The 131,170-nt window shown below is 43.2% G+C and overlaps 5 protein-coding genes, 1 long non-coding RNA gene and 1 other non-coding gene across 9 annotated transcripts; 1 reads left to right on the forward strand and 6 right to left on the reverse strand.

Annotated features, from left to right (window-relative positions):
• The first annotated feature begins 14,459 nt into the window (after positions 1-14,459).
• LOC121580756 (angiopoietin-related protein 4-like) lies at positions 14,460-22,576 on the forward strand. Its single transcript, XM_041895779.2, has 7 exons — positions 14,460-15,241; positions 16,317-16,427; positions 16,539-16,629; positions 19,605-19,718; positions 20,156-20,251; positions 20,735-21,013; positions 21,162-22,576. The coding sequence occupies exons 1-7, from the start codon at positions 14,720-14,722 to the stop codon at positions 21,344-21,346; spliced, it is 1,398 nt and encodes a 465-aa protein (XP_041751713.2). The 5' UTR covers positions 14,460-14,719; the 3' UTR covers positions 21,347-22,576.
• Positions 22,577-39,280: 16,704 nt separating this feature from the next.
• Positions 39,281-70,677, reverse strand: LOC121580758 (dipeptidyl peptidase 9). 2 transcript variants are annotated; one of them, XM_041895782.2, is made up of 21 exons: positions 70,511-70,677; positions 68,171-68,261; positions 60,813-61,051; positions 60,541-60,653; positions 58,742-58,915; positions 58,180-58,348; positions 57,942-58,052; positions 57,559-57,687; positions 56,973-57,034; positions 56,757-56,857; positions 56,272-56,449; positions 54,304-54,463; positions 53,032-53,111; positions 52,713-52,865; positions 51,424-51,559; positions 49,250-49,395; positions 46,939-47,085; positions 46,038-46,190; positions 42,672-42,814; positions 40,562-40,673; positions 39,281-40,201 (listed from the first exon to the last, which is right to left on the reverse strand). In XM_041895782.2, exons 2-21 carry the CDS (start codon positions 68,224-68,226, stop codon positions 40,109-40,111), a joined length of 2,655 nt encoding a protein of 884 aa, XP_041751716.1. In that variant the 5' UTR covers positions 68,227-68,261; positions 70,511-70,677; the 3' UTR covers positions 39,281-40,108. The 2 variants fall into 2 exon arrangements, with proteins under 2 accessions (XP_041751716.1, XP_041751715.1); XM_041895781.2 differs by having other exon boundaries at positions 58,180-58,351.
• Positions 70,678-72,895: 2,218 nt separating this feature from the next.
• LOC121580760 (40S ribosomal protein S15) lies at positions 72,896-76,508 on the reverse strand. Its single transcript, XM_041895784.1, has 4 exons — positions 76,424-76,508; positions 75,954-76,039; positions 75,281-75,515; positions 72,896-73,051 (listed from the first exon to the last, which is right to left on the reverse strand). The coding sequence occupies exons 1-4, from the start codon at positions 76,424-76,426 to the stop codon at positions 72,938-72,940; spliced, it is 438 nt and encodes a 145-aa protein (XP_041751718.1). The 5' UTR covers positions 76,427-76,508; the 3' UTR covers positions 72,896-72,937.
• On the reverse strand, positions 75,764-75,898 carry LOC121581732. The gene has a single exon (XR_006003266.1). It is a non-coding gene; the product is annotated as a small nucleolar RNA SNORA35 (small nucleolar RNA).
• A 267-nt stretch (positions 76,509-76,775) lies between the features above and the next one.
• Positions 76,776-78,256, reverse strand: LOC121580761. The gene is made up of 3 exons (XR_006003137.1): positions 78,099-78,256; positions 77,890-77,991; positions 76,776-76,952 (listed from the first exon to the last, which is right to left on the reverse strand). It is a non-coding gene; the product is annotated as an uncharacterized LOC121580761 (long non-coding RNA).
• Positions 78,257-90,198: 11,942 nt separating this feature from the next.
• LOC121580762 (calponin-2-like) lies at positions 90,199-98,508 on the reverse strand. Its single transcript, XM_041895785.2, has 7 exons — positions 98,308-98,508; positions 93,428-93,549; positions 93,053-93,119; positions 92,551-92,688; positions 92,095-92,211; positions 91,495-91,641; positions 90,199-91,287 (listed from the first exon to the last, which is right to left on the reverse strand). Exons 1-7 carry the CDS (start codon positions 98,368-98,370, stop codon positions 90,985-90,987), a joined length of 957 nt encoding a protein of 318 aa, XP_041751719.1. The 5' UTR covers positions 98,371-98,508; the 3' UTR covers positions 90,199-90,984.
• A 9,974-nt stretch (positions 98,509-108,482) lies between these two features.
• On the reverse strand, positions 108,483-120,271 carry LOC121580763 (mediator of RNA polymerase II transcription subunit 26-like). Of its 2 annotated transcripts, none has more exons than XM_041895787.2 (3): positions 119,968-120,271; positions 112,046-112,123; positions 108,483-111,941 (listed from the first exon to the last, which is right to left on the reverse strand). In XM_041895787.2, the coding sequence occupies exons 1-3, from the start codon at positions 120,037-120,039 to the stop codon at positions 110,265-110,267; spliced, it is 1,827 nt and encodes a 608-aa protein (XP_041751721.2). In that variant the 5' UTR covers positions 120,040-120,271; the 3' UTR covers positions 108,483-110,264. The 2 variants fall into 2 exon arrangements, with proteins under 2 accessions (XP_041751721.2, XP_041751722.2); XM_041895788.2 differs by having other exon boundaries at positions 112,046-112,120; positions 119,968-120,270.
• Positions 120,272-131,170: the final 10,899 nt, after the last annotated feature.

Here is a 131,170-nt window from a genome sequence, read left to right on the forward strand (position 1 = left end):
ATATATTTTCTGTTGTATTTTTGACTTTGTTTTTTACCCCATATGTAACTCTGTGTTGTTTTTATTGCACTGCTTTGCTTTATCTTGGCCAGGTCGCAGTTGTAAATGAGAACCTGTTCTCAACTGGCTTACCTGGTTAAATAAAGGTTAAATAAAAAAATAAAAATGTAACCGGTTTTTGTGTGTTCCTGATTCCTTTATTGGGTCTGAAACTAACACATAACGTTGCTGTTTTCCTGTTTGCGATTAAGGTTATTTCTTTCCATTAGAGATTAAGGGTGAGATCTACTACTAAGCATTTTCCACTGGGCAAAAACTATTAATTTGTTTCCAAGTTACTTCAACAAAACAATTAAATGTGATGACGTTGAAACAACGTGGAAAACTGATTGGATTTGCAAAAAGTCATCAATATAAGATCATTTTCATATTTTTTTCACCAAACGTTTAACCTAAACCCAGTGACAGGGTGGTATTTTTTGTTTAATTCACGCTAGTTGACAACTCAACCAAATGTAAATCAAAACTAAACATTGAACTGATTGTCTGTGCCCAGTGGATTGTGCCAGTGCAAAGGTTATTTACAGGTGGAAGCAAAGGAGACACCCTTTTTTTTTTTACACACAAAATGTATATTTATTTCACCTTTGATTTTTGCCTATTATGTTTTATTCCGTCTGGCTAGTATACCAGGTGCAGACTTTGAACTGGTCCTAACCTTTTGCAAATATGGTCAAGGGTCTCGCAGTAGATCTGATGACCTTAGACGAGAGCGTTCATATCATCCAAAATAGGTCCTGAGCAGGACCAATCCTCCAAGTGAATCACTCATGGGGAATTCTCAGTGCTTTTTTTTTTTTTGTCATTTAGCAGACGCTCTTATCCAGAGCAACTTACAGGAGCATTTAGGGTTAAGTGCCTTGCTCAAGGGCACATCAACAGATCTTTCACCTAGTAGGCTCGGGGATTAGAACCAGCGACCTTTCGGTTACTGGCACAACGCTCTTAACCACTAAGCTACCTGCCGCCCAATCAATCAATCAATCAATCAATCAATCAATCAATCAATCAATCAATGAATGAATGAATGAATTTAGTCTGGTGAACTTTGCTCACTAACAGGGGACGTAAACAAATTTGTGCACAACATTTAAGAGAAATAAGGTTTTTGTGCGTTTGGAACATTTCTGCTAACTTTTATTTCAGCTCATGAAACATGGGACCAACACTTTACATGTTGCATTTATATTTTTGTTCATTCCAGATGCAATTTCCACCAGCTCAGCTATGTAGTTTAAGCTCAAGGTAGATAAAACAACCCTTCTATAACATGTCAGATCCAGGAAATGTTATAATTTGGTCTGTACTAAACAGTTAGGCCTGTCCCAAAATGCTGTCCCAAATAAACATAACATAACAATTCAAACACATGCTCTTTATTTACAGTTAGCAAATGGGTTTAGAAGGAGCCCAATTGAGCTCCAACTTTGACCCTGGGCCTGAAGTAAACAAGCTGTCGAGCCCTTCATAGAGTAGCCTGTACTTCATGTTGATTATACGGTTGTACATATTTTAGACTTAAATGTATTTATGTGGTGTATCATGTCCCCCCACGTTAAGATATTCGGCTTTATTGCAGGGTATTAACTCTGGAATGTCTCACATGTAAACCGCTTACTGTATGTTTACTAATTTTACTGTCCACAAAGATCACGTTGCCTAGTGCATCTATATCTATAGTATACAGTGGGGGAAAAAGTATTTAGTCAGCCACCAATTGTGCAAGTTCTCCCACTTAAAAATATGAGAGAGGCCTGTAATTTTCATCATAGGTACATGTCAACTATGACAGACAAATTGAGAAAAAAAAATCCAGAAAATCACATTGTAGGATTTTTAATGAATTTATTTGCAAATTATGGTGGAAAATAAGTATTTGGTCACCTACAAACAAGCAAGATTTCTGGCTCTCACAGACCTGTAACTTCTTCTTTAAGAGGCTCCTCTGTCCTCCACTTGTTACCTGTATTAATGGCACCTGTTTGAACTTGTTATCAGTATAAAAGACACCTGTCCACAACCTCAAACAGTCACACTCCAAACTCCACTATGGCCAAGACCAAAGAGCTGTCAAAGGACACCAGAAACAAAATTGTAGACCTGCACCAGGCTGGGAAGACTGAATCTGCAATAGTTAAGCAGCTTGGTTTGAAGAAATCAATTGTGGGAGCAATTATTAGGAAATGGAAGACATACAAGATCACTGATAATCTCCCTCGAACTGGGGCTCCACGCAAGATCTCACCCCGTGGGGTCAAAATGATCAAAAGAACGGTGAGCAAAAATCCCAGAACCACACCTGCAGAGAGCTGGGACCAAAGTAACAAAGCCTACCATCAGTAACACACTACGCCGCCAGGGACTCAAATCCTGCAGTGCCAGACGTGTCCCCCTGCTTAAGCCAGAAGTTTGCTAGAGTGCATTTGGATGATCCAGAAGAGGATTGGGAGAATGTCATATGGTCAGATGAAACCAAAATAGAACTTTTTGGTAAAAACTCAACTCGTCGTGTTTGGAGGACAAAGAATGCTTAGTGACTGCTCTAGAGGAGCAGTCACAATGCTCTAGAGGAGATCTGCATGGAGGAATGGGCCAAAATACCAGCAACAGTGTGTGAAAACCTTGTGAAGACTTACAGAAAACGTTTGACCTGTGTCATTGCCAACAAAGGGTATATAACAAAGTATTGAGAAACTTCTGTTATTGACCAAATACTTATTTTCCACCATAATTTGCAAATTAATTCATTAAAAATCCTACAATGTGATTTTCTGGATTTTTTTTCTTCTCATTTTGTCTGTCATAGTTGACGTGTACCTATGATGAAAATTACAGGCCTCTCATCTTTTTAAGTGGGAGAACTTGCACAATTGGTGGCTGACTAAATACTTTTTTTCCCCACTGTATGTGCAAGAAGCTGATACATGAAAAGACACCGACGTTTACATTTTACAGTACATTTACAGTAAATTAAATGTACAGTAAATGTGTCATTTAGCACAGGGTTTTTGCCCTAGCACTACACAGCTGATTCAAATAATCAAAAGCTTGATGATGAGGTTACTTGAATTAGCTGTGTAGTGCTAGGGCAAAAACCAAAATATGCACCCAAGGGGGGCCCCAGGACCAAGTTTGAGAAACCCTAATTTGGCAGCCACTCTTATCCAGAGCAACTAGGGTTAAGTGCCTTGCTCAAGGACACATCAACATATTTTTCACCTAGTCAACTCAGGGATTCAAACCAGCAGCCTTTCAGTTACTGGCCCAAAGCGCTTAACCGTTAGGCTACCTGTTTCTGCAAAACTTAAGTTAAAACACCCACACACTATCTACCGTCACTTCGTCTTGTAAGCATGTTTTCCAGTAAGCATGCCAGTAAACCCTGGGCATCCTGGCACTTGACACAACCAAGCTGAAAAACAGCTGTTGCCCATGCTTACTGGGGGTACCTCTGAGCGTGCAGGGTGCATGCTGCGTTGGCCCCTGTGCCATGTTCAGACGTGCCAAGCCTGTGCCATCCCTTAATGAATCAGCCAATGACATTGGAGGTGACCCTGGGACAGCGCATCGCTGCTGTGCACACACAGACATGGCATCCATTTGGCAGCCAAACATGACCTGAGCAAATACCACCAAGAGGGTCACAGGGCCGACATCCAGCCACGCGGCATGTTTGAGCGAGGTGGCGTGGGGTCCAAAAGGGGCGCCAGTTTAGTTTCAGAAATGCCTTCATTTTATAGTTTGCTATTTAGCTGGTCTATACTTAGAAATTACTTGGTAAAATGCATACTACCTAATAATGACCTAATAATTACTTTGTGCTATCTTACCAGAAAACGCATTCTGTCTTGTGATTTCAAAACCCTCCATAGATGCATTGGGTCAACATTTCTTTAACCGTTGAGCATCAAAATGTAAAGCTAATCATTCAGGAGTCAGAGTGCACATGCACTTTTTGGAATGATTTCAAACTTTTGTATGACTTTTATACAAAGAGTTGTAATCACTATTATGAATAATAATTATTCTCAACTAAGGTGTGTGAGGTGATGGTATGTAAGGACAGAGGAGGGCAGGCTGACCGGCACGTTCTGCTGAGGCACATGGCATAGTAAGCTGTGAAGGGTGGTATGGTACTATATTATTAAGATGTTGCACCGTTTTGGTATTTTGGAACGTTATAAGTATCGTCGTTTCTTTTTTACATAATTGTATGCAACATTATGTCAGTACTCCCAGAGTTTTTACAAGTATTGCGAACATAAATGTACTCTAATCCTCACATTTCCTATGTTAAAAACGGAAACGATATCCTATACGGTTAAGTTTGGATTATTCTGTTCACCTCTACAAGGTGTCGAAAGTGTTCGACAGGGATGTTGGCCCATGTTGACTCCAGTGTTTCCCACAGTTGTCAAGTTGGCTGGACGTCCTTTGGGTGGTGCACCATTCTTGATACACACAGGAAACTGTTGAGCGTGAAAAACTCAGCAGCGTTGCAGTTCTTAACACAAACCGGTGCACCTGGCACCTACTACCATACCCCGTTCAAAGGCACTTAAATATTTTGTCTTGCCCATTTACCCTCTGAATTGCACACATACAGTGGGGAAAAAAAGTATTTAGTCAGCCACCAATTGTGCAAGTTCTCCCACTTAAAAAGATGAGAGAGGCCTGTAATTTTCATCATAGGTACACGTCAACTATGACAGACAAAATGAGAAAAAAAATCCAGAAAATCACATTTTAGGATTTTTAATGAATTTATTTGCAAATTATGGTGGAAAATAAGTATTTGGTCAATAACAAAAGTTTCTCAATACTTTGTTATATACCCTTTGTTGGCAATGACACAGGTCAAACGTTTTCTGTAAGTCTTCACAAGGTTTTCACACACTGTTGCTGGTATTTTGGCCCATTCCTCCAAGCAGATCTCCTCTAGGGCAGTGATGTTTTGGGGCTGTCGCTGGGCAACACGGACTTTCAACTCCCTCCAAAGATTTTCTATGGAGTTGAGATCTGGAGACTGGCTAGGCCACTCCAGGACCTTGAAATGCTTCTTACGAAGCCACTCCTTCGTTGCCCGGGCGGTGTGTTTGGGATCATTGTCATGCTGAAAGACCCAGCCACGTTTCATCTTCAATGCCCTTGCTGATGGAAGGAGGCCCCATTCATTCTTTCCTTTACACGGATCAGTCGTCCTGGTCCCTTTGCAGAAAAACAGCCCAAAACCATGATGTTTCCACCCCCATCTTCACAGTAGGTATGGTGTTCTTTGGATGCAACTCAGCATTCTTTGTCCTCCAAACACGACGAGTTTAGTTTTTACCAAAAAGTTCTATTTTGGTTTCATCTGACCATATGACATTCTCCCAATCCTCTTCTGGATCATCCAAATGCACTCTAGCAAACTTCAGACGGGCCTGGACATGTACTGGCTTAAGCAGGGGGACACATCTGGCACTGCAGGATTTGAGTCCCTGGCGGCGTAGTGTGTTACTGATGGTAGGCTTTGTTACTTTGGTCCCAGCTCTCTGCAGGTCATTCACTAGGTTCCCCCGTATGGTTCTGGGATTTTTGCTCACCGTTCTTGTGATCATTTTGACCCCACGGGGTGAGATCTTGTGTGGAGCCCCAGATCGAGGGAGATTATCAGTGGTCTTGTATGTCTTCCATTTCCTAATAATTGCTCCCACAGTTGATTTCTTCAAACCAAGCTGCTTACCTATTGCAGATTCAGTCTTCCCAGCCTGGTGCAGGTCTACAATTTTGTTTCTGGTGTCCTTTGACAGCTCTTTGGTCTTGGCCATAGTGGAGTTTGGAGTGTGACTGTTTGAGGTTGTGGACAGGTGTCTTTTTATACTGATAACAAGTTCAAACAGGTGCCATTAATACAGGTAACGAGTGGAGGACAGAGGAGCCTCTTAAAGAAGTTGTTAAAGGTCTGTGAGAGCCAGAAATCTTGCTTGTTTGCAGGTGACCAAATACTTATTTTCCACCATAATTTGCAAATAAATTCATTAAAAATCCTACAATGTGATTTTCTGGAAATTTTTTCCTCAATTTGTCGGTCATAGTTGATGTGTACCTATGATGAAAATTACAGGCCTCTCATCTTTTTAAGTGGGAGAACTTGCACAATTGGTGGCTGACTAAGTACTTTTTTTCCCCACTGTACACAATGCATGCTCTGGATAAGAGCGTCTGCTAAATGACTAAAATGTCAATGTAAATGTCTCAAAGCTTAGAATCCTTCTTTAACCTGTCTCCTCCCCTTCATCTACACTGATTGAAGTAGATTTAACAAGTGACATCAATAAGGGATCATAGCTTTCACCTGGATTCACCTGTGTCATGGAAAGAGCAGGTGTTCTTAATGTGTTGGGGCTGTGAGGGGAACGGCACCTCCGTACCTTCAGGCTCTGATCAGTCCCTACACCCAAACGAGGGCATTGCGTTCATCCACCTCTGGCCTGCTGGCTCCCCTTCCTCTGCGGAAGCATAGTTCCCGCTCAGCCCAGTCAAAACTGTTCGCTGCTCTGGCACCCCAATGGTGGAACAAGCTCCCTCACGACGCCAGGACAGCGGAGTCACTCACCACCTTCCGGAGACATTTGAAACCCCACCTCTTTAAGGAATACCTGGGATAGGATAAAGTAATCCTTCTACCCCCCCCCCAAATTTAAAAAAAAATAAAAAAAATAAAAAAAATAATTGTAAAGTGGTTATCCCACTAGCTATAGGGTGAATGCACCAATTTGTAATTCGCTCTGGATAAGAGCGTCTGCTAAATGACGTAAATGTAATGTAAATGTGTTGTAAACTCAGTGTATATACTGTATATATTCTGTGACCTAGGTTACATCTTTAAACGGAGCATGTTACATGCCTCACATATGGACTTTAAGAGGAGGTGGTACATAAGAGGTTACAAAAGCAAATCTGAGAGGGATTTTGGCACAATGAACTCAAAGAAGCAGCGGTCAAACGTTGAAGAGCGAGCCTCTGAGGTGGGTTCCTACACACTGGGGACCGTTCCCGTCCAAGATAGACACAGGAAATCCTCTCTCTCGCCACTGCTGCTTGGGAGGTGCCGAGTACGCAGGAGTGATTAAATATTTCTCGGGATGAGGGGAAAACAAGTCCTGGCTTCGATGTGGTGTGGTATTTAGACTGAGGATAGAGAAGTAGGACAACCACGGATGCGGCCCCTCCCGAATTTTTGTGTACATTGGCATGGATTTCCACCACAAGAGGGCAGGAGTGTGTTTTTCCTTGCATGACCCTCCAACTTGGCTTACTCTAAGCTTAGCTCTGCACGTTTTCCTACACCTTCTTGTTTGAGAGAATATGTGGGAGATAAAAAAAAAAGAGTAATAATAATAATTGATTGCATTTATATAGCGCCTTTCCACCTATAGTAGGTTCTCAAAGCGCTTTACATAGTAAGGTGGGAAACTCTTCCACCACCAATGTCTAGCACCCATTTGGGTGATGCATGGCAACCATTTTGTGCCAGAACACTCACCACACATCAGCTATCATGGTGGAGAGGTGAGGAGTGATATATGCCAATGACTAAGGCAGCGTTTACACAGGCAGCCCAATTGTGATCTTTTTTTTTCACTAATTGGTATTTTGACTAATCAGATCATCTTTGAAAAATAACTTATGTGAAAAGATCTGATGTGCTTGGTCAAAAGACCAATTGGGGGGGGGATCACAATTGGGCTGCCTGTGTAAACGCAGGCTCTGTGCTGTTTTTGTATTCCCAACACCACAAAATTAGCACTGACTCACCTGAACATTTCACATTTTAGTCATTTAGCAGACGCTCTTATCCAGAGCGACTTACAGTTAGTGAGTGCATACATTTTCATACTGGCCCCCCGTGGGAATTGAACCCACAACCTTGGTGTTGCAAGCGCCATGCTCTACCAACTGAGCTACACGGAACATCATGTGCCATTTGAACCTGAACAACAGTTTTGTAATCTCAGGATGTTTTCATTTACAAAATGAGCAAATGAGATCATCCGTTGATCTGATCCTGTATTAAACAACATAATAACATTATTGGGTAGTTATCCCATCAACAATGATGTCATACATCATACATGAAATACACTGAACAAAAATATAAACGCAACATGTAAAGTGTCGGGTCCCATGTTTCATGAGCTGAATTAAAAAATCCCAGACAGTTCTGTCACACAACACAATGCCACAGATGTCTCAGGTTTTGAGGGAGCGTGCAATTGGCACGCTGACTGCAGGAATGTCCACCAGAGCTGTTGCCAGAGAATGTCATGTTCATTTCTCTACCATAAACTGCCTCCAACGTCATTTTACATTTTAGAGAATTTGGCAGTACATCCAACCGTGGTGCTGAGGAGTAGTTCTGTCTGTAATAAAGCCCTTTTGTGGGGGAAAAAAAATTCTGATTGGGTGGGCCTGGCTGCCAAGTGGGTGGGCCTATGCCCACCCATGGCTGCACCCCTACCCAGTCATGTGCATTCCATAGATTAGGGCCTAATGAATTTACTTAAATTGACTGATTTCCTTATATGAACTGTAACTCAGTAAAATCTTTGAAATTGTTGCATGTTTATAAGATGCTGCCTGCCTCATAACATCCATACTTACCCGAATAGAGCAGAACAATCTTTAGCTGAACATGAGAATTGTCACGATCGTCTAAGGAGGAGGACCAATGCGCAGCGTTGAAGGTGAACATATTTATTTAGAGAATGATCACACGATCAAAACAACAGACGATAACGTGATGTCTACGGTTTAACACAAACCAAATAAGAACAAGAAACCACAAATAATGAATGCCTAACGGCTACCTAAGTATGACTCCCAATCAGAGACAACGAGCTACAGCCGTCTCTGATTGGGAGCCACCCTGGCCAACATAGATCTACAACAACTAGAACATAAACCAATGAAAACTCACACCCTGGCTCAACATACTAGAGTCCCCAGAGCCAGGGCGTGACAAGAATAATGTGACCAGAGAATAATTCAAGTTGACAGCTCAGATATCCAAACACATCCTTCTTTTCCCAACTGCCCATCCTTCTAATTACATGTACTCTGCCATACTTTCAATAACAGCAAAGAAGAGTGTAAACTACACAGTACATATTTTCCACGTCACACCCTCTTAATGAGCATCCAAGTGTTACGTAGCAACATTGGAAGTTAAGAGCAACCCCTGTGATATATTAATTAGAGGAGGACTCCCGTGATTACTAGACTCCCAAACTGTTCAATCACAAGACAGTCACGAGTCCGGTTGTTCAGCCACTGTGACTACTCATCCAGCATCAACACAGTCAGTCTGCTCCTCACCCGAATCCCATTCAAAACTCACCTTTCACTAAGCCCCAGAGCCACTGCATCCTAAGTACTGTGGAAGGAGATGTTGCGTCTCGTCGTCACGAGACAAACGGGTAACTGCCAAATTAAAGTAAACATATGACTAAATGAGGGATACAAAGTATATTGAAAACAGGTGCTTCCACACAGGTGTGGTTCCTGAGTTAATTAAGCTATTAACATCCCAATATGCTTAGGGTCATGTATAAAAATGCCCAGTTCCCCATTATTTTGGCTACCATGGCTAGAAGAAGAGATCTCAGTGACTGAAAGAGGGGTCTCAAAGGGGGTTTTAAGTGTGTGTGTGTGTGTTAGTCACCAGATCCCAACCCAATTGAACACTTATGGGAGATTCTGGAGTGGTGCAGAGACAGTGTTTTCCACCACCATCAACAAAACAACAAATGATGGAATTTCTTATGGAAGAATGTCGCATCCCTTGTAGAATCTATGCCAAGGCGCATTGAAGCTGTTCTAGCGGCTCGTGGTGGGCCAACACCCTGACACTTTATGACACTTTAAACCTGTTTTTTTGGTTTGTCATTATGGGGTATTGTGTGTAGATTGAGGGACAAAAATGATTTAATAAATTTTAGAATAAGGCTGTAACGTAACAAAATGTGGAAAAAGTCAAGGCGTCTGAATACGTTCCCAATGCACTGTACCTAGGCAGGACACTTCCTGACAATACAGCATTAGTCATCTGACAGATAATTAGGAGGATGAATCCATCCATTGAATATCAATTAATTAATTTAGTTACTCAATTCTAATTTAAGATGTTATTTTTGAACATTTTGTCCAGTTGTAAGGTTAAAAAAATACATATTTGTGTAAACATTGAGAAATAAAGATTAAACAAATAAAGACAATCTCATATCCATGGAAACTGGGGTCCACCATTTCAACATTCATTTTGAGCATGTGGTATATGTGAATGACTGTGGGGCTTCAGTGGGCCATACAGATGTTCTGCATTTAGAATCTAGGTAAAAGGTCATCATGCTGAGGGAGCGGCCATTTTGGAATTGAATAAGCAGCTGTAGGTGTGGTTCCGGTGATGATCAGTCACAGACGGTTGGAAGGCGCCAGATTCCCGTAGCCTCCAGCATCATTGACTTTACATAGTTAAAACCCCTGTTTAGTCTGTCTCCTAGGAATGTCCTGATTATAACTATTGACGTAGACTATTGAGTCCTTCCTTCCTTGGTTTATATTTTGTATGCTGGTTCTCTTCCATAATGTAAATAATACTGAAATCAATAGAATCTTGTTTGGTTAGGGACAACAATGTTAAAGAGTAAGGTGATTCTTCCTGGAAACAACTTAAACATTACATTCTGACAGTCACTTATGATAAAAACAGGGCTTGAGGTATTAATTCAAAGTACATGTTTCATTGTGGAATGGTAATTAAACTGTAGGAACAAACTGTCGTTTCCAAGACAGGAAAGGTTGACTTATTGCAGCTGTCATTTGTCATTCCTCTCGCAATCACTGCCAAAAATATATTGGACCCAATATAAGAAACTAACTAAATATAGGCAATATAATAACAGGGGAAAACATCTGTAAAACATATTTAAAGCCAACATTTAACACTGAATGAATGACCCTTCTGTGGTTAGAACATTCTGTGATTCGTGACACAGTCCATCAGTCACATTCAGTGAAACACCTGCTTAATTTCTAAATAACCTTTTGCATTGCAGAACCACATGGTCAAACAGTAAGTAGTGGGCAACTTCCTCTCCCCTCTGGCTTCCAGAAAACCTGCCGTGTTTCAGATGTTAGCAGGCCCAGTCATGGCGCAGGGAGCGTGATCCAGCAGGAAGGGAGTGGAAGGCTTGGGGACCCTTCCAGTCCCCAAAAGCAGCGCTCTGTCCTTTACACCCCCAAATCCCCAGGACCCCTTTCCTCCTCACTCCATCGGTAATGTCCCAGAAGCACACGCACATTCCTTCCATTTTAAAATTAGTAACCAGTTAGTATTTTAGTTCAATTTGTGTTAACATTATTCAATATTACTAGTCTTGGGATACAGTATGACCGCACGTTTGTGGTTAGGCTACAATGTTCTTGCATGTTCCTGCCACAGACAAATAGTTGTCCGCTTTTCCGGCTCTTCAAAAGCCTTCAGCAACACATCTGTTTCCATTTCAACTAGTCTCTGTCAGTTACTCTGACCTTAATAAATACATCTTATTTGATAACTCATTTGGCGTAGGCAAATCGTACAAAAGCAAATTGTTTTTAAAATGTAGTTATTTTGAGTAAATCTACATCCTTCCTAAGATTGGGCAACAAAAGCCTATTTTTTAGCTGAAAGAGATTGTTCTTTGACTGTCTTCATAAACTCCCTGAGCCTTAATCAAACTAATGGATGTTTGTTACATTTCAGCAACGTTAGTAATGATTCATGGTTCAGCTGCAGTGATTTTCCCTGCCAAGCACAGTAGGAAGTCTCCCGGTTACCTTTCACCTACTTAGCCTCTGGCGCAGACAAGAGAGGGTTAACTTATTTTCTTTGTGGTCTGGCCCCAGGTCATGAATCGCCTACGTGCTCCTCGTGCTCTCCGTGCTCCCCGGCACGGGTGTTACATCTGAATGTTGGGAATTGCCTTAAGGTGGGCATTTTCTGTGTGTGAACTTTCCCCTAATTCTCACACAGCTCCTACCTCACAGCAAGACTTAACAGAGGAGAACCTCAGGCCAAATCATACAGCACGTTCCTCCTGACGTCCAACACAGTGCCAATGACTTCACACAACCGGCTTCACTTTATCCCAGCCATACAATTAGGCTGGCTCAAATATATTTTTATCCGATAGTGTTTTCTCTGTACTTTGATGGATGTGTTTTCTAATAAGCACTCAAATCTACAAATCTACACATGCAATGATAATGAGTTTATTAAGAAGTACAGTCAGGTACATAATTATTGGCAAAACCTTAACAAGGCCCCCAGGACCAGTGGAAACAAAATAGCCCCATAACATCAAAGATCCATCACCATATTGTACTGTAGGTATGAGGTACTTCTCTGCATATGCTTCTGTTTTTTAATGCCAAACCCACCACTGGTGTGGCCAAAGAGATCTATTTTCATGTCATCTAACCATAGCACCGGCAGGAGTTTGATAAACGGCATTGGCACTTGGTTTGGAGCCATGTTTTTTTTAGCATACAATATAGCTCAGTATTTGTATTATACATTTTTTGCTAATCGTTATCAAGGGTGCCAATAATTATGGACCTGACTGTCCTTCATTAAACTAAGTACAATCAGTTATTTTTCTTTATGGAGGATGCAAGACAGAATCTTTATTCACACACTGGACACATTTTGTCAAATTAGCTAAGCACATTCATATGCAATGTAATATTTTGAGCTATTAAAGCCTTGGGTAAATGACTGCGGCCCACTGATTTATCAAAAAACATTTATCTTGTTCATTTAATTTTTTGTTAAACTTCTATTTTGACAGGGAGTCATGCTGAGACCAAGGTCTCTTTTACATAAGAGCGCTGTAGTTAAAAAAAGATTCACAAAAATATACACATCAATGCACTACGAAAAGCAAAAAAATAGATACATAAAACACAATCATAGAAAAAAACACATTCTTCAGTAAAAAGGTCCTCAATATGAATTGCTCTCGAGGCAACATCATCAAATTTTAGATTATTCCACAAGGTGCTAAAAAACTAAAAGCAGATTTACCTAACTCAGTGGAGATGGAGGGGATCTCCTGAGTTAGCCATCCCTGAGACCGGTCTGATAGCTCTGTAGGTTAACAATGAAGTGAGGTACGGCGGAAGTTTGTGTAAGAGGGCTTTATAAACAAAAATAGTGCAATTCATCGATCTACGAGACTTAAAATAGGGACAGCTTACTTTATGATACAGAAAGCATTGATGTGTACTGTGCGCTATTATAAACTGTGTCCACTGGCTTCAGTACAGTGGCAGCTGCATTCATATAGACCAGGGGTATTCAACTCTTACCCTATGAGGTCTAGAGCCTGCTGGTTTTCTGTTCTACCTGATAATTATTTGTACACCTGGTGTCCCAGGTCTAAATCAGTCCCTGATTAGAGGGAACAATGAAAAAATGGTGTGGAACTGGCTTCGAGGTCCAGAGTTGAGTATGAGGGATATAGACGATATTGCTATAACGAGCATGAATGTCGACTGAATGATTTGTTTTCTAATATTTAATGAAAGGCATGCCCTATTCCTCTAAAGGAAGCCCATTTTTATTCTTAACTTCTTAACTAACTCATCAATAGACACTGTATTTGCTTTTTTACCTTAAGTTTGTTTTTGTTGTTAAATCATAGCTTTTCGTCAATCCAGATGCCCAAATATGTATATGTGGGGACACGATCAATGTGGGCACCATCCAATGTACATATGCATAAATAATCAGATACATTTTTAAGCATTATGGAAAATAACATACACTTAGTTTTACCTGTAATAACTACCTAACCCCTTTATGGGAAGTAATGGTAACTTGTGTCATTGTTGTTATGTTCAAGTCACACCATAACATTATCACACCATAACATTATCACACCAAAATATTATCATAACATTATCACACCATAACATTATCAACAACAAAGTTACGGATGTAAGTATCACTCGGCATAGGCTTTCCTATCTTGTTTGAAGTGATATCAACCATTTCTTTGTTACATCATTATGTTTATCACACAAAGTGAGTTAATCTATCCTTTACCGTACAGCTGTGTGATTGTCAATGTAAGTGCACTGACATGTCTGAACCCCTTTTCTGGGTACTGAATGATAGCAACGGTATAGTGATAGTAGAAACATTATAGTGACAGTAGCTAGATGTATTTGCACATAAAGCTGTCTTTTATTGTACGGCTGTGCATGTCAATGTGCAATAATTTGACTGAAATCTCTTTGATTACTGTATTCTACAGGTAGTGATGAAAACTGGCTTCATTGTTACATCATGTGCTCCCCTCTCACGCCTCCGCTTGACATAAAGAGTTAACTGAGCGGGGGAGAAACCTGAGAGCAGCTCTCCCCCCTCTGCTCGGCCAGCCAATCAGATCAGCCAGCCGGCTGGAGTTGAAGGGCTCTGAAAGTATAAAACCAAAGTGCTCTGCACAGAGCGGTAGGAGCTTGAGCTCAAGTAACGAACTGGGAAGAGAAGGGTGCTTCTGCAAACCACCTGACTAAAAAACTACCAAAGAACCCGAGCCAACGAACAAACAAAGGAAAGCAGGCAACAATGAAGAGAACACTAGCAACCGTGACTCTATGCCTGGTCATTCTGATGGCCACCGGCAACCCCTTCGAGAGGAGAGGAGGCTCGGCCGCGGGCAGGAAGGAGAAGAGGATGCAGTATGCGGCGTGGGACGACGTGAACGTGATCGCCCACGGCCTGCTCCAGCTGGGTCAGGGCCTCAAGGAGCATGTGGACAAAACCAAGGGCCAGATGAGAGACATCACTGCCAAGCTGAAGGTCTTCAACGGCACCGCGGCAGACCTGGGCAAGGAGAGCCAGAGGCTACAGGCGGAGGGCGAGGCGTTGAAGGCCAGGGCCAGGGGGCTGGAGGACAGGGAGGTCCAGGTGCTCAACGAGACTGCTGAGCTGAGGGAGAAGACAGAGGAGATGCAGCAGGAGAGGAAGAGGGTGGATGAGAGGATAAACAAGCTGGAGGAGAAGATGGACGGCATGCTGCAGGGCGAGGGGCTGCCCGACATGGACACGGGCAACGCAGGCAACTACAGCCACGCAAGCATCATTCAGGTAAGGAGGGAATCCATGACTCTATTTGGTGATTCTTTGTGTTTGGAAAAAAAGCTATGATACAATTGTGCATTTGGCGTGAAGGAAGGGAAGCAAATGACTTGAGATAAAAAGTGATTACTGACAAGACAGACTGTAAGCGAACTGCTGCATGTCTCCCCCTTCGTGAGCTTACTTCTCTGCAGTTGCCATTGTATCCATCAATTTCTGATTGCTTAAATTCTGATTGCTTCAGTTGTATGAAGGCATTACCATGCAATGCTTTTTGCAGTGAGCAGCCTGCCATATTCATTTACTGTGATAACATGTCAAAACACCACAGCAAATAGATTAATAGATTAACATTAAGTAGTGCTTAATACAGTAGGCTACTGGTATTATACTTTCTCCTACATTAGTCATGCATAATAGTTTGGCAAATGGCCTATTTCCTAATGTTCAGAGGAACAACTGGAGGGGCACAATAGATGCCCTTTGATGGACAAGAACAGTTGGTCTGGGATTATGTCCATTGACTCAAAGGGACTGAACGATATTCAGCCTGAAGCACTGTCTGAAGGCACGCCAGTGGGTGTGTTAACTAGCGTGCATTGTGCTGGAGTGCGTGGACTACGTGCTAAACGTTGGCCAGACAAAGGAACTGCACGCATTCGTTTCAGAATGTGTGAATAATTGTTTTACCATATTTGGAACATGGTCCAGGTGAGGAAAATGGAACACTTGATTTAAAGATGGTGTGTAGCGGCTATAGCACCTGAAATCTAAAAAGATAATTTCTTGTTCTGACATGAACTTTTTTTTGTGGGATGGAAAACCCCGCGTTATTATGTAACCAAACCACCGGGTTGGAAAAGACAAAAGCTGTTGAATGTGCTCGGATAGGCTATGTGAAATTCGGCCCCATTCAAATTACAAGCACATAGTAGGCTATATGTTATGGTCTAAAAACAAAGTCAAAACACAGTTCACAATATCGGCTTTGTGGTGGGCTATTCCTATGTTATAAGAAACCTAGGCTAATTACAATTAGGTCACATGAGAAAGACTAACAGGGTACCTGTCTGTTTTCTTTCAGTGGATGTTGGAAGCTCAGAATAAACGTATTGATGACCTGGTCAACAGAATCCAACTCCAGCAAGATAAACTTGAAAAGCAGAACGTGCGCATCAGGACCCTGCAACACCAGGTATGAAACATTTTGTGAATATCACTGACCCATGTATGATTATTTTAACATTTCATTGAGGCAATTATTTATTATGACTTATTTAAAACTTCGTTTTCCTTGCTCACTCAGATTCAGCTGAAAAAAGAGAGACCAGCATTCAGGCGTAAACCAGAAGAGGCCGTTCAAAATGGCAGCATTGAGCAGCGCGACTCACCCATCGGTAAGTTTTTTATTTTTTATTTATTTAACCTTTATTTAACCAGGTAGGCCAGTTGAGAACAAGTTCTCATTTACAACTGCGACCTGGCCAAGATAAAGCAAAGCAGTGCGATAAAAACAACAACACAGAGTTACAGAGTTAAGTAAAGCTAAGCTTCGTGTCAAATCCGTTGTTTAAATTGATGCCCAGACAAATACTGTCCTCCCAAGCCATCTGCTTTGTGACAATAAGATACTTAAGATATCAAGTTTAACTGGAGTGGTTTCTAAATGATGTGAAGGGTTGACAGTAATTATCAGATAATTGTGAGCGCGCATCTATCTTCCCTAACCGCGCGAAAAATTATGCACAGGTGATTGGCCATGCCAATTAATGCACCTACCAACGACTGACAATGTACATTACTTGTATGAAGGAATGCTTTCATTGGGTTCCCAGAAAATATAATATATTCACAGTATAAAGAAAAAGATCACAGTAGTACATTGAGTTAGGTTACACCCTGTCTTACTTAATACAGTAGTACAGTAATTGTAAAAGTGATCATGATGTCCTTGAACTACACCCAAGCCAAGCAGCTGTTAACATCTGAACTGTACTACAGTGGCCAACTCATAATGTGGGCTTTCATCAGAGCTGTATGGAGCTTGATCATGGCCAAGTTCAGACACTAGTTCCAGGGTTTCTGGCAATGGAACAATGATTAACTCATGGCAAGTTCCTGTTTAGTGCTTTAGCGGGGGTCTGGTCTCACTAAAAAGTCAGCATTGAGGGATATGAATGAATCAATAGGCCTATACAGGATATTTGAGTCATGATTTCACTCTGAATGTGACCGATGAAAACCATGTCACTTTATGGATGTTGGTCAGATATGTGATTGACCTACTCAGAGTTGATTGAAAAAGAAAGTAACATTGTTATACATACCATTTCAGTATATTGCCTCTCAATCAAAAGCACTCGTGGTTCTATCAAAATAGTGGGTTTTACACCATTTCCCACTGTCTGATAGCCACTGAGGGAAGTAGGTGAAAGGTGAACCCACAGGCCCAGAACTGTGAGATGCAGTCATCCAGCAGAACACAATGAGTCGTCTCATGGCAAATTCTGACATCAGCAGGAATTCTATAAAAGAAACAAGTCCTCTGGCTGGACTCCAACTGGGGGAGAGTTCAGCAGTCTCGGACAGTGTTAACTCAGGATCACAGCCCCAGCACAGAGGGATAACTCACAGATCAGACAGAGCTTGGGGCGGAGGAGGGAGACTTTGCAAATCTAGTATGCGACACTCTTAGAAAGAAAGGTGCTATCTAGAACCTAAAAGGGTTCTTCGGCTGTCCCCATAGGAGAACCCTCTGAATAATCCTTTTTGGTTCCAGGGAGAACTTTTTTGGTTCCATGTAGAACCCTTTACACAGAGGGTTCTACATAGAACCCAAAATAGTTATACCTGGAACAAAAAAGGGGTTCTCCTATGGGGACAGCCGAAGAACCCTTTTGGAACCCTTTTTATTAAGAGTGTCTGTTCCTCAGATTAGGTCATTTGGCCCAGAGACAGAAAAAGTCATGAAAGAAAGAAAGCAAAAGGAGTCTGTCTAATTTAGTCTGGTGAACTTTGTACACACATCCTTTGTTGTTTTGAAGGCACTGACTGCCTACCTCATTGCTCCCTCCTTCCAGCCGTCCCATTTTTTCTCCTCACCATAAAACAGTGGTACATCCCTCAAGAATGTGCAACCTTTCCCCCAGATCTGTCAGAATAGTCGGAAGTCCCTCTTCTCCCCTCCTCCATCCCTCCTTCCCCGCTCCCCATCCCTGTAGACCGCTGCCTCTCCGGCCGTAGATGAATTAGAAGTGTGCCAAAGTTGAGGGGAACCCCTGACCCCAAGGCAAACCGCGACCACAACCACGCACCGCTAATCAATAGAGTTCATGCTTCGCCCCGAAAGGGTTATTCCAGAAGAGTGATGCATTGTGGCCCCGTAGTCTGCTCTTATGTTTGTACTTGTAAAATCAATAGCAACCAAGTCAAACCAATATCAATCAAACCAAAACCAATATTGATTGATTGATTGGCCCCAATTCAATTAAAATATTTAATCATAGTTTAGGCGATTGGTGCAGATGAAGAGCATCATAGCCGATGAACATATGCAGTATCTATCAAGTTGGCATCATATAAACTTGAACCCGTTTCTGGAAAACATTAAGGGTGTGCACCAACTCATGCCTCACCAGGCACATGACAGCCACTGGGCCTCCCAGACCTTTTGTTGATGCTGCCTCTCCCATTCACGTCACAGCAGCCAATCGGTATTAAGCAAGGAGCTCTCTTTTGTTCAGACTAGAGCACAACACATTAACTCTTTGTCTTTCTTAGGTTTACAACTACTGATAAACCCACTTCACGATAAGACCCCTTTATTTGCAAACATTCAGCATTCACAGACCTGGAGAGCTACAATGAAGAAGCCAATGATAGGGATCCCAGATAGGGAAACCAGATGTATCCTGATTCCTGAACATCTGACCTAGATATGAAGTGAAAGGTAAACATGTTATGCAATAATGTCTCTACAAAATAAAATGTTAAAAACAGTAATATTTGATTACTTCTGCTTGGACCCACCCAACCCCCACTTCCATACACACAAGTGTGAATTCCCTCAGTAGAAAACAAGTGGAGTTGGTAGAAAGGCAGAGTGGACTTTTGCCCCATAGCTCACAAACAAGCTCCATGTTGGCTGCTGTCTGACATAACTGTCTGAAGTTCAAGGCGCTTGAGATAAGAAACCAGGGTTTTTGTTTTCTAGTTGAATGAGTCATTTATAAATAGGATATTTGTGCCAGTGAAGGGGAAAGGCCAAAGCACTGTTAGAACACAGACCTTGACGACGTGTACTGATACTGAGATACGAAGTGTGGGCAAAATGTTTGTGAACCGTGTTGTGTTTTTGTCTTTGTTCTTTCAGAGATGGCCTCAGACTGCCATGAGCTGTTCCTGAGAGGCGAGGCGACCAGCGGAGTGTACAACATTCAGCCATTAAACTCCCAATCCTTTGAAGTCTTTTGCGAAATGACAGCCGGTATGTGGAGTTAGCCAGGATTATGCCCTTGTGTTCTGTTCTATTCACAGGGCTTAGCTAACAATTGTTAAAGTGACGCTCCAGAACTTCTGTATAATTTCAGCCAGTATTTTTTTATAGTGGTGCTCACGAACCAAAACGTATCCCAGTTTTTTGTGTACCACGTCATCCAATTGTGCACTACGTCACAATTCGTATAATATTTTACGAATTTGTTGTTAAGATCCCGGACTGCATCTTTAACTAGTCCGACAACTAATTGCTAACTTCAGGCAAAATAATAGCTCAAAAGCCTCTATAGGGTCAGGTCACCGTATAAGGTTACCCTATAGCTTAGTTTATGAACACATTGTATCCGTACATGTACGACAGTTGGCTGTAGTAAATCGCTTATGGTCAAGACTAATCCCACTGCTCTTCCTCTTTCCTCTCTACAGAAGGTGGCTGGACCGTGATCCAGAGGCGCCAGGATGGCTCAGTTGACTTTGACCAGCTATGGCGGGCCTACCAGAGCGGCTTTGGCAGTCTGAATGGTAAATATATCCTCTGTTGTCTTTTCTCATCTCCCTCACTAAAATTCCTCTGGAGCTAGCTAGCGAGGTCACACCGAGGTTCGGACAGTACCACCCACAGCCACATCATAGAGCAGTACAGCACAGAGCACTTGACCCGAAACCTCCCAGTTCAGTTTGATTAACAAGCAGTGATACTAACACTAATACAGGATTGTAGATGTCAAGATCGAGGGATCAGGTAGATCTTGATATGGCAGGTTTGGCATTAACAACCATCTAATCTCCAGCTTTAATGTCACTGGTGTCTTTAGGTGCCAGAAGTGACCAAATCGCATGTTCTATTCCTGTTAAATTCAATTAAGTGATTACCAGCCCTGTTACGATCAGATCCTTTAAATTAACAAAGACACTGAGATATCTGGACACATGTATGCAGACTTTGAACATGCTACCACAGCCACTGATCAGGTTTTAACCCCTGTTTGATCTCTCTCTCTCTAGGTGAGTTCTGGCTTGGTCTTGAGAAGATGCACGCTGTGACCAAAGACACAGACTACATCCTCAAGGTCAAGTTCTCTGACTGGAGGGACGATTCTGAGACTATCCAGTACCCCATCCGTCTGGGCGGGGAGGAGAGCCATTACGCCCTCCACATCCAGAAGACCTCCAACGGCAACCTGGAGAGCGCCCTGGCCACCAAGGCCTCCGGCCTGCCCTTCTCCACCCCCGACCAAGACAATGACCAGAAGAACGACACCAACTGCGCCAAACACCTCTCTGGTACGTCTCCTCTTTTTCAAAGTTCAAAGTTATTATTTGGCTGAATTCCATCTAAGATTTATTTAGTCTAAGGTTTATCTCTCAATAACTCAAATTCGGAATGTAGCACCAATGCCAATCTAACCAGATGTTTGCTCTCTTTCTCCAGGTGGCTGGTGGTTCAGCAACTGCGGACGTTCCAACCTGAACGGCCGCTACTTCATGAGCCCTCCTCCCAAGCAGAGGCATCAGAGGAAGCAGGGGGTCTTCTGGAAGACCTGGCATGGACACTACTATCCCCTGAAGACCACCGTCATGATGATCGCCCCCGCCGTGATCGAGAACAAGTCATAGAGGAGAGACGCTCAGCATTCTCCAGACTTTTCTCCTCTTGAACTAAAACACTGTTAGAGGCGGTTGGCCGATGAGTTGGGTAAGCTACCCAGTCAGTCCTGGACTCACCCAGTGAGACTTCCAATAGAGCTAAGGCCATCATAAAAGCCAAAATAACTCATACTTGAATGGGCTCCATGTTTCCAAAGCTCTGTTTTTCAAAAGTCTTCAAGTCTCTCAGCTAGAGACACAACCGAACAATGCAGAAATGTATGTTTAAGATGTGAAGAATTACATGTATATGTGAATCTAGCAGTGGAAAGTTAGCAAGGGTGTTTCACCACAGCTGTGGTATGAGCTCACTCTTAATCACTGTTTAAAAGCAACGCTGGGTCTCTGACTGCATCAATGAATGGAACAGATTGAGGCGAGTTCCAACATGTGTTTTGTGTTCAAGAAACCAAGCATTTTCCACGTTAAGACCCATCTGACAGAGGTTTCTGAATGCAAGAGCTCTCCCAGAGGTTCAACTGTGATTTCTAGCTAGAACACAGTTTTGTCAGCATGAACACTGCCCTCCACTGTAGTTGTACAAGCGGGGCAACTCTAGAGAGTTTCTTAATCCGATTGTATGGACCAAATGGTGACTGAAACAATTAGTTGTTTTTCCACATGAAAGTAATGCCATTAGCTATCCAAAGGCATTATGTAAAGAAATAATCACTGTAAACTAGAATTACAGAATTACAGGACGTAATGAGACAGAATGTGTGTGAAGTATTTTCAGCAATGGTGGTTTCATTGTCTAAATTTAAAGTTCCTCTATGGAGCAAACACCATTCCAGCCTTTGTACAATGTAACACGACTTTTCCTGCAGTTTTATTTTGAATCAAAGTAAGCTCACGCTCCACTGTTGTGTTCTCGTGGAGATTTTGTATCCTTCAGTCACATTGACTGTCCTTAAAATGACCAGAGTCATCTATTTCTGTATATAGTGTATGATGAATGAATGTCGACTGTCTCTTCAGAACCTTTACTGTAACTTGTTGTAAAATTCTCTAGTGTTTTTGTCGATGACTTGAGTTTTTTTGCCTTTTATTTATAAGTTGTAAAGAATCTTTATATATTTCTGCTATCGCCTGTTTGTAATTTATATTGTCTATTTCATGTTTTCCAGTTGTGTAAAATTGCTGTTGTTTTTTAAAGAGAAAATAAACTGATCTTTGGCATGAACCAGCCAATGAAAATGATTTAAAGAAAAATGCTTTCTCTGTCAGATCTCTGATCAAACACACTGATTCAGCTGGAAATACAATCCAGAAGTGAGCCAATGACCCGAATTGAGTGTCAAATCCCTTACAAAAAGACCACATGAAGAAATCACGTGGTTGTCGGACACGTGAAATATATACATCTTTTTTTTTACGGACGTGTGAAGTTTCACATGTAGTGGTTTTCCCTCGTGAAAACAGAAATCCCCACGTGACATTTCTTTTCACATGTTTGTCTTTCACCACTTCCAGCTACATCTAGTCTCCCATCATGGGACCGACCTTGCAATATTATTATGTTACTTTTGAGTTTGTGTTTTGCTATTAATATCATTATTTTTGTTTGCAATACGAATTTTGTTCTCGACTGTAGAAGTTTTGCTTGATATTAATGAAACAAAAGTAACTCACTCACTAAAGGATTGCACCATATACAGTGGGGAAAAAAAGTATTTAGTCAGCCACCAATTGTGCAAGTTCTCCCACTTAAAAAGATAAGAGAGGCCTGTAATTTTCATCATAGGTACACGTCAACTATGACAGACAAATTGAGAATTTTTTCCCCAGAAAATCACATTGTAGGATTTTTTATGAATTTATTTGCAAATAATGGTGGAAAATAAGTATTTGGTCAATAACAAAAGTTTCTCAATACTTTGTTATATACCCTTTGTTGGCAATGACACAGGTCAAACGTTTTCTGTAAGTCTTCACAAGGTTTTCACACACTGTTGCTGGTATTTTGGCCCATTCCTCCATGCAGATCTCCTCTAGAGCAGTGATGTTTTGGGGCTGTCGCTGGGCAACACAGACTTTCAACTCCCTCCAAAGATTTTCTATGGGGTTGAGATCTGGAGACTGGCTAGGCCACTCCAGGACCTTGAAATGCTTCTTACGAAGCCACTCCTTCGTTGCCCGGGCGGTGTGTTTGGGATCATTGTCATGCTGAAAGACCCAGCCACATTTCATCTTCAATGCCCTTGCTGATGGAAGTAGGTTTTCACTCAAAATCTCACAATACATGGCCCCATTCATTCTTTCCTATACACGGATCAGTCGTCCTGGTCCATTTGCAGAAAAACAGCCCCAAAGCATGATGTTTCCACCCCCATGCTTCACAGTAGGTATGGTGTTCTTTGGATGCAACTCAGCATTCTTTGTCCTCCAAACACGACGAGTTTAGTTTTTACCAAAAAGTTCTATTTTGGTTTCATCTGACCATATGACATTCACCCAATCCTCTTCTGGATCATCCAAATGCACTCTAGCAAACTTCAGACGGGCCTGGACATGTACTGGCTTAAGCAGGGGGACACGTCTGTCACTGCAGGATTTGAGTCCCTGGTAGCGTAGTGTTTTACTGATGGTAGGCTTTGTTACTTTGGTCCCAGCTCTCTGCAGGTCATTCACTAGGTCCCCCCGTGTGGTTCTGGGATTTTTGCTCACCGTTCTTGTGATCATTTTGACCCCACGGGGTGAGATCTTGCGTGGAGCCCCAGATCGAGGGAGATTATCAGTGGTCTTGTATGTCTTCCATTTCCTAATAATTGCTCCCACAGTTGATTTCTTCAAACCAAGCTGCTTACCTATTGCAGATTCAGTCTTCCCAGCCTGGTGCAGGTCTACAATTTTGTTTCTGGTGTCCTTTGACAGCTCTTTGGTCTTGGCCATAGTGGAGTTTGGAGTGTGACTGTTTGAGGTTGTGGACAGGTGTCTTTTATACTGATAACAAGTTCAAACAGGTGCCATTAATACAGGTAACGAGTGGAGGACAGAGGAGCCTCTTAAAGAAGAAGTTACAGGTCTGTGAGAGCCAGAAATCTTGCTTGTTTGTAGGTGACCAAATACTTATTTTCCACCATAATTTGCAAATAAATTCATAAAAAATCCTACAATGTGATCTTCTGGATTTTTTTCCCTCAATTTGTCTGTCATAGTTGATATGTACCTATGATGAAAATTACAGGCCTCTCTCATCTGCACAATTGGTGGCTGACTAAATACTTTTTTCCCCCACTGTAATAACACTATTACTCTATTCAAGGGGCAGTAAGCAGTTGCTACAGTATGTCCATTTTTGGACTTAAATTAATGATTTGTACCCATTTGATTCTTGAAGAATATAACTTATAAAACATATGCTTTATGAACTTAGTTCAACTGTCGTATCCCATCAGAACCCAAAATATAAGCTTGTTTTATTCAAACGTTTGTAAACAAAGTAAATGTAAACAAACACTATACAGCCTCAAAACATGGTTAAAACTATAATTTAGATATAATGGATGGTCAGTCCTTGCATCCATTGCTCTTTCTATGAATTTGAGAGAGGTTACATTTTTCAAATTCATAGACAGAACGATGGATGCTAGGACTGAACATCCATGATATAGAAATTATAGTTTTAATCATGTTTTTAGGCTATACAGTGGTTGTTTAAATTTATACGTTGTATTCTTCAAGAATGAATGGGTAGATATCATTAATTTATAAGTCCAAAAATGGATGTTGCAACTAAATATTGCCTCTTTAACCCCCTGTAAGTCTAATATGGTCATACTTCGGATCGTTTAGCAATCAGATTAAAAATTTTAGGACCCCTTTAGGTAACAAAAAATATATAAAACAATTATTTGATAGATATTGAATTTGCCCTTTACTACTACAGTGAGGGAAAAAAGTATTTGATCCCCTACTGATTTTGTACGTTTGCCCACTATAATTTTAATGGTAGGTTTATTTGAACAGTGAGAGACAGAATAACAACAAACAAATCCAGAAAAACGCATGTCAAAAATGTTATAAATTGATTTGCATTTTAATGAGGGAAATAAGTATTTGACCCTTCTGCAAAACATGACTTAGTACTTGGTGGCAAAACCCTTGTTGGCAATCACAGAGGTCAGACGTTTCTTGTAGTTGGCCACCAGGTTTACACACATCTCAGGAGAGATTTTGTCCCACTCCTCTTTGCAGATCTTCTCCAAGTCATTAAGGTTTCGAGGCTGACGTTTGGCAAATCGAACCTTCAGCTCCCTCCACATATGTTCTATTGGATTAAGGTCTGGAGACTGGCTAGGCCACTCCAGGACCTTAATGTGCTTCTTCTTGAGCCACTCCTTTGTTGCCTTGGCCGTGTGTTTTGGGTCATTGTCATGCTGGAATACCCATCCACGACCCATTTTCAATGCCCTGGCTGAGGGAAGGAGGTTCTCACCCAAGATTTGATGGTAAATGGCCCCATTCATCGTCCCTTTGATGCGGTGAAGTTGTCCTGTCCCCTTAGCAGAAAAACACCCCCAAAGCATAATGTTTCCACCTCCATGTTTGACGGTGGGGATGGTGTTCTTGGCAGCATTCCTCCTCCTCCAAACACAGCGAGTTGAGTTGATGCCAAAGAGCTCCATTTTGGTCTCATCTGACCATAACACCTTCACCCAGTTCTCCTCTGAATCGTTCAGATGTTCATTGGCAAACTTCAGACGGGCATGTATATGTGCTTTCTTGAGCAGGGGGACCTTGCGGGTGCTGCAGGATTTCAGTCCTTTACGGCGTAGTGTGTTACCAATTGTTTTCTTGGTGACTATGGTCCCAGCTGCCTTGAGATCATTGACAAGATCCTCCCGTTTGGTTCTGGGCTGATTCCTCACCGTTCTCATGATCATTGCAACTCCACAAGGTGAGATCTTGCATGAAGCCCCAGGCCAAGGGAGATTGACAGTTCTTTTGTATTTCTTCCATTTGCGAATAATCGCACAAACTGTTGTCACCTTCTCACCAAGCGGCTTGGCGATGGTCTTGTAGCCCATTCCAGCCTTGTGTAGGTCTACAATCTTGTCCCTGACATCCTTGGAGAGCTCTTTGGTCTTGGCCATGGTGGAGAGTTTGGAATCTGATTGAGTGATTGCTTCTGTGGACAGGTGTCTTTTATACAGGTAACAAACTGAGATTAGGAGCACTCCCTTTCAGAGTGTGCTCCTAATCTCAGCTCGTTACCTGCATAAAAGACACCTGGGAGCCAGAAATCTTTCTGATTGAGAGGGGGTGAAATACTTATTTCCCTCATTACAATGCAAATAAATTTATAACATTTTTGACATGCGTTTTTCTGGATTTGTTTGTTGTTATTCTGTCTCTCACTGTTCAAATAAGCCTACCATTAAAATTATAGACTGATCATTTCTTTGTCAGTGGGCAAACGTACAAAATCAGCAGGGGATCAAATACTTTTTTCCCTCACTGTATAGCCCAGAGAAACGCATTGAATAACACATTCATGGGAAAAAAAGACTGTCAAAAAATTAATCATAACAAACAAGGTTTTGAAGTGTCTGCCCTATAACTAGGAGATATAAGAAAGATCAGGAAATGTTTTACGTTTTTTATTCTTTACACATATTTAACCCCTTAAATATGTGGGATTATTTAAAGGAAAACTCCACCCTAAAACTATCTTTTGGTATTTGTTTCATTAGTCCATTGTTGATATAGTCCCAAAATGTTTGCATGTCAGCAATCAAGTTTTCAAGATATATAACTTTGAAAAACCAGAAACACAGCTGGTATTATGCATTTTGCATCATATGATGCATCATTACCGGCTGTATTTCTGTATTTTGAAAGTGGGTGGAATTTGCCTTTAAGATACTCTTTGAAGAGGTAGGGTTTCAGATGTTTTCGGAAGATGGGCAGGGACTCTGCTGTCCTAGCTTCAGTGGGAAACTGGTTGCACCATTGGGGTGCCAGGACAGAGGAGCTCTGCATGGACTTCGCTTTGTGCACGGGGGCATTGTCATGCTGAAACAGGAATGTCATTTTATGTTATAGCGTTAAGATTTCCCTTCACTGGAACTAAGGGGCCTAGCCCGAACCATTATTCCTCCTCCACCAAACTTTACAGTTGGCGCTATGGATTCGGGCAGGTAGCGTTCTCCTTGCATCCGCCAAACCCAGATGAATCCGTGGGACTGCCAGATGGTGAAGCGTGATTCATCACTCCAGAGAACGAGTTTCCACTGCTCCAGAGTCCAATGGCGGCGAGCTTTACACCACTCCAGCCGACGCTTGGCATTGCGCATATTGATCTTAGGCTTGTGTGCGCTGCTCGGACATTGAAACCCATTTCATGAAGCTCCCGACGAACAGTTCGGTAGTGAGTGTTGCAACCGAGGACAGACAATTTGTATGCGTTTCGCGCTTCAGCACTCGGCAGTCCCATTCTGTGAGCTTGTGTGGCCTACCACTTCGCAGCTAAGCCGTTGTTGCTCCTAGACATTTCCACTTCACAATAACAGCACTTACAGTTGACCGGGGCAGCTCTAGCAGGGCAGAAATTTGATGAACTGGCTTGTTGGAAAGGTGGCTTCCTATGATGGTGCCACGTTGAAGTCACTGAGCTCTTCAGTAAGGCCATTCTAGTGCAAATGTTTGTCTATTGAGGTTACATGGCTGTGTGCTTGATTTTATCCACCTGTCAGCAACGGGTGAGGCAGAAATAGCCAAATCCACTAATTTGAAGGGGTGTCCACGTACTTACCATGTGTACATACCATGTAGTGTACTCTTCAAAGAGGTAGGGGGAAACTTGTTCCACCATTGGGGTGCCAGGACAGAGAAGAGCATTGACTGGGCTGAGCGGGAGCTGCCCTCACACAGGATTTGGAGGGCCAAGAGACCAGAGGTAGTGGAACGGAGTTGGGATGTCTTGAAGCCTGTCTGGTTAGGGTCAAGAAGATCGTTCTGAGCGAGATAACGAGAGAGTTGGACAGAAACAGCACACTCAAGTGTTGTGGTCAACCTAATTCCACCGGTGGAAACATTGCTACTGCAACATGTTAACAAGATATTTTCACGTGAGGAAAATGACATTATTTCAACCCCACATGTGAATTTGCAATTTCACATGTTGAGATTCTTACATGGGAAACTGCAAATTAGTTTTTCACATGTGGAATTACAAGTTCACATGTGAAAAACAATCACATGCAAAAACATCTAATTTGCAATTTCATATGTGAAAAACTTTCACATGTGGAATTGCATATCCGATTTTCACATGTGAACATTTTTAACATGTGAAACCTCAAATTTTACATGTGAAGCTGCAATTCACATGTGAGATGAAAACATATTATTCTCCTCATGTGAAAAGATGGTGTTAACATGTGAACTCGAAATGTAATACATGTGATGTATTATTTAATGTGTAAAACTTAAGGTCAACATGTGGAAACAGCTATTTTACGTGTATTTTTTTTGTAAAGGATTCCTCAAGAATGTACAACCTTTCCCCCAGATCTGTCAGAGTAGTCAGAAGTCCCTCTTCTCCCCTCCTCCATCCCTCCTTCCCCGCTCCCCATCCCTGTAGACCGCTGCCTCTCCGGCCGTAGATGAATTAGAAGTGTGCCAAAGTTGAGGGAAACTGCGACCACAAACACCTACCGCTAATTAATAGAATTCAATAGAGTCTGCTCTCATGTTTGTACTTGAAAACAAATAGCAACCAAGTCAAACCAATATCAATCAAACCAAAACCAATATTGATTGATTGATTGGCTCCAATCAATTAAAATATTTAATCATAGTTTAGGCGATTGGTGCAGATGAAGAGCATCATAGCCGATGAACATATGCAGTATCTATCAAGTCGGCATCATATAAACTTGAACCCTTTTCTGGAAAAGATTAAGGGTGTGCACCAACTCATGCCTCACCAGGCACATGACAGCCACTGGGCCTCCCAGACCTTTTGTTGATGCTGCCTGGCTGTCTCTCTCCCATTCTAGTCAGTGATGTAGAAATGCATGGCCACTGCATGCACAGGGAATGCTCAGAGAGTGCTAGGAGCCTGCTGTCCCTATAGCACTCCCTGTGCATGCAGTGGCCATGCATTCCTACGTCACTGACTGGCTGCTGTGCACTTGTGGGAGGTATGTCAAACAGGAGGGGAGGAGGAGGAGAGGGGAACATGAAGGCAGGAGAGGAGGGGGTAGTGGAATGCGAGGAGAGGCACATGTAATCAATAGGCTAGGCAGCTGAGGGGGAAGTCCGCTTGGGAACTGGGAGAAAGGTCATGTTTACTACTAAGCAAGGAGCTCTCTTTTGTTCAGACTAGAGCACAACACATTACTCTTTATCTTTCTTAGGTTTACAACTACTGATAAACCCATTTCACGATAAGGCCCCTTTATTTGCAAACATTCAGCATTCACAGACCTGGAGAGCTACAATGAAGAAGCCAATGATAGGGATCCCAGATAGGGAAACCAGATGTATCCTGATTCCTGTGAACATCTGACCTAGATATGAAGTGAAAGATAGACATGTTATGCAATAATGTCTCTACAAAATAAAATGTTAAAAACAGGAATATTTGACTACTTCTGCTTGGACCCACCCAACCCCCACTTCCTTACACACAAGTGTGAATTCCCTCAGTAGAAAACAAGTGGAGTTGGTAGAAAGGCAGAGTGGACTTTTGCACCATAGCTCACAAACAAGCTCCATGTTGGCTGCTGGCCTACCGACCAGTGGCGGCTCCTGAAAAAATTCTCAGGGGGGGCAATTTTTCTGATGATTTAGGTGACCTACACACATTTTAAAAAAGATATGTCCAGCAACAACATGAAGACAGGGGCAGCATATAAGTCAATACCAGAAGCATTTATTGACTGATCTCAAAAGTGTTGGCTTACCAGGGTTGGTGGAGCCCTGAGTTTCATCTTTGCCTCGCAAAGCTAACTCAAACACTCCGCAAAACTTCACACACTGGATTAGCCGGCTGAGGATGTGGCGGTTCTTGCTAATGTCGTAGTAAATATATTTATTATAGTGAATATGGAATATGATATGTTGAGTAAAATGTTGTGCTAAGATCTATTTAGGTCAGGAGCTGGTTATAAGTTCTGTTCCTATCCAATAACAATGGACAAAAGGGTCCTATCTTGTCAGCCTTGTCAGTTTCAGTTCTCCAGTAAACTTGTGATTATCAACACTAACCTCATCGTTGTGGCGGCGGACAGCTAGCCTGTATCCCTCATCCAGTTGAGTGGGAATGTTCACTCTCCCCAAAGCAGACAATCTCAAACAGCTATCCATGTGGGTCTTTGACAGCTCATGTTTCTTAATCTTTCCTGAAAGATGGTGCATGTCCGTTACACACCAGTCGCTGTCCAAGCGGTGCTGTCTGCCGTGCCGCCTTCAGGGTGAAAGAGTAAGCAGGGGTAGCAGAAGACTGCATTAGCTACATCGCAGCCTGCTAGCCAGGTTTTTCGTTCGTACCAATTTTTGGAAAATCCTCGGGTGTAGGACTTCCCCCCTTTAGTAGAAACCTGTTGAATTATTAAATTTGGTCTGGGAGGTCCTAATTGTTTCGTTGCCAATTTATCTTCATTTGTTCGCCGACAAAAAGGAACTTCTTTCAAAGACACAATCGAGTTGCACTGAAGCCTAGCCATTTTGACAGTAATAGTGAATTGATTGACGCTGCTACCCGCTCTTTTCTTAGTTACGTTCATGGTTATGTTACGTATGACGAAAGTGCGTAAGTGCAAGCCCTCAGAAACCCATAGAGATTGTATTGAAAGCTCTGATATTTGAAAAAAATAGATTTTACATGGGAGTCTATGACAGACTTCTGGGCGATTTTCAACCTGACTGAAATCGCCCCAAAAGGGGGGGGAGGGGGCCATTTGAAGCACGACTTTAGCCTGATTGGACATTTAGTGGCACTGTGGCAGATCAGACGTCTAGATTACAACACTGATAACTACTGTTGCCGTGATATAATTGATTAGAAAAAAAATCCCTTCCTTTTCCCGTTTGGCAGTGCGTCGCCCATATCGCCCTATTGAACACACCGCCCCTGCTACTGACATAACAGTCTGAAGTTCAAGCCGCAACGAGATAAGAAACTAGAGTCATTTATAAATAGGAGTTTTGTGCAAGTGTAGGGGAAAGGCAAAAGCACTGTTAGAACACAGACCTTGATAACGTGTCCTGATACTGACTGTCTGAGGTACAAAGTCTGGACAAAGAGTTTGTGAACCGTGTTGTGTTTTTGTTTTGATCCCTCTCTCTCTCTAGGTGAGTTCCGGCTTGGTCTTGAGAAGATGCACACTGTGGCCAAAGACGCAGAATACATCCTTAACATCAAGTTCTCAGACTGGAGGGGTGATTCTGAGACCATACAGTACCCCATCTGTCTAGGCGGGGAGGAGAGCCCCTACACCCTCCACATCCAGAAGACCTCCAATGACAACCTGGAGAGCGCCCTGGCCTGCCCTTCTCCATCCGCGACCAAGACAATGACCAGAAGATCTCAGTATATATACACCTGTTCTGAAAGGCCCCAGAGTCTGCAACACCACTAAGCAAGGGGCACCACCAAGCAAGCGGCACCATGAAGACCAAGGAGCTCTACAAACAGGTCAGGGACAAAGTTGTGGAGAAGTACAGATCAGAGTTGGGTTATAAAAAAATATCAGAAACTTTGAACATCTCACGGAGCACCATTAAATCCATTATTAAAAAAGGGAAAGAATATGGCACCTCAACAAACATGCCAAGAGAGGGCCGCCCACCAAAACTCACGGACCAGGCAAGGAGGGCATTAATCAGAGAGGCAACAAGGAGACCAAAGATAACCCTGAAGGAGCTGCAAAGCTCCACATCGGAGATTGGAGTATCTGTCCATAGGACCACTTTAAGCCGTACACTCCACAGAGCTGGGCTTTACGGAAGAGTGGCCAGAAAAAAGCCATTGCTTAAAGAAATAAATGAGCAAACACGTTTGGTGTTTGCCAAAAAGCATGTGGGAGACTCCCCAAACATATGGAAGAAGGTACTCTGGTCAGATGAGACAAAAATTTAGCTTTTTGACCATCAAGGAAAACGCTATGTCTGGTGCAAACTCAACACCTCTCATCACCCCAAGAACACCATCCCCACAGTGAAGCATGGTGGTGGCAATATCATGCTGTGGGGATGTTTTTCATCGGCAGGGACTGGGAAACTTGTCAGAATTGAAGGAATGATGGATGGCGCTAAATACAGGGAAATTCTTGAGGGAAACCTGTTTCAGTCTTCCAGAGATTTGAGACTGGGAAAGAGGTTCACCTTCCAGCAGGACGACCCTAAGCATATTGCTAAAGCAACACTCAAGTGGTTTAAGGGGAAACATTTAAATGTCTTGGAATGGCCTAGTCAAAGCCCAGACCTCAATCCAATTGAGAATCTGTGGTATGACTTAAAGATTGCTGTACACCAGCGGAACTCATCCAACTTGAAGGAGCTGGAGAAGTTTTGCCTTGAAGAATGGACAAAAATCCCAGTGGCTAGATGTGCCAAGCTTATAGAGACATACCCCAAGAAACTTGCAGCTGTAACTGCTGCAAAAGGTGGCTCTACAAAGTATTGACTTTGGGGGGTGAATAGTTATGCATGCTCAAGTTTTCTATTTTTTTGTCTTATTTCTTGTTTGTTTCACAAAAAAAATATGTTGCATCTTCAAAGTGGTATGCATGTTGTGTAAATCAAATGATACAACCCCCCAAAATATCCATTTTAATTCCAGGTTGTAAGACAACAAAATAGGAAAAAGGCCAAGGGGGGTGAATACTTTCGCAAGCATCTGCATAAGATTTATCTCACGATAACTCAAATTCGGAATGTAGCACCAATGCCAATCTAACCAGATGTTTGCTCTCTTTCTCCAGGTGGCTGGTGGTTCAGCAACTGCGGACACTCCAACCTGAACGGCCGCTACTTCATGAGCCCTCCTCCCAAGCAGAGGCATCAGAGGAAGCAGGGGGTCTTCTGGAAGACCTGGCATGGACACTACTATCCCCTGAAGACCACCGTCATGATGATCGCCCCCGCCGTGATCGAGAACAAGTCATAGAGGAGAGACGCTCAGCATTCTCCAGACTTTTCTCCTCTTGAACTGAAACACTGTTAGAGGCGGTTGGCCGATGAGTTGGGTAAGCTACCCAGTCAGTCCTGGACTCACCCAGTAAGACTTCCAATAGAGCTAAGGCCATCATAAAAGCCAAAATAACTCATACTTGAATGGGCTCCATGTTTCCAAAGCTCTGTTTTTCAAAAGTCTTCAAGTCTCTCAGCTAGAGACAAAATGTATGTTTAAGATGTTAAGAAGTACATGTACAGTCGTGGTCAAATGTTTTGAGAATGACACAAGTATTGGTCTTCACAAAGTTCGTTGCTTCAGTGTTATGAGATATTTTTGTCAGATGTTACTATGGTATACTGAAGTATAAAAGACCTCTGCAATCCGCCCATGGCACGCTGTCAATTAACTTCTGGGCCACATCCTGACTGATGGCAGCCCATTCTTGCATAATCAATGCTTGGAGTTTGTCAGAATTTATGGGTTTTTGTTTGTCCACCCGCCTCTTGAGGATCGACCACAAGTTCTCAATGGGATTAAGGTCTGGGGAGTTTCCTGGCCATGGACCCAAAATGTCGATGTTTTGTTCCCCAAGCCACTTAGTCATCCCTTTTGCCTTATGGCAAGGTGCTCCATCATGCTGGAAAAGGCATTGTTCGTCACCAAACTGTTCTTGGATGGTTGGGAGAAGTTGCTCTCGGAGGATGTGTTGGTACCATTCTTTATTCATGGCTGTGTTCTTAGGCAAAGTTGTGAGTGAGTCCACTCCCTTGGCTGAGAAGCAACCCCACACATGAATGGTCTCAGGATGCTTTACTGTTGGCATGACACAGGACTGATGGTAGCGTTCACCTTGTCTTCTCCGGACAAGGTGTTTTCCGGATGCCCCAAACAATCGGAAAGGGGATTCATCAGAGAAAATGACTTTATCCCAGTCCTCAGCAGTCCAATTCCTGTACCTTTTGCAGAATATCAGTCTGTCCCTGATGTTTTTCCTGGAAAGAAGTGGCTTCTTTGCTGCCCTTCTTGACACCAGGCCATCCTCCAAAAGTATTCGCCTCACTGTGCGTGCAGTTGCACTCACACCTGCCTGCTGCCATTCCTGAGCAAGCTCTGCACTGGTGGTGCCCCGATCCCGCAGCTGAATCAACTTTAGGAGACGGTCCTGGCGCTTGCTGGACTTTCTTGGGTGCCCTGACGCCTTCTTCACAACAATTGAACCTCTCTCCTTGAAGTTCTTGATGATCTGATAAATGGTTGATTTAGGTGCAATCTTACTAGCAGCAATATCCTTGCCTGTGAAGGCCTTTTTGTGCAAAGCAATGATGACGGCACGTGTTTCCTTGCAGGTAACCATGGTTAACAGAGGAAGAACAATTATTTCAAGCACCACCCTCCTTTTAAAGCTTCCAGTCTGTTATTCTAACTCAATCAGCATGACAGAGTGATCTCCAGCCTTGTCCTCGTCAACACTCTCACCTGTGTTAACGAGAGAATCACTGACATGATGGCAGCTGGTCCTTTTGTGGCAGGGCTGAAATGCAGTGGAAATGTTTTTTGGGAATTAAGTTCATTTTCATGGCAAATAGGGACTTTGCAATTAATTGCAATTCATTTGATCACTCTTCATGACATTCTGGAGTATATGCAAATTGCCATCATGAAAACTGAGGCAGCAGACTTTGTGAAAATTAGTATTTGTGTCACTCTCAAAACGTTTGACCACGACTGTACATGTGAATCTAGCAGTGGAAAGTTAGCAAGGGTGTTTCACCACAGCTGTGGTATGAGCTCACTCTTAATCACTGTTTAAAAACAATGCTGGGCCTCTCAGACTGTTAGTGCATCAGCCTTGGGACTAATGAATGGAATAGAATGAGGCGAGTTCCAACATGTTTTGTGTTGCATGAAACCAAGCATTTTCCACATGTTAAGACCCATCTGACGGAGGTTTCTGAATGGTTAGAGGTCTCCTAGAGGTTGAACACTGCCCTCTTTGGCTCGAACCAGCCAATAAAATCATTTTGCTGTCTGATCTCTGATTAAACACACTGATGCAGCGGGAGAAACAATTCAGAAGTGAGCCAATAGCCAAAATGGAGTAACATTCAAATGAACATAGTAGCCAACAAAAAAAAACGGTAAAATGAACATAGTAGCCAACTCGAAAACATAACTGGAAAATGAACATATTAGTTCATTAATTCTCAACGTATTGTGACGTGGAATCTATGTGGAAAATACATTGGATTTGAAAAAGTCATCAACTGTTGTTTTGAGGGGGAAATTTCAACCACAGTATTATCTCATCACGGTAACCAGATGTTGATATTTGGTTGCGTTGACAAACAAACACAATTCAGTATTGATTACTTTGCAAAAGCTAAATATACAGTACCAGTCAAAAGTTTGGACACACCTACTCATTGAAAGGTCTTTCTTTATTTTTACTATTTTCTACATTGTAGAATAATAGTGAAGACATCACAACTATGAAATAACACATATGGAATCATGTAGTAACCAAAAAAGTGTTAAACAAATACAAATATATTTTATATTTGGGATTCTTCAAAGTAGCCACCCTTTCCCTTGATGACAGCTTTGCACACTCTTGGCATTCTCCCAACCAGCTTCATGAGGTAGTCACCTGGAATGCATTTCAATTAACAGGTGTGCCTTGTTAAAAGTTAATTTTGGAATTTATTTCCTTCTTAATGCGTTTGAGCCAATCAGTTGTGTTGTGACAAGGCAGGGGGGGTATACAGAAGATAGCCCTATTTGGCAAAAGACCAAGTCCATATTATGGCAAGAACAGCTCAAATAAGCAAAGAGAAACAACAGTCCATCATTACTTTAAGACATGAAGGTCAGTCAATCTGGAAAATTTCAAGAACTATTAATGTTTCTTCAAGTGCAGTCGCAAAAACCATCAAGTGCTATGATGAAACTAGCTCTCATGAGGACCGCCACAGGAAAGGAAGACCCAGAGTTACCTCTGCTGCAGAGGATAAGTTCATTAGAGTTACCAGCCACATAAATTGCAGCCCAAATAAATGCTTCACAGAGTTCAAGTAACAGACACATCTCAACATCTACTGTTCAGAGGAGAATGTGTGAATCAGGCCTTCATGGTTGAATTGCTGCAAAGAAACCACTACTAAAGGACACCAATAAGAAGAAGAGACTTGCATGGGCAAAGAAACACGAGCAATGGACATTAGACCGGTGGAAATCTATCCTTTGGTCTGATGAGTCCAAATTTGAGATTTTTGGTTTGGGATGAGTCGGACCGCAGAGTGAAGGAAAGGCAGCCAACAAGTGCTCAGCATATGTGGGAACTCCTTCAAGACTGTTGGAAAAGCATTCCAGGTGAAGCTGGTTGAGAGTATGCCAAGAGTGTGCAAAGCTGTCATCAAGGGAAAGGGTGGCTACTTTGAAGAATCCCAAATATAAAATATATTTGTATTTGTTTAACACTTTTTTGGTTACTACATGATTCCATATGTGTTATTTCATAGTTGTGATGTTTTCACTATTATTCTACAATGTAGAAAATAGTAAAAATGAAGAAAACCCCTTGAATGAGTAGGCGTGTCCAAACTTTTGACTGGTACTGTATATACACACACTCCGGACTCCGACATTGCTCGTCCTAATATATTTTTTAATTCCCTTCTTTTACTTTTGAGATTTGTGTGTATTGTTAGATATTACTGTACTGTTGGAGCTAGGAACACAAGCATATCACTACACCCACAATAACATTTGCTAAATATGTGTATGCGACCTATAAACTTTGATTTGATGAAAGACTATCATTCATGTTGTTGATGTTAGTTATGTGTGTGCAGTTAAGGTCAAGGCATGCTGCTTTGCTTTGAGCCAGCTGCAGCTTTGCTAGGTCTTTCTAGAACACAGAACATATTTTTAATGTGTAGATGTGTGAGAAAAAAATAATATTTAATCAATTTTGAATTGAGGCTGTAACGCAACAAAATGTGGAATAAGTCAAGGGGTATAAATACTTTCTGAAGGCACTGTATCTGTTTGCTGTTGCATAGTAAGGCTGAGTAAGGGTTCTTCCAATTAGTTTTATTGACGGAAAATTAGCTGATACAACTGAGTTCAAACATGATTATCAAATCAATGTGTGGTATTTGCCCTCATTTCAATTATTTGCATATTACCAAGCTTGATAATATTGCATGTTATCAAGCCTTCAGTACTGAAGCCATTCCATCATCGTAAAAAGTAGTGAGAGCACACGCCTGGCTCTTGATTTGCATTTCCCATTCTTCCACCACAGTGAGGAAAGAACATTTCACCAATTCACTTTACATTCTGGCCCTCATAAAATCTGTATGGAATACCTGAGGGAAGCAAACAACTCTCCCTAGGCAGGCTAGGGTTGAGATTGAGCCAAGTTATAGTAGAGCAGCAGTGTCTTGGAGGCACCATGCAGGTGTACCTCTCGTATTCCCCAAAATTAGCAGTTAAGTCATTTTACAGCGAGCTAGGTCCAGTGGCTTACTTCCGTCAGCTTCAATGTCTCACACCAAGAAATCTGGTCAGGTGTCAGGCTTACTGCTAATGTGCTTTATAACACCTTCAGAGAGAGTGAGGGACAGGAAGGAACGTCCAATGCCCAATGTCTTACTGTTCGTGATTGACCTATTTCAAATGCTTGGTTGAGTTTTCCTTATTCAATCTTTGTTCTGAGGGCAGCTCTGCCTCGAGGGCAGAGCGATTTACATACTGCCTGGGTGCCTGGGTGTGATTCGAGCCAATTGTTTATTATCTTGCTGTGACACTCAGGCTTTTATGCTGACTTTCAAGCGTCATAATTCACTTTCTGTAGGGACCACAAACATACGGAAAATACATTGAGATGCATTTTCCGTAGAGGATGTCAAATGAAATATGTTGTGTTTTTTATCAATAAAAAGGTAGCCAAAGGGTAAAAGCTTACTTTGATTATCCATTTGATATTTAAAAAATATATACAATTAAATTAATAAAGGTTGAGTTCCCATTTCCAGCTGCACCCGACTGCATCACTAACATGTGCTCAAAATGGCTGCTAAATCTTCATGCAGCAGAGCCTACAGAGGCTACTCAGTAACATCAAGGCAGCTGTAACATCAATCACTTCCAAGCACCCTTGCTTCCAGCGAGCTCATCTATTAAATGCCAGCATTGATCACTGGTATCCATGGCAACCGTTCCTCCAAATGGAAGGTGGATAGCATAGAGCAGAGTAATGTATTAACATCCTATCTTAATTTATGGCTCTGGCATAGAGACCCTATTAAATTCCTAATTCTATGGTGGATAGCATATCAACCCTCTGTACCCGCAGGAAGACTCAATGATTAAAGGCACAGATGCCTCGTTTAGACGGCAGCCCAATTCTGATCTTTGTGAAAAGATCTGATGTGATTGGTCAAAAGACCAATCAGTGAAAGCAAAAATCAGAATTGGGCTGCCTGTGTAAATGCAGCCTTACTACATGAGATGTCTCCCCCTCTCTGCAACGAACCAGGAGGGTCATAGAGGAATCAATTCACATGGAAAGATGACTAGCCCTGAGATGGCACATATAGGATATTCCCTGTGTTTAACATATGAATCACATTGTAGTTGACCATGACACTGAGCTTGTTATCATGTACAAAATTACAGTCTATCCGTATCTATCCATCCATATATGCATAGATCCAACCATCCATCTTCATGTTATTCTGTGATAAATTATAACATTAAAGAGAAGAGACTTCATCATACACTTATTTATTCAGCATCATCATGTATCCATTTTATTCAGGTAGTAAAAAGCTGTTTAAGACTCGGCTGCTCATACTCATATCGTTATTGCCGTAAAAAAAAGGAAATACCAGCACGATCAAGTCAAGATGTCCTTTGGCACATCGTATGTCTTCAGAAGGCTGACACCAATGCAACGTGAGGAGAGAAAGGACGCAAAAATGACTTCAATGAGCGACTTCATTTGACACTCATTATAAAAGAATAAGAATCCATAAAAATATTTTCTTTTAACAATACACACTTAAAATAGTAAATGAACGCAAGTAGAGGCAGGGTTTCTTCCTCTAGCCATTACACCAACTCCAATATGCTGTGTGTGTGTGTGTGTGTGTGTGTGCGGACAATCCTACCACTGACTTGAGTGAATAAAATGGAGGGAAAATAAAAACATTTGGCAAAACAATCCAGAGAAAGGGAAGACAATTAGAGAGGGATTGTGACACAGCCTCCAGATAATGTATATCCCGTTTCATTCCACGGTCCGAGGTGAAACTTGACAACACTGCCTTGACAACACTGCCTTGGATCTCCTTAGGTAACTGCACCCCACCCTAATGCAGTAGCGAGAGAATTTAAGAATAGAAGAGAGAGAGAGAGAGAGAGATAGCAAGCGACGGAGAGAGGTGGAGGTATAATGGAGTGAGATCGTCAGTCCATGGTAAAATGGGGGGTAGGTGGGTGTGGCTGCAGAGAGGTGGTCTTTATGCCCGGGTTGAGGGGGTATAGAGTTGGTTTCAGTATGGGGTGGAGGGGGAGGTTGACCTTCACCCCCGGTTTCAGAGGTATTGTTGTAGAAAGTGCAGCAGCATGATCTCATAGTGCTCTCCTGACTCTGGGCATCGAATACTGTGTCGCTCATTGGGGTAGACCTGCAAAACAACAGAGGAAAATCAACCACAAATTTTCTGAAAACGCAATATTCCCTGAAACCCATTCAAACGAAAGAGTTGTCCATTAAAGTCATTGTCCATTAAAGTCATTGTCCATTAAAGTCTTGGCTAAGATCCACTGTACAATAACTAGCTTCATGCTATACAGGAACATACCAGTCCTCTTCTGGGCCCCACTGAAAGCACATGGAAGAGTATTTTTCTCTAATTGTGCAAACAATGTCCATGTTGGAGAAAACCTATATCAATAGGGGTGACTGTTACCCATAACATGCCTTTAACACTGATTTAGAAATGTGAACAACACATTAGTAATGTTGTAAAAAGCAAAATACTAGCCTGTAGCTGATATGGCTTCCCAGCGCGGATTATTTGTGACACCAGGAAGTTGGTATGGAAAAAGTGAACATTCTCATCAAGGAATCCATGTAAAATCAGCAAGCGGTTTGGCCTGGGAGGACAAGGAGAGGGTTTCAAAAGGATGGAAACAGACAGAAACCACATGAAACTAAAACAGGTTCAATTTTCATGTTCCCCTTCTTTTTTTATATACTACACTACAGTAAGTATATCCTGTTATTTTAATGTATTATACAGATAGAAATGTTTATGGTGAAACTCAATAACAACATCCCATCTGTCCTGAGAAACACCCAAAATACAAATACGTTTTTTGTTGTTGCTCAAAACCCATGCCTGTTATCCAACAATGACCAATAAAATAGAAAATAGAACTGACCACAACATTGTACCTTCATCTACACTATATAAATATACAGTGGGGAAAAAAAGTATTTAGTCAGCCACCAATTGTGCAAGTTCTCCCACTTAAAAAGATGAGAGAGGCCTGTAATTTTCATCATAGGTACACGTCAACTATGACAGACAAATTGAGAAAAGAAAATCCAGAAAATCACATTGTAGGATTTTTAATGAATTGATTTGCAAATTATGGTGGAAAATAAGTATTTGGTCACCTACAAACAAGCAAGATGTCTGGCTCTCACAGACCTGTAACTTCTTCTTTAAGAGGCTCCTCTGTCCTCCACTCGTTACCTGTATTAATGGCACCTGTTTGAACTTGTTATCAGTATAAAAGACACCTGTCCACAACCTCAAACAGTCACACTCCAAACTCCACTATGGCCAAGACCAAAGAGCTGTCAAAGGACACCAGAAACAAAATTGTAGACCTGCACCAGGCTGGGAAGACTGAATCTGCAATAGGTAAGCAGCTTGGTTTGAAGAAATCAACTGTGGGAGCAATTATTAGGAAATGGAAGACATACAAGACCACTGATAATCTCCCTCGAACTGGGGCTCCACGCAAGATCTCACCCCGTGGGGTCAAAATGATCACAAGAACGGTGAGCAAAATCCCAGAACCACACGGGGGGACCTAGTGAATGACCTGCAGAGAGCTGGGACCAAAGTAACAAAGCCTACCATCAGTAACACACTACGCCGCCAGGGACTCAAATCCTGCAGTGCAGACGTGTCCCCCTGCTTAAGCCAGTACATGTCCAGGCCCGTCTGAAGTTTGCTAGAGTGCATTTGGATGATCCAGAAGAGGATTGGGAGAATGTCATATGGTTAGATGAAACCAAAATATAACTTTTTGGTAAAAACTCAACTTGTCGTGTTTGGAGGACAAAGAATGCTGAGTTGCATCCAAAGAACACCATACCTACTGTGAAGCATGGGGGTGGAAACATCATGCTTTGGGGCTGTTTTTCTGCAAAGGGACCAGGACGACTGATCCGTGTAAAGGAAAGAATGAATGGGGCCATGTATCGTGAGATTTTGAGTGAAAACCTCCTTCCATCAGCAAGGGCATGGAAGATGAAACGTGGCTGGGTCTTTCAGCATGACAATGATCCCAAACACACCGCCCGGGCAACGAAGGAGTGGCTTCGTAAGAAGCATTTCAAGGTCCTGGAGTGGCCTAGCCAGTCTCCAGATCTCAACCCCATAGAAAATATTTGGAGGGAGTTAAGTCTGTGTTGCCCAGCGACAGCCCCAAAACATCACTGCTCTAGAGGAGATCTGCATGGAGGAATGGGCCAAAATACCAGCAACAGTGTGTGAAAACGTTGTGGAGACTTACAGAAAACGTTTGACCTGTGTCATTGCCAACAAAGGGTATATAACAAAGTATTGAGAAACGTTTGTTATTGACCAAATACTTATTTTCCACCATAATTTGCAAATAAATTCATAAAAAAATCCTACAATGTGATTTTCTGGATTTTTTTTCTCCATTTTGTCTGTCATAGTTGACGTGTACCTATGATGAAAATGACAGGCCTCTCTCATCTTTTTAAGTGGGAGAACTTGCACAATTGGTGGCTGACTAAATACTTTTTTCCCCCACTGTAGATAAGTAGGCTATTCTTATTTCTTAGATTGGTTCAAGTGTGTAGAGTGCAGTAAACAGTATGGGACTGACTCGCTGGGCAGCTTGTCCACATGCAGCGCCACGGAGCCCTCCTCGTAGCCCTGTTGGTTGTTATCAGGGGTGTCCATGTAGCGCTCTGTGTAGCCCGTGTCGTACGCCATCCACACCGTCACCGGAGCGCCCGCTATGGCCACCTGAAAGGAACAACATTGCTATTTCTTTGGGGGGTTCAGTAGGGACAGCATTAAAATGAGCCTGTCCTCCCATTCCTCCCTCCACCAACCTCCACTGGGACAGACAACTAAGACATTTCAGATGCATTGTACCATCACACTTCAGCTTGTGTTAACTTTCTACATTAGTGCAACATGACAGATCAAACTGCTTTTGAGAAGATGGATGTTGTGGGAATTTGTTCAGCATAGCAGGGTGGTGGCATGCAGTGATTGTGTGGCATGTCTAAACTTCTGTTCATTGCTATTTAATGGTTCAATGAAGCCCTATTTCTGTCGAGCAGTAATGTATATATTGACAAGAGTCTGAATACGCCCCCTATTACCTCTGGTGAGAGATATACTGGTATATATGCTGGTGAGAGATATACTGGTATACAGTTGAAGTCGGAAGCTTACATACACTTAGATTGGAGTCATTAAAACTTGTTTTTCAACCACTCCACAAATTTCTTGTTAACAAACTATAGGTTTTGGCAAGTCGGTTAAGACATCTACTTTCTGCATGACACAAGTAATTTTTCCAACAATTGTTTACAGACAGATTATTTCACTTATAATTCACTGTATCACAATTCCAGTGGGTCAGAGGTTTACATACACTAAGTTGACTGTGCCTTTAAACAGCTTGGAACATTCCAGAAAATGATGTCATGGCTTTAGAAGCTTCTGATAGGCTAATTGACATCATTTGAGTCAATTGGAGGTGTACCTGTGGATGTATTTCAAGGCCTACCTTCAAACTCAGTGCCTCTTTGCTTGACATCCTGGGAAAATCAAAAGAAATCAGCCAAGACCTCAGAAAAACAATTGTAGACATCCACAAGTCTGGTTCATCCTTGGGAGCAATTTCCAAACACCTGAAGGTACCACGTTCATCTGTACAAACAATAGTACGCAAGTATAAACACCATGGGACCACGCAGCCGTCATACCGCTCAGGAAGGAGACGCGTTCTGTCTCCTAGAGATGGACGTACTTTGGTGCGAAAAGTGCAAATCAATCCCAGAACAGCAGCAAAGGACCTTGTGAAGATGCTGGAGGAAATAGGTATAAAAGTATCTATATCCACAGTAAAACAAGTCCTATATCGACATAACCTGAAAGGCCGCTCAGCAAGGAAGAAGCCACTGGTCCAAAACCGCCATAAAAAAGCCAGACTACGGTTTGCAACTGCACATGGGGACAAAGATCGTACTTTTTGGAGAAATGTCCTCTGGTCTGATGAAACAAAAATAGAACTGTTTGGCCATAATGACCATCGTTATGTTTGGAGGAAAAAGGGAAAGCTTGCAAGCCGAAGAACACCATCCCAATCGTGAAGCACGGGGGTGGCAGCATCATGCTGTGGGGGTGCTTTGCTGCAGGAGGGACTGGTGCACTTCACAAAATAGATGGCATCATCAGGAAGGAAAATTATGTGGATATATTGAAGCAACATCTCAAGACATCAGTCAGGAAGTTAAAGGCTTGGTCGCAAATGGGTCTTCCAAATGGACAATGACCCCAAGCATACTTCCAAAGTTGTGGCAAAATGGCTTAAGGACAACAAAGTCAAGGTATTGGAGTGGCCATCACAAAGCCCTGACCTCAATCCTATAGAACATTTGTTGGCAGAACTGAAAAGGCGTGTGCGAGCAAGGAGGCCTACAAAACCTGACTCAGTTACACCAGCTCTGTCAGGAGGAATGTGCCAAAATTCACCCAATTTATTGTGGGAAGCTTGTGGAAGGCTACCCGAAACGTTTGACATTTACATTTTTGTCATTTAGCAGAAGCTCTTATCCAGAGCAACTTACAGTTAGTGAGTGCATACATTTTTCAAGTTAAACAATTTAAAGGCAATGTTACCAAATACTAATTGAGTGTATGTAAACTTCTGACCCACTGGGAATGTGACGAAAGAAATAAAAGCTGAAATAAATCATTCTCTCTACTATTATTCTGACATTTCACAATATTAAAATAAAGTGGTGATCCTAACTGACCTAAAACAGGGAATTTTTACTAGGATTAAATGTCAGCAATTGTGAAAAACTGAGTTTAAATTTATTTGGCTAAGGTGTATGTAAGCTTCCGACTTCAATTGTATATGCTGATATATGCTGGTGAGCGATATACAGGTATATATGCTGGTGAGCGATATACAGGTATATATGCTGGTGAGCGATATACAGGTATATATGCTGGTGAGCGATATACAGGTATATATGCTGGTGAGCGATATACAGGTATATATGCTGGTGAGCGATATACAGGTATATATGCTGGTGAGCGATATACAGGTATATATGCTGGTGAGAGATATACAGGTATATATGCTGGTGAGAGATATACAGGTATATATGCTGGTGAGAGATATACAGGTATATATATATGCTGGTGAGAGATATACAGGTATATATATATGCTGGTGAGAGATATACAGGTATATATATATGCTGGTGAGAGATATACAGGTATATATATATGCTGGTGAGAGATATACAGGTATATATGCTGGTGAGAGATATACAGGTATAGCGTAGCAGTTAGAACATTGGGCCAGTAACTGAAAGGTTGATGGTTTGAATACCGGAGCTGACAAGGGCAACAACAAAAAAATCTGTCGATGTGCCCTTGAGCATGACACTCAACCCTAATTTGCTCCAAATATGTTTTTTTTTTTAAAACACTTGTTGATCTTTGCCAGTGTGCTGTGTACAACTAAGGACAGGCACTTTGAGAACTGCAGTGTGGAATGACATGTGACCCAACAGCGACACCATGACGCCTAATGGGAAAACTACATCCATACAGAATGTCGTATTTGATGAGCTTCAAATAATCAAACCTATCCTCACCAATAGGCCAATCTATAATTAACTAAATGCAGTCTAATCTGCATTGTAAATGAGATGGGATGGGATTAAACTTTCTGGAATAAAACACAACCCAAGATAGTTCTAGTCCAATGAAGTCTCTTTGGAATCCCAAATCGCCTGGCAGCTATCCCTACCCTAGCCACTCCTGTAAATCTAAAATGTTTAAATAGGTGTAAGCAATATGGGACAATTCCCCCTAGCCAATCGGAGGGTAATGTGGAGCTATTATCATATTACTTATACCCATCTAATCTACTCAGATCATCAAGTGAATTGGGATAGGGGAATGGAATTGTGTGTTTTACTGTAGTGCGTCTCACCTTGAAGACGTTGGGTCTCTGGATGAGGCCCATGAGGGAGAGAAAGCCTCCGTAGGACCAGCCGTGGATGGCCACGCGACTCAGGTCCACAAAGTTGAACCTCTCTGACACGTACTGAAGCCCCTCCACCTGGTCCTCAATCTCCACCTGGCCCTAGTAACACAGAGAGAGAGGAGGGCATTAGTCTCCACCTGGCACTGGTAAAACACAGAGAGAGAGGAGGGCATTGGTCACAGTGACACACCCACATGCCCAGATGGGTAAATTTAACACATTTTCTTCTTAATTTGGGTCACGGGAGGATGGTCAATTTCTCATTTGGGTCTCAAGCAGAAAAAGTTAAAGAGCACCTGGTCTAGATCAAAGATCAAAGATGTGTGAGAGATAGTCACACAGGTGCTGTTCCATTAATTAATGAAGTATTATTAACGAAAAAAAGGGTCCCTGCACACGCTATATGGTGATCCAATGCGTTTTAATGAACCTGCACAGCAAGAACAGCCTTTGTTGGCACAGTACAATTTGCCATTGCTGTATCTACAGCAGAACACAGGTAGCTTAAAGATTGAATCCACAGCATGGGGAAACAGAGCCACTGGACACCCTACCACCGTTATTGTTTTGTTGCCGAGCTGAGGAGCGTCGTGCAGCAGGGTAAAACAAATGGCAGTACATATTGTGCTCTTCTATCATGCGTGCGATGACGTCCGAGGGGGAAAAACTGTGTTAGTTGTTTGCACTAACTTCCTTGTTGTTGTAATATCGTAAACGTACGTGGCAGTTTCATCATTAAAGATTCCAGCTTTAATGCTTAATCACAAAAAGATGGAACAATTTGTATTGAAACCATTTATAAACAAAAAACAAGATATGGGTTGGAAGGGAAATAGTGGCTTTCTACCATTTTGTTTTTCAGAGCCCCTTCAAACTTCAGGCCTCTCTGACAGGAGCCCCTCCCATCGATGACCACCACAACGTATCCCAGAGAGGCGAGGGTGTTGAGACGCAGGTACTTCATCCCCTTGAAGGAGTTATTCACCAACTGGACCTGTGGACACACACATACCCTTTTCACACCACTGAGCCAAGCCTAGCAGAGCTGAGCCGAGCAGAGCTGTACTGGGCTGGCCTGATTACGCATACACCACAGTTGTTCGAACCATGCCGGAAAGGAGAATGTAAAAATATATATATATTTTAGACATCACAGTAAGGTTTGGGTCAGCCCTATAGAGTCAGCTCTATAGAGACCACAGGACTTCAGCATTGTCTTGCTACTGTACGTGAAAAACAACACGATGACAGAGCTTGGTATGGCTATTTCCAAGGAAAGTATTGGCTATGACTGGAAAATATTGGCTATGATTACTAGTTACAAAACAGGTCATAAAGGACATTAAGGACAAGTCCATTTCAGCCCCTGGCTCCTGGTCATGTCTAGATGGGATCCATCTTTTGTCAAATGTACATCAAAATTGTGAGCTAACCCTAACCTAATACTCCTAACATGCTACTTTAAAATTATCCTAACCTGCTGCATAAGTTCTCCTAACCTGTGTTGGGTACTAACTTTAAAACTTTAAATATGAAATATCCTTATTCATGTTACCATATTAGAACTGAGGGTATGGAAATCTACTGAATGATAAAAGGGGAGTGCAGGAAGAACATGTTCTTGTTAAATCTGAGGTATCCTATGGAGAGGAGAAGGGTCACAGTCTGGTTCCAGTCAACAGATAAGGTAGGACAGACGTGAGTTGGGGAGGAGTGAGGAATTTGGACCGAGGTTAGGTCAGATGAAGTGAGAAAGAACAGGCATCAGTCCTGTCTAGCAACAGAGATGTATTGACTGTCCAGATGTGCAAGGAGGAGACTCAGCATAGGAGGAAAGTATAAAAACAGTATCAGTCAAATGTTTGGACACACCTACTCAGTCAAGGGTTTTTTGCATATGCTTGGCATTCTCTCAACCAGCTTCACCTGGAATGCTTTTACAACAGTCTTGAAGGAGTTCCCACATATGCTTAGCACTTGTTGGCTCAAACGCATTAAGAAATTCCACAAATAAATCACAGACAGTGTCACCAGCAAAGCACCCCCACACCATAACACCTCCTCCTCCATGCCTTACGGTGGGAACTAAACATGCGGAGATCATCCGTTCACCCACACCGCGTCTCACAAAGACACGGCGGTTAGAACCAAATATCTCAAATTTGGACTCCAGACCAAAGGACACATTTCCACCGGTCTAATGTCCATTGCTCGTGTTCCTTGGTCCAAGCAGGTCTCTTCTTATTGGTGTCCTTTAGTAGTGGTTTATTTGCAGCAATTCGATCATGAAGGCATGATTCACACAGTCCCCTCTGAATAATTGATGTTGAGATGTGTCTGTGACTTGAATTCTGTGAAGCATTTATTTGGGCTGCAATTTCTGAGGCTGGTAACGCTAATGAACAGAGGTAACTATGGGTCTTCCATTCCTGTGGTGGTCCTCATGAGAGCCAGTTTCATCATAGCGCTAGATGGTTTTTGCGACTGCACTTGAAGAAACGTTCAAAGTTCTTGAAATGTTCCGTATTGACTGACCTTCATGTCTTAAAGTAATGATGGACTGTAGTTTCTCTTTGCTTAGTTGAGCTGTTCTTGCCGTAATATGGACTTGGTCTTTTACCAAATAGGGCTATCTTCTGTATACCCCCCCCTACCTTGTCACAACACAACTGATTGGCTCAAACGCATTAAGACATTCCACAAATTAACTTTTAAGAAGGCACACCTGTTAATTGAAATGCATTCCAGGTGACTACCTCATGAAGCTGGTTGAGAGAATGCCAAGAGTGTGCAAAGCTGTCATCAAGGCAAAGGGTGGCTATTTGAAGAATCTCAAATATAACATATATTTGTATTTGTTTAACACTTTTTTGGTTCCTTCATGATTCCATATGTGTTATTTCATAGTTTTGATGTCTTCACTATTATTCTACAGAGTAAAAAATAGTAAAAATAAAGAAAAACCCTTGAATGAGTAGGTGTGTCCAAACTTTTGACTGGTAGTGCATATGTGCTTGGGTAAACATGTCTTTGTCTTATGCAGCTTTACTAGTCGTCCGTGACTCCTTCCCCCTTTGGTGCTCACAGATCTGACTGGATTTCTATAAGGAATTCCTGATCTAATAAGAAAATTGTAACGTCTGAGAGAAGCCACAAACCTGCGGGCCACCGTAGACAAAGAGGACTGTGGGATGCTTCTTGCCAGGCTGGAGGTTGTGAGGCTTGTACACCATTCCATAGAGCTGGAAGCCTGACTTTCCCGGGAAGTCAAAGATTTCTGGAGATTTATAGTCTGCTGGGCAACCTTGAATACACACAAAGATACATATAGAAAAACAAATGCTTCATAGAACATTCATTTACATTAAATTGCTCACATGACTAATAATTCCAAATGTTAAAACATGACTACCTCGTCACCATCCCCACACAATGATCAAGCTACCCCTAAGCTACGACCAAACGAATGATTAGTTAACGCAATGAAACAATCCTGATGACGCCACTGCCTTGAAATAATAAATGCTCAGCCTCAACTTTATATTTCTAGATCAGGGTTCTCCAACCCTGGTTCTGTAGAGCTACCCTGTCGGTTTTCCCTCCAACCATGTTGTAACTGACCTGATTCAGCTTATCAACCAGCTAATTATTCATCACTACATGAGGGTTGGAGTGAAAACCTACAGGACAGTAGCTCTCCAGGAACAGGGTTGGAGTGAAAACCTACAGGACAGTAGCTCTCCAGGAACAGGGTTGGAGTGAAAACCTACAGGACGGTAGCTCTCCAGGAACAGGGTTGGAGTGAAAACCTACAGGACAGTAGCTCTCCAGGAACAGGGTTGGAGTGAAAACCTACAGGACAGTAGCTCTCCAGGAACAGGGTTGGAGTGAAAACCTACAGGACAGTAGCTCTCCAGGAACAGGGTTGGAGGGGGGGTAGTTCTCGATTGATTGTTTTGTTCCTAAAATACTAAGATAGCCGGCCTTCACACTTGCTCTGACTTTTCACTTAGCCGATACGAATCTCTTAATTATGTACAAAATCTTACTCCAAAATAGATCAATGTGATTATTTAATAAGCTCTGGATTTAGCTTGGTTTCCCTATGGTGCAAAAGTCACTATGAAACACCCTGGCCAATGACCTCACTTTTAATGATGTTGTAATATACTTGGCTTATAAAGCAGTGCAATACTGAGAAATAGTGAGTCATATGGGATGGGTAACTCAGAGAAGTGACTAAGTAAAGGGCAGTCTAAAATCAAAGTATTATATTGTCTTACTGTGTGTTTTTTCGGCAGCATTGATTTACTCCATTCCTCCTCGAAGTAATCACGGATCTTACACAACAGGGCCCGGTTTCCCAAAAATCATCTTAAGGCTACGTTCATCGTTAGAACCTTCGTAGGAACATCGTTAAATCTGAGCTGTTTCCCAAAACCATCGTTACTAAAGTTGCTCTTGAAAACACTTGTTATTTAACGACTCCCTCAGACCACTCGTAGAACAGCTAAGTACGCAAACATTTCTATAAAACATTTTTTGCTTTGTCATTATGGGGTATTGTGTGTAGATTGACAAGGAAAACAATTTTAAAATCCATTTTAGAATAAGGCTGTAACGTAACATTTGTGAAAAGTCAAGGGGTCTGAATACTTTCCGAATGCACTGTATATTTGAATGTTACTTAATTCAATTGAGTTTTATTTAGCTATTTGTACGCTACTGTCTGTCATTTTTGCCTCAATATATTTCCTGATGTGTGATGTCAGCAATGATGTGCCACATCTTGATTTAGTGCATTATTATAGTGTAAGCATTCAATATTTGTAGCCATAGGTGATAATATCTCTCTAGGAGCTGATCCCTCTTCAGTATTGTGGAATATTTCTAATGTTAAGGTAAGATTGGAAAGGGAGGACGCTGATCAGAGAGCAGCGCTGCCTTTCTCGATCCTATCAGTTTCGACAAATGCCTCAACGACGCACTTAGCGAATGTTCTCTCTGCGTGGTGTTTTGGGAAACGCATGCTACATCTCGGCTGTTGTAGGAAAGATGCATAATTAAAAACACTCGTAAGCCTAAATTCCATCGCTATCGGGAAACCGGGCCCTGGTCATGAGTAACTCAGAGTCCCATGGTACAGTTTACACCTATATGGTGATTGCCTCAAGGAAGGAAGGATACGTCTTTAAAGGGGTAATCTGCGATTGCTACATCAATTTTTGGACTTTTAAAGTAATGATATATACCCATTTATTCTTGAAGAATATAATGTATAAATGCCTTATGAGCTATTGGAATGGGGCATAAACCCTCCGCTCTTCCTTACCTGGGGCTTCCATCATGCTGGCCCAGAACTCCGGCACCATGTGGAGAGGGTCTCCCTCTGGGCCAGTCAGCTTGTAGATGTGGAGGCAGGGGGGAGTGCTCACGCTACTGTAGTGGCTGACAAACATGTCAAAGTCCTGGGGAGAGAGAAAAAGACAGGGAGTAGAGTAAAAGAGAGAGCAATAGAAAGGGGGGATACAGTGAAAGAGGGGAGATACAGTGATAAGAAGGAGTGAGAGAAGGAAACAAAGAGAGATGAAAAGCTGTGAATTAATCTTCACGTCGGAGACAGAATGTCACTGGGCCCTGATTTCAAGCCAGCTTTGTCTCTCACTTTACAATGTCAGAGGTACATCTGAAAAATCACAACAGATCTGAGACCATCAGGTTTAGAACCACCTCCCTGGATAACTCCACATCACAGAGGGTCCAGATGCCCACACAACAGGCCATACAACCAACTATACAGCAATGTCTACTCTGCCCAATCTGTTCGACGGCCAGGGCAAATCCCTTACATTGTAGTAGCATCCATCAATATCCTCTCACACAGACACACAGTGACGCTGACTAACCAGATGGTTACACAGCATGACACGGGCAGAGTTCCACAACACTCCCTGATGTAACCAGGCTTCTCATAGGTAAGAGATCAGCTGTACCTCCCTAAGGTACATATGTGGTGTGGTCTCATGTAGCGTGGGGAGAGGATGATTGAGTGCAGTGTGTCTAACTGAGGTCAGTGGCAGGATGTTACAGTGTTTGTTGGTACTACCTACTGCAGCCGTGTTGTTTGGCAAGATGGCCACAGAAGAGGCGGCAGGTAGCTTAGTGGTTAAGAGCGTTGTGCCAGTAACCGAAAGGTCGCTGGTTCTAATCCCCGAGCCGACTAGGTGAAAAATCTGTCGATGTGGCCTTGAACAAGGCACTTAACCCTAATTGCTCCTGTAAGTTGCTCTGGATAAGAGCGTCTGCTAAATGACCAATGTGTTTTATATTTATAAGAGCTTGTGAATGCAATGACAGGTGACAGAGGGCTCTATTCAATCAATCCCTGTAGCCCGATTTCAAGAATACATTTTGGGGTAAGAGTTGGAATTACAGGGGTGCCAGAGGGGGGGCTTGGCACCCCAAGTATTCCAAATGTCCCTGCATGCCAGGCACCCCCATAAGTGTTACAAAATAAAACGCTGATCTAGCCTAATACTGTTAGGACATCCCAAAGAGTCAACGTATACTTCCTACCCTGTTTAAGGTTAGATAAATCATATTTGTTGAATGAGTCCCGACCTTGCTGACGGAGCAGCTGTGGGAGAAGCCAGGCTTGGTGAGTCTGACCACATCTCCTGGGGACTCATAGCTGACCACATAGAGGTGGTGCTCCAGAGGAGTGTCTCTAGTGCCCTGGAAGTACACCAGCTTAGAGGCCTCATTCACCCAGATCTAGAGAGAGAGAGAGAGAGAGAGATCACAGAAGAGATTTATATTGATGGCAGAACGTGCATTATAAACTTACAATAACGTGGGCACAAACAAAAGTCCATTATAAAGATATTTTATAATGCACTGTGACAATAAGGGTTTTAATCTGATTGACGGAAGGTCCTACCTTGGAGCCATGCTTGGCCAAAACCTCCCACTCCCCACTGGTCAGAGTCACCTCCTCCTTGATTGCACATTTAAAGTCTCCTACAGAGGAAAATACCATAGAGATTAGAGAAGCTATTTTGACGTCTTTTATTACATTGGCCAGATTTACATTGCAGTAATCTGACGCCCGGATGGCGACCACAGATTGCTTGAGGTTAAATCAATAATTTCATCAAGATCTCGCCTTCATTAAATCGCGACACATACAGATCAGTGATTAGGTCAAGGAAGGAAGGAAAACGCCTGAGTCCCAGATCTGTTTGTGCCATCACACAAAACATGACAATAGATAGGTTTCCATCCAACTTGCAACAGATTTTCATGTGAATATTCAAACGTCCTCAGAGGTGTTTCCATCAAGCTGACGGATAAAAAGGCGTGTGCGTGATGATGCAGTGCTCATAAAAAAGCCCTTTTGAGCTTCCATTTCCATGCACCAAATAAATAAAAAACTAAATGGCAATGTGTTTCCATCGCATTTTCAAGTTTAACAATGGTTTTGTCACAAAACCTGTTGTGATAAATAACAAACTTGCTCCATCTGGTTTTGGCACATGCACTCTAGACAACAGTTCACTGAAAGTGCACAGGGTAGGTTATACGATGAGATCATAGATAAGTGAGAAAACATTTAATTTGATAATGGCATGTCACCAGAATTCAAATAATACCCTCTATATCCCTCAAACTCAACTCTGGACCTCAAAGCCAGTTCCACTGCATTTTTTCATTGTTCCCCTCTAAATCAGGGACTGATTTAGACCTGGGACACCACATGTGTGCAATTAATTATCAGGTAGAACAGAAAACCAGCAGGCTCCGGACCTCGTAGCTTAAGTGTTGAGTACCACTGCTCTATATTTATTGGACATTTGCATAAAGCTCATCACCGTGTGAAGTACATCATAACTGATTTCATTTACCTATGCTGGTGGTAGTAGGCTACAATGTAACATATCATCGAGTGACTCTTACTGGTTATTATATCAAAAGTTGTGCATAACTGTGTTTCATCCGCAATTGTCACATAATCTATTTAACCAAACTTATTCCGCCTTCTCAAGCTTATTTTTTTGGGTCGGGATTTTGCACATTTGCTGTTTCCATCAGGCCTGACATGAGTTTTATTATGGAAAACCTGGTTAATGACAGCAATGGAATTGGCCAGACAGCACACACAGATCTGGGCTAGGTTGTATATTGTTTTTAACTCTCTATTCTAATGTCTTACCCTCTGTGTGTTCGTAGTTTCCTGACCATTGGTAGCAGCCTGGTTGCAATATTGATGTGTTTTTATACAGATGGCTGAAGCCCGTTTTGGATTCATTCACCCATATGAAAGAGAACTCATCCTCTGACGTTTGAACGAATGGATAGAAAATATCATGAACCTGTGGACAACAGAAAAACATAGTTGTTAGTTTGTTGTGGCCCGATTCTTCCATGCAAATACATACAGTGCCTTCGGAAAGTATTCAGACCCCTTGACTTTTTCCACATTTTGTTACGTTACAGCCTTATTCTAAAATGGATTAAATAAATAAAAATCATCAGCAATCTACACACAATACCCCATTATGACAAAGTGAAAGTTTTGTAGAAATTTTAGCAAATGTATTAAAAATAATACAAAGAAATACCTTATTTACATAAGTATTCAAACCCTTTGCTATGAGACTCAAAATTGAGCTCAGGTGCATCCTGTGTCCATTGATCATTCTTGAGATGTTTCTACAACTTGATAGGAGTCCACCTGTGGTTAATTCAATTGATTGAGCATGATTTGGAAAGGCACACACCTGTCTATATAAAGGTCCCTAGTTGACAGTGCATGTCAGAACAAAAACCAAGCCATAAGGTCGAAGGAATTGTCCGTAGAGCTCCGAGACAGGATTGTGTCAAGGCACAGATCTCGGGAAGGATACCAAAACATTTCTGCAGCATTGGAGGTTCCAAAGAACACAGTGGCCTCCATCATTCTTAAAATGGAAGAAGTTTGGAACCACCAAGGCTCTTCCTAGAGCTGGCCGCCCGGCCAAACTGAGCAATCGGGGGAGAAGGGCCTTGGTCAGGGAGGTGACTAAGACCACCGATGGTCACTGACAGAGCTCTAGAGTTCCTCTGTGGAGATGGGAGAAACTTCCAGAAGGACAACCATCTCTGCAGCACTCCATCAATCAGGCCTTTATGGTAGAGTGGCCAGATGGAAGCCACTCCTCAGTAAAAGGCACATGACAGACTCTAAGACCATGAGAAACAAGATTCTTTGGCCTGAACGCCAAACATCACATCTGGAGGAAACCAGGCACCATCCCTACGGTGACACATGGTGGTGGTAGCATCATGCTGTGGGGATGTTCTTCAGCGGCAGGGACTGGGAGACTAGTCAGGATCGAGGCAAAGATGAACGGAGCAAAGTACAGAGAGATCCTTGATGAAAACCTGCTCCAGAGCGCTCAGGACCTCAGACTGGGGGCGAAGGTTCACCTTCCAACAGGACCCGAAGCACACAGCCAAGACAGCGCAGGAGTGACTTCGGGACAAGTCTCAATGTCCTTGAGTGGCCCGGCCAGAGCCCGGACTTGAACCCGATCTAACATCTCTGGAGAGACCTGAAAATAGCTGTGCAACAACCCTCCCCATCCAACCTGACAGAGCTTGAGAGGATCTGCAGAGAAGAATGGGAGAAACTCCCCAAATACAGGTGTGCCAAGCTTGTAGCGTCATACCCAAGAAGACCGATGCTGTAAATCGCTGCCAAAGGTGCTTCAACAAAGGACTGAGTAAAGGGTCTGAATACTTATGTAAATGTGATATTTCCCTTTTTATTTTATAAATTAGCAAAGATTTCTAACAACCTGTTTTTGCTTTGTCATTATGGGGTATTGTGTGTAGATTGATGAGGGGGGGGGAAACAATGTAATCAATTTTAGAATTAGGCTGTAATGTAACAAAATGTGGAAAAAGTCAAGGGGTCTGAATACTTTCCGAAGGCACTGTATGTCAACATACATACACCCTCACACTGTCAATATATAGCCCTTCAAATAACTATCAGACTAGTTTTACTGTTCATGCCTAGTAATCATGACCCAGATGTGCCCAGTGTAGCACCCCCCCATCCCCCCCTAAGAGAAGTTCCACCCCCTGAATATTATCCCCACCATTGGCCCCCTTCCCTGGCCCATGGCTATCTCACATTGATCCAGATGTCGGTGGTCTCCTCATAGACGATGTAGGGGTGGACGTCCACGGGCACAGCCTCCAGGTTCTTCTGCCTCTGGGCCGGGTCGTCTGTGACGGGGATGAAGAGGGCCGGGGGCAGCAGCACCAGCTGGAGCCTCCTCTGACTGCGGTCCAGCAGCACGGCCCAACCACTGGGGGGAGACAGAAACACACATTCCCTTACTGACTGGATCATTTATACACAGTACACTAATGCCTTGTCCTTTCTGTTAGCTCAGAGGACACCAAACCTGGTCCTAGAGCGCTACCGAGTAGGCAGGCTTGTGTTTGAGCTCAACACTAACACAACTGATTTAATTAATCAACTAAGCTTTCTGCGGAATTGGGGGACATCTTTTCCCGTCCCCCAGCCCTAACCATCACCAATGTAAGCCAAACAGCATCAGAGAGATGTCAAAAGCAGTGTTTCCTGGGGAAACATTATGTCGTAACACTCACTATTTGCCATCAGTCGTCCATCCTGCGCGGGAGATGTACTCCGTCCCAGGGAACAGGGAGGTGAAGGGGAGAACCAGCTCCTTGTCTTGTGTGCTCACGATCTGGAGACACGCACACACACACACACACACACACATCAGTCTCCTCGTGAACACACTACAGTGAGAGCAAAATAAGATAATTAAAAGAGAGAACTCAAAAGCAGCTGCCACTTACTTGGCCTTGTTTGTCAGTCTTTATCTGAGCCAGTTTCAGGGTGGTTTGAGGATTTTTACTGCCTAGAAAAAGAAAAAAATAATTATAGTGGTCTACTCTTGAAATGAATTTATTAGGTAATTGCTAATACTGTATGATTGCCTGGCTACCCAAACTCCTTGCTCTGGCCAAATGCTACGCCCCGACCACGGATGTTAGTTTCTTCTCCACAATGAGTCTGTGTCGGAGTACCTCCCCGGCGATTTCTAGAACGCAAACCCATTCCTGACGTTCTGATTGGTCCCAGAAACCGATGGGTTGGGCCAGAGCCAGAACACACGTGGGTAAAGCGACGTTTTGAAAATACGTAATTGGCTTTGATACTCTGATTGGTTAGAGATTATCCAATCACTGATGACTTTGTTTTGTACAACACCCCTCATTTTGACGCCTCCACAAACCATAGAGCAGCAGAATAATTCAGTTTGAGTCATCAGGCAAAATATGTCACTACATTTACATACAATGCAGCGCCAGGGGGCCTCAACCAGCACCATGGGGACTAAACCAGCGCCATGGAGACTAAACCAGCACCAGAGGGACTCACCTGTGCGGGGGTATCTGTAGGCGTCGGCCTTCCGCTCCTCCAGGGCTGGAGAGGGAACATGAATAATCTCTACCTCAGTCTCATCCACCTCTTCATACAGCAGGTGCAGGGTTTTCCCCCCATCCGAGTCTAACAGAGGAGAAGAGTAGGTTAGACAGACGGAACTGATTACATGCTCTTGGAAATGCATACAGATACAGCTAGCATTAATGACAGACCTAGCTTCATGATGACAGTGTCTGGGGCAAGTTAAAGCCTGTACGACGTTCATCAAAGCATGACTGACTGTTTGATTAAAGAAGAAGAGTCCAATTTCTCACATGAACATGGGTCCTTCTCTAGTCATAAGGAGGGAGTGATAGATGGTGACCCTGCCTACTCACCCTCTACGGCTAAGGGACTCCACCAGTAGCCAGTGAAGCGGTCAAACTCCTCCTGGATCACAAACGTGGCCACGCCCGCAGACTTGGGGTCCTCCTTCACATTATCCAGACCTGACCCAGGGAGGGGATTCATTCATTTCATGAAATCCATGCAGTGTCAGCAACATGGCATTGAGAGTGTATACAATTCCATACAACTACAGTACACAAACTTCCAAAAGTCCCTGACCCCTCTGACCTTTGTGACAGAAGGTGAGTCTCCTCTCCTCCCCAGACTTAATGTTAGCCAGCCACAGGTCGTTGTTGTTGATGAAAGCAATGATGTTGGGCTCTCCTGGGGAGATCTTGGGGTCCATGCGGGTCCCTGAGCACTGTGTCTTAATCTCCACTGGCTTCATGGGCGCAGACTGCTTTTAAACCAGGAAACACACTCTTAGTGTACAGGGTCGTATTCATTAGGCACCAAACTGAACAAAACAGACTGAAACAGGGATGACCTCAACTTGTCCAATAGAACTGCTTGTTTTCGTTTTTCCATTGAAAAATGTTTTTTTCTACAGTGTGCCTTAATGAATACAACCCTGAACACACAACCATACACACAGCAACAGCCATTCATTGCTGTGGCGTTGGGTGCTGTGCAGTTCATGCACTAATGCTCGTCCCAACTATATGATGTTAAAATTACATTCAATGACGCAGCTAATAATCAAAGTTAGTGTAACGCACTTAGTGGCAATTGTAGATGTAGGAAAGGCTTTATAAGTTCATGCAATTGACGATAACGGGGTAAGACTCACGATGAAGCCATTGTTGCCCCCGTCCTGGCAATAGAAGAGGCTATTGCTGGCCTGGAAGAGGAACAGGCCGGTCTGGGTGTTGTAGTCATAGGAAGTGATCCCAAACGCTCCCAGGCGCTTCCGCTCCCTAAGGAGCTCCTCTTCCCGGGAATAGGCCCCCTGGTGCGGCGTGGCCTGGTAGTGAGGGAAAAGTAATTTTGCTGTCATCATAATTATCTAAAAGGTAGACTCAGCGATATAACGTAGGTGCACAAAGTAAACAGCATTGTGGGTCAATTTCCGCAAAAACTAAGAGCGTTAAAGCGCGAGGTTAAACTTCACAGCTGTTTTGGTCCCATACCTCAAATAGTATTTTTATTTTATTCTTTTTTTTTGGGGGGGGGGGTTGGTTTTCCTTAACCAATTATGTTCTTTAATGCAAGGCCGACAGACAAGTTCTTTACTTTCTCCCCCTTCCACTTTCCTCTTCCACTTTTGCGGTAAGGCTGCAATTATTTGGTTGTAATTTTGGGTAGAGCAGACATTTCCATATGTTTTTGTTAGCTGCATGTGCGACATAACTCCACCAGTCCTACCGATGATATCATTTACGAAGATTATACCTTTTTTAAACATTCTGTCAAAAAATAAAGGTTTTTTGTCAATTAGTATATTTGAATTTAACCACAATATTTGTTGCATTATTTGTTCTGTCGTTTCTGGAGGATTAAATTGAAATTGCAACCAACTTTCTATGGCTTGTTTTAGAAATAGTGATATTTGGGAGATTATTTCCTTTTCAAATAACTGAAAGTGAGAGGTTGTAATCTGAATAAAGGGAAAAAGGCCTTTCTTGAACATTGGGTGAGACAATCTTACTAATTTGCTTGAGAACCAGTTCGGATTTAAGTATAACTTTTGTATGACTGAAGCTTTTAGTGATAGGTCTAATGCTTTAATATTTAATAATTTCTGTCCTCCGAATTCATATTCATTATATAAATATGCCCTTTTAATTTTGTCTGGCTTGCCATTCCAAATTAAATTGAATATTTTTTTCTCATAAAATTGTATTTGTCACATGCTTCGTAGACAACAGGTGTAGACTAAAAGTGAAATGATTACTTACGGGTCCATTTACACTGCTACCAGACTGACTCACCTGTTGAACATGCTCAACAGTGACAATGTGACAAGGAGTTAGCCAGAGCTTCGCTCCTTCTGTGGCTACAGAGGAGGAAGGTTCCACTGGCCAGGACAACATCCTGGGCTTCAGGAGGAAGGCCAATGGAAAATTGGACACTCGTGCTGCAGGCTTTGGAGTCTGGTCAGACTGGCCGGACCTCAATGACCTGTGCAACCGGACTGGAGTGGAGCTCAGCTTGACACGGACTGATATGCAAACTGAGCCAGTGACTGACTCTGATGCAGTTGTGGCAGATCGCGGTGTTGTTGTGGAGGCTTCTGTCACCCATGATGGAACATCTCATCCTACATCCAGGACAACACTCCTTGGTATCAGACGGATGCAGCTATTGCAACACTGGACTGGCCTGAGGCTGCAGGGGAAACTCACTGCTCTGGACTGTGCTGACCACATTTCATGTACCAGAAATCTGCCATTGGGGAGGACATTCTCACCTTTACTGTTAAGGCGAGGCTGCAAGTTGTAAAGCTTGAGATCTTTATCTTATGAGGATAATAACTGTAGTATATTTTATTTGGATTCCCTTGGGTATAATATTTAGTACAATCTCTTGGTACCAGGTTTGGATGTCATTAGGTTTCAGTGAAGCGCAGATGATATAACGGATATTCACCTGGAAGTGATCCAGCATCTGTTTCCACGACAACACCAAGAGGGCCCCTTTCCGGATCTTCTTGGGGATTTCCGAGTAGAGCAGTGAGTTCTCTCTACTTCCATAAGGCATTCCTGATCGATAGAGAGAGACGGCGGAAGTGAAAATGAGTTAAGTGGCCAAGGTACAACTTCCAAAACAATGTCGCAACTTGAGAAACGTGCGTAACTCAATGAAACACTGAGGGAACTAAAAAGTGTGACGATCATCAGTGGCAAATGGCCTGGGCTCACCGAGGTAGTACAGTCGATGGGAGTAGGGGCCTGACTCATCGTTTTTCTGCACAAACTGGAAGTCATGGGGCGCTTTGTTGGCGATCATTCCTGAGTACTTCCTGCTGCTGTGGATGATGTCACGCAGGCCGCCCCACGAGTGCTTCTCCACGTAGAACTGAGACGGGACGTCCTCCATCTCCACCCCCTCTGTGCTGTCTGTTAGCCCGTCCACCGCCGTCATATTCCCTTCTAAACAACTGAGAGGGAAAAAAGAAAACCCAGAGAGACAACCCACTGGTCATCTACATGCTCACGAACAATGGCACTTGCATCTAGTATGGAAATGCACACAGACAGATACACATGTATTGGCCTATACAATGGGTTATCTGCACAGAAGGTACTCACAAGGTACCCTGTGTGAGGGGTGGGAATGGGCGGATTTCTCAATTCCCTTCGGCAGTTATATTGGGCAGTTCAATGGTGAGAAATGGCTCAGTCCCTGGAGCAAAAACGTTGTGCTATCCAGGAGCACGAGTACAGGACATCAATAAGCTGCTCCCAAACATTTTAAACCAGCATCAGGACATTGAGTCTATCATAGTTCATGTGGGATTCAATTACATTATTATTAAAGGGCAGCTCAGAACAGCTGAAGATGGATTTTAAAGAACTGATTGGTCACTACTGATCACCAACAAACGTTCCATAATATCTGTCCCTCTGCCCTCCCTAAATCGTGGCATTGAACGGTTCAGCAGACTTTTAGCCCTCCATAACTGGCTATGAGACTATTGCAGCTCTGTGGGTGTAACATTTATTGACAATTTTGATACCTTCTGGAAACAAAGCTCATATTATAAAGGAGGATGGGATCCACCTAAATCATTTGGGTTCCTGGATCCTTTCACAGCATTATAAGGCTGCGTTGAGACAATTACTTATCAATGACCCAAGCCCAGCTATTTTAATCCCTACCATTGTGTCGCTGAGTTATCATAATGCTTCAGCAAATGTACATTATCCCAGGGGCGCTGGAAGACACAATGTAAGCAACCTAATTTACAGTGCATTCGGAAAGTATTCAGACCCCTTGACTTATTCCACATTGTTACTTTACAGCCTTATTCTAAAATGGATTAAATTATTTTTTCCCCCTCATCAATCTACACACAATACCCCAGAATGACAAAGTGAAAACAGGTTTTTAGAAAGTTTTGCAAATGTATTACAAATAAAATACAGAAATATATTATTTACATAAGTATTCAGATCTTTGCTATGATGACTCAAAATTGAGCTCAGGTTCATCCTGTTTCAATTGATCATCCTTGAGATGATTCTACAACTTGATTAGAGTCCACCTGTGGTAAATTCAATTGATTGGACATGATTTGGAAAGGCACACACCTGTCTATATAAAAAGGTCCCACAGTTGACAGTGCATGTCAGAGCAAAAACCAAGCCATGAGACAGGATTGTGTCGAGGCACAGATCTGGGGAAGGGTACCAAAAAATTTCTGCAGCATTGAAGGTCCCCAAGAACACAGTGGCCTCCATCATTCTTAAATGGAAGAAGTTTGGAACCACCAAGACTCTTCCTAGAGCTGGCCACACGGCCAAACTGAACAATCGGGGGAGAAGGGCCTTGGTCAGAGAGGTGACCAAGAACCCGATGGTCACTCTGACAGAAGTCCAGAGTTCCTCTGTGGAGATGGGAGAACCTTCTAGAAGGACAACCATCTCTGCAGCACTCCACCAATCAGGCCTTTATGGTAGAGTTGCCAGATGGAAGCCACTCCACAGCCCGCTTGGAGTTTGCCAAAAGATTCTCTGGTCTGATGAAACCAAGATTGAACTCTTTGGCCTGAATGCCAAGCGTCATGTCTGGAGGAAACCTGGCACCATCCTTATGGTGAAGCATGGTGGCAGCATCATGCTGTGGGGATGTTTTTAAGCGGCAGGGACAGGGAGGCTAGTCAGGAGAGGGAAAGCTGAACGGAGCAAAGTACAGAGAGATCCTTGACAAAAACCTGCTCCAGAGCACCCAGGATCTCAGACTGGGGCGAAGGTTCACCTTCCAACAGGACAACGACCCTAAGCACACAGCCAAGACAACGCAAGAGTGGCTTCAGGACAAGTCTCTGAATGTCCTTGAGTGGCCCAGCCAGAGCCCGGACTTTAACCTGATCGAACATCTCTGGAGAGACCTGAAAATAGCTGTGCAGCGACGCTCCCCATCCAACCTGACAGAGTTTGAGAGGATCTGCAGAGAAGAATGGGTGAAACTTCCCAAATACAGGTGTGCCAAGCTTGTAGTGTCATACCCAAAAAGACTTGAGGCTCTAATCGCTGCCAACGGTGCGTCAACAAAGTACTGAGTAAAGGGTCTGAATACTTACGTAAATGTGATATTTCCGGTTTTTATTTTGAATACATTTGCACAAATTTCTAAAAACCTGTTTTTGCTTTGTCATTATGGGGTATTGTGTGTAGATCGATGAACAAGAAAAAAAACAATGTAATCATTATTAGAATAAGGCTGTAACATAACAAAATGTGGAAAAAGTAAAGGGGTCTGAATACTTTCTGAATGCAATGTATGTCCCTCTTACTGCCCTGAATGCCTCTGCTGATCCTACAGCTATTGTATGCAGTAATCATGTGCCTATGAACCAGAGATATACTGTTAGCACTGAGGCAGTGTGCCCTAGCAGTGTTAGTGCAGCTTACCCTGCACTAACATAAATAACCTGAGCATGTCTATCTTTGCTAAGCTTCCCAGTAGAGCAATAAAAACAATCAAGCATCCCAGAAAAGTGCTAAAAATAGCCCATGTTAACATATGTAGCTTAAGAAACAAGGTTCATGAAATCAATCATTTGCTAGTAACAGATGACATTCATATTCTGACAATCTCAAACTCACTTAGATAATACCTTTTATTGATACAGCGGTAGCAATACATGGTTATAAGATCTACAGAAAAGACAGAAATGCCAAAGGTGGAGGTGTGGCCATTTATATTCAGAACCACATTCCTGTAAAGCTTTGAGAGGCTCTCATGTTAAATACTGTTGAAGTAATATGGCTACAGGTTCAACTGCCTCACCTAAAGCCCAATCTGGTGGGAAGCTGCTATAGACCACCAAGTGCTAACAGTCAGTATCTGGATAACATGTGTAAAATGCTTGATAATGTATGTGATATCAACAGAGGTATATTTTCTGGGTGATTTAAATATTGACTGGCTTTCATCAGGCTGCCCACTCAAGAGAAAGCTTCAAACTGTAACTAGTGCCTGCAACCTGGTTCAGGTTATCATTCAACCTATCAGGGTAGTTACAAACAGCACAGGAATGAAATCATCAACATCTTTACTAATGCTGCAGAAAGCAGTATCCAAATCCATCGGATGTAGTGATCACAATATAGTAGCAATATCCAGGAAAACCAAAGTTCCAAAGGCTGGGCCTAATATAGTGTATAAGAGGTCATACAATAAGTTTTGTAGTGATTCCTATGTTGTTGATGTAAAGAATGTGTTGGTCCGTTGTGTGTAATGAGAAGCAACCAGACCCTGCACTTGACACATTTATATAATTGCTTATCCCAGTTACTAATAAGCATGCACCCATTAAGGAAATGACTGTAAAAACAGTTAAATCCCTGTGGATTGATGAGGAATTGCAAAATTGTATAGTTGAGGGATAAGGCAAAAGAAATGGCAAATAAGTCTGGCTGCACAACCGATTGGCAAACGTACTGTAAATTGAGAAATCATGTGACTAAACTGAATAAAAAGAAGAAGAAACTACACTATGAAACAAAGATAAATTACATGAAGAATTACATTAAAAAGCATTGGAGCACCTTAAATGAAATTTTGGCCAAAAAGGCAAACCACTCCATCATTCATTGAATCAGATGGCTCATCCATCAAAAAAACCACTGATATTGCCAACTACTTTAATTATTTTTTCATTCGCAAGATTAGCAAACTTAGGCATGACATGCCAGCAACAAATTCTGACACTACACATCCAAGTATACAGTGGGGAGAACAAGTATTTGATACACTGCCGATTTTGCAGGTTTTCCTACTTACAAAGCATGTAGAGGTCGGTAATTTTTATCATAGGTACACTTCAACTGTGAGAGACGGAATCTAAAACAAAAATCCAGAAAATCACATTGTATGATTTTTAAGTAATTAATTTGCATTTTATTGCATGACAGAAGTATTTGATCACCTACCAACCAGTAAGAATTCCGGCTCTCACAGACCTGTTAGTTTTTCTTTAAGAAGCCCTCCTGTTCTCCACTCATTACCTGTATTAACTGCACCTGTTTGAACTCGTTACCTGTATAAAAGACACCTGTCCACACACTCAATCAAACAGACTCCAACCTCTCCACAATGGCCAAGACCTGAGAGCTGTGTAAGGACATCAGGGATAAAATTGTACACCTGCACAAGGCTGGGATGGGCTACAGGAAAATAGGCAAGCAGCTTGGTGAGAAGGCAACAACTGTTGGCGCAATTATTAGAGATCTCACCTCATGGGGCATCAATGATCATGAGGAAGGTGAGGGATCAGCCCAGAACTACACGGCAGGACCTGGTCAATGACCTGAAGAGAGCTGGGACAACAATCTCAAAGAAAACCATTAGTAACACACTACGCCGTCATGGATTAAAATCCTGCAGCGCACGCAAGGTCCCCCTGCTCAAGCCAGCGCATGTCCAGGCCCGTCTGAAGTTTGCCAATGACCATCTGGATGACCCAGAGGAGGAATGGGAGTAGGTCATGTGGTCTGATGAGACAAAAATAGAGCTTTTTGGTCTAAACTCCACTCGCCGTGTTTGGAGGAAGAAGAAGGATGAGTACAACCCCAAGAACACCATCCCAACCGTGAAGCATGGAGGTGGAAACATCATTCTTTGGGGTTGCTTTTCTGCAAAGGGGACAGGACGACTGCACCATATTGAGGGGAGGATGGATGGGGCCATGTATCGCGAGATCTTCCCTCAGTAAGAGCATTGAAGATGGGTCGTGGCTGGGTCTTCCAGCATGACAACAACTTGAAACACACAGCCAGGGCAACTAAGGAGTGGCTCCAGAAGCATCTCAAGGTCCTGGAGTGGCCTAGCCAGTCTCCAGACCTGAACCCAATAGAAAATCTTTGGAGGGAGCTGAAAGTCCGTATTGCCCAGCGACAGCCCCGAAACCTGAAGGATCTGGAGGGTCTGTATGGAGGAGTGGGCCAAAATCCCTGCTGCAGTGTGTGCAAACCTGGTCAAGACCTACAGGAAACGTATGATCTCTGTAATTGCACACAAAGGTTTCTGTACCAAATATTAAGTTCTGCTTTTCTGATGTATCAAATACTTATGTCATGCAATAAAATGCAAATTAATTACTTACAAATCATACAATGTGATTTTCTGGATTTTTGTTTTAGATTCCGTCTCTCACAGTTGAAGTGTACCTATGATAAAAATTACAGACCTCTACATGCTTTGTAAGTAGGAAAACCTGCAAAATCGGCAGTGTATCAAATACTTGTTCTCCCCACTGTATATGACCAAATTATGAAAGACAAGCATTGTAATTTTAAATTCCGTAAAGTGAGTGAGGAAGAGGTGAAAAAAGTATTGTTGTCTATCAACAATGTCAAGCCACCGGGGTCTGACAACTTGGATGGAAAATTACTGAGGATAATTGCTGACGATATTGCCACTCCTATTTGCCATATCTTCAATTTAAGCCTCCTAGAAAGTGTGCCCCCTCAGGCCTGGAGGGAAGCAAAAGTCATTTCTCTACCTAAGAATAGTAAAGCCCCCTTTACTGGCTCAAACAGCCGACCAATCTTTTGGAAAATTTGGTATTTGACCAGATACAATTCTATTTTACAGTAAACAAATTGACAACAGACTTTCAGCACACTTAAACGGAAGGACATTCAACGAGCACAGCATTTACACAAATTACTGATGATTGGCCGAGAGAAATGTATGATCAAATGATTTTGGGGGCTGTTTTGTTAGACTTCAGTGCGGCTTTTGACATTATAGATCACAGTCTGCTGCTGGAAAAACTTGTTTTATGGCTTTACACCCCCTGTTATATTGTGGATAGAGTTTCCTGTCTAACAGAACACAGAGGGTGTTCTTTAATGGAAGCCTATCCAACGTAAGGAATTCTCCAGGGCAGCTGTCTAGGCCCCTTACTTTTTTCAATATTTAATAACAACATGCCACTGGCTTTGAGTAAAGCCAGTGTGTCTATGTATGCGGATGACTCAACACAATACACGTCAGCTACTACAGCAACTGAAATGACTGCAACACTTAACAAAGAGCTGCAGATAGTTTCAGAAAGGGTGGCAAGGAATAAGTTAGTCCTAAATATTTCAAAAACTAAAAGCAGTGTATTTGGGACAAATCATTCACTAAACCCTAAACCTCAACTAAATATTGTAATGAATAATGTGGAAATTGAGCAAGTTGAGGTGACTAAACTGCTTGGAGTAACCCTGGATTGTAAACTGTCATGGTCAAAACATATTAATACAACAGTAGCTAAGATGGGGAGAAGTCTGTCCATAATAAAGCGTTCTTAACAGCACTATCAACAAGGCAGGTCCTTCAGGCCCTAGTTTTGTCGCACCTGGACTACTGTTCAGTCATGTGGTCAGGTGCCACAAAGAGGGACTTAGGAAAATTGCAATCGGCTCAGAACAGGGCAGCATGGCTGGCCCTGGGATGTACACAGAGTTAACATTAATAATATGCATGTCAATCTCTCCTGGCTCAAAGTGGAGGAGAGACTGACTTCATCACTACTTGTATTTGTGAGAGGTATTGACATGTTGAATGCACCGAGCTGTCTGTTTGAACTACTGGCACACAGCTCAGACACCTATGCATAACCCACAAGACATGCCACCAGAGGTCTCTTCAGTCCCCAAGTCCAGAACAGACTATGGGAGGTGCACAGTACTACATATAGCCATGACTACATGGAACTCTATTCCACATCAAGTAACTCATGCAAGCAGTAAAATTTGATTTAAAAAACAGATAAAAATACACCTTATGGAACAGCGGGGACTATAAAGCAACACAAACATAGGCACAGACATGCATAGAAACACACGTACACATGGATTTTGTGTTGTAGATATGTGGTAGTAGAGTAGGGCCTGAGGGCACACACTTAATGTATAGTGAAATATGTTGTGAATGTATTGTAATGTTTTCAAAATTGTATAACTGCCTTAATTTTGCTGGACCCCAGGAAGAGTAGCTGCTAATGGGGATCCATAATAAATACAAATACAGGTAATTTGAACACACAAGGACACCATACCTTTTCCAGTAACCTTCTGTTTTGTCTCCAAGTTTGACCCTCTTCACACTATGCATTCACTGGCCAACAAGCCTCAACCAGAGTCTTCAACCTAAAGTTAAACATTCAAATAAAAGGGTTAATCAATCTTATAGACATTGAACAAAAACACCTACATATAAAATCTCTCTCTGAATCCATGCGTCTCAATCAATGGGACAATCCTGCATGCAGTAAAGGTTTGCTATCCAGGCGGCAGGTAGCCTAGTGGTTAAGAGCGTTGGGCCAATAATTGAAAGTTTGCTGGTTCGAATCCTCGTGCCGACTACAAAAATAATCTGTTGATGTGCCCTTGAGCAAGGCATGGAACCCTAGTCACTCTGGATAAGAGAGTGTGACTAAAATGTATCCAAGGTGTGATAGAAGACAGCAAAGCCATAAGAATGTCCCACATTCCATTAGTTGGATGTTACAGGAATGCATGAAACCTTAGCCAACACAGTGTATAGTAAAAATAAAGTCGACAATGTAGCCTGTATGGAGAGGGCAGGCCTAAAGACAGGTAAGGTGTGCATCAGGGTTGACATGGGCCAAGGACCTCTTTGACGTTCTTTGTGTTGGTGGGATTTCAGAGAACTTGCTATTCGTTTACCATTTGCTTTCAGATGATGTGAAGAAAACATTCAAGCATTGGATTTAAAGAGAATCTGATCACCAATAGCCATAGAATGCTCAGTGCCCAAACAAACCTATGGGACGTGACCCCTTAGCCCGGCCTTTACAATGTCACACTGAAGGAGTAGATGGGTGTGAACAATATGACAATAGCTCTAAACAGCCCTCTGTGAGACTAGGGTGAAGATGCAAATTGGTCATAGATCTATACTGAACAAAAATATAAATGCAACACGCAACAATTTCAAAGATTTTACTTAGTTACAGTTTATATGAGGAAATCTGTCAATTTAAAAAAAAATCATTAGGCCCTCATCTATGTATTTCACATGACTGGGAATACAGATATGCATCTGTTGGTCACAGATCCTTTAAAATAAATGGATCTTGTCACGGTATTTCTGTGCATTTAAATTGCCATTGATAAAATGCAATTGTGTTCGTTGTCCGTAGCTTATGCCTGCCCATACCATAACCCCACCACCATGGGGCACGCTGTTCACAATGTTGACATCAGCAAACCGCTCGCCCACACTGTGCCATACACGTGGTCTGCGGTTGAGGCCGGTTAGACGTACTGCCAAATTCTCTAAAATGACGTTGGAGGCGGCTTATGGTAGAGAAATGAACATTCAATTATCTGGACATTCCTGCAGTTAGCATGCCATTTGCACCCTCCCTCAAAACTTACGACATCTGTGGCATTGTGTTGTGTTACAGAACTACAACTTTTAGAGTTGCCTTTTATTGTCCCAGCACAAGGTGCATCTGTGTAATGATTGTGCTGTTTAATCAGCTTCTTGATATGCCACACCTGTCAGTTGGATGGATTATCTTGGCAAAGGAGAAATGCTCACTAACAGGGGACGTAAACAAATTTGTGCACAACATTTGAGAGAAATACGCTTTTTGTTCGTATGGAACATTTCTGGGATCTTTTATTTCAGCTCATGAAACATGGGACCAACACTTTACATGTTGCGTTTATATTTTTGTTCATTGTACAATGGGAAATCATGGGGAAGGGGGAAATATGGGCAGGCTGGGGGGGTTGGATAAGGAATTGGTAGGCCTAAACTGCACCATACAGAAAAGATATGAAGACGTATCACTTCTGCATCTGGAAAGTAGGAAGTCATAGCTGACAAACTCGTTTTTGTCATCCACACATTGCCTGCATTGGATTCTCATATTTGGAGTGAGGTCTACAGCCTAATCTGAGTCGCTGGCATTTTCTCTTCCATTCATAACCCTTTGAAGATTAAATTAAAGATGAAAGATTTAAACTGATATTTCTCCCATTCTAAATATCAGATAGGTTGGTAGCTAGAACTGGGAAAGGAAACCAGGGATGGGGGAAATCATTTAATGACCGGTACGTACGACATAGCTATCTTTGTTCTCATCAAGGGGTCACAACAACTGTAGCTGGATATGGTTTAGCTAGCAACAATGTCGTGATTAGCTACATTGTATATCTAATAGAACGTAAGTGTTACATTGCCGCAATCTAACTACATATTACCGCAACGTTTGCCAGCTAGGATACATTGTAACATGACAGCTCTCTCGTGACAGTTCTCGGGTTTACCAGTTTGGCAGCTATGCGCTAGCTGGTTCCTTAGCAAGCCTGTCACTGGAGTCGGCTAAATCCAATCGGAAACGAGTTCATAAACGAATACTTACCAATCCAGCCACTTCTTATTTTCCCAACGATCCTTGTCTTTACTAGCTAGGTATTAAAAAACAAATATTACTACTGCTAAAGGTTGTGTCCATGTCCCAGAATGTGGACAGACGTCAACGTAGATTATGAAGGAGAACACCCAGGAACCTTTGAACCCGGGTATAACGCTTCCGCACTTTTACAGGGTCGCACCGCTCCTCTTCCGCTGTGTTCGCAGGGATGGTGCTGCGCAGTGTTTAATCTTAACCAGAAATCTGCGTTTGATACGAGGCAGTAACTTTTTATGAATATAAATTGTACACATTCTACTGTAAACATGTACTGACAGGAAAGGTTCTCAAAACTGTAAATTATTAAAGATTATTGCATTGGAAAATATGCAGTCCGCCCATAAGCGTTCATTTTGTATTTTTTTAACAGTAGCTGCAGATGTTCAATTAACCCATCAATAATATGACTGGCAAGTCTTAATTGCTTTTAAAAAATTACTCAGTTTACAAGACATTCACGATTCAACAGATGGCGAACCAATTTAGGGTGTTTGTTTATTACGCATGTGAAAGTGTGGCAGTCATTTTCTCTGAATAATAAACACGTGATATACACTGCTCAAAAAAATAAAGGGAACACTAAAATAACACATCCTAGATCTGAATGAATGAAATAATCTTATTAAATACTTTTTTCTTTACATAGTTGAATGTGCTGACAACAAAATCAAACAGAAATTATCAATGGAAATCAAATGTATCAACCCATGGAGGTCTGGATTTGGAGTCACCCTCAAAATTAAAGTGGACAACCACACTACATGCTGATCCAACTTTGATATAATGTCCTTAAAACAAGTCAAAATGAGGCTCAGTAGTGTGTGTGGCCTCCACGTGCCTGTATGACCTCCCTACAACGCCTGGGCATGTTCCTGATGAGGTGGCGGATGGTCTCCTGAGGGATCTCCTCCCAGACCTGGACTAAAGCATACGCCAACTCCTGGACAGTCTGTGGTGCAACGTGGCGTTGGTGGATGGAGCGAGACATGATGTCCCAGATGTGCTCAATTGGATTCAGGTCTGGGGAACGGGCGGGCCAGTCCATAGCATCAATGCCTTCCTCTTGCAGGAACTGCTGACACACTCCAGCCACATGAGGTCTAGCATTGTCTTGCATCAGGAGGAACCCAGGGCCAACCGAACCAGCATATGGTCTCACAAGGGGTCTGAGGATCTCATCTCGGTACCTAATGGCAGTCAGGCTACCTCTGGCGAGCACATGGAGGGCTGTGCGGCCCCCCAAAGAAATGCCACCCCACACCATGACTGACCCACCGCCAAACCGGTCATGCTGGAGGATGTTGCAGGCAGCAGAACATCCTCCACCGCGTCTCCACTCTGTCACATGTGCTCAGTGTGAACCTGCTTTCATCTGTGAAGAGCACAGGGCACCAGTGGCAAATGTGCCAATCTTGGTGTTCTCTGGCAAATGCCAAACGTCCTGCACGGTGTTGGGCTCTAAGCCCAACCCCCACCTGTGGACGTCGGGCCCTCATGGAGTCTGTTTCTGACCGTTTGAGCAGACACATGCACATTTGTGGCCTGCTGGAGGTCATTTTGCAGGGCTCTGGCAGTGCAAAATGCACAAAGGCGGAGGTAGCAGTCCTGCTGCTGGGTTGTTGCCCTCCTCCACGTCTCCTGGTAGCACCTCCATGCTCTGGACACTACGCTGACAGACACAGCAAACCTTCTTGCCACAGCTCGCATTGATGTGCCATCCTGGATGAGCTGCACTACCTGAGCCACTTGTGTGGGTTGTAGACTCCGTCTCATGCTACCACTAGAGTGAAAGCACCGCCAGCATTCAAAAGTGACCAAAACATCAGCCAGGAAGCATAGGAACTGAGAAGTGGTCTGTGGTCACCAGCTGCAAAACCAGTCCTTTATTGGGGGTGTCTTGCTAATTGCCTAGAATTTCCACCTGTTGTCTATTCCATTTGCACAACAGCATGTGAAATGTATTGTCAATCAGTGTTGCTTCCTAAATGGACAGTTTGATTTCACAGAAGTGTGATTAACTTGGGAGTTACATTGTGTTGTTTAAGTGTTCCCTTTATTTTTTTGAGCACTGATAAACTTTACCACTAGAGTACAAGGGTGTCACTTATAAGCAAATTGAGAAAACGTGTTGAGACACAGGCAACATACCAGGAAGTGCAGCTCCAGCCAGTAAACTACACAGAATGATATATTTGTTATACCTAAAACGGGAACACATGGGCAGGTATGCACCCAGATCTAGAAAACGAAATTAATTCAATGGATAAAAAATATTAATGTCACAATTCAGGAAAACAGAACAAAACATGTTTAAATTAAAAGCAAACAGAAAAGTGTGGGGACCTCAATTTTATTTATACAAAGACAGCAGCCATTCTACTTCAGTGGGATGAAACGGGAAGAATGTGTAGCTCCGATACCGGGGCGACCGTGCTTGACTGGCTTGTAGGTGATGGAGAACTCCCCCAGGTAGTGGCCGCACATCTCAGGCTGGAGAGAGAAATGTACAAATGTTAGTACGAGCAGGACAATCCTGTTACTAGACAACTAGAATACATCCGTGACTGAACTACCACTGTACATTGTTCAGACAGCTTCTACACGCAGATTTAGACTGAAAACTTGTAAGGACAAGACTGATGCAGGACCAAAACATTTATGAACTATACAAACATCTGATTATTACCAAAGGCTTCAAAAATACCGTGTAGCAAATTATTGCATTGTACGCAGGTAACAGGATGCGAAAACCCTAGCAATAAGTAAAATACATTTTTTTATTTACAATCGCAATCTCAGGAGGGGCCATTGCGGTGTGTAGTAGGCTTGGGCGGTATCCCGGGGATTTAGAAATAGGCTCTGCAAGGTTTTTCCATACCGTTGAAACTACTTATTTGAAGTTTAATAAATGTGAATATTTGTAGTGACTTTTTAAGTAAATACTTGCAGTCAACTTCTGCAATACGTTAAGAGATAAAGCACATTGAGTTCGTCATTTCACCCGTCACATTTTCATTATGAAGCTTACCGGTAGTCCCCAGTAACATGGTGTTTGTTTACAAGCACACAATGACAAGACAGGAGACTTTAGTCACTCACTGTTGTGCAGCACGCGCCAGGTGATCTAGTTATAGTATGGAATTCACAAATAAATGTTTGCCAGCTAGATACACTACATGGCCAAAAGAATGTGAACACCTGCTTGTCAAACATCTCTTTCCAAAACCAAGGGCATTAATATGGCGTTGGTCCACCCTTTTGCTGATAAAACAGCCTCCACTCTTCTGAGAAGGCTTTCCACTAGATGTTGGAACATTGCTGCGGGGACTTGCTTCCATTGAGCCACAAGAGCATTAGTGAGGTCGGGCACTGATGTTGGGGATTAGGCCTTGCTCGCAGTCGGTGTTCCAATTCATCCCAAAATTGTTCGATGGAGTTGAGATCAGGGCTCTGTGCAGGCCAGTCAAGTTCTTCCACACCGTTCGACGAACCATTTCTGTATGGACCTCGCTTTGTGCACAGGGGCATTGTCATGCTGAAACAGGAAAGGACCTTCCCCAAACTTGCCACAAAGTTGGAAGTACAGAATCGTCTAGAATGTAATTGTATGCTGTAGCTTTAAGATTCCCCTTCACTGGAACTAAGGGGCCTAGCCCAAACCATGAAAAACAGCCACAGACCATTATTTCTTCTCCACCAAACTTTACAGTTGGTACTATGCATTCGGGCAGGTAGCATTCTCTTGGCATCTGCCAAACCCAGGTTCTTCCGTCAGCCTGCCAGATGGTGAAGCGTGATTCATCACCCCAGAGAAGGCGTTTCCACTGCTCCAGAGTCCAATGGCGGTGAGCTTTACACCACTCCAGCAGAATCTTGACATTGCGCATGGTGATCTTAGGCTTGTGTGCGGCTGCTCGGCCATGGAAACCCATTTCATGAAGCTCCAGATGAACAGTTAATGTACTGAAGTTGCGTCCAGAGGCAGTTTGGAACGCGGTAGTGAGTGTTGCAACCGAGGACAGATAATTGTTACGCGCTACAGCACTCAGCTGTCCCTTTCTGTGAGCTTGTGTGGCCTACCACTTCGCGGCTGAGCCGTTGTTGCTCCTAGATATTTCCACTTCACAATAACAGCGCTTACAGTTGACCGGGGAAGTTCTAGAAGGGCAGAAATGTGACAGACTTACTTGCTGGAAAGGTGGTATCCTATGACGGTGCCACGTTGAAAGTCACTGAGCTCTTCAGGAGGGGCCAATGTCCATCTATGGAGATTGCATGGCTGTGTGCTTGATTTTAAACACCTGTCAGCAACGGGTGTGGCTGAAATAGCCGAATCCAATAATTTGAAGGGGTGTCCACATACACGTCCCAAAGTATCTTATAACTATTACGTTAACTGTCTGAAATGTGCTAAATGCTACGCAGTTGTGCATTTGGTTTTCTAATTTAGAATCTAGCTACCTGGTTAGCTTCTCGCAAAATCAAGCTTCTCTCGGCAACAGCAGAGAATCCCCTCCTGGATCAAGAGCCTTGCTGTCTAAAATTTGTTTTGTGAGTGCAGTAAACTAAGCATTATGTCTATAATGTAAATAGTTAATGTCAGAGACTAAAATGTTCACAATGCATTTTTTTGCATTTAGCTAACATTCGATATGGAGTTTTACATGTCCCTGTTAGTATTGCTAACCTTGGGATTACAGATCTTTCCCAAAACCTCACCTTGATTTCAACCTGGTTGAAGGTCTTGCCATTGTACACTCCGACCATGGAGCCAACCATCTCAGGCAGGATGACCATGTCCCTGAGGTGAGTCTTCACCACCTCGGGCTTCTCCATCGGGGGAGCCTCCTTCTTGGCCTTACGCAGGCGCTTCAGGAGGGACTGTTGCTTGCGGCGAAGGCCACGGTTAAGCCGCCTCCTCTGGCGGGCGCAGTACAGCTGCATCAGCTGTTCACTGGAGGAAGGGAGGCATGATGCAGTCAGGGATACTTTCAAATTAACATTCAGCATCAGGTCCAAATAGCAGACTGGAGACTTCTACAGGGGAGTCAATAAAACATTTAAATAAATCCAGACTGTACCAAAATGACCTCTTTAGAGTTTTACATATTTAGTCATAGTCCAATTCATTATGTAACGATATGTATGACATGCAAAATGGAGAAAAGTCATGAAAATGAAACAGCATACAGGTTGCCATAATAATGTACCCAACTTTCGAAAGAGAGAACGCCACTGTCTGACCTCACCCTTCTGCAAGATGGGGTTCCTCTAGCATTGGCATGATGGTTACACTCAGAGAAAGTGCCGAGCTTTCACCGACATACCACAATGCAAACAGCAATATTGCCAAATGTCGGGACCCATTTATTGGATTAATTGGTTTACTCACTAGGACATGTCCAGAAGCTGGTCCAAGTCCACACCTCTGTAGGTGAACTTCCTAAAGGTACGCTTCTTCTTGATCTCGACATCCGCCTAGGGAAACAACGCAAACTACTTCAACACAGTTGATATTAAGGGCCAACGAAAACGAGTGTTAAAACATGCCGTTCACTGTGAATATAATTCATAATATTCATAGCCACTGTGTTAGTGGAGTGCTGTCGTGCTTACTTCGGAATTCATCTCTAAAAGACAAAACCGGATTCGGTAAATAAAGAGCAAGCTAGCATTAGCATTGCAGGCAACCCAAGCTTTGTGGTATTGTAAATAATGTGTTTCATCCTAAAATTCACCAATGTACCGATTGATACGCAGTGATGCATTGCACTGTATGATTTAATAATTAAAAGGTGTTATAACTTAGCTGAGATGGACATAGATTGTCAAATTCGGGTTCTTGTAAAATTGGCCACCTACCATCTTGCCTGATGTTCCGGGGAAAAGAACATTCCGAAGTCTCGTTGGTGCTAATATCGCGCGACTCGCAGGGACATCCGGCTATCTATTTCCGCCCAGACAAAATGCAAAATATGTGTATATTTCACTGGACCAGTAGGTGGCGGTACTGTACAATAAACATCAAACAGTGCAACTTCCATTCAAGTTGAAGTCACCATACTCGGGATACTTCTATAGGAGATATCCAAATTAAAACAGACAGCTAAAATGTTTTTGTCATCTTTTATGACAGCCCTCACACAAAAATACATCTGACATTGAATAACACAAAGGCAGAAGGTAAGATAAAATACACAACACCTCCTGATAATGTTCATTCACAGTAAAATGTTATCCTTATTATGAGCCATATGAAGTCAATCACCAGCTATAAATACACCATGTAGAAACAGAATTTCAGTACCAATCTTCATTTTCTTCTCCCGCATGATCTCCTTCTGAAACGATAAGGTGCCACACAACAAAGCTTCTGCTGTGGGTGGACAACCTAGAAACAAACATGTGCAAGAACAAGACATGTAATACCCGTAGGTCTGTATGAAAAATGCTAAGAAATTCTATATGAGGACGGGCTCATTGTAATGGCTGGAATCTAAATTGAATGGTATCAAACACATCAAAAGCACGTTTGACTCCGTTCCATTAATTCCATTCCAGCCATTACAATGAGCTTCTCCCACCAGCGTCCTCTGCCTGATACAGGACTGATACATATTACGGGTACAATGTGGTAACATCTTCGGACAACTGCATAAGAGCAATGGTAGTAGCCACCTCCATTAGCACAGCTTTGTGATGGAGAGAAAATAATGAAATATTCACATGAAATTATTTGACATGCCTGATACAGTTACCAAGAGGCCCAATTCATCAATAGCCAACTTTCTGTCATAAAACCTCATGTACAAATGCACAACACATCATCAATCGAAGTGCTGATTTGAACAACAGTATCTTTTCCCTTCTTGTTTTTTTACTGGGTTAGAACACAGGTTGCGGTGTCAGGTTTGAATGTTCTAGAAAATATTTACAGTGACAACTGAGAAACACGCCAGCCCAAAGGTCATAGGCCACAGCGAGCTCTGTGGGACAAACAGGCACACTCTCAAACCCCATGCATAAATGACAGTCAATATTCCAGAATGTGCTTGTGTCAGGTTTCCAATAAAGTTTAATACGATTTTGCATCATTATCTTTGTGAGAGGATGACGAGAGAGGGGAGTGACAAGATGTGGTCGGGTTCCATTTAAATTCCAATGTTTTACTTTAAAAAGCTAATCAGTTAATTTATAATGATGAAACATCCACATTAAAGTGGGAGTGGGCCCTCTCTCATTATGGTTATTATCTATTCCACAGTTAAAACACTGACATAGTGCAACAACTTCTCTTGTGATGGACGTTTCAGTAGAGGAGTTCTTACCCTGCTGCGTGTCCAGACATCTAGCTTGGTGATGACGTTCTCCCCTTTGCGCTTGGCACTGCCGACACCGAGGCCTTGTGTGCTAATGCAGGGCTCTTGTCCCTGTACCAGAGCCAATGAACATTACGTTAGGGGATTACAGCTCTAGGCACAATAGGCAGTGTTTGACTAAAATGTAGTGCACTAGAAACTGCTTTAATTAATCCTACCTGCTCAGTTGTTGCAAGACTTTCAGGTGACCACTGCATGTTGAACTGGGTCTGAGGAAAGAGTTTTTACAAATGTACTTTTTTTACCCATCATATTTTTTATTGTACCAGGTATATCTGACCCTTACGGGTCAGACCAAGGCGCAGCGTGATATGCATACATGTTTATTTGGAATGAATAAACAAGCGACAAAACAACAAACTAAACGTCCACGGTACACAAACAACATACCTTACACAGAACAAGATCCCACAACCCACTAGTGCCAATAGGCTACCTAAGTATGGTCCCCAATCAGAGACAACGAGCGACAGCTGCCTCTGATTGGGAACCACACCGGCCAACATAGATCTAGACGATCTAGATCTAAACCTAGAAAATACAACATAGAACATACCACACACAAAATACACACCCTGACTCAACAAATACGAGTCCCCAGAGTCAGGGCGTGACAGTACCCCCCCCAAAGGTGCGGACTCCGACCGCACAACATAAACATAACAGGGTAGGGGCCGGGTGGGCATTCCGCCTCGGAGGCGGATCCGGCTCAGGGCGTGACGACCACTTACTCTCCGCCTCCCTGTTGCGCCCCTGGTCTGGTCTGGACCTCGGCGCGCTGCTTCCCCTCTCCTTCCTCCCACGAAGTACCAAGCCCTGTCTGGAACCTGGTGTGGGAGACCCCGAACCTGGAGAGGGGCTGACGTCTGGGTCTGGACTGGAGCCGCTGACCGGAGCTGGACCGGGCACCGGTGGAGCGGACTGCTCAGGCTCCGGACTGGAGCCGCTGACCGGATCTGGACTGAACCCCGGTGGAGCGGACTGCTCTGGCTCCGGAGTGGAGCCGCTGACCGGAGCTGGATCAGGCACCGGTGGAGCGGACTACTCTGGCTCCGGACTGGAGCAGCTGACCGGAGCTGGATCAGGCACCGGTGGAGCGGACTGCTCTGGCTCCGGACTGGAGCAGCTGACCGGAGCTGGATCAGGCACTGGTGGAGCGGACTGCTCTGGCTCCGGACTGGAGCTGCTGACTGGTGCCGGACCAGGCACCGGTGGAACGGGCACAGGTCGTGCCGGACTGGACACACTCACCACTGGTCTGGTGCGAGGAGCAGGCACGGGCCGAACCGGACTAGGAACATGCACCACTGGCTTGGTGCGAGGTGCAGAAACAGGCCGGGCCGGGCTGGCGACGCGCACCGCTGGCTTGGTGCGAGGGACAGGAACAGACCGGGCCGGGCTGGCGACACGCACCACTGGCTTGGTGCGAGGGGCAGGAACAGGCCGGGCCGGGCTGGCGACGCGCACCACTGGCTTGGTGCGAGGAGCAGGAACGGGCCGGGTCGGGCTGGCGACGCGCACCACTGGCTTGGTGCGAGGAGCAGGAACGGGCCGGGTCGGGCTGCGAAGGCGGACTGGAGGTCTGGAGCGGAGAGCTGGCACAACCCGTCCTGGCTGGCTACCCACTTTCGCACTACACGTGCGGGGCGCTGGCACAGGACGCACTGGGCTGTGCATGCGTACTGGCGATACAGTACGTAGAACCGGCGCAGGATATGCGGGACCGAGGAGGCATACTGGAGACCAGGAGCGTTGAGCCGGCACACCCCGTCCTGGCTGGATGCCCATCTTCGCACGGCACGTGCGTGGTGCTAGCACAGGACGTACAGGGCTGTGCCGGCACCCTGGCGACACAGTACGTAGCTCTGCATAACACGGAGCCTGCCCAGTCACACGCCTCCTCGCGTGAGTACGGGGAGTTGGTTCTGCTCTAACACTAGGCTCCGCCAACCACCATTTTAGCCCCCCCAAATTTTTTTAATCTTGGGGCTGTCTCTCGGGCTTCTTCCTCGGCCGGCGCCTTCTGCGTTGCCGCTGCTCCTCTCTATACCGCGCCTCCACTGTCTCCTCCCAAGGACGGCGATCCATCCCAGCCTGAATCTCCTCCCATGTCCAGGAACCCTTCCCTTCCAGGATCTCCTCCCATGTCCAGACTGTCTGCTCCTGGACACGCTGCTTGGTCCTCGTTTGGTGGGATCTTCTGTCACGATCGTTCATGGACGGGTCAGACCAAGGCGCAGCGTGATATGCATACATGTTTATTTGGAATGAATAAACAAGCGACAAAACAACAAACTAAACGAAACGTGAAGTCCACGGTACACAAACAATATACCTCACACGGAACAAGGTCCCACAACCCACTAGTGCCAATAGGCTACCTAAGTATGGTCCCCAATCAGAGACAACGAGCGACAGCTGCCTCTGATTGGGAACCACACCGTCCAACATAGATCTAGACGATCTAGATCTAAACCTAGAAAATACAACATAGAACATACCACATAGAAAATACACACCCTGACTCAACAAATACGAGTCCCCAGAGTCAGGGCGTGACACCCTTTTTTTCTCTGTACCCAACGCACTAGAAGACCAGTTCTTAAAGCCTTTAGCCGTATCCTTATTCTACTCCTCCTCTGTTCCTCTGGTGATGTAGAGGTTAACCCAGGCCCTGTAGCCCCCAGTATCACTCCTACACCCCAGGCGTTATCATTTGTTGACTTCTGTAACCGTAAAAGCCTTGGTTTCTTGCACGTTAACATCCGAAGCCTCCTCCCTAAATTTGAGTTATTCACTGCGTTAGCACACTCCGCCAACCCTGATGTTCTAGCAGTGTCTGAATCCTGGCTTAGGAAGGCCACCAAAAATTCAGAAATGTCCATATCCAACTACAACATTTTCCGTCTCGATAGAACTGCCAAAGGGGGTGGGGTTGCAATCTACTGTAGAGATAGCCTGCAGAGTTCTATCATACTATCCAGGTCTGTGCCCAAACAGTTTGAGCTTCTACTTCTAAAAATCCACCTTTCCAGAAATAAGTCTCTCACTGTTGCCGCTTGCTACAGACCCCCCTCAGCCCCGAGCTGTGCCCTGGACACCATATGTGAACTGATTGCCCGCCATCTATCCTCAGAGTTCATACTGCTTGGTGACCTAAACTGGGATATGCTTAACACCCCGGCCAACCTACAATCTAAACTAGATGCCCTCAATCTCACACAAATTATCAATGAACCTACCAGGTACAACCCAAAATCTGTAAACATGGGCACCCTCATAGATATCATCCTGACAAATTTACCCTCTAAATACACCTCCGCTGTCTTCAACCAGGATCTCAGCGATCACTGCCTCATTGCCTGCGTCCGTAATGGGTCCGCGGTCAAACGACCACCCCTCATCACTGTCAAACGCTCCCTAAAACACTTTGAATATTGACCTCATTCCGTCAGTAGAGGATGCCTAGTTGTTCTTTAAAAGTGCTTTCCTCTCAATCTTAAATAAGCATGCCCCATTCAAAAAATTCAGAACTAAGAACAGATATAGCCCCTGGTTCTCCTCAGACTTGACTGCCCTTGACCAGCACAAAAACATCCTGTGGCGTACTGCATTAGCATCGAACAGCCCCCGCGATATGCAACTTTTCAGGGAAGTCAGGAACCAATATACACAATCAGTTAGGAAAGCAAAGGCTAGCTTTTTCAAACAGAAATTTGCATCCTGTAGCACTAACTCCAAAAAGTTTTGGGACATTGTAAAGTCCATGGAGAATAAGAGCACCTCCTCCCAACTGCCCACTGCACTGAGGCTAGGAAACACTGTCACCACCGATAAATCCACAATAATCGAGAATTTCGAAAAGCATTTTGCTACGGCTGGCCATGCTTTCCACCTGGCTACCAATACCCCGGCCACCAGCTCTGCACCCTCCGCTGCAACTTCCCCATGCCCCCCCCGCTTCTCCTTTACACAAATTCAGACAGCTGATGTTCTGAAAGAGCTGAAAAATCTGGACCCCTACAAATCAGCTGGGCTAGACAATCTGGACCCTTTCTTTCTAAAATTAGCCGCCGAAATTGTTGCAACCCCTATTACTAGCCTGTTCAACCTCTCTTTCGTAATGTCTGAGATCCCCAGAGATTGGAAAGCTGCCGCGGTCATCCCCCTCTTCAAAGGGAGTGACACTCTAGATCCAAACTGTTACAGACCTATATCCATCCTGCCCTGCCTTTCGAAAGTTTTTGAAAGCCAAGTTAACAAACAGATCACCGACCATTTCAAATCCCACCGTACCTTCTCCGCTATGCAATCCGGTTTCCGAGCTGGTCAAGGGTGCACCTCAGCCACGCTCAAGGTCCTAAACGATATTATAACCGCGATCGATAAAAGACAGTACTGCGCAGCCGTCTTCATCGACCTGGCCAAGGCTTTCGACTCTGTCAACCACAGCATTCTTATTGGCAGACTAAATAGCCTTGGTTTCTCAAATGACTGCCTCGCCTGGTTCACCAACTACTTCTCAGATAGAGTTCAATGTGTCAAATCGGAGGGCCTGTTGTCTGGACCTCTGGCAGTCTCTATGGGGGTACCACAGGGTTCAATTCTCGGGCCGACTCTATTCTCTGTGTATATCAATGATGTTGCTCTTGCTGCTGGTGACGCTCGGATCCACCTCTATGCGGATGACACCATTTTGTATACATCTGGCTCTTCATTGGACACTGTGTTAACAAACCTCCAAACGAGCTTCAACGCCATACAACACTCCTTCCGTAGCCTCCAACTGCTCTTAAACACTAGTAAAACTAAATGCATTCTCTTCAACCGAACGCTGCTTGCACCCGCCCACCCGACTAGAATCACTACTCTCGGCGGGTCTGACCTAGAGTATGTGGACAACTACAAATACCTAGGTGTTTGGTTAGACCGTAAACTCTCCTTCCAGACTCACATTAAGCATCTCCAATCAAAAGTTAGATCTAGAATCGGCTTCCTATTTCGCAACAACGCCTCCTTCACTCATGCTGCCAAACATGCCCTCGTAAAACTGACTATCCCACCGATCCTTGACTTCGGCGATGTCATTTACAAAATAGCCTCCAAAACTCTACTCAGCAAATTGGATGTAGTCTATCACAGTGCCATCCGTTTTGTCACCAAAGCCCCATATACTACCCAGCATTGTGACCTGTACGCTGTTGTTGGCTGGCCCTCACTACATATTCGTCGCCAAACCCACTGGCTCCAGGTCATCTATAAATCACTGCTAGGCAAATCCCAGTCTTATCTTAGCTCACTGGTCACCATAGCAACACCCACCCGTAGTATGCGCTCCAGCAGGTATATCTCACTAGTCATCCCCAAAGCCAACTCCTCCTTTGGCCGCCATTCCTTCCAGTTCTCTGCTGCCAATGACTGGAACGAACTGCAAAAATCTCTGACGCTGGAGACTCTTTTCTTCCTCACTAAATTTAGGCGTCAGTTGTCAGAGCAGCTTACCGATCACTGCACCTGTACACAGCCCATCTGTAAATAGCCCATCCAACTACCTCATCCCCATATTGTTATTTATTTTGCTAATTTGCACCCCAGTATCTCTATTTGCACATCATCTTTTGCACATCTATCATTCCAGTGTTAATACGAAATTGTAACTATTTTGCACTATTGCCTATTTATTGCCTTACCTCCATAACTTACTACATTCGCACACGCTGTATATATATTTACTGTTGTATTTTTGACTTTAAGTTTTGTTTACCCCATATGTAACTCTGTGTTGTTGTTTTTATCGCACTGCTTTGCTTTATCTTGGCCAGGTCGCAGTTGTAAATGAGAACTTGTTCTCAACTGGCTTACCTGGTTAAATAAAGGTGAAATAAAATTTACATTTTACATTTTAGTCATTTAGCAGACGCTCTTATCCAGAGCGACTTACAGGAGCAATTAGGGTTAAGTGCCTTGCTCAAGGGCACATTTACGTCATTTAGCAGACGCTCTTATCCAGAGCGACTCACAAATTGGTGCATTCACCCTATAGCCAGTGGGATAACCACTTTACCATTTTTTTTTGGGGGGGTGCCACCATTGGGGTGCCAGAGCAGCAAACAGTTTTGACTGGGCTGAGCGGGAACTATGCTTCCGCAGAGGAAGGGGAGCCAGCAGGCCAGAGGTGGATGAACGCAATGCCCTCGTTTGGGTGTAGGGACTGATCAGAGCCCGAAGGTACAGAGGTGCCGTTCCCCTCACTCCTCCATAGGCAAGCACCATGGTCTTGTAACGGATGCGAGCTTCAACTGGAAGCCAGTGGAGTGTGCGGAGGAGGGGGGTGACGTGAGAGAACTTGGGAAGGTTGAACACCAGACGGGCTGCGGCATTCTGGATGAGTTGTAGGGCTTTAATGGCACAGGCAGGGAGGCCAGCCAACAGCGAGTTGCAGTAATCCAGACGGGAGATGACAAGTGCCTGGATTAGGACCTGTGCCGCTTCCTGTGTAAGGCAGGGTCGTACTCTCCGAATGTTGTAGAGCATGAACCTGCAGGAGCGGGTCACCGCCTTGATGTTAGCGGAGAACGACAGGGTGTTGTCCAGGGTCACGCCAAGGCTCTTCGCACTCTGGGAGGAGGACACAACGGAGTTGTCAACCGTGATGGCGAGATCATGGAACGGGCAGTCCTTCCCCGGGAGGAAGAGCAGCTCCGTCTTGCCAGGGTTCAGCTTGAGGTGGTGATCCGTCATCCATACTGATATGTCGGGCAGACATGCAGAGATGCGATTCGCCACCTGGTTATCAGAAGGGGGAAAGGAGAAGATTAGTTGTGTATCGTCAGCGTAGCAATGATAGGAGAGGCCATGTGAGGATATGACAGAGCCAAGTGACTTGGTGTATAGGGAGAAAAGGAGAGGGCCTAGAACTGAGCCCTGGGGGACACCAGTGGTGAGAGCACGTGGTGCGGAGACAGCTTCTCGCCACGCCACTTGGTAGGAGCGACCGGTCAGGTAGGACGCAATCCAGGAGTGAGCCGCGCCGGAGATTCCCAGCTCGGAGAGGGTGGAGAGGAGGATCTGATGGTTCACAGTATCAAAGGCAGCAGACAGGTCTAGAAGGACAAGAGCAGAGGAGAGAGAGTTAGCTTTAGCAGTGCGGAGAGCCTCCGTGACACAGAGAAGAGCAGTCTCAGTTGAATGACCAGTCCTGAAACCTGACTGGTTTGGATCAAGAAGGTCATTCTGAGAGAGATAGCAAGAGAGTTGGCTAAAGACGGCACGCTCAATAGTTTTGGAAAGAAAAGAAAGAAGGGATACTGGTCTGTAGTTGTTGACATCAGTGGGATCGAGTGTTGTTTTTTTGAGAAGGGGAGCAACTCTCGCTCTCTTGAAGACGGAAGGGACATGGCCAGCGGTCAAGGATGAGTTGATCAGCGAGGTGAGGTAGGGGAGAAGGTCACCGGAGATGGTCTGGAGAAGAGAGGAGGGGATGGGGTCAAGCGGGCAGGTTGTTGGGCGGCCTGCAGTCACAAGTCGCAGGATTTTATCTGGAGAGAGAGGGGAGAAAGAAGTCAAAGCATAGGGTAGGGCAGTGTGAGTAGGACCAGCAGTGTCATTAGACTTAACAAACGAGGATCGGATGTCGTCAACCTTCTTTTCAAAGTGGTTGACGAAGTCATCCACAGAGAGAGAGGGGGGATTCAGCAGGGAGGAAAATGTGGCAAAAGAGCTTCCCTAGGGTTAGAGGCAGATGCTTGGAATTTAGAGTGGTAGAAAGTGGCCTTAGCAGCAGAAACAGATGAAGAAAATGTAGAGAGGAGGGAGGAAAAGATGCCAGGTCGGCAGGGAGTTTAGTTTTCTTCCATTTCCGCTCCGCTGCCCGGAGCTCTGTTCTGTGAGCTCGCAATGAGTCATCAAGCCACGGAGCTGGAGGGGAGGACCGAGCCGGCCGGGAGGATAGGGGACACAGAGAGTCAAAGGATGCAGAAAGGGAGGAGAGGAGGGTTGAGGAGGCAGAATCAGGAGATTGGAGGGAGAAGGATTGAGCAGAGGGAAGAGATGATAGGATGGAAGAGGAGAGAGTAGTGGGAGAGAGAGAGCGAAGGTTGCGGCGGCGCATTACCATCTGTGTAGGGGCAGAGTGAGTAGTGTTGGAGGAGAGCGAGAGAGAAAAGGAAACAAAGTAGTGGTCGGAGACATGGAGGGGAGTTGCAGTGAGATTAGTAGAAGAGCAGCATCTAGTAAAGATGAGGTCAAGCGTATTGCCTGCCTTGTGAGTAGGGGGGACGGTGAGAGGGTGAGGTCAAAAGAGGAGAGGAGTGGAAAGAAGGAGGCAGAGAGAAATGAGTCAAATGTGGACATAGGGAGGTTGAAATCCCCCAAAACTGTGAGGGGTGAGCCATCCTCAGGAAAGGAACTTATCAAGGCGTCAAGCTCATTGATGAACTCTCCAAGGGAACCTGGAGGGCGATAGATGACAAGGATATTAAGCTTAAATGGGCTAGTGACTGTGACAGCATGGAATTCAAATGAAGAGATAGACAGGTGGGTTAGGGGAAAAATTGAGAATGTCCACTTGGGAGAGATGAGGATTCCTGTGCCACCACCCCTCTGACCAGATGCTCTCGGGGTATGCGAGAACACATGGTCAGACGAGGAGAGAGCAGTAGGAGTAGCAGTGTTTTCAGTGGTAATCCATGTTTCCGTCAGCGCCAGGAAGTCGAGGGACTGGAGGTTAGCATAGGCTGGGATGAAGTCAGCTTTGTTGGCAGCAGAACGGCAGTTCCAGAGGCTGCCTGAGACCTGGAACTCCAGGTGTGGGGTGCGTGCAGGGACCACCAGGTTAGAGAGGCAGCAGCCACGCGGTGTGAGGCGTTTGTGTAGCCTGTGCAGAGAGGAGAGAACAGGGATAGGCAGAGGCATAGTTGACAGGCTGTAGCAAATGGCTACAATAATGCAGAGGAGATCGGAATGAAATGAACTAAACATCTGGGAGAGGAGAGAGCAGGGCCTCCCTCACCAAAACTTCCACCTCAGAAACTATAATTGTTTCACTGAACCACCCGAACAAAAACTCTCCCAACTTCCACCTTTAGAAATCAGAATTGTTGTGAACCACAGCGGTTCAATGTTTAAAGGAATAGACTCAACCCACTTTATTCAGCTAGCTAACTATGACACCATAGCTAACTAGCATGCTAGCATCCAATAACACACAGTTTAGCACCAACACTTGGTCACAACAAACCACTAATAGTGTGTTAACACACTAAGCAGATAATTTGTGTCCGTGTCTAGTTCCTTTCATAACGCAGCAATAATTAAACGTTGGCTAGCTAGCACAAATATATTGTATTTAGCTGCCACAGTACAGCACACAATGGCTACTGTGTTGACTCTGTTCGAAAAACGGCTAGCTAGCTAGCTTCGTACTACACCCGGCACCGCCGAAAACAATGCCAACCTACAGTAACTACCCACAACAGCCCACGATGCCTAACTATGACACCATAGCTAACTAGCATGCTAGCATCCAATAACACACAGTTTAGCACCAATACTTGGTTACAACAAACTACCAATAGTGTGTTAACACACTAAACAGATAATTCGTGTCCGTGTCTAGTTCCTTTCATAACGCAGCAAAAATTAAACGTTGGCTAGCTAGCACATTAACATTGGAAACAACTCTCCACCGTTGCTAAACGTTACCAGTAGCTACCCGCTAGCTAGCTAGCCTTGTGCTTCGCCGGGCTCCGCCGTAAACAATACTTACCTACAATAATTACCTACGGAAACCTACAATAACTACCTAAATAACTACCTAAATAAACTACCTACAATACCTAACTACAACTACCTACCTACGATCTAAATACATGGTTTAAGCTTTACTCAACACCATATAAGAAGCCAAGCTTACCTCCTGCTAGAGAAAACACAACCTCTCCCGACCACATAAGACTCCTGGGGAGGCAGCAGCCACGCGGTGTGAGGCGCCATGTTTGAATTCTTCACACAGAGAATGTGTGCATGCATTCACAGAGAATGGAGCAAACCTGCAAAATAAAATAAACAAGTCAGACAAGCAGGGCTACTTTGACTACATTCTGCTATAATAACCATGCATGCTGATAAAGTGAAGTGCGCCAATCCAAAAGGACTGTGAACATTGGAACTACTACAGCTGGCGGCAAGGTCATCTGCACCAACTGCTAGTCATGCAAAGCAAAGGCTACCAGTGCAGTGCCTTTGTAAATCAGATATGTAGCTGCACTGGGCTTGCTAGAAGGGAGCCAGCTTTTGTCAAATTAACATCAGATTTGACTTTTCGTAATAGGTTAGGAGAACTTACCCAGCAGGTTAGGAGAATTAACGTAGCAGGTTAGGAGAATTAGGTTAGGAAAAGGGTTTGGGTTATCAACATAATATATATTTATTTACTTTTGACGTTAATTTGACTAAAACTGAATCCCTTCTAGCCATGACCGCTTGCTTGAGGGTGCCATGCTTTAGCTCACATACACTATATATACAAAGGTATGTGGACAGCCCTTCAAATGAGTGGATTCGGCTACTTCAGCCACACCCTTTGCTGACATGTGTATAAAATCAAGCACGCAGCCATGCAATCTCCATAGACAAACATTGGCAGTAGAATGGCCCGTACTGAAGAGCTAAGTGACTTTCAACGTGGCACCGTCATAGGATGCCACCTTTCCAACAAGTCAGTTCGTCAAATTTCTGCCATGCTAGAGCTGCCCCAGTCAACTGTAAGTGCTGTTATTGTGAAGTGGAAACGTCTAAGAGCAACAACGGCTCAGCCACCAAGTGGTAGGCCACACAAGCTCACAGAACGGGACCACCGAGTGCTCAAGCGCATAGGGTGTAAAAATCGTCTGTCCTCGGTTGCAACACTCACTACCGAGTTCCAAACTGCCTCTGGAAGCAACTTCAGCACAATAACTGTTTGTCGGGAGCTTCATGAAGTGGATTCCCATGACCGAGCAGCCACACACAAGCCTAAGAGCACCATGCACACTGCCAAGTGTCAGCTGGAGTGGTGTATAGCTCGCCGCCATTGGACTCTGGAGCAGTGAAACGCTTTCTCTGGAGTGATGAATCACGCTTCACCATCTGATAGTCCGAATCTGGGTTTGGCGGATGCCAATAGAACACTACCTGCCCCAATACATAGTGCCAACTGTAAAGTTCGGTGGAGGAGGAATAATGGTGTGGGGCTGTTTTTCATGTTTCAAGTGAAGGGAAATCTTAACGCTACAGCATACAATGACATTCTAGACGATTCTGTGCTTCCAACTTTGTGGCAACAGTTTAGGGAAGGCCCTTTCCTGTTTCAGCATGACAATGCCCCAGTGCACAAAGTGAGGTCCATACAGAAATGATTTGTCGAGATCGGTGTGGAAGAACTTGACTAGCCTGCACAGAGCCCTGACCTCAATCCCATCAAATACCTTTGAGAAGAATTGGAACGCTGACTGCGAGCCAGGCCTAATCGCCCAATATCAGTGCCCGACCTCTCTAATGCTCTTGTGGCTGAATGGAAGCAAGTCCCCGCAGCAACGTTCCAACATCTAGTGGAAAGCCTTCCCATAAGAGTGGAGGCTGTTATAGCAGAAAAGGGGGGACCAACTCCATATTAATGGCCATGATTTTGGAATGAGATGTTCGTCAAGCAGGTGTCCACATACCTTTGGACATGTAGTGTACTTCTCTATTCCATCAGTGACCCAAATGACTCAAAACCCCATGCCTACAACACTGCATTTTTGACATACCATGAAATTAGTATGTTAGGCGATGGAATACAGACATTGTTTATGCCCTATTTAAAGCCACATTAATTAATGATCGTAGCCTAAGTTATGACAACCATGTAACTAATGAGACACCTTTTAATTCTAACTAATTGACACATCAGGCTGGTTTGTATACAATGAATGTCTTTATTACACTTTATTCACACACATGTTTCTATTCATAATGAAAATATGGATCCAAAGAAAAGCACAAGGAATGTATATAATAGCAAAAGTAGTAAGAGCAAATATCCCTTCAGAGTCGGTACAATTTTTTACAGAAATATATAAATAATCACTTTGAATGACAGAGTTCAAAATCTAAAATATGTTTGGTCCCCTTATCAATCATCAGTGAATCCATTAAAACATTATACAATGAAGAAAACTTTGACAAAACGAATCCAGTATCCAGCTTGGAATGTTTGAATGTTTTTTTTTTTTTTTAATACTCTAATCCAAAGAAAATAATCTTGGCTCCAGTTGTTCTGGTTATGCAAACAAAGGAAATATTTCCTCCAAAGAAATTATATGGTCGGCATACATAAAAAAGTGCACAATTTTTTTCCCTCGGTCCAAACAGATACTACACAATATATTGTTGTCTTTTATATTACCAAGTAAAAATACTGAATGGATACTAACAATTACTACAAATTCACATTCTTATTCACATCAATTAAGATCATATAAATGTATATAGGTTACATTCACAATATGACCTTTAGTACAATGATGGGTAAATTCCAACTATGGAACAATCCATTTTTTAACTGAGGATTTTTTATAATTGAATCCTATTGGATCCAATATTTGCCTGAAGATAAAAAATAATTGGTATAAATGTTATCCCTTTAAATGTACCAATTTACATTAGTTGGCAAACATTTGTCGAGGGGGAAACTGGCAAGAGGGCTTTGGCACTTTACTAAAAGCTAATCACTGGGATATAAAAGCTAATCTCAGCTCAGACACCAGTACTAGCTTTAGTGGTTACACTTTAAAAATACATAAGCATAGCCATTTCAACAGGAATATAAAAACCTACTAATGCATAGTACATGTGAGATATGTGTAACATTGGTCCTAACCAGCACTTAAATGAGGGCAAGAGGGCACTATTGTCCAATCCCAAAAGGATATCACCCAAAAGGTGGAAAATCCTATGTAACAAATAACTTTGAAAAAGCCTTCCTTGAGGTTTCCTCTGTTTTCAACCAGCACAACCCCCCTTTTAATAATCTGTCCCCTCTTGTTGGTACACCGGCACTGCTTCATCTTTGTATTCTTGGTAACCCTCGTCTTGGTAGTCAGGGACATATTCGGCCCCGGCCCCGTTCTGCTCCTCCTCACCCTCCTCGTTCTTGGGGCAGTACTTGGCGTCATAGATCTGACGACCCAGGCCAAAGTTCTGCCCGCTCTGGTTGGCGCCTGCGTTGGAGCCCATCTGCAGCGACATGGTGCTGTTGTCACATTTGTCTGTGCCCAGCTTCTGGTCGTAGATGGCACGGCGGGTTCCTGGAGCTGTCATACCAGCCTGAAGAGTAGAGAAAGATGAATTAGTTAGCAGTGAATTCAAACATGTAGGAATTAAAATAAACAAGAATCCATTAGTAATAGCCAAAGTCTACTAGCACAGTATTGATACCTTGATTGAGTTTTAAGACATGGTGAAATGAATGAGAACTTTGTTTGTCAGAACCATTAAGCTCTTGTATTGTCTTTTCTACACATGGACTTTTACCTGGCTGGCCCCCTTGTTGGTGCCCATTTGCAGACTGATGGTGGAGTTGTCCATGGGGGGCAGGATGTGAGCCTTGGGGTCGTAGAGGTGCCTCCTGGTGCCGTATGCGTTCATGCCCGCCTGGCTGGCACACTTATTCGTCCCCATCTGCGGAGAGAGACAGATATCAGTTATAAAAGGAAAACAGCAAAGGATGAGTGGAAAATTACAACCCCCCTGTGATGGAGACTTTCAGACAGACTGCTAATCCCTGAGTAGATATCATCAAATCAACAATAGTCTTCTTGGCTGAAATAGAAGTTATGCCAAAGGGCTTATAAAGGTTAGGAATCATTAATGTAACCCTACATGCAACCCTTCAATAAGAAATATCCTAAATTAATAGAAGTTATGGCAAGATTCAATGAAATATGAGTTTTACAAGAACAATAGCATGAATGCCCGTGTGTCTCTGCCTTAGCCTGTTATAAGGCTGTTAGCTATATATCTTAGTCAGCTTTGCTACTGATGTTTTGTTTGGCAAGACGGCTAAAGAGCTGGCAACAGCAAAAAGAACAACATGCTCCTCAGTGGTATCACTGTCAACACATTCCCTCTTGCCTGCAGTCCGATGACACACTGTCCGGCCTTCATCTTCTCCTCGTCGAATAGCCTCTCCTGTTTGTCTGCGTACTTCACCCCAATGTCCACTCGGGACTGGCAGCCTTTGGTCTTGGCCTGCAGGTGAAAGTGTACAGAAATCCTGACACTGTTGGATACCTCAAGATATTACTGGACACAATAGTAGGAGCTTATTCAGGAGGGTGCTGTATTTAGATCCCGCTTCTGACACCATATGTTGAGGAAGACGGGACACCATTATGTTAGCTTCAGGAACATCTTTACGAAGACGAAACCTGACATGTTCTACAGAGCATTACTGCAAGGTCAAATGATTATTGCAAGTGGAAATTACACAGTTAAAAATACAGAAGTTAAAATACAGAAGTTGCTATTCTCATGAGGGATGCAAGCATAAAAATTAGTTTCTAAAGTTTTTAATACTGAAAGTCTTACCGTGCCAGCGAGAGACAGCAGTGTGCTCTGGACCTGGGTCATGTTCCCACTCTCAAACAGGTCGTTGGCCTCAAAGATATCATGGGGCTTCAGGCCGTACGTTTGGATGGATTTGATGAAGTTGGTGATGTTCTCCAGCTAGATCCAGACATAGTGCATGAAATGATAAGATTAATAAAGAGCTTCTCAATAATTGCATGAAGGTAGATTTTAGGAAGTCACACCTATAACGAGGCTATCATAACAAGCCATTTAGCTAAAAGGATATCTCTGGCACACCGAGGTCTCACTATATTTCATATTCTAAGACATTTTCTATTTCTGTACACTCACTACTTCAGAGAAAGTTGCAGCTCTAAAAAAAATCTACCTCTGCTTTTAAGCTAGTAAAAAAACAGGTTTGGTCAGCACAACAGCTCAGATATATTCTCTAACTGTAAAACCACCTGGTAAAGTACAGATCAAGTCTGTTCATGTAGAGAGAACAATCCAAGCAGCTCACCTGATGCCAATTCATGGTGGACGAGTTGATCTTTTTCACAGAGCCAGGTTGAAGTTTGTTGATCAGTCTAGGGGAGGAAGAGAGTTTGCTTACTTAGACTGCAGTACCTCATAGGCAACAGAAGGAATCAGAGGAGAAAATTGTCTATAGTACAGTAAAACCAACAGCAATGAGGACAGACAGGACATATGCTATGGATTGTATTATTTGATGTATTACGTTGTAGCTAGCAGAATGTTTATGATTGATGTTGTCTTTGGTTAAATCCATTGGCTTGTGCCATAGAATTTCTAGCTTTGTGGGTCAATAAAGCCACATTTTACACATTATACATAGGGACATGATGATGGATCCTGGCCCTATTTAGAAACGTACTTGCATAAGATGACGCCATTTTTCAGGCCTTTCTGGAAGTCTTCCCCGATGACACATCCTGTCGTATCCTCGATCCAGACCTTTAGCTCTTCCTCTCTCTGAGGGTCGTACTTTCCTGCAATCTGGAGAGGGGGAAAGGTCAAAATTCATTATAGGAAACCTTCACGTCTTGGGAAAGTTTGCACAACCTAAACACCAACACAATATGTGCAGGTAACATGCAGGTTACACTTTATTTGACAGTAATGTTTCCACTGGTATTTATGAGAAAACTATTTGAAATGGGTACTTCAAATAATTCTACACAATTGGGAACTACCTGGTACCTAATGGTGGCCATTGCTGCTTGTTTTAATGAATCCCAAAGGAACAAACAAGTTATTCATAGGTTATTACTGTGCACCAGGTACTTTCCATATAATAAAGTGCTACCAACGTACACTACCAGTCAAAAGTTTGGACACACCTACTCATTCAAAGGTTTTTCTTTATTTGTAATATTTTCTACATTGTAGAATAATAGTGAAGACATCAAAACTATGAAATAACACATATGGAATCATGTAGTAACCAAAAAAGTGTTAAACAAATACAAATATATTTTATATTTGGGATTCTTCAAATAGCCACCCTTTGCCTTGATGACAGCTTTGTACACTCTTGGCATTCTCTCACCCAGCTTCATGAGGTAGTCACATGGAATGCATTTCAATTAACAGGTGTGCCTTGTTAAAGTTAATTTGTGGAATTTCTTTCCTTGCGTTTGAGCCAATCAGTTGTGTTGTGACGAGGTAGGGGTGGTATACAGAAGACAGCCCTATTTGGTAAAAGACCAAGTCCATATTATGGCAAGAACAGCTCAAATAAGCAAAGAGAAACGACAGGCCATCATTACTTTAAGCCATAAAGGTCAGTCAATCCGGAGAATGTCAAGAACTTTGAACGTTTCTTCAAGTGCAGTCGCAAAAAACACCAAGTGCTATGATGAAACTGACTCTCATGAGGACCGCCACAGGAAAGGAAGACCCAGAGTTACCTCTGCTACAGAGGATAAATTCAATTGAGTTAACTGCACCTCAGATTGCAGCCCAAATAAATGCTTCACAGAGTTGAAGTAACAGACACATCTCAACATCAACTGTTCAGAGTAGACTGCGTGAATCAGGCCTTCATGGTCGAATTGCTGCAAAGAAACCACTACTAAAGGACACCAATAAGAAGAAGAGACTTGCTTGGGCCAAGAAACACGAGCAATGGACATTAGACCTGTCCTTTGGTCTGATGAGTCCAAATTTGAGATTTTGGTTCCAACCGCCGTGTCCTTGTGAGATGCAGAGTAGGTGAACGGATGATCTCCGCATGTGTGGTTCCCACCGTGAAGCATGGAGGAGGAGGAGGTGTGATGGTGTGGGGGTGCTTTGCTGGTGAATCTGTCTGTGATTTATTTAGAATTCAAGGCACACTTAACCAGCATGGCTACCACAGCATTCTGCAGCGATACGCCATCCCATCTGGTTTGCACTTAGTGGGACTATCATTTGTTTTTCAACAGGACAATGACCCAAAACACACCTCCAGGCTGTGTAAGGGCTATTTGACCAAGGAGAGTGATGGATTGCTGCATCAGATGACCTGGCCTCCACAATCACCCGACCTCAACCCAACTGAGATGGTTTGGGATGATTTGGACCGCAGAGTGAAGGAAAAGCAGCCAACAAGTGCTCAGCATATGTGGGAACTCCTTCAAGACTGTTGGAAAAGCATTCCAGGTGAAGCTGGTTGAGAGAATGCCAAGAGTGTGCAAAGCTGTCATCAAGGCAAAAGGTAGCTACTTTGAAGAATCTCAAATATATTTTTATTTGTTTAACACTTTTTTGGTTACTACATGATTCCATATGTGTTATGTCATAGTTTTGATGTCTTAACTATTATTCTACAATGTAGAAAATAGTAAAAATAAAGAAAAACCCTTGAATGAGTAGGTGTGTCCAAACTTTTGACTGGTACTGTATGTGTGGGAGTACTTATCATCAATTGATGACTTGGTAGTGGCCGGTTTTCATTGCCAGAACCACAGCAAGAAACAATATAATGGTTTGTGTGTGTTGATAGTTTCTCTCAAGAGTTTATTATGGGCGGCCCCAAAACCATGATTCACAGTGTGTTTGTGTATGTTTCACAGTCTCAACCAATGGGGATAACTTTGGGTGTTATTGTAACAGCCCTTACAGAGGTGACACTGACATGAGCTCAAACACAAAACGCGCACACACACACACACATCCTGTTTGGTAAACCACTTAAATCTCCTTGAAGCACAGGAAGGTAGCTGCATGGTATTGGGGCGAGTTAAACTTTATGCAATTTGACACTGCAGAGACTGCATTCCTTGTTGAGAGGGTGTTTAAAGTGTTATCCTGATTTGTAAATACTTTGAATAAATAATAACAGAAATAAGTGTGAAGATGGAAACTGGCACTAAAATCAACATTTAGAAAACGTCTATTTAGAACTGTAGTGTAGATCTTACTATGAAAATGATACTACAAATAGAAATGAAAAACATTGCAATGTCAGTACAGAAAGTAATTGTTTTAATGGCCTCTATAGTATCTCTAAACAATGCATTCTGAGGTTGAAGTTAAAAATACATACCAAAGACTGTGTGAGGAATAGGGTCAAAATATTCTCCACAAATTTCCCTCCAAGGCTAAAATGTGCAGCGGAACTTCAAGTACAACCGAATAAAGGACTTCCTGGGCAAACCGGTCCTCTCATTATATATTTGCTTCATTTAATTATCCCCAAATTAAAACAACATTGACTGCTTTAATTTCCCACAAGACATTTGAAAGATGTAATTTAGAGAGGCATGGTGAACTCAAGGAATTCATCCCGTGGCGCAATTTAGGTCATGGGGAATGAGACTGTTGGGACTCCGAGTTGAAAGAGTTTAAATCAAATGGAATGAACATGGACCACCGCTACGTTCTCAAAAAACATATTTGGTAGTCTTGTTGGAATTGAGCCACTACAAGTCTGGGTTAACCATAATTTTACCTATCATCTAAAATGGCAAGGGGCCTAGTCAAGGAGGAAAAGCTCCTTGAATAACACACTTCAATACCTCACATTGCATTGCATTCCTACATCATCAATGGCAGGAAATACCAGAGACAATGGACATCATTCATTGGTATGAGAGGAAACCAACAGCTTTACATCCACTTGGCTACCCGTACATTGCGTTCTGAGGACCAATGGAAAACTGTAGGAATGGGACCCCTTGCCAATATAAGGACTCAGCCAAGGAATGCAAACAATAAATCAGCTGGTGGTCTAAAAGACACATTGCTATGTCTCAGACACAGAAGAACATAATGCACATTTATCTGCTATGTGTCAGATAGAGACTATAATGCACTTTTATCTGCAGTTAAACGGATCAGAGTAGTAATGTGGGGACCTGAGTATTCTTTTGTATAACATAACTTGGAACATGATGGGTAAAGTTTGTTGTTTATGAAGGATAAAATAGAAAATGATATTATATTAGTCATTATTCTCTGTTTACATAAGTAAAGAGCCAGGTTGGGGAACTTTGCAGAGCGTTTCAATTCCATTTCTCCTATTACACTATAAAAGTGTAACACACGATTACATAAATAATAATAATCATCATCATAATAAGTACAGGAACACAAAGGCTCCTCCAAATCTTTAAAGTAAATGTGATAAAAGAGTTATATTTGGCCCAAGGGGTACAGTAGTAGGTTAACTCCTGGTTGTGCCATTGACGTTTTGGATGGAGGACATTTATAGATAGATTAAGTTTAAGATCACTTAATTGGTTAATTGCACACAAGGTCCAACATAAATTTGACTTTTACCCAACCCTCTGAAAGACACACATAGAGGGGCTGCCACACTGGCCGCGCTGGGAGCTGTTGTTGTGGGGGGTAAGTACCGGCAGGCAATGGCATAAATAGGATTTGATACAAGAAACCCAACGGTTGCCAGCTCACTTCCCGATTTTTCCAGTCGGACCCGGGATTCGAACTAGCAATCATCCGGTTGCTGGCTCGCCTCTCTAACAGCTATGCTACCTGCCACCAGAAAACACTGCCACCAGAAAACACTGGCACTGTCTCCTGTCAACGTTCACTTTTGAAAGTGCATATGTTCTGAAAGAGAACATATTTCTATTTGGATTGTTTTGTGAAGCCATTTGTCAAAGTATGCACGTAGGCGCAGTGCGCACTACAATAGCCATTCACCAAGGCCCCAATCCACCCCAGCGCAGGAAGCAGCAGTTGTTCTCGTGATAGGACAGTGACAGTGTGACCTCTGGATGGGTGACATCAAACTCAGGGACATGGATGGATGGATGTATGAAAGACCTACAACACTATAGAGTGTTGTACTGACCAGTTTCTCTATGTAATGGGACCGTATAGAGATTTTAACTTGCCACAAGGAAATCTACATTGCCAATACGGGCAACGCCCATGCTTTTCTAAGCGCTTCCCAAAACTAAACCAACAACTTAAACCAAACTAAAGTTCACTTTTTATTTGTATCATTCTGTCATATTAATGAACACTATTATCAAACATATATGCATAGTGCACAGCCGGTAAAACTTGTAATTTGACAAAAGTCTTCCTCTTTATTTGTCATTCCAAAAAGTAGCTTTGCCAGTTCCACGTACTATTAAATACCTTTACACTCAGCAGAACATCATAGCCTATGTAGCCTAAAAGACCTACACATTTTTCAATAACTAAATACAGTTTTCCATAATAAACCTCACCATAGGCTACAGTATAGGCTACTACCATAAGGCAAGTGATTCATTAGCACTTTCCGTGAACACTTACCTTGCTTTTGACTTCTGCAGAAAACCCATAAGCAGGACCTCTGTTAAATGATGAGCCAGACATGACTATAAACGAGTTATTTTGTTTTTCGTATTGATACTTTGTATCAGTTTCTTTGTGCAAAGCCTTTTATTTTCGTGTCTCTTCCAGTTAAACTCCGGAGTGAACTAAATACTTCCTTTCTTTTTTCTTACAACCAATAGAAATGCTTACACGAACTTGTACGGTTCGTTGATCGATTTTAGGCTCCACCTTTCCCTTTCTGAGTCTAAATCGTGACTCGTGATTGATATCAAAAAGTCCTTATATGGAAGGAAAGTCCCAAATTCCTGAATGGTGGGAGTATCCTATGGCCACACCAGTAGTTGGGGAGTCTTGAATCACCGTCGGGAAAAGTTTGAGTAGAGGAACTACCAAATTGAGCTACTGAATGACGTAATGATACTATTATTGAACTACATTTTTGGAGTGTAAAGGACCCCCTTCGCTCGTTCAAGGGTTTTGACCCATTTTGGAATTCTGAGAATGTTAATAGCACTAGTAGGCTACATCCAAATGAGAACATAGTTAAAAATATTAATTATGACATTAAACAATTAACCAAATATTTTAGTTTAGCCTAGATAAGACACATTATCATGATTCATGTGTTATTACATTGTTATAAACCACAGTTTCATAAAAACACTGATTTAAAAAAGTCAAGTCAATTCAGTGTCCATTTGTATCACTTCAGTGACAGTTTGGCTGCATTTAAAGAAAGGTAGACCAATTCTGATGTTTTTTCCACTAATTTGTCTTTTAACCAATCACATCAGATCTTTTCACATCAGCTCTTCAGAGCCAATCTGATTAGTGAACTAAATATCAGAATTGGGCTGCCTGTCTAAACGCAGCCTTAGTGTGGTTGTCAATTCAATTTGGTTCAATAGAGTATTTGGAATATTATCTTGATGATCAATGACATTACACTACTTTGTCTCAAATGAAAATGGCATACTGAACTCATTTGGCTACCTACCAACAACTGTATCCAACATCCTTAGCCCTATTCAGTGTCATAATCAATTTCGTATTATTCTGTAAGTAAATCTGAGACCCTCCATTTAGTATGATATGTTATGTTTCGTATGGTATTAATTTGTGAATGTCCATCACCCATTTCGTATATTATATGTTACGAATTACAATATCGTATTATATGTTAGGAATTTACAAAACGTACAATATGTTACGAATTTGCAAAACATAATATATGTTGCGAATGTGTAAAATGTATGCTATGTTACAAATTCTAGCTAGCTGGCTAACGTTAGCTAGGCTAGGAGTTAGGGTTAAGTTTAGGAGTTACAGCGCCTTCGGAAAGTATTCAGACCCCTTGACTTTTTCCACATTTTGTTAGGATACAGCCTTATTCTAAAATTGATTACATTGTTTTTTCCCTCATCAATCTACCCACAATACTCCATAATGACAAAGCAAAAACAGGTTTAAAGAAATGTTTGCTAATTTATTACAAATATCACATTTACATAAGTATTCAGACCCTTTACTCAGTACTTTGTTGAATCACCTTTGGCAGCGTTTATAGCCTCAAGTCTTCTTGGGTATAACGATACAAGCTTGGCACACCTGTATTTGGGGAGTTTCTACCATTCTTCTTTGCAGATCCTATCAAGCTCTGTAAGGTTGGATGGGGAGCGTTGCTGCACAGTTATTTTCAGGTCTCTCCAGAGATGTTCGATCAGGTTCAAGTCCGGGCTCTGGCTAGGCCACTCAAGGACATACAGAGACTTGTCCCAAAGCCACTCCTGTGTTGTCTTGGCTGTGTGCTTAGGGTCGTTGTCCTGTTGGAAGATGAACCTTCGCCCCCAGTCTGATGTCCTGAGCGCTCTGAAGCAGGTTTTCATCAAGGATCTCTCTGTACTTTGCTCTGTTCATCTTTCTCTCGATCCTGACTAGTCTCCCAGTCCCTGCCGCCGAAAAACATCCCCACAGCACGATGCTGCCAACACCATGCTTCACCATAGGGATGGTGCCATTCAGAAATATCAGCCCACAGAGAGAAGCATGAGATTGAACTTCACACAACTTTCTAGAGCAGTGGTCACCAACCGGTCGATCTTTAAGGCATTCCTAGTCGATCACCAAACATTTCTGTAAAAAAAGCCTTGTGTTCCTATTTTTATTTTGTTTGTCTCGGGCTGTTGGCAGTAGGTGCACCGATTCAGCTGCCCTGCGCGCCGGGTAGTCGAACTGTTACCATTTTTACCAATTTTATGTGTCAGAAGGTACAAACTCTGCCTTCCCGGCAGGGCCAGAAAGCAAATCAAGTGCACTATAGGCCTACCGCTGGCCAATCGGATGGCTCAGATGACCGTGTCTGCAGTAACGTAGCAGGCATAAAAGAAAGCTACAGCAAAGTTGATACTGTGAGATTTCAAGATTTCAAGTTCTTACTCAGCACTGTCAAAACATTGTATTCAATACTTTTATAAGCCATAAAATGCAAGTTTTTCCTATTTCCACTCAGTGCTACAACAAGCACTGCAGCAGTAATTAATGAGTAGGAAAGTGTATCTATAGGTTTGCTTTGATGTTATTATTAGCGGCTTGGGTCTTTTTTAACATCAAGGAATATTTCACTTTCTCTGTTCATAGGAGTAACAACATGAATTTGTGCATGAGGCAGAAATAATACGGTGTGACTTGAGTTTAACTATTAGCTGGAAGACGGTGTCCCTTTTTCATCAGTGGAGGAAAGGGAGAGCGGAGGGATGTTGAGAGGCGGAGCCTCAGTCTGCTGCTCTCTCCCTCTGCTGAGACTGACCATCAGATGCAGGCACCACCAGCCCAGTAAAATAAATAAAAAAGCACATTATTTAAAAGTATGCTCACTCAGCTGTGCTTCACAAGTAATACAACAACGGATCTATTACTGGTGCGATCATATAGCCTACCTCAAATTTTGAAATATATACACAAAATAAAGGGAACACTTAAACAACACAATGTAACTCCAAGTCAATCACACTTCTGTGAAATCAAACTGTCCACTTAGGAAGCAACACTGATTGACAATACATTTCACATGCTGTTGTGCAAATGGAATAGACAACAGGTGGAAATTATAGGCAATTAGCAAGACACCCCCAATAAAGGAGAGGTTCTGCATGTGGTGACCACAGACCACTTCTCAGTTCCTATGCTTCCTGGCTGATGTTTTGGTCACTTTTGAATGCTGGCGGTGCTTTCACTCTAGTGGTAGCATGAGAGGGAGTCTACAACCCACACAAGTGGCTCAGGTAGTGCAGCTCATCCAGGATGGCACATCAATGCGAGCTGTGGCAAGAAGGTTTGCTGTGTCTGTCAGCGTAGTGTCCAGAGCATGGAGGCGCTACCAGGAGACAGGCCAGTACATCAGGAGAGGTGGAGGAGGCCGTAGGAGGGCAACATCCCAGCAGCAGGACCTCTACCTCCGCCTTTGTGCAAGGAGGAGCAGGAGGAGCACTGCCAGAGCCCTGCAAAATGACCTCCAGCAGGCCACAAATGTGCATGCGTCTGCTCAAACGGTCAGAAACAGACTCAATGAGGGTGGTATGAGGGCCCGATGTCCACAGGTGGGGGTTGTGCTTACAGCCCAACACCGTGCAGGACGTTTGGCATTTGTCAGAGAACACCAAGATTGGAAAATTCGCCACTGGCGCCCTGTGCTCTTCACAGATGAAAGCAGGTTCACACTGAGCACATGTGACAGACGTGACAGAGTCTGGAGATGCCGTGGAGAACGTTCTGCTGCCGGCAACATCCTCCAGCATGACCGGTTTGGCGGTGGGTCAGTCATGGTGTGGGGTGGTATTTCTTTGGGGGGGCCGCACAGCCCTCCATGTGCTCGCCAGAGGTAGCCTGACTGCCATTAGGTACCGAGATGAGATCCTCAGACCCCTTGTGAGACCATATGCTGGTGCGGTTGGCCCTGGGTTCCTCCTAATGCAAGACAATGCTAGACCTCATGTGACTGGAGTGTGTCAGCAGTTCCTGCAAGAGGAAGGCTTTGATGCTATGGACTGGCCCGCCCGTTCCCCAGACCTGAATCCAATTGAGCACATCTGGGACATCATGTCTCGCTCCATCCACCAACGCCACGTTGCACCACAGACTGTCCAGGAGTTGGCGGATGCTTTAGTCCAGGTCTGGGAGGAGATCCCTCAGGAGACCATCCGCCACCTCATCAGGAGCATGCCCAGGCGTTGTAGGGAGGTCATACAGGCACGTGGAGGCCACACACTGTCACGTTCGTTGAATGACGGGTCAGACCAAGGCGCAGCGTGATATGCGTACATGTTTATTAAACTTAACAAACACACGACAAAACAACAAAGGAAACGTAACGTGTAGTCCAAGGAGTGGAGCCGCTGACCGGCACTGGATCAGGCACCGGTGGAGCGGACTGCTCTGGCTCCGGAGTGGAGCAGCTGACCGGTGCCGGACCAGGCACCGGTGGAACGGGCACGGGCCGTGCCGGACTGGACAAACGCACCACTGGTCTGGTGCGAGAAGCAGGCACAGGCCGGACCGGACTAGGAACACGCACCACTGGCTTGGTGCGAGGGACAGGAACGGGCCGGGCCGGACTGGTGACGCGCACCACTGGCTTGGTGCGAGGAGCAGGAACAGGCCGGGCCGGACTGGCGACGCGCACCACTGGCTTGGTGCGAGGAGCAGGAACAGGCCGGGCCGGACTGGCGACGCGCACCACAGGCTTGGTGCGAGGGGCAGGAACGGGCCGGGCCGTGCCGTACTGGGAACACGCACCACTGACTTGGTGCGGGGAGCAGGAACGGGCCGGACCGGACTGGCGACACGCACCACTTGCTTGGTGCGAGGAGCAGGACTGGGTTCCTTTATTAACCCCCGCTCCTTCTGCTGCCTTACCAGCTCCTCTCGCCGTGCCTCTACTCTTTCCTTCTCCCTTTTAGCCTCCTGTAGCGCCTCCCTCTGACCGAATAACTCCCGTAACATGGTGGCCTCCTCTCCTAACCTGCAGATCCGCCCTTTAACGGCCTCCTGCTGCCTCGTCGTCCACACCGTGTGCCCCCCAATTTTTTTTATTGGGGTTACCTCTCGGGTCTCCGTCGTCGGCACTGTTGGCGTCGTTTCTCCTCTCCTACCTGGGCATCCTCCTTCATCGCCTTCCGATAACGGACGGCCTCCTCCTCCGTAATTCTCCCCCAAATTGAGGAGGACATCTACTAATGTAACCTCCTGTTGAGTCCCAGGCGTTTGCTCCTTCTCGGCACGCTGCTTGGTCCTCGTTTGGTGGGATCTTCTGTCATGTTCGTTGAATGACGGGTCAGACCAAGGCGCAGCGTGATATGCGTACATGTTTATTAAACTTAACAAACACACGACAAAACAACAAAGGAAACGAAACGTGAAGTCCAAGGTAGAACACACAACATACCTTACAAGGAACAAGATCCCACAACTAGACAGTGCCAATAGGCTGCCTAAGTATGGTCACCAATCAGAGACAACGAGCGACAGCTGCCTCTGATTGGGAACCACACCGGCCAACATAGATCCACACATACTAGATCGACAACATAGAAAAAGCACATCAAGGAATATACACTATCAACGTTTCCCTTTACTGTGGCAATTGTGATCGAATCAACGCAATATTAGTCACTTTCAATGCAATATACCGAACAAAACAAACTATGCAAGAGATTTTGTTGTAGGCAGAATGCATCGGAGTAGGATTCTATTGCATTGACAAGCACTCCTCAGCCCGGACGCCACACAGACCGGTGCGGCATAAACAAATCAGAGCTGCTGTAGGCCTATATGCAAATAGACCATTGCCATATATGGATCTGTGCCATTTACTTTGAACTGGACTGTGTTTACAGCATAAGTGGTCGTGAGTAGATGCGCTTGTTTTGAGTTCAAAGCAAGAGCTGCATGTAGCCACGTGTGCACATTTAGTTCATATCCTTTGCTAGTTAGTGAGTTATTAGCCCAGTTATAGATCATTTGTAGTCAGAAATAGGGGAGTGATTGCTTCCTACAAGAGCACAAAACGTGTATATTTCTAGACATCTTTGAAAAGCGAGTCAGGTAAAGAGCTTATTTTTTGTCTTAAAGGGGCAGTGTTGTATTTTGAGACAGGCTTGAATAAGCTAAGTAGCCAATAGGCAGAGGGTAGCATAATTTGCCTGATTCACTGTAATAATGGTATGGGAATAATAATGCATTTTATTTTGTAAAGTGGTTTCTTGCATCAAACAACACAACATTTTCAGTCACCTCCTTGTCTGAAGGACAAGTGGATGAACAGGTTAATGTCAAGCCCTGCATGTTTTGTTTTTTGAAAGTCTTATGGAATGTAGGCCTACATTGACCACACATTGGCTGCTACTGTAGGCTGAATGATAGAACAGCTATTTCCATGATGGTAGGCCACTTTGGTAGACCTACATTATGATCAAATAGCCAATAGCCTACATGGCCACTGTTAAAACTAACTTAAAGCGGGTACAGCCTCAGTGTTCACAGTAAACGTGCGCTGGAAGTTGCACAGAATTTTCACAAAGTTCAAGTTTGCGCTCAGCAGACCTGAAATTTGCTCAGTGATTAACAATATTAGAGGGAACATTGGTTGCAAAGTAGCAAGTAGCTGAAAAGTTGCTAATCTCCCTGATGAGATTCGAACTCACAACCTTTCGGTTGCTAGACGTTCGCGTTAAATGCCCGACCAACCACCCTAATTTTGTTTTTGCCTTAAGTAACCATCTGTCTTATGTAACCACAGCAAACGTAGCATATCATCCAGAGGCAGCGCTCCTAGTGGCCGGGGACTTTAATGCAGGGAAACTTAAATCCGTTCTACCTCATTTCTACCAGCATGTTAAATGTGCAACCAGCTGAAAGAAACTCTAGACTACCTTTACTCCACACACAGAGACGCGTACAAAGCTCTCCCTCGCCCTCCATTTGGCAAATCTGACCATAATTATATCCTCCTGATTCCTGTTTATAAGCAAAAACTAAAGCAGGAAGCACCAGTGACTCGGTTAATAAGGAAGTGGTCAGATGACACAGATGCTAAGCTACAGGACTATTTTGCTAGCACAGACTGGAATATGTTCCGGGATTCCTCCAATGGCATTGAGGAGTACACCACATCAGTCACTGGCTTCATCAATAAGTGCATCAATGACGTCGTGCCCACAGTGCCCGTACGTACATACCCCAACCAGAAGCCATGGATTACAGGCAACATCCGCACTGAGCTAAAGGGTAGAGCTGCCGCATTCAAGGAGCGGGACTCTAACCCGGACGCTTATAAGAAATCCTGCTATGAACTCCGATGAACCATCAAACAGGCAAAGAGTCAATAAAGGACTAAGATTGAATCGTACTACACCGGCTCTGACGCTCGTCGGATGTGACAGGGCTTGCAAACTATTACAGACTACAAAGGGAAGCACAGCCGCGAGCTGCCCAGTGACACAAGCCTACCATTCGAGCTACATCACTTCTATGCTCGCTTCGAGGCAAGCAACACTGAAGCATGCATGAGAGCATCAACTGTTCCGGATGACTATGTGATCACGCTCTCTCCGTAGCCGATGTGAGTAAGACATTTAAACAGGTCAACATTCACAAGGCCGCAGGGCCAGACGGATTACCAGGACGCGTACTCCGAGCATGCGCTGACCAACTGGCAAGTGTCATCACTGACATTTGCAACATGTCCCTGACTAAGTCTGTTATACCAACATGTTTCAAGCAGACCACCATAGTCCCTGTGCCCAAGAACACTAAGATAGCCTGCCTAAATGACTAACGACCCGTAGCACTTACGTCTGTAGCCATGAAGTGCTTTGAAAGGCTGGTCATGGCTCACATCAACACCATTATCCCAGAAACCCTAGACCCACTCCAATTTGCATACCGCCCCAACAGATCCACAGATGATGCAATCTCTATTGCACTCCACACTGCCCTTTCCCACCTGGACAAGAGGAACACCTACGTGAGAATGCTGTTCATTGACTACAGCTCAGCGTTCAACATTATAGTGACCTCAAAGCTTATCACTAAGCTAAGGACCCTGGGACTAAACACCTCCCTCTGCAACTGGATACTGGACTTCCTGACGGGCTGCCCCCAGGTGGTAAGGGTAGGTAACAACACATCTGCCACGCTGATCCTCAACACGGGGGCCCCTCAGGGGTGCGTGCTCAGTCCCCTCCTGTACTCCCTGTTCACTCATGACTGCATGGCCAGGCACGACTCCAACACCATCATTACGTTTTCCGACGACACAACCGACAATGAAGAGACAGCCTATAGGGAGGAGGTCAGAGACCTGGCCGTGTGATGCCAGGATAACAACCTCTCCCTCAATGTGATCAAGACAAAGGAGATGATTGTGGACTACAGGAAAAAAAAGAGGACTGAGCACACCCCCATTCTCATCGACAGGGCTGTAGTGGAACCGGTTGAGAGCTTCAAGTTCCTTGGTGTCCACATCACCAACAATCTATTATGGTCCAAACACACCAAGACAGTCGTGAAAAGGGCACGACAAAGCATATTCCCCCTCAGGAAACTGAAAAGATTTGGCATGGGTCCTCAGATCCTCAAAAAGTTATACAGCTGCACCATCGAGAGCATCCTGACTGGTTGCATCACCGCCTGGTATGGCAACTGCTCGGCCTCCGACCGCAAGGCACTACAGAGGGTAGTGAGTACAGCCCAGTACATCACACTGGGGCCAAAATTCCTGCCATCCAGGACCTCTATACCAGGCGGTGTCAGAGGAAGGCCCTAAAAGTTGTCAAAGACTCCAGCCACCCTAGTCATAGACTGTTCTCTCTGCTACCGTACGGCAAGCAGTACCGGAGCGCCAAGTCTAGGTCCAAAAGGCTTCTTAACAGCTTCTACCCCCAAGCCATAAGACTCCTGAACAGCTAATCATGGCTACCCAGACTATTTGCATTGTCCCACCCCACCCCACATTTTACACTGCTGCTACAATCTGTTTATTATCTATGCATAGTCACTTTAACTCTACCCACATGTACATATTACTTAAATTACCTCGACTAACCTGTGCCCCCGCACATTGACTCTGTACCGGTACCCCCTGTATATAGCCTCCCTACTGTTTATTTTTATTTTACTGCTGCTCTTAATTTTATTTTTTTACTTAACTTATTTTTCTTTAAACTGCATTGTTGGTTAAGGGCTTGTAAGTAAGCATTTCATTGTAAGGTCTACACCTGTTGTAATCGGCGCATGTGGCAAATACATTTTGATTTAATTTTAGTGTGTCGGATTTACATTCCCTATGTTACGTCTAGTCTCAGAGACCAGGCGGGGAGTTTGGCTGCTGCTGTATCCTTGCAGGGTGGCATGGGTGTCTGGCGGAAGTGCATCATTTGATCATTGCCTGAAGGCAAGGGGTAGGGAAGCAACAGGGCCATGAATCTGATATGAACAGCCAACAACCACCAGAGAATGAAGATGAGAAGTGGGGTCACAAGGGAGAACTTAGAGGGACCTAAGACCCAACAGGCAACACAGCTCTGATCTGGTCCTCAGTGACATGTTCCCAGACAGTCACAGGAGGACAGCTGGTTGTCAGGGAGGTGACACCATGGATGTGTAATGATGATTCATAAGTCTAAAAGGGGAGGAGTCTTCTAGAAGGAGCAGCAATTCACTGACTACAACAACTCACGGAGGGGTTCTGAAATGCATGTAGAGACTTGGTTATCTTATCAGGAGGAAGAAAGTGAGTTGACAGTTGTGGTTTGTCATAACGAGTGAAACCACTCAAGGAAGTAGAAGAGGACAGCAACAGAACCTAATTCAAAGATAAATAAAGCCATGATATACATTTCTGTTTAACCATAGAACTTGTCATAGCCCATTCAAGTCCATTTTTTAAAACCAACCAAAGTGCTCCCCCATGAGGACACTGAGAATACACAATGAAAACCAAAGTAGTAATGCACCCATAGACATAGCGTTTACATCATTGAACTTACCATATTAATGCCAACGTTAACCAGTTAACCCCAACCTGACTACAATACAAACAGTTGGGTTTATATTGTGTCAGAATTAAGTCTTATACCAAATAAGAAAACCGAGCAGAGGGTTTAGAATGTCACTTTATTTTTCAAACTATTGAGAGATGTTAAACACTGAACAAATAAAGATGTCCCAGTCAAAACTGACCATATCCACATCAATCATCTTTAACATTTATTTATTGCGAGCTGTGTTTGAGTGATATCTCAGTCTGCAATTTACCCATACTGGACCAGTGTTCACTAAGGACCATTGCTTAGAAAAAACGGTGCATATTCCAGCATTATTGGACAAAGAATTTGGAATTGTCCCACACATAAACCTAGTTCCAAGGACAGGAGTAATATGCGGAACAAATCCAGATTTGACATCAAAGGCACATTGGTAGGGATGAATGTAGCGGCACACAGTCTGATCTTCGCCCATCTAAAGTCATGTTATATGTGGAGAACAGTGGCAATGCAAGATGAGAAAAGGAAAAAACTACTTAAATTTACTATCATGTTTGTCACATGGAAAAAGTTAAGAATGTGTGATGGTACCACAGCACTCTCTAGGTTTATGTAGTTTAACAAAAAAGCAAAATAAACAATGCTTGTTCATTCACCATCATGCATGCTTCTCAATGAGTAGAACATTCCTGCAAAACAAACGCTTAAAAGATCTGAGGGAACTTTGACATGGATGTCCAAACTATGCAAAACAATGTTTTACTTGCAGGTGGTGTATTTTTTATCTACACGTACCTTCGTGTCAATTATGAAATTACAAAAGTTATCTACCACTGTATAACTAAATACAAAGGTCTAATTTCTGTACATTCACTAAGGCTGTTCAACTTTAAAAATCTTGTGATGAAATTCCATAAGGCAAATGATAGCTAAAGGAATGGTAACAAGTATAGTTCCCGCATACAAACGTTTCCTTATTTTCTTGTCCACACAATTGTATACAGTTTTAAATGTATTAGCGCTCACATTTCTGCCTGGGTGAGGATTGCTAGAGGATAAGGGAGGAAATACAAATGTACATTTAACAAATAAATAATTCAAAAACTAAACAGATTTTTTAAATACTTTTTGGATCGAACACATTCAAAAACAGGCTAAATTTTTTTGCAGAATTTCTTCCGGGAAGAAGTGTATGATGGCATGGGTGCATCAGAACAGAGTGGTGAGGAGATAGATGTGAGGAGTATGGAATGTTGGATAGCTAACGCGTATCGCCAATCAAAAAGAAAAGATTGTGCAAAACAATGGTATGCCTCTTTTGCATTGTAGAACAGGTCAACATTACGTGATGCAAGCAGAAAAGCTCTACAGGTTTTGTACATCTGTTTCGATAAACCTCCCCAAAAAACTGAAAAGGTCAAATAAATAGATGCATACATGATAAGACATTTTAGGAAAAAAAATGTTTCATGTCACAAAGCTTCTTTTAACTGCCAAATAGGTGTCAGTATTCCACTTGCTGGACACATTCGGCTTTACCTGTGCTAGATAAACTCTTTCAACCCCTTCTGAGCATAACTGTGCCTCTACTGGACAGCTCAAACCCAGCCAACCCTCAACTAGAACCGTAGTTTGCAATTCCTTGTTAGTAGCAGCACTGCAAACAGGGGCACATCTTTCCCGCAACTTTTTTTTCTTTTTGAAAAAAAGAACTGAAACAGCAGCCCTTTGACCAAGCAAACTTTTTTTTTTTTTTTTACCAAAACCTCATTCGATTATCTCTGAGAGGGAGGCACGGAGGGAGTTTTGCAGTTCTGGCTTTCCCCAACTCACAGTGGGCAAAAAAAATGGTTTTCCTTCCTCTGTCAAGTGAAAGAGAGACACCCCTTCTCCTCAGTCTAGGCAGACGTAAGGCAGGATGTTTAGTTTGCTCTCATCCCCGTGTGGATCCAAAGATATGCACTCCGTCCAGTCGTACCAAGTGCCCTTGGTGTCGCAACAACCGTTTACGCCTTGCCAGTGCTCCGTATGTACTCTGTGGAGGTCCTCGTCAGTCACCTCCCGGCTCACCCCCGGTGTGTCCGTTACCGAGCTGTCCAGCTGCAAGACGTGCACTCCTCGCCTCGCCTCCCTAACATCGCTCTCCTCCCGTTTCAGGTATTCCGACATGAAAAAGTGCGCGCCGGGGGCCTGGACCCCCGAGGATGTTAGCATGTTGCTCTGAAGGTTTAGGTAGGACTGGATGATCTCGTTTCGGGACAGCTCTTTCCAGTTAGTCTGTTGGAAGGGGCTGGGGGTGGGGGGCTGATGCTGGTGTAAGGGCAGGTGAGTCCTCTGCTGGGGCTCAGGGGGAGGTTGCCTTGGGGGTTCCTCCACCTGAGAGGGTTCTTTATGTACCATGGACTTGATCTGCCCAGTCACAGGGTCAAACGTTAGCCTGCGCTCTTTTAACCGCACAGGCTTCATTTGGTCCTCTGTGTCCTGCCCCTGCAGGTTGACAGCGTAGTCTCTGGACCTGTACTTCTTCCTCTTTTTGCGGTCCGAGCTGGAGGCAGCGACTTCTGCCTCAGCCTTGACCACCACTACAGAGGAGGAGGGCGTGGGTCTGTGGAGTTCTGAGCTCTCAGAGTTCGTTGGGGCGGGCTGGGAGGTGGGAGGGAAGACCGGCGGGGGTTCCAGTGTTGCAGTGTTGCGTGGGGAATGGGTGGTGACCTCCGAGGAGCCGGGCCAGTGCAGTGAGGTCCTATGGGCAGGGGGTGGCAGCGCATCCACATGAGACACTTTGGCTGGGGACGTTAAAAACTGGTACGACAGCAAGCAAGGGCTCCGAGCTGGGCTTGGGATAGTCCCTTTTGGTGCATATGTTGAAGAGCGCTTGGACATCGTCTCTTGCTTCATAGTCTGTGGACTCCGCAGACTTGATGAGAGACAGCGGGGGCTTTTGGCTTGATACGACCCCCCTCCTCCTTCATCCAGCCTTGCCTGCTGCTGTAACACAGCAGTCTTGAGTAAAGAGGAAGTGCTAGGTAGTTTAGTGAGGCCCGGGGAGCTGGGGTGAGGCTTAACAGCATTGACAGGGATTCTACTGTGTTTGTCATTCTCTAGGTGCTCTGTCCGGGCCCTGTCCGGCGATGGGGGAGCCTCAGGGCTACCTGCAATCCCATTTGTGGGTGGTGGTGGCGGGGTGGAGTTGTGCATCTGCTCGTAGGGGGACATCTTGGAGATTTTGGCCGGTAAATGCACACTGTCCCTTTGCTCCCCTCTACGCTTTCTGATGCTTGACTTCTCCGCTTTCGGCGAGTGGGTGTTGTGGACGTCATTTCTAGTTTTGACTTCTGGGACACCCTTGCCTGCCAGTGAGACGTCAGGGGGTGGAACGTCAGTCTGACAGGGGTGGGCACTGCCATTGGCAGAGCCCGGGACACAAACGGCCCCCCGCAATGGAGTCTCATTTTGCCCCGGCTCGATCAATTTCTGCCAGCTCCGCAAAAGCTTCTTGGCACGCTTGGCAAGGTCTTCATCCTTGGTCTTCTTCCTCACATCATTGATCAGTTTCCCCAAGCGAGTTTCCTAAGTTGGTAATAAAACAGTATAATAATAAAAAGTGGTTAAGAACACCAGAATCATTGTCACTGGCAACAATTTAAAAAGACGTACAAAGCTTTGGGTCTTACCTCAAGTGCTTCTTTGGTGATAGGGAACTTCTCCAAATATGTGATAACTTCTAATACTGCCACCATATTGCAAATCTGCTGAAAGGAGCAAAAGAGGTGATCAGAACACAGAACTTCAGACAATATTTGCTCAACAGTTAAGTCAGTTAAAAAGATGGTGTCAAGTAACTGCTGTTACTTCTAAGTAGGCAACAGTTAGCTTGCGAGCTGGCCTATTACCTAGCTAGAGCTCAACGCTATGCTGGTTATCAACTGGCTAACAAGCAATCTGGCCAATTATTAGTGACGTTGAACGTTCAGGCTGCTGCACAGACACTATGGAAGCTCTAGTCTAGAGCACCAGGTTAAATTGTGTTTGAGTGTATAATAAGTGAGAAATAGGTGCAATAAGCTTGTGAGTGGGCAGCATATACTATCATCTTAAATTGACACGTTGAATTATTTTGTCACATTACATTTTATATTGTTCTAATTTCCCTAATATGGACAGTTTGTGTTACTACCTTACACAAGCTTGCATTTTCACCACAAATTGAGAGGAATTACACTTCCTTTTACCTCAGATTGGTGATCGTAATATAAACGTTTATAGTCATCAATATTACATTTACCAGACGCTGTTATTCAGAGCGATTTACAGTTAGTGCATTAATCTAAAGATAATTAGGTGAGACAAGCACATATCACAGTAAGTACATTTCTCAATGATACTAAATCGATTGCTTTAAACAGATTCATATCTTTGGTTTGTAGAACTAGCTGAGGTGATGATTAGATGTAATTATGCAGTCAAAAAAGTGTGTTGGGTTTCCTTTGGCCATCATTGTGGCACGAGGAGATGAGCTGATAAATGGCTACTACAGGTTTTCATCTATCCACAGGTAGGCTATATGTAGTATACCAAAGATAGTTATGGTTTGTCCTTTAGAAGAGCGCAAATAGTACATGTCGTCATGGTCATTGTCCCAGATCCATTGATTTCTATACAATATCGATGTGAATGATTAATTTGTGCGTGCTATTGATTACAGTACAAGCCCCTTGATAAATGTTGGTGTGTAGTAATTTAGCAAAATATAAGTTCGGAAAGTATTCAGACCCATTGACTTTTTCCACATTTTGTTACGTTACAGCCTTATTCTAAAATGGATTAAATAAATAAAAATCCTCAGCAATCTACACACATTACCCCATAACGACAGAGAGAAAACAGGTTTGTAGAAAAAAAACAGAAACACCTTATTTACAAAGGTATTCAGACCCTTTGCTATGAGACTCAAAATTGAGCTCAGGTGCATCCTGTTTCCATTGATCATTCTTGAGATGTTTCTACAACTTGACTGGAGTTCACCTGTGGTCAATTCAATTGATTGAGCATGATTTGGAAAGGCACACACGTCTATATAAAGGTCCCACAGTTGACAGTGCATGTCAGAGCAAAAACCAAGCCATGAGGTCGAAGGAATTGTCCGTAGAGCTCAGAGACAGGATTGTGTCGAGGCACAGATCTGGGGAAGGGTACCAAAAAATGTCTGCATAATTGAAGGTCCCCAAGAACACAGTGGCCTCCATAATTCTTAAATGGAAGAAGTTTGGAACCACCAAGACTCTTCCTAGAGCTGGCGGCCCGGCCAAACTGAGCAATCGGGGGAGAAGGGCCTTGGTCAGGGAGGTGACCAAGAACCCGGTGGTTACTCTGACAGAGCTCCAGAGTTCCTCTGTGGAGATGGGAGAACCTTCCAGAAGGACAACCATCTCTGCAGCACTCCATCAATCAGGCCTTTATGGTAGTGGCCAGACAGAAGCTACTCCTCAGTAAAAAGGCACATGACAGCCCGCTTAGAGTTTGCCAAAAGGCACCGAAAGAACGCTCAGACCATGAGAAACAAGATTCTCTGATCTGATAATTCATTGAAGGTAATGTATGGTTTCATAGTTAACGCTTAAGAGTACCTGTAATTATGCTAGCTAGCTACCTACCATTCAGCTGTTTTTCTAACCTCATTAGCTAAAGAGTTAACGTTAGGTAGTTAGTAGCTACTGTACTCGAAATGTAGCTAGCTTGTTGCTACCTGGATAGCTAACTAAACAACAGCTAGAACGACCTAGCTGTAATGTTTACAAGTAACGTTATCCCCACAAGCTGGCTACTAGATGACCAATAGAACAGTTGGTCCTAATTTGGAATTACTCTAAAACAATTATATATAACTAACTAGCTAGTTGGCTTGGTAAGATATGTTTGTATTAACCGGGCTTCTGCCTTTGGAGACGCTTTCTCTCCGTTGGGACAGACGCGAACTAGCTAAATTGATTCAGTAGCTAGCTTTACACTTAACTAGCTAACAGTAGCTACGAAGGGTAAGTTTATAACCTACACTTATTTTTTATTTTATTTTTACATACTGGTAACCAGAGTCGTTTAAAAGGAATTCAAGACATGGGTGACTAGTTAACGTTAGCTTGGCCTTCTCTGTGTGTTTCATACCGTGGGAGGGGTTGTTTCGTTGACAGAGAGCGATGGCGAGCTAATATGCTAACTATTCTAACTAACTGGCTGAATAAGTTGACGACGTACTCACTCAAACTGTCAAATCTAACCCAAAACTTTACACAACGTTAGACAAGGACACAAATGATCTGTTTAGTGTGTTAACACACTATTGTTAGTTTGTTGTAACCATGTATTGGTGCTAAACCGTGTTATTGGAAGCTAACATGCTAGTTAGCAATGGCGTCATAGGATACGGTGCCCTGGGCGGTTTTTCACAGAAGAATACTGTACCAAGTTAGCTAGCTGAATAAACTAAGTTAGTCTATTCCTAGAAAACATTGAACCACTGTAGTTTACAACAACTATAATCTCTAAAGTGGAAGTTGGGAGTTATATTTGAGTGTTTCAGTGAAAGGTGAGTGAGGGAGGCCCCACTCTCTCGCTTCCCCAGATGTTTAGTTAATTTTATTCCGATCACTTTTGCATTATTGTAGGCTTTTCTGTAGCCTGTCAACTATGTGTCTGTCTATCCCTGTTCTCTCCTCTCTGCACAGGCCATACAAATGCTTCACACCGCGTGGCTGCTGCCACTCTAATCTTGTGGTCCCTGCGCGAACGACCCACGTGGAGTTCCAGGTCTCCGGCAGCCTCTGGAACTGCCGTTCTGCGGCCAACAAGGCAGAGTTCATCTCAGCCTATGCTACCCTCCAGTCCCTCGACTTCTTGGCGCTGACGGAAACATGGATTACCACAGAAAACACTGCTAGTCCTACTGCTCTTTCCTCGTCTGATCATGTGTTCTCACATACCCCGAGAGCATCTGGTCAGCGCGGCGGTGGCACAGGAATCCTCATCTCTCCCAAGTGGACATTCTCTCTTTTCCCCCTGACCCATCTGTCTATCTCCTCATTTGAATTCCATGCTGTCACAGTCACTAGCCCATTCAAGCTTAACATCCTTATCATTTATCGCCCTCCAGGTTCCCTTGGAAAGTTCATCAATGAGCTTGACGCCTTGATACGTTCCTTTCCTGAGAATGGCTCACCCCTCACAGTTCTGGGTGACTTTAACCTCCCTACGTCTGCCTTTGACTCATTTCTCTCTGCCTCATTCTTTTCTCTTTTGACCTCACCGTCCCCCCTACTCACAAGGCAGGCAATACGCTTGACCTCATCTTTACTAGATGCTGTTCTTCTACTAATCTCACTGCAACTCCCCTCCAAGTCTCCAACCACTACTTTGTATCCTTTTCTCTCTCGCTCTCCTCCAACACTACTCACTCTGCCCCTACTCAGATGATAATGTGCCGTCGCAACCGTCGCTCTCTCTCGCTACTCTCTCCTCTTCCATCCTATCATCTCTTCCCTCTGCTAAATCCTTCTCCCTCCGATCTCCTGATTCTGCCTCCTCAACCCTCCTCTCCTCCCTTTGTGCATCTTTTGACTCTCTATGTCCCCTATCCTCCTGGCCGGCTTGGTCCTCCCCTCCTGCTCCGTGGCTTGACGACTCATTGCGAGCTCACAGAACAGGGCTCCGGGCAGCCGAGCGGAAATGGAGGAAAACTAGACTCCCTGCGGACCTGTCATCTTTTCACTCCCTCCTCTCTACATTTTCTTCCTCTGTTTCTGCTGCTAAAGCCACTTTCTACCACTCTAAATTTAAAGCCTCTGCCTCTAACCCTAGGAAGCTCTTTGCCACCTTCTCCTCCCTGCTGAATCCTCCTCCCTCTCTGTGGATGACTTTGTCAACCATTTTGAAAAGGTTGACGACATCTGATCCTCATTTACTAAGTCAAATGACACCGCTGGTTCTGCTCACACTGCCCTACCCTACGCTTTGACTTCTTTCTCCCCTCTCTCTCCAGATAAAATCTTGCGACTTGTGATGGCCGGCCACCCAACAACCTGCCTGCTTGACCCTATCCCCTCCTCTCTTCTCCAGACCATTTCTGGACACCTTCTCCCTTACCTCACCTCGCTCATCAACTCATCCTTGACTGCTGGCTATGTCCCTTCCGTCTTCAAGAGAGCGAGAGTTGCACCCCTCCTCAAAAAACCTACACTCGATCCCTCCGATGTCAACAACTACAGACCAGTATCCCTTCTTTCTTTTCTCTCCAAAACTCTTGAGCGTGCCGTCTCTAGCCAACTCTCCTGCTATCTCTCTCAGAATGACCTTCTTGATCCAAACCAGTCAGGTTTCAAGAATGGTCATTCAACTGAGACTACTCTTCTCTGTGTCACGGAGGCTCTCCGCACTGCTAAAGATAACGCTCTCCTCTGCTCTTATCCTTCTAGACCTATCTGCTGCCTTTGATACTGTGAACCATCAGATCCTCCTCTCCACCCTCTCCGAGTTGGGCATCTGAGGCGCTGCTCACTCTTGGATTGCGTCCTACCTGACAGGTCGCTCCTACCAGGTGGCGTGGCGAGAATCTGTCTCCGCACCACGTGCTCTCACCACTGGTGTCCCCCAGGGCTCAGTTCTAGGCCCTCTCCTATTCTCTCTATACACCAAGTCACTTGGATCTGTCATATCCTCACATGGTCTATTCTATTATTGCTACGCAGACGACACACAATTAATTATCTCCATTCCCCCCTTCTGATAACCAGGTGCTGAATCGCATCTATGCATGTCTGGCAGACATATCAGTGTGGATGTCGGATCACCACCTCAAGCTGAACCTCGGCAAGACAGAGATGCTCTTCCTCCCGGGGAAGGACTGCCCGCTCCATGATCTCGCCATCACAGTTGACAACTCCATTGTGTCCTCCTCCCAGAGTGCAAAGAACCTTGGTGTGACCCTGGACAACACCCTGTCGTTCTCCGCTAACATCAAAGTGGTGACCCGATCCTACAGGTTCATGCTCTACAACATTCGCAGAGTATGACCCTACCTTACACAGAAAGCGGCACAGGTCCTAATCTAGGCGCTTGTCATCTCCCGTCTGGATTACTGCAACTCGCTGTTGGCTGGGCTCCCTGCATGTGCCATTAAACCCCTACAACTTATCCAGAACGCTGAAGCCCGTCTGGTGTTCAACCTTCCGAAGTTCTCTCATGTCACCCCGCTCATCAACCTTGCCTCCGGAGCTGTGAGGGGAACGGCACCTCCTTACCTTCAGGCTCTGATCCTACACCCAAACGAGGGCACTACGTTCATCCACCTCTGGCCTGCTAGCCCCCCTACCTCTACGGAAGCACAGTTCCCTCTCAGCCCAGTCAAAGTTATTCGCTGCTCTGGCACCCCAATGGTGGAACAAGCTCCCCCACGACACCAGGACAGCGGAGTCACTGACCACCTTCCGGAGACACTTGAAACCCTACCTCTTTAAGGAATACCTGGAATAGTATAACAGTAATCCTTCTACCCACCCCCCCATAAAATAAAAAAATAAAAAGGGGGTGGAGGTCCCACTGGCTATCCTAAGTTGAATGCACCAATTTGTAAGTCGCTCTGGATTAGAGCGTCTGCTAAATGACTTAAATGTAAATGATGAAACCAAGATTGAACTCTTTGGCCTGAATGCCAAGCATCACGTCTAGAGGAAACCTGGCACCATCCCTATGGTGAAGCATAGTGGTGGCAGCATCATGCTGTGGGGATGTTTTTCAGCGGCAGGGACTGGGAGACTAGTCAGGATCGTGGCAAAGATGAACAGAGCAAAGTACAGAGAGATCCTTCATGAAAACCTCCAGTGCGCTCAGGACCTCAGACTGGGCCGAAGGTTCACCTTCCAACAGGACAACGACCCTAAGCACACAGCCAAGACAACGCAGGAGTGGCTTCGGGACAAGTCTCTGAATGTCCCTGAGTGGCCCAGCCAGAGCCCGGACTTGAACCCGATCGAACATCTCTGGAGAGACCTGAAATTAGCTGTGCAGCGACGCTCCCCATCCAACCTGACAGAGCTTGAGAGGATCTGCAGAGAAGAATGGGAGAAACTCCTCAAATACAGGAGTGCCAAGCTTGTAGCGTCATACCCAAGAAGACTCGAGGCGGTAATTGCTGCCAAAGATGCTTCAACAAAGTACTGAGTAAAGGGTCTGAATACTTATGTGATAGTTTTTTTTATTTTATTTTTTATAAATTAGCAAACATTTCTAAAAACCTGTTTTTGATTTGTCATTGTGGGGTATTGTTTAGATTGATCAGGAAAAAAACAATTTAATACATTTTAGAATAAGGCTGTAACCTAACAAAATGTGGAAAAAGTCAGGCGGTCTGAATACTTTCTGAAAGGGAGTAATTTTGATGTTTATCTTCAAAATATCACAACCCATTTCAGCATATTGACACTGGGCTACAAATCAAAAATCGATAACAGGAAGCAGCAACAGTACCATTTAACGTATGTTTTAGGAATATCAACAGGATTCTACTTAATCACGTAAAAACTACTGAATGAGCCCAAAACGTGCTTTGATGTATTGATTTTGATGATATAACTGAAATCGTGAAAATACGTTCGTTTTTGCCTACAATTATTTAAAGCATTTTACAGTAGCTTGTTGCACATAGCTTAGGTATCGGAAGCTAGTTATCTTGTCCATAGTAGGAAACACTGAATAAGACAGCCTGAAAACTAGGTACATGACATGAGGCAAGCCGTGTTAACCTGATCTGAAGCTACTTTTAATCTAGCTAGCAATGAAGAGTCCACTGCATAGCCATTGCAGCTAAGGTAGCTACTGTAGTTGACTTCTAGTTGAGTTAAGTTAACTAAGTTACCCAAACCTTAGCCAACATCACTACAAGTGTTTATATAGGTATTGGATAACAAGATAGTCATGTCATGTGATTAGCTAGCATTTATCAGATACACACTTGTTTGAAACAGAAGTTTCATTCGCTGGCTCATTGGCTAACTAGTAAAGTCAGTTCGGTGAAGGAATTAGAAAATACGCTTGCCAATAAATAACAAAGCAAATTCGACCTCACTCATATTGACAAGTTAACTAACTAGCCAACCAACTAACGTTAGTTAAGTTAGGTAGTAGCTACTATCTTGCTAGATAGCTACGCAACAACGTGTATGACGCGGGCGAGGAATGGGAGAAACGTCAAGTGAAGTGGGCTAGATAGATAGCTAACTAACGTTAGGCTAACGTTATTTCGGCTGATATCCATTTAGTGTATCAAGAGTTAAGCTAACTTGTTTTCAACATAGTTGGTTAAACATTACCCTGTTGGCCAGGCTAGCAACGAAGCTAGCTAGCGCCCGGTAACGTTAGCGTAGCAAATTTGTTAGCGTGAACTAGCTACAGTGGCTAGCTAACTTAAGCTAGCAAGCAATGTGTCAACTCACAAGCGTGTATTATTAGCTAGCATTTATCAGTGGATATTTGGCATGTTGTTTTTAAATAAATAAATATGACGACAAATATGCGTCCAGATAGCCACATCGTGTTGCTAGCTACTCACATTGCTGTGACTATCGATGGCCTGCAGCAGCCGGTCTCTCATCTGCTGCGGAGTTGCTGAGGCCGTTGTCATTGCCTGTTCGGTGCGATCCGGCGGACGGGAGGGGAATCCTCCAAAACGAATACTGTGGTACTTGCCGACACTCACGGGCCTTTATGGAGATATGCTAGACACTTAGGCCGCATATTTATCTAATGCCTGTACGCTTAAATGTTCGTATAATGTCACATGGATTCAGAGACGTTCACCGCCTGCTACTGCCTCTTCGGCGCTCTGGAAACTCACCACCAGCCGCTGACTGCTGGATCAGTCACAACGGCCTCCTATTGCATTATGGGATGCAATGGACGCACACTTGACCCGCGCACGAAGCTAAACCTAAACACACCTGGGGTAAGAGAAGGCCCCAACTACTCAATGTTTTCAATAACATTAGCTTACAATAACCTACTGTAAAATTCATTATAGCTTGTATTATAATCACTACAAATGTAAGTGTTCTAACTATTAAGTGTTAACACAACTGTGTCATCTGTCATAATTCTTTCTATAGGAAGTTATTCCTACTGATGGTACCTTTTGTGTATGGCAATGCATTGTATTGTTCTCATGCAATAAAAAGCAAAATTGCGTGAACATATGATCCTATGGAAACCTCACTGGACTTGATTAGGTCAATGATTAAGTGTAGCCTAATAGTGTGGACTATTTACTGGCCCAAGCAATTAAAATAGTTATTGTCAGCATTGCTTTCCTCCAAACTGTTGCTGAAATGTTAATTTGCTGGGCCTTTACAGGATGTGACAAGAGGGGCCAGGGGAGCCAGGTGAATAAGGTGATTTCCAGTGAAGCACCTGGGAAACTCCCAAAGACGTGGAAAAAAAAATAGCCAAATCAGGGGAACTAAATGCATTCTCTTTCTACAAAAAGTTGCCAAGTGGTTATTATATTTTAGCTGACATAAGACTTCAATGTAACTGCTTCAGTTACAATGGCTCTACAAATTAAATATTATTATTATCTTACTGTGAGTGAACATAATATTTTTACTCTTTACAGCCACTCTACCTCTCATGATCACCAGATGGAGACATTGTACAACAATAAAACAGTGGGCCAACAACATTTAGTGGGATCAGTCACATTGATTATTTAGATTTTTATTTAATCTAATTTCATTTACAAATAGTAATGCAAAGATACAAAGACAGAAGACTTCACACAAGAAAAATACGTTAGGTACGATTTGAATAGAAGCTTAACATTCGTTTTCAGTTATTTAGTACACATTTAATATAGCCACTTTGATTTTTTGGTCTGTTTTCTCCCTTTTATATAAAAGCACAATTTAAAGAACAAGATTTGATCCATTCATTTTAAAGGGTCAGCTCAACAAAAGTACAGGATTGCCAAGCTGTTCTGCTGAATGCTAGGATTTGCATATTTGATGAGCATAACTGTGTCCTGTTGCTGTGAGTACAGTAGGTGTAGTATCCAGACATTGCAGTTAAATGCATTTGCAACATTTGAGTAATCGTACTCAAAAAGAAAATACATTATATTACAATTTAGCTGCCGTTGTATGAGAAAAGGACCACTAGAGTGGGCCATCCCCCATTAAATGCACATCAGAGGATTTGTAGTTTTTGTTGTTGTTGTGGTAATAACTATGCTGAATGATCAAACAATGACTCTCTCCATTTCATCTGGCTAGTTGATTTTCCCTTTTTACATGTAGTGCCACTATAATAATACAAAAATGTACAGACTTATATTGAGATCTGCATTTTATCTTACAGGAGATGCTTTGGGTGAGCAGGTTTAAGTCACACAGTGTGTTTGCACATGGTTAACCTATCCTAGTCAGAGCTAAATACTTGCTAAAAGCAAAAAATATATCACATCAAGCCTTTGAGTCATAACATGTTATTTAGAAATGTGGTACCATGTAGAAAGAGTTACCTCAAGGTATCAAGCAGAAAATGTCAGTCACATGTCAGTCTTAATGCGGTAGGTTATGCAGTGAGAAATAAACTCTTAAGATTAATATTTTCATTTTCTAAATGTAAACAATTCATAGACAAGTCTATGGTTTTAAGTTGATGTAATTCTCAGTCTAACAAAACAAAAACGTAACTTTGGAGATTCAGTGGGAAATTAGAGTATTTGAAGAGTATTTCAACTTTGACAAACACATTTTAGTGAAGGACAGAAAAACAAAGTGCTCTAAATAAGTGCATTACTTGAACTATAAATAAGATTTAAAGGGACAATTTATGAACTTAATACTTTGTAAATACAGTTATTTATTTTGCAGCTTTATAGCCTGGATCCGTTGGTTTTTAGCATTGGACAGTTCCATTGTCACAGTCATGACGTTAAGGGAAGCTGTCAACTGCTGATCCAGCCAGGCTAGTTGGCATATGTTAAAACGTTGAGATGGCCATGTTTGGCTATGTAATACTTATATATTGCCCTGATCACCTGTCTGGTGTCATGGGGAAGTTGATGGGTTTACAGCAGGGCTATTCAACCGCGGGTCCGCGCCCCCCTAGGTGTCCGTGAAGGTAATGCAGGGGGTCCGCAAAAATATATATACAGTACCAGTCAAAAGTTTGGACACACCCACTCATTCAAGGGTTTTTCTTTATTTTTTACTATTTTATACATTGTAGAATAATAGTGAAGACATCAAAACTATGAAATAACACCTATGGAATCATGTAGTAACCAAAAAAGTGTTAAACAAATCAAAATATATTTTTTATTCTTCAAAGTAGCCACCCTTTGCCTTGATGACAGCTTTACACACACACTTGACATTCTCTCAACCAGCTTCATGAGGTAGTCACCTGAAATGCATTTAAGTTAACAGGTGTGCCTTGTTAAAAGTTAATTTGTGGAATTTCTTTCCTTCTTAATGTGTTTGAGCCAATCAGTTGTGTTGTGACAAGGTAGAGGTGGTATACAGAAGATCACTCTATTTGGTAAAAGACCAGGTCCATATTATGGCAAGAACAGCTCAAATAAGCAAAGAGAAACGACAGTCCATCATTACTTTGACATGAAGGTCAGTCAATACGGAAAATTCAAGAACTTTTAAAGTTTCTTCAAGTGCAGTCGCAAAAACCATCAAGTGCTATGATGAAACTGGCTCTCATGAGGACCGCCACAGGAAAGGAAGACCCAGAGTTACCTCTGCTGCAGAAGATAAGTTCATTAGAGTTACCAGCCTCAGAAATTGCAGCCCAAATAAATGCTTCACAGAGTTCAAGTAACAGACACATCTCAACATCAACTGTTCAGAGGAGACTGCATGAATCAGGCCTTCATGGTTGAATTGCTGCAAAGAAACCACTACTAAAAGGACACCAATAAGAAGAAGAGACTTGGACATTAGACTGGTAGAAATCTGTCCTTTGGTCTGATGAGTCCAAATTTGAGATTTTTGGTTCCAACTGCCATGTCTTTGTGAGACGCAGAGTAGGTGAATGGATGATCTTTGCATGCGTGGTTCCCACCGTGAAGCATGGAGGTGGTGGTGTGGGGGTGTTTTGCTGGTGACACTGTCAGTGATTTTAGAAGTCTAAGGCACACTTAACCAGCATGGCTACCACAGCGTTCTGCAGCGCTACGACATCCCATCTGGTTTGCGCTTAGTGGGACTATCATTTGTTTTTCAACAGAACAATGACTCAACACACCTCCAAGCTGTGTAAGGGCTATTTGACCAAGAAGGAGAGTAATGGAATGCTGCATCAGATGACCTGGCCTCCACATCACCCGACCTCAACCCAATTGAGATGGTTTAGGATGAGTTGGACCGCAGAGTGAAGGAAAAGCAGCCAACAAGCGCTCAGCATATGTGGGAACTTCTTCAAGACTGTTGGAAAAGCATTCCAGGTGAAGCTGGTTGAGAGAATGCCAATAGTGTGCAAAGCTGTCATCAAGGCAAAGGGTGGCTAAATAATGAAAAAGATCTACCAAATCTATTCATTTTAAAATGTTCATTACTTTTTGTCATTATCAGTCACCTAATGATAAGACAAAATGTGATTATTAATTTTTTTGCTAATGTATGATGGGGTCCCTGGGTCGCAAATTTGCCTGGGAGGTTGTCTCTGGGCAAGAAAAGGTTGAAGACGCCTGGTTTACAGTATCGTGTGTGGATGGCAAGGGTCCATTTCATATTAAAACAATATCTTTCCCATTATTTAGAGAAGGACCTTTGTTTTTGGCCATTTCCTTTTGCACATAGTTGATTTGTATGACTGATAGAGTATAGTATTACAATTCCAAAAGGACACATTTTGTAAACAAGTCAAGAGAACACAAAACAGTCCTTTTGTCACGACTTCCGCCGAGGCTGCCTCCCCTCCTTGTTCGGGCAGGCTTCGGCGTTCGCCGTCACCGGAGTACTAACCACTGCCGCCCCAATCATCATCACAATTGTCTTGTCAATCACACACACCTGGTTCTATTCCCCTAATTAGTCTGTGTATAAGTGTTCCCTCTGCCCCTTGTCCTTGTGGGTGATTGTTTATTTGTGGAGGTTAGTGAAGCTCGGTGGAGCTCGTGTATTGACGGTAGTATTTTTCCCGTATGCCTTGTATTTTCCAGTGCGCCTGTTTTGTGCCCTGGAGTGTTTGACGCATTTCTGCGTAAACCTGTATTTTGCAGATTAAAGCCTGTTATTCTGTGATTTACCCTCCTGCGCCTGACTCCATCACCACCTCATCACACCTTTATAACCGAACTGATATCTACCTGTAGTTCATGTGGTTTATACATTTTTATCTATGATAAGTTACATGAACGTACACACACACAAAAACCATGCAAACCTGCTCCATTCTTTGTAAACGGTTGCTTCTGTAAACGTTTTGAGTATAAACCGTTGGACACCCGAATATTGGTGCAAAAATTGTGGCAGTAATAATAGATCTATCAAATCAGTCAGATTTACTACATAAACACAGAAAAAAATTGTTTGAAAGAAAAAAGACAACTGATTATAAAAACACAGTTAAGCAACATGGAGTTTGGATCAGTCTGAAAAACTTTAGGTTAACCGATACTTTAAGTCAGAAAAACAGAACAGAAGAACAATGACATACTGTAGCACATTAATTCTCAGTGCATGTAACACACATTTTCACTTTTGACATCATATCACATAAAGCACAAAACATTTTATACCGAAAAGCAATATACACAGTTAATCTATACACTCGGCAAACAGAATACACTTCAGTGGGCATCTAGCGCATAAACACATGCAATATCAAATGTATAAGTACGTACACCAAATAATTGCATCTACATGTGCATAAAAGGCTGATAAAACATTTTTTTCTGTTGCTTTTGGATTGACATAGCAGTTCAGTTTGTGTGAGGCCTTGCCACTGTTCGAATCGAAGACAAAGACAATTGACCATACAAAGAAAACGTAACAGAACATTAAACCACATTTAAACAGTCTTTCTTCCTTAGTTTACAATATAGTATTTTGCATGACATTGTGCTTGATAGAAAAAAAGAACATACAAAATAAAACCAAGCTAAAAATAGGAGCAAATTATTTGTCTTGAAACTCATGCAAAGTAGTCAGAAAAAAGGAATACAAAACATTTGCATACACAAAACAAAGTAAAAATCAAGCGCTAAAGATTCAAAATCAGGACTGCTTCTGATTCAGAACCACTGTCACAGTCAAAACTGTTCTCACATTCAGATCTATAACCAATCATGTTTTGCATGCTTGACCAGCAAAACAACAGATAATTCAAGGAATGTATTAATACAAAAAAACAAGAAGGAAGGTGTCCCTTGTATCTATGGTAAATGGTGATGCTGCATGTATTTACTGTGAACATAGTGAAATATACACTAACATACATGAGACCAGCATTTAGATAAACCTTTCAAATAACACAAACTCCAAGATAGCACAAAGACAGCTCATCATTTGTGTAAGCTCACAATGCATTATGCGTTCTGCTATTGCATTAGCTGCACAGTAAGGAATGTACCATATGCCTTCTCCACACAGTAAAGGTATTTTTCGCAAGCGTATCAAAAGACAAATAGTCTGTAACACTACTGAAAAGGAAAGTTACAGGTGGCAGCCAAACACGTTAAAAAAAAGTTCAATTAAAAGAAATGAAGACCAAAACCAGGGTTTGAAAGGATTCCCTCATATTTCTCTCCACAAGTGACCAATTCAGAATTGAAAATGCCTCAAATTCCAATTCAATACATGAATTTGAATTGAAGTAGTAAACAGGATACAGAATTGCAATTTGAATTTGAATTCAAGGAAATAAAATTGAATTCAGTGAAATTCAAATGCCTCTTCTATTCTATATTAGGTGTAGTCTATACAAATATACATATTGTACATAAAACATGTAATTATATACATGCATATAAAATATTGATGAAACAATTGATTTTCAGGACAAACTCTTAAAATTAATGATAAAGGAAAACAAAACCTGTATGCGAATTCTAAATGATTAAATTTAATTAATTTCTTAAATTTGGTTAAATATAGGGAAAATACTATATTTCCCAGAATGCATTAGTTTAACCCTCAACTTGGCCCTAAAGCCTTCAAAAAGAAGCCAAACAAATGTAATGGTGGGTGGAAATATAATTAGCTATTCTAAGCACTAAAATAGTATATGAACATTGTTTCCAGAGAAAAGTAATACATTCTTTGGTATCTGGAAGTGTGACCTGTCAGATTCAATGAAACTCATGTTCTATGTCTGAGTGGAATTTCTTTGAATTGCACAGAATATAATTCTACTTCCTGTCAATCAAACTCAAATTCTACATCCTGTGGGGTGTGGCCAATTCAATTCAAATTTCAACTCATGAATTGAATGGGAGTCAATTCCAAAATTCTGAATTGAGCACATACCTGACTGATATAAATCACACAACTAGCGGTATTTCTTCAAGGTGAATTTACGCACACAGTTCTGAATTATAGATTGCGAATGACACAGTTAAATAGTGCATATTATATGATAATAGTGGGTGTTGTTTATATACTCTTTGCACAACGAGACGACTGTTCTCACTCCTGTCTATGACAGTACATATTTTAATATTAACCATTAATGTGTGACTTCCCACATCATTCCTTGATACATCAATTTTGTTACATCTAATTGCTTCCCCATTTCATGATTACTTCACCCTGCTTGTATTGTACTTGTAGCTACGTAGCTTGAAGCACAACAGGAGCATTACTAGCCGTATCTGTTGTGCAGTGAGAAATCTTCTATCCAAAAATACAAAGTTTATAATATCGGCTTCCAAAATTGGAGCATTTCAAAGTCACAATATCAGACGCCTAACAAAAAATACTAGCTGATTTAAGTTTTTAAAAAAAGCATTTTTTTTTATATAGACTATAAACATATGCTTTTAAAAAATACACTTTTATTTTTTAACAAGAAGGCAAGTTTGACCAAATACAGGGGGAAACAGGTCCAGTGCACATAACAGTCGCTCAGAGCGGGGTGAAAAAGTCCCAGGGCTCAATGCTATAAAGTTGCGAGTAAAGTGCAAAGTAAAATGCAGGATAATGTCATGGGGACATCCAAGGAAATGACTCACAAAGAAGCAAGCTCACTTGACATGAACTATTAACAGGTCAACTGTAAAGCCTACAACCACATCAATACTGAAATCCTGACACTATACATCCAGAAAAAACTGAAGAGCTGATGGGAAAACTGATGGGGGACTTTTCCAATGACAATGAGGTGAAAACGTTAATGTGACACGTTTATACACACACACACACAAATATTAAATATGCGAGACACTAACAGCACTGAACCAAACTCAAAATCACATTTCACGTCCCTTTTGAAGTGCAACACCTACAGTATGGTGTAAGGGTGTCAAAAAAAATTGGGTCCAACACTAAGATTAGAAGTTACTGAGGTTCATATGAAGGTGTCAATATTCTGAGAATACTGTATGAAGATGTGATGAAATACATTCCGGTTGCAGCAATGCTGTTCTAATAGAGAGTCAGTTGAATCTTCATCAGAAAATAATCACATTTTAGCAGTAAAATCAACCTCCGACACATCCATGGGAGTCACAAAGGGGTCAATTTTCTAATATATGCAGCGTTTGTCTTTTGTCATGCTTTTTTACAGTTTCTGCCAAAGCCAACGTGCAGAATATATCATTTGAAATCTCCTCCGTGAAGTGTAGAAAATGAAGTAAAATGTAAATTAAAAAGTAGCAAATTAAACATGCCAAAATGCTCATTTTCTTTGCTGAGAAAAAGCAATCAAAATGGTACTGTACAATTCAACAAGGTAATTTAGTTTAGGTACTTAGTTATGTCTATTAGATCGCTAATAACGCTCAGTCCTCAATCAATCAATTTAATTTGTTTTGCATAGATATCATAAGCAAGATCCAATTTAGAAAAGACAACTAATGGAAACAAAACATAAATTACCAGGGAGCGAAACATCTAATTCACAAGTAACAACTTCTAGGGCACCAGAAATGTGATTCCTCGGCTCGATCTGTCCATTTCAATTAGGCTGACATGGGAAATACAGTACCACCTCACAAAATGTGTGAATATAAATATGAAAAGCAAAATGGTAACTAGTGAAAAGCAGTGGATAACAAAATGAGCAGTGATACACCTCCCTTAGTTGTGTTCAACTTGGTCATATTCTCACTAGAGCCAATTTGAGTCCAGCGTTGGTCATTGGAAAACAATGGGTGGTGCTTGATAAAAGGTTTGCACTTCACTGCTTAAGAGTCTCAACAAGTTGCACGATTACCAACATTTTTGAATGGAGATATTTGAGATCATAGCTTTCCATATCATGTAATCTTCTAAGGCAGAATTTGGTTATCACAGTGATTCATTCAGATTTCATTTCAAAACCAGCTACCATAGTAGAGCTTAAATGTCATTTCAGGAATAAATTGCCAAAATGACCCTACGACATCCCTTTTTTTGACAACTCTACAAACAGGGTTGTAAGTGATTTTTCAAGGATTGTTTAACTGGAATTTAGACCTTACTTTGGTTGCTGTGGCCAATCACAAGCTAAAGAGGAGGGTTAGCACTCCTAGTTGTTCAACAAAGGAAACCGCTTAACTGTTGACCAGAGGGGTATACTACAAAGCAGGATCAATGAGTTTGCCAGCTAACTTTGACAAACAACCAGAAATACCTATTGATTTTCTGGTTCATTAAGAAAGTTAAACTTAGATACGCGTTTTTGGTTGTTGAGTCAATTAGACCTTGCCCATTTCAAATGTATCTTTCCAAAAAATAACAAGTTATTTCTGAATATTTAGACGAGTTAGCTCATTGAACCCACTTTGTAGTACACCCTTCAGCACTAAAACATGTCCAACCCTGAAATGCTGACAGAATTGATGGACTGAAATTACAACGACAAGTTTGGAGGAAACCAAAAGTAAAATACTGATCAACTTCAGAGAAAAAAACCAATAAATACAACTACATTGCCTTCAGAAAGTATTGGCACCCCTCGACTTTTTCCACATTTTGTTTTGTTAAAGCCTGAATTTAAAGTGGATTACATTTTGATTGTGTATCACTGATCTACACACAATACCCCATAATGTCAAAGTGGAATTATGTTTTTAGAAATGCTTACAAATTAATTAAAAATGAAAAGCTTAAATGTCTTGTGTCATTGAGTATTTAACCCTTTTGTTATGGCAAGCCTAAATAAGTTCAGGAGTAAAATTGTGCTTAACAAGTCACATAATATGTTGCATGGACTCACTGTGTGCAATAATAGTGTTTAACATGATTTTTAAATGACTACACCATCTCTGTACCCCACACATACAATTACACTATATATACAAAAGTATGTGGACACCCCTTCAAATTAGTGGATTCGGCTATTTCAGCCACACCTGTTGCTGACAAGCGTATACAATCGAGCACACAGCCATGCAATATCCATAGACAAACATTGGCAGTAGAATGGCCTTACTGAAGAGCTCAGTGACTTTCAACGTGGCACAGTCATAGGATGCCACCTTTCCAACAAGTCAGTTCGTTAAATGTCTTCCCTGCTAGAGCTGCCCCGGTCAACTGTAAATGCTATTATTGTGAAGTTGAAAAGTCTAGGAGCATCAATGGCTCAGCCACGAAGTGGTAGGCCACACAAGCTTGCAGAACGGGACCACCGAGTGTTGAAGCGCACAGCGTGTAAAAATAGTCTGTCCTTGGTTGCAACACTCACTACGAGTTCCAAACTGCCTTTGGAAGCAACGTCAGCACAATAACTGTTCCATGGGTTTCCATGGCCGAGCAGCTGCACACAAGCCTAAGATCACCATGCGCAATGCCAAACGTCGGCTGGAGTGGTGTAAAGCTCGCCGCCATTGGACTCTGGAGCAGTGGAAACGCGTTCTCTGGAGTGATTAATCTGGTCCATACAGAAATGGTTTGTCGAGATCGGTGTGGAAGAACTTGACTGGCCTCAGAGTCCTGACCTCATCCCCTTCTAACACCTTTGGGATGAATTAGAACGCCGACTGTGAGCCAGGCCTAATCGCCCAACATCAATGCCCGACATCACTAATGCTCTTGTGGCTGAATGGAAGCAAGTCCCCGCAGCAATGTTCCAACATCTAGTGGAAAGCCTTCCCAGAAGAGTGGAGGCTGTTATAGCAGCAAAAGGGGAGGGACCAACTCCATATTAATGCCCATGATTTTGGAATGAGACGTTCGACGAGCAGGTGTCCACATACTTTTGGTCATGCATTGTATCTGTAAGGTCCCATGTCGAGCAGTGAATTTCAAGCACAGATTCAACCACAAAGACCAGGGAGGTTTTCCAATGGTTCGCAAATAAGGGCACCTATTGGTAGATGGGTAAAAAATAAAATAGAAACAGACATTGAATATCCCTTTGAGTATGGTGTAGTTGTTATTTACACTTCGGATGGTGTATCACTACACCCAGTCACTAAAAAAATACAGGCGTCCTTCCTAACTCAGTTGCCGGAGAGGAAGGAAACCGCTCAGGGATTTCACCATGAGGCCAATGGTGATTTTAAAACAGTTACAGAGTTTAATGGCTGTGATAGGCGATAACTGAGGATGGATCAACAACATTGTAGTTACTCCACAATACTAACATAAATGACAGAGTGA

The sequence above is a fragment of the Coregonus clupeaformis genome, chromosome 14, assembly GCF_020615455.1.
Source record: "Coregonus clupeaformis isolate EN_2021a chromosome 14, ASM2061545v1, whole genome shotgun sequence".
Taxonomy (NCBI): domain Eukaryota; kingdom Metazoa; phylum Chordata; class Actinopteri; order Salmoniformes; family Salmonidae; genus Coregonus; species Coregonus clupeaformis.

Bases quoted from the DNA above. Each gene is read 5' to 3' on its own strand.
- LOC121580756 (XM_041895779.2), top strand. From the start codon at position 14,720: ATGAAGAGAACACTAGCAACCGTGACTCTATGCCTGGTCATTCTGATG. The intron at 16,428-16,538 runs GTATGAAACATT...TTGCTCACTCAG, and splicing joins TCAGGACCCTGCAACACCAG to ATTCAGCTGAAAAAAGAGAG. The intron at 19,719-20,155 runs GTATGTGGAGTT...TCCTCTCTACAG, and splicing joins CTTTTGCGAAATGACAGCCG to AAGGTGGCTGGACCGTGATC.
- LOC121580758 (XM_041895781.2), bottom strand. From the start codon at position 68,226: ATGCATAGTGTGAAGAGGGTCAAACTTGGAGACAAAACAGAAGGTTAC. The intron at 54,464-56,271 runs GTGAGATAGCCA...TGTTGTCCACAG, and splicing joins CCACCGACATCTGGATCAAT to GTTCATGATATTTTCTATCC. The intron at 40,674-42,671 runs GTCAGTCCCATA...TTGTCCTCCCAG, and splicing joins GTGGACAAGCTGCCCAGCGA to GCCAAACCGCTTGCTGATTT.
- LOC121580760 (XM_041895784.1), bottom strand. The intron at 75,516-75,953 runs GTGAGTAAACCA...CCCTTCCTCCAG, and splicing joins CAGCTTCTGGACATGTCCTA to TGAACAGCTGATGCAGCTGT. The intron at 73,052-75,280 runs GTGAGGTTTTGG...TTCTCTCTCCAG, and splicing joins TCAACCAGGTTGAAATCAAG to CCTGAGATGTGCGGCCACTA.
- LOC121580762 (XM_041895785.2), bottom strand. From the start codon at position 98,370: ATGTCTGGCTCATCATTTAACAGAGGTCCTGCTTATGGGTTTTCTGCA. The intron at 92,689-93,052 runs GTGAGCTGCTTG...GTCTGGATCTAG, and splicing joins CCACCATGAATTGGCATCAG to CTGGAGAACATCACCAACTT. The intron at 91,288-91,494 runs GTAAAAGTCCAT...TCTACTCTTCAG, and splicing joins CCAACAAGGGGGCCAGCCAG to GCTGGTATGACAGCTCCAGG.
- LOC121580763 (XM_041895787.2), bottom strand. From the start codon at position 120,039: ATGACAACGGCCTCAGCAACTCCGCAGCAGATGAGAGACCGGCTGCTG. The intron at 112,124-119,967 runs GTGAGTAGCTAG...TGCTCCTTTCAG, and splicing joins CCATCGATAGTCACAGCAAT to CAGATTTGCAATATGGTGGC. The intron at 111,942-112,045 runs GTAAGACCCAAA...TTACCAACTTAG, and splicing joins TCACCAAAGAAGCACTTGAG to GAAACTCGCTTGGGGAAACT.